The sequence below is a fragment of the Antennarius striatus genome, chromosome 12, assembly GCF_040054535.1.
Source record: "Antennarius striatus isolate MH-2024 chromosome 12, ASM4005453v1, whole genome shotgun sequence".
Classification (NCBI taxonomy): domain Eukaryota; kingdom Metazoa; phylum Chordata; class Actinopteri; order Lophiiformes; family Antennariidae; genus Antennarius; species Antennarius striatus.
The window spans coordinates 13,676,241-13,820,419 of NC_090787.1; the positions used below are offsets into that span (position 1 = coordinate 13,676,241).

The 144,179-nt window shown below is 38.8% G+C and overlaps 8 protein-coding genes and 1 long non-coding RNA gene across 24 annotated transcripts; 3 read left to right on the top strand and 6 right to left on the bottom strand.

Annotated features, from left to right (window-relative positions):
• Window positions 1-11,375: 11,375 nt before the first annotated feature.
• On the bottom strand, window positions 11,376-19,981 carry sp3a (sp3a transcription factor). 2 transcript variants are annotated; one of them, XM_068328379.1, is made up of 6 exons: window positions 19,778-19,981; window positions 19,285-19,379; window positions 16,778-18,020; window positions 15,071-15,257; window positions 14,770-14,966; window positions 11,376-13,862 (listed from the first exon to the last, which is right to left on the bottom strand). In XM_068328379.1, exons 1-6 carry the CDS (start codon window positions 19,782-19,784, stop codon window positions 13,570-13,572), a joined length of 2,022 nt encoding a protein of 673 aa, XP_068184480.1. In that variant the 5' UTR covers window positions 19,785-19,981; the 3' UTR covers window positions 11,376-13,569. The 2 variants fall into 2 exon arrangements, with proteins under 2 accessions (XP_068184480.1, XP_068184481.1); XM_068328380.1 differs by lacking the exons at window positions 19,285-19,379; window positions 19,778-19,981 and having other exon boundaries at window positions 16,778-17,783; window positions 17,896-18,003.
• On the top strand, window positions 19,211-50,315 carry LOC137604559 (uncharacterized). Its single transcript, XR_011037628.1, has 4 exons — window positions 19,211-19,237; window positions 19,315-19,402; window positions 39,075-39,124; window positions 49,997-50,315. It is a non-coding gene; the product is annotated as an uncharacterized lncRNA (long non-coding RNA).
• LOC137604557 (obg-like ATPase 1) lies at window positions 24,958-75,796 on the bottom strand. Of its 9 annotated transcripts, XR_011037625.1 has the most exons (12): window positions 75,663-75,796; window positions 72,483-72,574; window positions 65,019-65,162; window positions 63,809-63,936; window positions 52,488-52,663; window positions 49,058-49,138; window positions 48,626-48,723; window positions 36,442-36,582; window positions 35,800-35,896; window positions 28,030-28,400; window positions 27,438-27,560; window positions 25,420-25,437 (listed from the first exon to the last, which is right to left on the bottom strand). XR_011037625.1 is itself a non-coding variant. In XM_068328383.1 (11 exons), the coding sequence occupies exons 1-11, from the start codon at window positions 75,744-75,746 to the stop codon at window positions 25,336-25,338; spliced, it is 1,266 nt and encodes a 421-aa protein (XP_068184484.1). In that variant the 5' UTR covers window positions 75,747-75,796; the 3' UTR covers window positions 24,958-25,335. The 9 variants fall into 9 exon arrangements, 6 of the variants coding, with proteins under 6 accessions (XP_068184484.1, XP_068184486.1, XP_068184483.1 ...); XM_068328383.1 differs by lacking the exon at window positions 28,030-28,400 and having other exon boundaries at window positions 24,958-25,437; XM_068328385.1 differs by lacking the exons at window positions 28,030-28,400; window positions 75,663-75,796 and adding an exon at window positions 72,676-72,815 and having other exon boundaries at window positions 24,958-25,437.
• A 192-nt stretch (window positions 75,797-75,988) lies between these two features.
• On the top strand, window positions 75,989-78,290 carry sp9 (sp9 transcription factor). Its single transcript, XM_068328381.1, has 2 exons — window positions 75,989-76,103; window positions 76,633-78,290. Exons 1-2 carry the CDS (start codon window positions 76,083-76,085, stop codon window positions 77,929-77,931), a joined length of 1,320 nt encoding a protein of 439 aa, XP_068184482.1. The 5' UTR covers window positions 75,989-76,082; the 3' UTR covers window positions 77,932-78,290.
• A 1,092-nt stretch (window positions 78,291-79,382) lies between these two features.
• cir1 (corepressor interacting with RBPJ, CIR1) lies at window positions 79,383-86,678 on the bottom strand. Its single transcript, XM_068329160.1, has 10 exons — window positions 86,518-86,678; window positions 84,424-84,518; window positions 83,397-83,470; window positions 83,278-83,291; window positions 83,118-83,170; window positions 82,965-83,013; window positions 82,468-82,588; window positions 81,700-81,806; window positions 81,296-81,381; window positions 79,383-80,999 (listed from the first exon to the last, which is right to left on the bottom strand). Exons 1-10 carry the CDS (start codon window positions 86,587-86,589, stop codon window positions 80,312-80,314), a joined length of 1,359 nt encoding a protein of 452 aa, XP_068185261.1. The 5' UTR covers window positions 86,590-86,678; the 3' UTR covers window positions 79,383-80,311.
• Window positions 86,679-88,150: 1,472 nt separating this feature from the next.
• Window positions 88,151-92,921, top strand: scrn3 (secernin 3). 4 transcript variants are annotated; one of them, XM_068328486.1, is made up of 8 exons: window positions 88,151-88,357; window positions 88,431-88,602; window positions 88,716-88,897; window positions 89,026-89,225; window positions 89,941-90,153; window positions 90,234-90,396; window positions 90,475-90,655; window positions 90,750-92,910. In XM_068328486.1, exons 2-8 carry the CDS (start codon window positions 88,447-88,449, stop codon window positions 90,909-90,911), a joined length of 1,257 nt encoding a protein of 418 aa, XP_068184587.1. In that variant the 5' UTR covers window positions 88,151-88,357; window positions 88,431-88,446; the 3' UTR covers window positions 90,912-92,910. The 4 variants fall into 4 exon arrangements, with proteins under 4 accessions (XP_068184587.1, XP_068184588.1, XP_068184586.1 ...); XM_068328487.1 differs by having other exon boundaries at window positions 88,439-88,602; XM_068328485.1 differs by having other exon boundaries at window positions 88,151-88,602; window positions 90,753-92,921.
• gpr155a (G protein-coupled receptor 155a) lies at window positions 91,438-99,707 on the bottom strand. 3 transcript variants are annotated; one of them, XM_068328481.1, is made up of 15 exons: window positions 99,292-99,707; window positions 98,744-99,216; window positions 97,712-98,111; window positions 97,267-97,435; window positions 97,010-97,165; window positions 96,311-96,394; window positions 96,101-96,221; window positions 95,898-95,982; window positions 95,540-95,630; window positions 95,258-95,444; window positions 94,481-94,611; window positions 93,744-93,839; window positions 93,592-93,656; window positions 93,327-93,464; window positions 91,438-93,183 (listed from the first exon to the last, which is right to left on the bottom strand). In XM_068328481.1, the coding sequence occupies exons 2-15, from the start codon at window positions 99,171-99,173 to the stop codon at window positions 92,988-92,990; spliced, it is 2,349 nt and encodes a 782-aa protein (XP_068184582.1). In that variant the 5' UTR covers window positions 99,174-99,216; window positions 99,292-99,707; the 3' UTR covers window positions 91,438-92,987. The 3 variants fall into 3 exon arrangements, with proteins under 3 accessions (XP_068184582.1, XP_068184581.1, XP_068184580.1); XM_068328480.1 differs by having other exon boundaries at window positions 99,365-99,706; XM_068328479.1 differs by having other exon boundaries at window positions 98,744-99,706.
• A 1,526-nt stretch (window positions 99,708-101,233) lies between these two features.
• Window positions 101,234-109,688, bottom strand: LOC137604614 (acetylcholine receptor subunit alpha-like). The gene is made up of 9 exons (XM_068328483.1): window positions 109,482-109,688; window positions 108,151-108,293; window positions 108,017-108,061; window positions 107,241-107,350; window positions 106,647-106,842; window positions 105,394-105,631; window positions 103,031-103,254; window positions 102,645-102,881; window positions 101,234-102,556 (listed from the first exon to the last, which is right to left on the bottom strand). Exons 1-9 carry the CDS (start codon window positions 109,570-109,572, stop codon window positions 102,428-102,430), a joined length of 1,413 nt encoding a protein of 470 aa, XP_068184584.1. The 5' UTR covers window positions 109,573-109,688; the 3' UTR covers window positions 101,234-102,427.
• A 4,429-nt stretch (window positions 109,689-114,117) lies between these two features.
• chn1 (chimerin 1) lies at window positions 114,118-123,675 on the bottom strand. Of its 2 annotated transcripts, none has more exons than XM_068328488.1 (7): window positions 122,975-123,675; window positions 120,877-120,961; window positions 118,011-118,184; window positions 116,873-116,950; window positions 116,076-116,213; window positions 115,313-115,418; window positions 114,118-114,928 (listed from the first exon to the last, which is right to left on the bottom strand). In XM_068328488.1, exons 1-7 carry the CDS (start codon window positions 123,224-123,226, stop codon window positions 114,757-114,759), a joined length of 1,005 nt encoding a protein of 334 aa, XP_068184589.1. In that variant the 5' UTR covers window positions 123,227-123,675; the 3' UTR covers window positions 114,118-114,756. The 2 variants fall into 2 exon arrangements, with proteins under 2 accessions (XP_068184589.1, XP_068184590.1); XM_068328489.1 differs by lacking the exon at window positions 122,975-123,675 and adding an exon at window positions 122,608-122,764.
• Window positions 123,676-144,179: the final 20,504 nt, after the last annotated feature.

Sequence of the window (144,179 nt, forward strand, 5' to 3'; positions counted from 1 at the left end):
ATTACAGAGTTTTCATAGAGCTGCAGTCAATTTATTTTATTTATTCTAATGAAGAGCATTAGGAGTGCCATACTGTGCTGCACTGCACATTGATCGCCTCGTTAATCACACTTTGCAGACACTCGCAAATCAAGTTCTAACAGCAAGCAGTGAATCAAGTGCAATGAAGCATAAGCTCCTTCACAATTTATGATCTTTCAAATTGCATCTTTTCAACCATTAAATTGCAAGATACCATAAATTTTTATCCTCTCGTCTTCAGTCCTGGTATTGATTTTGTCGTGTGAAAAATAGAAGAGTAGTAAATTCAGGCAGTTAGACAAAATTTAAGGCTTGTCTTCGGAAAGGAAACTGAATGGCACAAGGAAGGTTGTTAATTTGCCATCGAGAACAAATATCGGGAGTGATAAAAATTTAAAAGTCCAACAGGGGCTTCAGAGACGTGACTCAGATGGGTTTTTAGTCATCTGCAACCTTGAGCTCTTTTACTTCACTGTCTCTGAAATGCCAGAGCACCTTCAGGGTCCTCTACCTACCATTTTTTAAGATTAGGTACCTGATGTTCTGCAGAATTAAAATTAAGTCCTCATCATACATGAAAATGACCGAATCCTCTTTTTTATGAAACAGCCCGACACAGATTCCTAAAGTAAGGGCAAAAAGCAAAACGGACACAAGTATCAACAAATTATACATTACATTACATTTACACATACATGTTTACAATGCTCATGGTTGATCTTTCTCATCCTGAGCAAAAGCATCCATGTCTGAATATAAAATAACATGGCTTACAAATGCTGAATTTCAGTACTCAGTGTGGGTACATTTAACCTGTAGAATTTTAACATTTTATCCTGGCATTATAAATATGCTGTTGTTAGAAAATGGCATAATTGTTCATACATTCCCGCTCCATCACACCAAGCTGGAAATAACACTTGTGGTTGAATTATTATTCTGTGACTAAGCAGGTTGAAGATCTATCCGTTACATTATGTGTGGAGGAAAAGAAACAGGAGTGCTGTGAAGGTTTCAATCGCTGTGAGCATGTGAAGAAGAAACATGTAAATGGATTTGAAAAGTGAAGGGTTGACAACTTTAGGGACAGACTTATGTGAACAATGTCAAGAAACAACGGAACAAGTCAAGTCAGACATATGTCTCATCACAAAGAGTTTCCAAAATCTAATTCAAGGACTTCAGTGATTCAACACCTAAATATCTTAATGTCAAATGAAGAAAAACAGATGAGTGATCCCTACATGTTATGCTACCACGACACATGGTTTATTGTATGAAAAGGGTGAATTTAACACTAGACTTGATCCTACTCCTGTAGATTAAAAGTCTTCACTTTGTACTCCAAGAAGGTTACCAGTAAAACTGCCGACAGACGGTGAAGATAATGCCCACAAAGCACACTTCTCATCCCCAGAGGTGTGATGCTGGTCAAGCAGCTCCAGTGTTTTTGCTACAGTCCCTCCCCAAGAGAAGGCAAATCAGCAGAGGAGACAGCTCAAAAGGGAAATAAACCATAATAAAATGCATAAAAGCTCACAAACATTGGATTGATCAGATAATTACAATCCATCTGGCTTGTTAAACTCAATCTGCTCAGTTTTTTTTTTTTTTTTTTTTGCAGTTGGTGGTTCAGCTTAACTGTTCTCAGACTTAAAGGAGAAGTGTGGTGACGATCTTTGTTTGTCCTCCTTTCTACATGTTTTGTTCTTAACAAGATGTTGCTTCATTGATTGTGGAGTTTCTGTCATCCAGTAAATCGAAATCCACTTTGTCAAATATTAACCTAAGGAATTTGACCTCAGATCAGACTTAAAGGTCTCCTTAAATAAGTTCAAGTTTTCTTGTAACTTGAAAATAAATTAATACTGACTAATCTCTCATTTAATTTCTTTGTTAGTGCTGCTGTAAATTTTATGTGTCTTCATTTTTTGGTTTTCCCTTTATTATCTATTATCTACAGTATTTTATTAACTTAAATCCTTGGTTTGGATGAATTTAAGTTGAAACTGAACTGCGGTTCATAAAGCAGTATTATCGGTGTGGTTATAGTCAGATTTACTTACTTCTACTACTACTACTACTACTACTACTACTACTATTACTACTACTACTACTACTACTAATAATAATAATACTAATAATACATATACAGTAGTAGTCATACAACAACAAAGTAAATCAACAATAACGTTAATAATAAAAATAATAAATCTAATTGTGTGATAATTAACAACTGAAAATAGTTCCTCTAGCAAAGGGAGCTGAACATGACTGTTCATCAAAACAATATTTTTATGAAATTTGTAAAGTTCGGGGCCCTTTTGAGCTTTTATACAGAGAAGTGCTTCAGATAATCTGTAGAATTTGTTAACAAATACAGGTCTTTACATAGCATTGATTCAGTTACAAATACACCCACCCCCCTCAATCTTTTTGTTGAGGGTGACTTAAATGTAAACAAGAGCATTCTTGAACATTGCAGCTAAAAACACGGGAGAAAAAACCCAACATTTGGATTTTAATTTGACGATCCATGTCTAAGGAACAATCTATACTCACAGCTGAATTCCAGACACAATATATCACATTGCATGCTCTTCTTGTGATGACACAAAGAGATAACTGGGCCAAAACACAGTCTGGCTCCATAGGCAAGCACATATCAACAAGCACACAATAGTGTACTCAAGAAGACATTTTTACTAGCCCAACAAAGGAACATGCTATGGGGTCTGACAACTTCTCGTGAACGACAAAATGCTGCTTGACAAGCTTTCAAGGGATGGTTGAGCTCCGGCAGATTACAGAGATCTTTATCTTTTCATGAATCGGAGTGCAGCATTTAAGTGCCAATGACTGAGAATACAATCTGAATTGTAAAGTGTGTCACAGCCATTACATGGAGATGTAGGGCCAGTAATGGTGAGAGTAATTGTGTGATGACAGTTTCACTGCACAGTGACATTCTCCAGGGCATTGTCATCATCCTTGACAGGTAATACAGGTCCGAAGGGAATTGGGTTTGTCATATAGTTGGAGTTTCTTCTTCATAAACATGTACACCCCCCCCCCCACACACACACACATGCACACACCAATAACACTCTTTACTTACAGTTTTGTCAAACCCTGGAACTCACAGTGGCTTTTCACTGTATCTGCAGGTCTGAGAGAGGTAATTAGACGTTAATGTGAAATAATGGAATCATGGCGGGTTGTTACATTGGGAGAAAGGCAGACCTTGGCATGATCTCGGAATGAAAAGCACAATTGCTTAAAAATCAAAACACGCTGTCAGCAGCTCACCTAAGCAGAGGAAAATGCCGTGACTTTGGAATACATTACAATGGTAATTGCTCTGACAAAATTACCTTGTCTAAGATGAGCTCAAACAGACATCTGAGACCTGCATGTCGATTGGCACAATTTCATGATCATTGGGAGGCTGAAATCAAGGCCTTTATGTGAGAGGAAATCAACAGGCAAATTGGCATAAATATCTCACCGGAGGCATTATGCTGAATGTTAGAGAGCGCTTCATTTTTACAATGCATTGTTACAAATCCATTTATAGCAATGGTGTACTTTAAAATACCCATTCTCCAGGTGAAAACAGTCAGTGAGTCTTGTGGTGTGACACTAACAGACTACAGAGGTGGTACAAGCTACATTTCACTCCTTAAGAAGTCTTGGAAAATTTGTAATGTTTTTCTGATTCAGTCTAAAAAGTTTTTCTTGTCGTGATTGCGTCAATTCCAAAACATCATTAAAAGTAAGAAAATAAAGGTAAGAAAACAACTCCTAAGACTGCTGTGACATGACGTAATAAGCCCAAACGTGACATCATAGACTGACTCCAACACTGATTTTTTTTGTTGTTGTGTATTTCTCTTTGGCCTTTTCCTCACAAATAGTAGGACAGCGAGAGTTAAAATGTCTCTTACGTCTGTGATCTGATGAGGATCACCTTCATCCATTTGAAAGGTGATTTCTGAGCAAAATTGTTTCTCCGAACACGTGCTGCTTGAGCCGAGAGCACATTTTTCCAGCATGTTAACAAACATGTAATTTCCATAAACACGTCCAGTAATTGACAGTTTGATTTGGGCTCTGCCAGCAAGCTGACAGACAGTTCTTGGCTGCTTTAATGCAGGCAACACAGACTTAAGGCCTCACCAGGCTATAATGAGCTGCTCATGGCTTTGTCTGAAACATACCACCAAATACACAAGAAATCGCACACTAATATTCTTTATCTTGTTAGATTAGTCCATGGTCTGTAATTCGGGATTATAATTGAATCAAAACCAACTGGATTCAAATACCAGCACTGACACATTTTTACGTCTAAAGCGAGCTAAACTGTTATGACAGGAGGCGGGTCAGGCCTCACATAAAGTGTCCGCATTCATCAGAGAGTAGGATTTGATCAACTTAATACATTTTCCAGGCTAAATGTAAATAATTCAATACTTGACAGTAAAACTTGAATTAATTATTAGATGAATAAAAATCCCTCTTCAATTTCAGCGAATGCGTCATACGACTTTACAGCAACCAAACACATCTCTGCACCATTACATGTTTCACTGCAGAAAATTGTGTTGACGAGTGAATTAGATGCATACTCTAACTATGGTGGGTTTTGTATCAAGTGTATGTGTGTGTGTTCTTTTTATCGTAGTTGAGTCTACATTAAACCCTCCTGGATTTATAGGCAAAGATTTTCTGCTTGAACATCAGCAGTACGCAATCAGCCTATTCTCCAAATAAAAAGCTGTGATTCCAGAGCAGCGGGAGATGGTGGTGAGCACATGAAGAAAAACAGCGTCTGATAAATCTGTATTGAACAGTGTGTTAAAGGATGTTAATACATATTAATGGTTATAGGAATATTTGCAAATGAATACACTGGCAAAGGGGATTAAACATAACTCTCCATAGAAGGGGAGGTTTCATCACTCCCATTCTGGCGTGGGACTCGTCCGTATCAGATTCATCCCCATGCACATTGCCAGCAAACACTAAGCCCTTATCTCTCCACTGGGCCTCTCCGGAGAGTTTACAATTTCTCGCTTCATTGGAGCCTGAGCTGAGCTTGTTACTGGCACAAAGGCTGAGAGGTGGCCTGGTTGAGAGCACAAAGCCACCCTCACCTCTGGACAGACACATTTCCCTCAGATAACAGACGACTTGTTGGACAGCAGCACTAGAGTGTCCCTACATATTAGTAAGACAGACACACATCTGAGGGACTCACAACAAAGTTAAAGTCAGACAAAAATTCGTGATACACCGACTAACAGACCGTTATTAATGAGCAGAGGGACATGAACTTAACAGATGGGGTCTGGCCCACGGGAGACGTGTTAACGTCCCGTCGTGAGTGTTATTCTCTGAGGACATCCCATTGCTGATCACATTAACCCTGAAGGGGATTAGCAATAATGAAATTCAGAAATGAAATTATAAATAAATGTGATTAAGATCTCAGAATTGAAACTTTTCATATTCGTTTTTCTGACCCCTGAAACTTCATGTTTCTTCAAATATTAAACAAAAAGCACATACACAGCTATAAACATTCATTCGCTTTGATTTTGACTCACTTGAACAATAAAAAATAATGTCTTTTTTTGTGTGGAAACTGTTAAAAACACTTCACAGTAAGGCCATTCATGAATAAGGATTTAATCATTGAACACGTCTCGATTAGATTATAGAGCAGCGCATTGTGATTTCAATTGTGGTTAATATAGCCTGGTTTGAGTGCCAATCAATGCAGTTATACGTAAAACAGGCTTTTGTGCTTAATCAGGAGTTGATTTTGAGGGAATTTTGACATTAAAATGTGATTTCAAGACAAGAATGTAGCTACCTTTATTATAATATGCTGCATGCCTCTGAGACTAAGCCTTATTTACATTCATTTCCAAAAGAACTGAATAGATGTGGACATGGTGAATTATTCGTGAAAAGGTAACCACCAGAATATTGACAACTCCTGGACACATTCCAGTTTGTGCCCAATTTACAATAAGTCATTTCTCCAGATGAAAAGTTGATTCCGTTCTTCACCCTTTAAGACAAGTTTTCCTGTTCAGGCTGCAGCAGAAAAGAGATGAAGACAACAGAGTGTGGAGGAGTTGAATTGGTTTGGAGTGCGGTTCTGTTTTGGTGTAGTAAGGACAATAATAACATGAGAAATGCAAGTTTATTCATTTGATTTTATAAAGGTAGAGAATGCAAACAAGATTCACTGTTGGATTGCCGCTTGGTTTACAGTAGGTCTCTCCGTCAGAGCGATTTCAGCAGACACGGTGCTGAGACAGCTCTCGTATTGTTTTCTGGGACACAGTGAAATCCTATTTTCAATTTTACTCGGTGCAGTAATTATCTGCATTGTTGGTGAGAATAAAGAAAATAAAGTGCATGAATATGTGCCGGTCAATTGGATTCTGTCAGTTCAAGCAGAATTGGGTACACAAGCGAGCAGCTTGCCAGCTTGTAATAACGATGGTGTTTGTGTGGAACAATTTCCCCTCTAAAACAGCTCATCAACAGCAGAGAGAGTCTGTCACCCTGGGTATGGAGTGACAAGTCTTCTGCATCTCTGTCTGTTATTAACATGTCTCTTACGACAAGCTCAATTATCTGACACTGCCCGTAATTTCCATTTCTTTTTCTGGCACAATGTAAAGTTCCTCTCCTTCATTTTCAAAGCTGGTCGTTTTGGATCTGGCAAATACTGATATAAGACGTGTGTGGGTGGGAGGAAGAGAGAAACTGAGGGAAAAACATCTGCAAGTCAGGGCAAAGTTGTTCTAGGCTCGCTACACCAAGGCCTTGATCTTTTCTGGCATTCAAAAAACCTGAATACAAAAAGTGTTTTTATTATAATGATGGTTGCTGTGTAGTATTTGTACTATTATATTTATTTGGAATCCTAAAAGAAGGATTCAGGTTCTAGATTTCATTTGACTTGAAGATCGACAATTTTGTGAAACTCAAATATGAAATTGCTAAAACTAAACAGACTTTCTGATAAGATTTTCTTTCAAAAACACCTCAACTGATCGAGTAAAAAACTCATGCTAATGTTTATGAGGACAGGATTTATCAGAAGAGATTTCAAGTGGCTTTGTGATCACAATGCTTTTGTTCATTCGTGTGTTTGACCTCCTGACCTGTGCGTAATGTTCAAAAAGACAGCAGAAAATTTAGAGGATCTTCATAACAAGACATCTTGATTAACTAAATCATGTAAGAAGTTTGCGTCACTTCTGATTCATTTTAATGAACATTTCAAAACTTTTTTTTTTTTGAATGACTCAGCTTCAAATGAATAGGCCTCATATTTTCATCTTTTATTATCGAGCTTTTGCTCATTTCCCTTTTGACAAACATGGTTCTCAGTTTGAAAGGTTTAAGTCACAATCATAGCTGGTGATTTGGAGCTATTTTGGAAACATTATGTTTTATTGCAATCCCCAAAGGCCTGTTAGAGGTTACCTGACTGCTTCAGATCTCACACTGCTATAGGGAACACATGATAAAAAGTGAAATATCGCTATAGGTGGGAGTGTCTGGGTTGCTGTGGGGGAACGTTGGAGGAAGTGGTAATGATGACAGCTCTAACTCAGTGCAAGTGCAGTAAAGCATGGCAGGTTGGTCAATTGCCCAGAACCTATTACTTCTCTCCTGAGACCAACCTTGTAATGTGCTAGGTAACTTCTGTAAGGGATTGACCTATTGTCAACAGAGAAATGTGTCATGTTTTACATAAAGACTCGCGTGTACTTCACAAGGTTACAAAGGTAGGCGCGGAGTGGGCTGTTTGTAGACATGTTTAAGAAAAACGATTCAAACCTTGGTTTGCGCAATTGCTGAACTGGTGGGATGGCTTTTTTGTGCAGAAAACAACAGGGCATGATAGCAGAGCAACGTCACCTCTGTCTGCATTTCATGGTCGGTCTTGTTCGACAGATTTAGCATTGGCCCGTGCAGCTGCGAGAGACGCTTTGCATTTGGCAGGCGTAGAGCACAACGACGGCAAATGTAAAATTCATGATGTCGCTTCTCTTTGTGAGTAAGCTCTAAACATTTGTGACAGTGGTCGAGTAGGGAATGGGATGACCTTGGGAGCTGGAGGCATTGCTGTTCCTGTGTCATCTTCAGACAGCCACTGTTTGACCACTATCTAGCAGATGCATTCTATCCGACACTTGTAACAATAGTGTAAATGGGACGAAAATTGAGCTCACCTTAAAGGCGGACTTCAGCCCTCTTGAAGGCTGAAAGCCCTGAATGAGTCCAGTGCCCAGTGGCAGCTCAGAGTCCTTGTTTTGCTCCCTGAGACGTGTGTAATCAGAGAGAAAGTCCAGCACAGATTACAGTTTTCAATCAGTCAGGGAGGAAAATGATATGTACATCATTGTCTCTGTCGCACATCCCAGGCACTGTCAGCCTGCATGCATATTACCTGTGTCAAAGCTGCCAGGGACATGACGAGAGAAACTGAGTGTCATTGCAGAGCCGCCACTCAGGGGGGTGTTGAGTCTTTTTGAGCACAGCAGCTGGATTCACACTACATGGGGACTCTATTTTGACCTTAGAGGTGTTGTTGACACCATTAAATGTACATTTTCAGATGTGTCTCTTTTTTTTACCTAAGATCACTTTTCGATGGGCTGAATAAGACCAAAGGGAAGCTCTTGCCACTAAAAGACAATAGTGAGCACACAAAACTGAGGAAGTTGAAGCTATTGTCACATTTGACCTTGAGGTGCACAATAAAGAGAGTTATTACATACCATGGGAAACCATATGACTGCTGGGATGAATTGCTAAAAATTATTCTCAATCTACTCATAGTTCATCAAATTTTAGCCAATTGTCTTGTCACTGAAAAGACACACACTGTGTGCGAGCACAAAGAAAAACACAATGTGGTAAATCATTGTCATTGTTGGATTTGGAAAAACGCACATACAGTAAATGTTGAGTAGCAGAAGAGAAACATTTTTACAATGGATGGATGGATTGAAGATAGCAAAGACTGATCAACTCTAAATCCACTCTCCTGAAATAGAACACAGACCATAATTTCCCTGAAACAAGACAAGTTTAATTTGAAGTGGTGAATGGGACCTCTGTATTTAAAAGGATGATGGAAGATGATTTGCAGCTACAGCAACACAGAAAGCATATTTTTCTATCTATCAAAAATTTCTAAATTTCAAGATCCACCTTGACTCCATAAATAATTACCTAAAGTGCATGAAAAACTAAAACCATGGCGGTTGAGTGTGGATAATAGCAACCCCGTCCCACATCAGGTACCTGTTCACCTTGAGAAGCCCACACCTAAATACAATGTCAATGCGAGCACTTTCTAGGCTGACGATTCTGTTTGGCTCTGCTGGTCCTGCTGGGGCTCCAGAGGGAGGTCACCAAATTGTCTTTGGAATAAAAAAAAAAAAGAGGCGATGACCTTCTGCTAAATTGGCCACATTCAGTAGACGGAGAATATCAGGTTATTGAGTTGATCCATGCTGTGTTTCCCTGCCTGGGGAAAATGATCTGCTCTATTGTCTGCCTTCTGCAGTTGATCAAGGGCAAGAGTGTGTCTGGAATGTAGAAACACAAGGCACTTTTCTGTCTTTTCAAATATCCTAATGATTTACAAGAAGAAGAAGAAAAAGCACCATTATCAACCTGCTGTAAAGAAAATATTAAGCTGGATGGTGAGTGTTTCTCAGTTAGGAAGTTATCCAAGAAACTTTAATAAAGGCTTTAAATTCTGTGAGATGCTTCTCAGAGGAGACATATTGTAAATACATGCAGCTGCAGAACCCCAATTGATTGCACTGTACTATCAAGTTGTTGATTCCCTGGGAAAGCCAAATAATATACACTTTGCAAAATTGCAGGCCTATCTCTCAACAACTCCAGGACAACAAATCAAATTGGGCAGGAATGGGGAAGTAGCAGTCCTTGCTAAAGCATTTTGTATATTTGGGACAAACATGAAATGACAAATTTCTTCCAAAGGTTCACATTATCATCCAGTGGTTGAGACCCATAATCCCAATAGCTTTTTCAATCCTATCAGACATATATTTGAAAATGTTATTGTATGATTACAGTGTCTCTCTCTGCCTCTGTGTAGTTATTGTAGTTATGTTTTCCATGTCGTTGAGCAGCATGTGGCGACTGTCATTCAAATTGAGCTACAAGAAGACACTGATTGAAAGAATGACTAGAAATAATCCAGATGTTCATTATTGAATAAGAATTTCAAAATGAATTGAATATCATTTTGCAAAATTATCTTCACATAATAATCAAACTATATCAGTAATAATGATGGACTATATTCACAAGATGTGTTTGCCTCAACAGCTCAGAGCCACAACAGTCTTCACTTGTCTGGCATATAACAACAACAACAACAACAACAACAACAATAATAATAATAATAATAATAAATATAATAATAATGATAATAAACTACTCTGGACTCATTAACTGACTTAAAAATAATTGAATGCTCAGACATACCCCCATGAATAGAAGAACACAAAAGTGTAAGAGTTTGTTGACAAAGTAGTCCTCCAATCCAGGTGGTCAGTTGAAATAACAAGTGTGGACAGTGTCACGCTCAGCCGCCAGGCAATCTCTCTTCCTTCAACCTGCTGGGCAGGATCGCCCCCACTGATGGTAGCTTTTATCTCCAGCAGCCAGAACAACTGTACCTCTTCCTGTTACAAACCGGTGGCACTTTGTCAAGCAGGACAAAGTTTTCCTGACTCCAGAGCCGGACAACTGGTCTCGTTTTCTCAATGTTTCACACTATTGGCGTGATCTGCATAATAAAAAGCTGGATGCACATCAGACATAAGAGGATAGTAACAGAAATGTCTGAAACCAGATTTAAAAAAACAAACTCACCCCATGTTCCCAGTGGAAAAACTAAGATTCTCACCTTAGAGCTTCCCAGAGGTCTGTGTTTCAGAGATTTTATTCCTGCATGAGAGCAAAGATTATTATAATATTCAGATTACCGAGCATGGGAAATTAATTGGACTAATTAACATACAAGTAAATGATGATACCGTTAACACATTTCATTAACTCAAACTGTCATTCCATGTTCCTGGCACACTTGGTACTGCATTACAATGAACTGCATTCATTAAATTATGCAAATCAAAGGAACGACAGATCGTCTGAGTCCCTCTTAACATTATGGACCACATTTTCTGACTCATTTTCAACAAATTGACAAAGACTCAAATGCATGTACTCTTTACTCTGATTCACCAGATAAAGTTTTTCATAGACTACCAATTTAATTATGATCACATTCACTAAAATCAGGTCAGCTTTAGTACACTTGAAATCCCTTATCATGCAGTCCCGCAAAAAATGGCACCAATATTTGACTAAAATGTCCCATTTGAGTAAGAATGAACAGGATATGAAGACATTAATGCGATCTTATTTGTAGTACGACAGTGACAATGAAGTGGTTTTCACAAAATGCAGAATAGGAAATGTTTTCTTTATAAAGTGGGAAAGAATTCAGGCCAAAAAGCCATAAGTAGATTTATCTCATTTGTCTGCATGTTTTAAATCACTTTGTCCTTCAGTGGCTGAATGAGGCACTGATATTTCTGTGCTATTAACTTGTGGTTAATTTAGGGTTCACACTTCCTGCTGGCCCAAGTGCCCTCATCCTAACAGTGGTACATGGGGAAGGTCAAGGGGTCAGACAAACCTCTTGTCCTGCTGCCTTGGATGTAGTGACATCTACTGGACTACTAACCCTGAATGTAGGACGAAGCTGGACAACTAACCTTCTGGCCGGATGAGTCTTTGAAAAGACACAGAAGTTCATGGAAAAATTCCTATCTGTCTTATATTAAGTCATTTGATTATGAAATGTCGCTTAGAGGTCAGGCATTGTAAAACTGTGATATAACAGAAACAATAATGCAAAAATGAAAGAAAATTTAAGTGTAACAAAGATTTATATTAGTGTTATGACACATTTATACAAAAAGAGAATAAACCTTCAATGTCTAGTACATAACATAAAGATGCTCTTTGGATGTTTCAACAGCATCTCACCAGCTGAGTCAAAGGATAATTAAAATCATATAAGTCACCCAAATTCACTGTTCAGTGTGCATGTGTATTAACTTTAACAATATTCATCAGTTGGAGTTCAAAGATAAAATAAAAACACATAACATGGAACAAGGAAGTGTAACACACTGTTAAAGGGAGAGTTATCAAAACAAAGACAAACATTGTACATGTACTGAAGATGAATGAATACAATGAGTTTTTTGGGGGAAAATACAAAGCTTTTTTTTTTTCTTTCGTTTTTTTTTAACAAAATGACTACCAACATGAACGTGAGTTAGAAAGAGTACCGCTTACAGTAATACACTGCATGACAGGACTGATGAAGGTGAAGTGCAGGGATACTCCTATAAACTGAACAAGGATATCCGTAGTTTAAAAAAAAAAAAAAAAAAAAAAAAAAGGTAAGATCAACGAGTACAGGTAACATGGTGACAGCTTCATTCATCCCAGCTTTTGGTCCATCAAACAGCATTTCTTCAAAACACCCCACCATGGACTGAGAAGCTGCCGGGGTGATTTTTCTCTATTTTTTATCACAGTCACAAGTCACCCTGAGTTTGTAGTCAAATTTGGCAATAACCTCCTAAAAATGGCTTTTTTTCTCTTCATATCACAAGGCTTATTTCTTTTTCTTACAAAAACACATTTGAATGATATATATGAAGCCATATGAAAGATTCTGGACTCATATTACAAATGTAATCTCTAAATAAAGCCAATATAAATAGCTGTTCAGTCAAAATATTTAATAAGCAAATGATGTTTATCATACAGTATATTTTCAAGAGGAATTATTGTACAAAATTTTGATTGTTTTGATTTTACCTGTAAAATGTAGTTGGCATGAACTAAGTGTCTAAACAGAAACATGGGAGAAGGCCTCCCTAATTTGCATACAGATGACTGCATTGACAACACATATAAACATACTTAAAAATCAAAAACATATAACATGAATAAGTTTGCATGGACATAAGCAATAACATTTCAGCTCGATAAAATAAGCTCTGTTTGTGAGATTTAAACTGCTATAAGGACATCAATAGAATATACCAAAACAAAAATATTACGTGCTTCTGTGAGACAAAAAAAAGTGGATTTAGAGAAATGTGGCATTCTACCTTTCCAACGGCACGTTATTATACAAAATAAGGCATTTCCTTGTGTGTTTACTGCAATGTCTTTTTCTAACTTAATCTTCTTTTAGTCTCCACTGCTAGTTATTCCTCACTAAAATCGAGTATGGACATGGACAGTCTATTTCCATGTTAAAATATATATAATTAGATACATATATGTATAATCTTAGTCTTTCTTCAAAACATGGATAAAATGTAGATAAAAGTATACAGTATGTGAGTTTGTAGACGTTCATAAGAGGAGTATAAATCACTCCATGACTTCACTGGCTGCTACTGTGGTGACGAGCTGGAGAGGGATCTCTGCGTTGGCCAGGATGTCCTGGGCGTTGCTGGAGCCCTGCTGGATGTTGGTGAGGATAAGTGTGGTCCCGCCTGCTGTGGTGATGATACTGTCTGAAGACCCTGTGGATTCCATCGAGGCCACCACAGCACTGCCAGAGTTCACGCCTTTTTTGTTCTGATGAGTTTTAATGTGTTTTGCCAGGTGGTCGCTCCGCATGAAGCGTTTGGAACACTCTGGACAGACAAACTTCTTCTCTCCTGCCACAGAAAGATGAAGTGTGGAATATAAAGAGCATGAAGTTGACTAGATTTGTGGGTTAAACATTCCAACTATTTGTTTGGTACATTTCATTGGAGAGGGGATGGGTTTTAAAAAGTGGCACACAAGTAAAAGTTTGACCATTCGGTGAATCAAACATCACAGACAAAACCCACAAATACTGTTAATGGATTATAAATTCATGGCATGCGACTGGTGACAGTTATCAATAATCAGAAAGGTAATTACTGAACAACTATTACAAAGTTACAAGTACTGTAATATCCACGCTTTAAGCTGAAAAACAAGTTTAGTCTGTCAACTCACTCAGCCTTTGGCCAGAGTTTATAAATTCAGCAACAGTAGAAGCAAATGGTCAGATATTTTTCACAGGTAGAGGTGAGCAAATGTCATCAGATATCGTCGTACTTGTTATTTTTAGCTGAAATGTTCTTACATTAGGAGTTCATGCATTCCTACTTTGATGCATATTCTGTTGAGCTGTATTTTCCCAGCATAACGGCAGATTCCATATAAGCAAAATTTAATTTATGAATTCTCAGCTTCCAAGCAAAAGCATGGGATAAAAATAAACAGCTCACTACAAGCGTCTTGTGCCATGTTTTTGTTACATAATCAGATGTCATCAGATACTGCAAATTAGAAGGCAGGACCTCTTAGAACCCCATTTTGAACCGAAAAAATACCAGCACATTTGTAAGGTCTGGACACGTTTATCACAACCAACTGCAATTCCTAACCTGACATTTTTTATGTAAATCTAGCGGGGGTTGTTAACCCTGTCATCTCTTACATGCTAATGCTTTGCAGGGCACAAATTAGCACTTTTTTTTTTTACTGATATTTCCATGATGTGCAAACACTTAAGGAGCAGAGAAAGGGCACCTGTGTGTGTTCTCCTGTGTCTCTGCAGCTCGTCACTGCGTGTGAACCTCTTCCCACAGAACATCCAGCTGCAGACAAAGGGTCGTTCCCCTGAATGCCAGCGCAGGTGCGCTCGCAGGTGCGATGTCTTTCCGTACACTTTCCCACAGCCTACGATGTGGCAGATGTGCTGCTTCTTTTTCCCCATGCTGGAACCTCTGAAATACAAAAGCATGAACAGTTGGGGTCCTGACACGTTTGTTTCACGTGTAAAGCAGTACAAATTGTGAGCATTCAGATACAACCAGTTAATCCTACTCACCTCCCGCCTGACTCCTTACAGTTGGGGCAGGTACACGCCACTCGGCGCAACCTCTTGCCCTCCTGACCCAACTGATCCTCCTCATCCACCAGCCTGACGCGAAGGTGGGACAAATCACTCGTGTTCAGGGTCGAGTCTGTGCTCAGCTGCCAGTCTCCAGAGTCTGGCTCCTCCTTTATCCGAATATCTGCAATGAATGTGAGCACTAAAATCACCACAAGCTCTGCTCCCAAACAGCCCAGACCAGATTCATTATTGTATGACTGACAACTCACCAAGAATTACAAGTTATTTCAGAACTGAATCTGGTTGCAAGGAATTTAATACTTGCGACGAGATAATTTTTTGAAAATTTCAGATTCCTCTTTCAGCTACCCCATGCAACAATTATACTCTTGTATAAATGATTCTTGTACATTATATTAAAACATATTTAAACTTAATTGCATCCATGACATAATCTTGAAGGTCCTAGCTTGTGTGTTATACAGTATACGTAATTAGCGTAGAAGGAAACCTTAAATGCAAGTAAAATGTACTTAGAGAATGAATGATAAATAAAAAGCCTTTTCTACACACGTCTTCTTAAATATGTGGGATTTTTTTTAGTTAATGTTAATGTCAGTTCTTGAAGATTGTATTTTTGTGTTGCTGGACTAGAAAATTATCGACCATTTTCAACAGAGAGAACTACTGACATACTTAGATAAAACCAGGACTGAGCAAGTTAAAAGAAATTCACTCATTGTTCATGTAATTGCTTGTACCCTGTCTTTTCCTGGTGTAAAGTGTCAAAACACCTACGATAAACTCTTTTCCATTCTTTGAGCAGGACTATTTCACTGTGGACTATTCACTTTGAACGCCACACACAAACTTGGCTTTGCCTTTTTAGAATCAGTATAATATAGGCAATAATTAACAACCAGACTTCAATTCAAGTTAAAGGTTGGAGGGTCTATGCTTGAAGCAGATGAGAGTAATTAGTAATTCTACTACAACTATTACCTATTTTTATTATAATAACTGCAACAATAACTACTGCTACGTAAAATATAATACTCTTCCTCTCTGTCCCTCATTAGGAGATGTGATTAACAGGAGTTATAGTTTGTCAGTCAAACACCATACATGCCTCACAGTTCTTCAAAGGCCTACCAAATGATGTTGATGTGTGTTTAAATACATTCCAACAATATGTGATGTGTGATAGAAGAGTTTCAGCTAAAATGAAAGGAAAGGTGTACAAAACTGTGGTGAGACCAGCGATGTTGTTTGTTTTGGAGACAGTGTCCCTGAGGAAAAGACAGGAGACAGAGCTGGAGGTAGCAGAGATGAAGATGCTGAGGTTTCTCTCTGGGAGTTACCAGGAAGAATAGGATCAGGAATGAGTACATCAGAGGGACAGCACATGTTAGAGGTTTTGGAGATAAAGTCAGAGAGTCCAGACTGAAATGGTTTGAACATGTCCAGAGGAGAGATAGTGAATATATTGGTAGAAGGATGCTGAGTTTTGAACTGCCAGGCAGGAGGCCTAGAGGAAGACCAAAGAGGAGGTTTATGGATGTAGTGAAAGAAGACATGAAGGTAGTTGGTGTGAGAGAAGAGGAAGCAGAAGACAGGGTTAGATGGAGGCGACTGATTCGCTGTGGCAACCCCAAAAGGGAAAAGCTGAAAGAAGAAGAAAAAGATAAATAATTACTGTACCTCCGATGCTGTCTGTGTCACCTTCATTCTGGGCCACTGAGTTGAGTGTTACTGTCTGTAGGTTGGGGATCTGTCCCGTGTTGATGCTGACTGGACTGTTGCCCAGCGAGAGGGTCTGCACTGGAGCCAGGGTTATCTGCTGGGGTGGTGTTGTGGGCAGCTGGAGGTTCTGCAGGTTTTGCACCCCTTGAACCTGAAAAGTCTGCCACTGTATCTGACCCGATGGTGTGACTGTCTGAGCTTGGATGATGAAGGTTCCAGGGTTGATCAGCTGCAGGTTTTGCAGACCAGGCCCACCAGCTGCCACTGTCTGGACCACCTGACCGTTGTTGGCTTGAATGGGCACCTGCTGCAGCTGAATGACTGGCTGACCGGACGACACTTGGATGCTCTGCTCTGAATTCTGCTGGATGAAGCCCTCCTGGAGACCAGAACTCGAATCGGCTTGCTCTGTTGCCACTGATGACAATGAATTCTCTTGTGTCAGAAGACTTGATTCGCCTGCTGGAATGTGTATCTGAGATGAAGATGTTGGCACATAGATCTCAGTATTTGCATTTGAGTCATTTACTGGTAGAGAAAGGTGATTATCTGTTTTCGTCATACTCTGCGAACCATCCACAGGCTGACTTGCCATAATTAGCTGGCCATCAGCGGTGACCCCTGTTGCTATAGTCTGAGCACCAGACAGGCCAAGTGAGTCCAAGTCTACACTGTTAATAGGAACAAAAGTAATGTTCCCAGGCAAACCCACAGGCACATTCGTAACAACCTGACCTTGGTTGTTGAAGGTAGAGCTGCCAATGGAAAGCCCCTGGATCTGCTGGACATTAGCAGTCTGTGATATGAGGTTCTGGTTGTTATTAAGAATGTTTGCAGTTGATGTCACACTGAGACTCTGGCTCCCATCAGCCAAGATCTGAATCGGCCCCGTGGCATCCTGAGTCAAGGTTGGTCCCTCCATGCTGGATGTGGAGAAGCTCAGCTGTCCATCTGCTGTCTGAATCTGAGGAATTACTTGGTACTGAATATTAGGCACTGAATTGGCAGAGGAGGCATCTGTTCCAGATGTCACAAAGATTGGCTGACTCTGTAAGTTCTGGAGAGGAAGTACATACTGTCCATTTGATGTTAATATTCCTTGACTTTGGATCTGTATCATTCCGCTGTCATCTTTTGCTGATGTGGGTGTTAACACCTCCCATTTATCAGTCCCAGTGAGCTGTGTGGTTGGATCTGTCGTCTTAAAAGGGAAATCATTGTCATTAAAAAAGTTATCAGACACCTGTTGTTATTAATTAGCAACAATCAGTATTAAATACCTGGGGACATGAAATAAGATACATTCTATGACTTGTTCAAAGAACAGCAGACAAGAAATATAGTTTTGTTTCAGATGTTTTGTCCAGTTCAGGATCACTGATAATCTAGAGCTGTTAACCGCTGTACTTCCATTACCCCTCAAGGAGTAGACTTAACATCATTGTTGCCTTTAGGACTGTAATTCTAGTTTAGTACACACTGAATTTCTTTTACCCGAAGCCATATCTGACAGGTATTTCATGGATTAGATCATGTCAGAGCCTGTCATCCTGTGTCTTTAAGAGACACAGGATGGCATAAGCAACTCCTAATACTCTTAAGCTATGCATTGGGGTTTTATTGATTTTTTTTGGTGATCAATACAACATTTCTAATTAAATATGTTCAGTTTATTGAGGAGTAACATTTTAATTGCACAGCTGCAATGCGACAACATTCTTAACAGCCAAAGTGAACCAGCGTGTGTGTTGAACAGAACACTCAAGTATAGTGTAAACATAACTTTTTCTTACATGTTGTTTTTTTTAGAATTATAAGACTTAAGCATCGCAATGCTTATTTACTATAACTTGTCATAGCTGCTTTTAAGCAGCTTTTGAGGTGCTGTTCTTTGATTACATCAGACTCTTTGCAGCATTCGTTGTGACTTTATTTTGATGGAAAAACTGTCCAATTATTATCAATGTGATGCACCCAATTGAAGCATTAAATTGTACTTATCAGGATTGGAGACTAAAAGCAGTACACTTTAGCCTGAGAAAAAAGAAGAAGACATCACTCTTTGGAAACTAATGATCAAGTTGTGAACTTTGACCTGCTATGTGATGGATTGTCATAACCCCATGACGAGAGTTTACGATGAAGAAAGATCATTGCTTTTTGTGATTACTGTATTTGCCAAACACCAAAGTCTGAAGTTTCTAAGTTAAAGGATACAGTATTCTTGTTCTATAGAGAGTTTCAGGCAGCACCTAAGATAACACCAAGGTAATGATTATGTCTTGCATGGAATTCACAGTTTGTGATTCAGATTTTACTTTAGTAGGCAGGGTTTGTAAATATCCAAAGATGTTTGAGTCTGGGTGCAATACCCGCCCCCATTTTTGAAGTCTATGAGGCAACATAAACGCCTCTCAGGTACTGAAAACGCAACAACATCCCCTGTCATAAAGAGTCAATCATACCTGCTTTTCTAAGTCCTCCTCTTGTTGCAGGAAGCTGCTTTGACTGTCCACATCCAAGGCAGCCATATCCTCTGGTTTCATCGGCTGTTCAGGGGCTGTGCAGCGGTAAAGAAAAAGAGTGAGAACACTCGACGCTAACCTTAGCCAAACAAGTCTTACATTACCATGAAGGAGTAACATCTGTAGGATTAATTTAATGTAAGCGAATGAGCTAAAAACAAAATAAAAACAACAGTTACCAATTGCATTCAAAACCATAAAGAAATGAACAATGTAGTGAAACACAGGTTACGGAGATTCGAGTAGTTTTGACTTCGAAACAAGCTAACTTAGACAGCTAAGCTAAGGAGAGCAGCGTTAGCAATCTGTGCTAACTTAGCCTGTCATGATTAGCATTATCACCTACAACTACCTCTGCTAGCATGCTAGCGAGCTAATTTAGCCAGAGGATGCTTGTTAGCATCCGTAAGGAGTAAGACAGAAAATCACATACCAGTCATTCTGTGAACGGAATCTTGATGGTCACAAGCCACTCGACATGATCGGCAGATTAATATGATTGCATACGCGTAGAGATAGATGATAACTGTCAGAATTTTTTTATATTTTGATTGACGGGCGGTAGGTAACACAAAGGGTGGGGCCTCCAGTGTTGACTGGGAGTATTTGCGTCACATACAGGAAATCCCGCCTTCCTTCAAAACGATCATTGGGTCCGTGTTCCGTCCACAGCTTTATTATTTGTCCTTCAGACTGTCAATCATCTTTTGTTGGATTCTTTTCCTGTTTATAATGCACTACTAGTTTTACAGTATTGGTTTTGACGTTTGTGATGAATGTAGTAACATAGTTCGCCTCTCCCTTCCATTGCTCTTAGTCATGAGGCGGATGATTATATAAACTGCTGGTGGTAACTTATATACGTTTTATGTAGTGCTTGGACTTATTCAACATCTATACCACAAAATATATAGCCACAACATAAAGGGATTTATACACACCCGTAGAAAGCATATAAAAGTATTTCTGTGTCGATCATTAAACTGTTGCAACCAGATTTAAATGGTCCTAAATAGCAATGACATTATCTAGCATGGTTTCTATTTGCAGGTGTGAATTTCAGGTGTTGTGGTTTAACCCAGCTATTCTAAATGATGAGAATATGGAATTTCACATTTAATGAACCAGTCTAACTTTGCGTTCCATGCAATTCTGCTTCTCTTTGATTCAACACCCAAATCATGACATCTACATAATACAAAATACTAGACTATAAAATGCAATAATTCATACAGAATATGAGGCCATAGGATATTTGTCCCATGCTTTGAGTCTGTGGCCTTCTGTGACTGATCTGAAATAGCACTGAATGTTGCTCAAGTCCTGGCAGCTCAGATCAGATGAGTGAGATTTATTCTTTTTTTGGTGCTAAATGGAATACATGGAATTCTAACTGTGATGAATCAGAATTATAACGTTTCCATTCATCATGACAGATTCGATCTGATATTTATTACATGTGAAGCAGACAATGATCAGCAGTTGAGTTTTAAGATGTTTTGTTGATTTTTGGGTGTGTGTTTTGTTTTTTTTAACAGAGTGTAGAGACTATTTCTTCCCCTCCATCTGATTGTGAAAGTGCAACACTGTGAAAGTGCATTGAAATGAGAGCCTGCATGCTATTGTACCTGTTTTGTGCCTACGATGCTATCAGGAGACCACTTCTAAGTATTATTTGTGGTGTGTCAGTTCCTCACAGTGCGTGACCGCAGTGAGGCTATTTCTCTCAACCTTCAATTCAAACTTGGCCCATTACAGCCAGACTACAAAAGCACTTTCTGTGCACTCAGGAGCTCACAGCAGTGAATGGTGGATATTTCCAATCACTCTGCTGTCAATCCAAGTGTCAGGTAAACACAGGCCAATAGAAACAGCTTTAGAAAAACCTTACAGCTATGTCTGTCTTACTCCAGGAGTCCTTGGGAATATATCAGCAATTTCCGCAAAGACCTCCAAGTTAAGGGAAAAGTTAAATATCCTTAAAGTAACTACAGTACTTGTACATGTAGGCCAAAGTAATGCATGACATGTCAACTGACATGAAACATATAATTGTAATGACATTTGTCTTCAGGTGAGAGAGCTAGCACTAGCTACCACCAAAAGATTACATGGACATACTTTATGTTCCCTTCGGTAAATGAGTGTGTGTGTGGAGCAGTTACCCTGTGGAAGTTTGAGATGCAGCATGTAACTGTAATCTCAGGCAACAATGACCTTCCCACTGCATATTTATAGAATTACTATGTCATTTTTAGTATCATAATGGGGAAATGTAATACAATTTGATTGCATTTTTAAACAAATCTAACAAAAGCTTATTTTCACCACCTTCTGGGAATTGAAAATGTTCTGATTCCGTGCAGAACTGACTGGGGAAGATCAGAGTCGCTGAGTGAGTCTGCAATGGCTTTGAGTGTTTCATATTAACATATTGACAGTTGTTTTCTTGAAAGGCCAGTTCAAGAGCGAGTGACCCCACTGAGAGAAACTGCCCAGCTGGAGGCACCTCGTAGGACACTGTAAATGGGGCCTGAGTGAGAATTGAAACTGGTGCAGCATGGAGACGTGTGGCTGGAATATCAAATATGTGTTAAAGACAAAGCTGAAGCACCTGAGACAGGAACAATGATGCTAGCCTGCTTGAATGAGCTATTGAAGGCATGGGAAGTTTTTTAATGGTATTTTTGTTGCTGTTAAAATTCAACATCTTAACGTCTTCGACATCCTGTACATTACATTAATGTGTATGGATCCATTTAACATTTCCATTTAGTATCAGAATCAACTGTATTGGTACATAAAAGGAAGCTGACTGATAAAAAATAACTAAAAACAAGATTGAACAAATATAATCAGACCAACATCAACCTTTCATGTAGAGGTGAGACATAAAACATCAAATGTATTTATGTACATGACCAACAACTACAGATTTTCTGCATAGGATAATTGTTTCTGAGATATCCTTAAACAGAGATTGTGATGTAGTTGGTGGTGTGCGTTAAGCAATTATGGGTTTAATATGTTAAATAAAAAGATTATAGATTATATGATATATAGATTATATGAGTCTGAGACCCAAAATACTTAAATGAGACTCATTTTAAGTACAACTATAAATGCACTTTAACTGTTCCTGCCATGAAGGTGACTTTTATGACGCATTTTGGCCTAATGTTCCTTACCTGACACTGTCATAGCACTGACGTCACAGTTAATGGTGGTATTTTATAGGACTACTCTATAAACATAAATATGTAATAATCTTGAACCTGCATGTATGTAAATAATAAAATATTTATAAATACTTTATAAACACTTCTCAGTTAGTTGTATGTAAGGACATCTGTTTTAATAGTTATATCTACATTAAATGTTATATAATTTGCATATTTTCTTGGACAATATGAACAAAAATAACATAAAAAACAACTAATGGCCTCACAATGTTTGTAAAAATGTAGAAATTATGGCAGAGCTGTTATATTAGACTACAAATAATTTACATGTATGAACTCAGAACTGAAACTACAAAAGATTAAAATCATAGTTCTCTACAGTATATGCATCATATGTAGTGCATGGTGAAATGAGTTGGTTGAAAATCCACATCAGACAATAAATCTGTCAACCTCATGATTTAAAAACTCCTTCCTAAACCTTTTTCATGGGGTTCTTTTCTCCTGACATTATAGATGAAGTTCTATTCCTGTCACCGAGTTTTTGTGTGAGAATGATTTAAGGCAAGCTTTCCACTTGATGCTGTTGTTGGTTTTAAGCCAGTGTGGTTTGCCTCAGGGCAGAGTGGCACCGCTTGATTGATGGTGCTGACAGAACGTTTGTTTCAACAGAGAATCAGTCACATTTCTGGACTTGTTTCCATTTCATAGACGTTATACCAGTTTGACGGCTTTTATAATTAGCCTATGTATCCTAATATTGTGTATGAATGACTGGTGGTTATGTATGCAGGAGTATGTTTGAATGTGTCCCATGATGTCTGGACAGAAAGGACATGTTCTGAGTGTAACTTATTAATTATTACTTCCGCTGTCATTTGGTTAAAAGAGACTTGTGTTGAATTGTTGCTGTTCAACATCTGCAAGATTGTAGGTGGCTTCATTTTAAAAAAAAGACTTGAAAGAAAGACTTTATGAAAAATAAAATGACAAAGTCAGTCTTCAACTCAAAGCTACTGCAGATCAGTGATTTTCCCTATGGGATTTATGTTGTCTTTCACTACCATCAGACTGGGAGGAGTGCAGAAACAGTTTCGTCTCAAGCAGTTATTGTGCTCTCTAGAGGTTTTGTACGGTTACGCTAGGAAAACAATAAGCCAAAAACAGCCTGTTATTCTACAGAAGACAAGTGTACAAACACTTTATGTACTGAGAACAATGATTTCCATGCAAAAGATGTCTTTAAGTGATTAAAATCAGTGGTTACTGCTTAAGTTACCAAGCAGAGCTTAATGCTATTTCATCCACATGTTGTCATCTGGCTTTCATTCTATCTAACTACATTAAACTATCCTATACTTTGCCTGCCGATCTTAAACCTTAAAGGCTATAATCCGTATTATTTCCATGACAAACACTGCATTGTAGTACTAGTATTGTCCCAGCTCTGTAAAACAGCCTTTTCAAGATTTGGACATGCAATACTATCTCTGCAAAATGACCATTTTTATTCAATCTTTTTGTTCCCATCAAAAGGCCATTTTGTTCTCTGCTGTCTTAATGGTTACAAGATATTCAGCGAGGCACTGTTGATCTACAGCTCTTTGTTTGGACTCCCACGGAGAATACAATCTTTTTTGGAGCACTACAGCTGCAGCTATACAATTCCATCAGCATAAATGCTTCACAAACACTTACACACCAAGTATAGGGTGAGAAAAACACTACTCCAGACAAAAGGAGTAGTTTTCTGGTTGTTCTTGTTGATTGTGTCAACCTCTTTTTTCATACTAGAAAGAATATCATAAAATTGTGAAATTGTGAATTTTTTGGAAATATGGTTTGAATGAAAGATAAATAAATAAATAATTAAATGAATGAATAAATAAATAAATAAATAAATAGATAGATAGATAAATAAATAAATAAATAAGTGTGTGTGTGTGTGTGTGTGTGTGTGTGTGTGTGTGTGTGTGTGTGTGTGCATATATATATGTCTATATAATTGTATATATAATTTTGTAGGTTTGTATTTAACCTTACAGTTTCTAGAAAACAAGTTGGCAAGACAATATAACAAAAATACAATTTCTTTTACTGTAATATCTTGTAAGATTGTAGGTCTATATTAACAACACTCACATATTCCTTAATAAGAGATTAAATCAAAACTTTAATTGAAAGTTTAACTCAATTACTTTAAAAATGAACCTTTAAATTGACCAGTTATTTTGATCAAAACACCTGCATCCTGCTTGTGTTCTCCTGAAGCCAGAATTACTTATTTAATTATAATTGCCCCCTCTCTGCTGCAGTCGGTGTCAGCTGTGTCTTTTAATTCTCTAATCAGTGGTCGGCAGGACCACTATCACCATCACCATGCAGCTTTGCGCTCAATACAGACATCCCAAAACACACACAGACTGGTTTTGTCAAATGTTTTATTGAGTGTAGACATCTGGGCTACTGTAAAACATGCATTATCTGCTGAAAGGGGAGAGGAGCAGGTGGCATTGTCCCCGCTGTCAGCTGTGTCAGTGCTGGCACCCGTGATGGAGATTAATGAAGTATCTGGAGAGTAATATGCTCCTTGAAATGCTGCTACAATTTGGAGTGGGGGCCGATCCTGATCTTAAATAGCAAATCTGTCAGAGTTAACTGAACCTGTGCTTTGGCACAGAAGGGGGATTTGACTCTCCAGTATGGGGAACAGAAAGGGAGAGTGTGGCAGTGGGTGTCGGACCAGGGAGAGGAGGAAGAGGAGGTAAAGAGGACAGTCAGTTATGTAAACACACAGATTTATGTTGTGCTACTTTTTCTTTGGTGCATTTGGTGCATTAAATTTGAAGAAGATGATGTCTCCATCTTCAACAATGTAGTTCCTTCCCTGTTGTCTGTATTTACCTGCTGCCTGCAACAAGGAAAAAAAACATCCATGAAATAATTAACAACATAATGTGTGTGAGTATATTACTTTCATTTATGTTCATGCTTTGGTATAATATTACGGACAGAATATAAGGGCATGGGATTGGTAGCAAGTCCATTTTATCATTTACAAAAACTCAACATAGTCACTTGTATGCATGCATGTGTGCACACATGCCACATGCACTCACACACACACACTTGTGTTTTGTTCAAGGGGTGTCTGAATTCACACTGAGCGAATTCTCTTTTCTTCTGCCCATTTCAGTTTTGTGCGCAAAAGCACAAAATGTTAATAAGTCTTTGATTACAGCACTATCAAACTTCTCAAGGAAACAAGATAACTTCTAACATTTCTTTTGTATACAGTAGTGTTTGTTCTCCTTTCCGGCAAACTCAAAATAATTGACTTGAAGTGCTAATGTGGACAGGTTTATGCATTCTGGTTCTGCACAGCGCACAATTAATTAGAAGAATCAATGTCCCTTTAAAGGCTCTGGAGACCATTTAATCCAAGCTCAATACCACCAGAAACACTGGATGGAGAGGGAGACAGAAAAAAAAATCAATGGCTATTTGTGATTCCTGAGTATGTATTAAACCAGACATGTCTAACTGGTTCATTTGCACTTGAAAGCAGCCATCTGGAGCAGCAAGCTTGGCTTAAGCAGATATGATTACTAATAATGTGATATCCCTGTACACTGGCCCTATTCAGACAGCCTATTCCCACAACTGGCATTAAATGGACCTTAATGCCACAGTCAGAAACGCTCCATGTTCTTATGAGGCCCAAAAAGGAATTAGTAAGAGAGAATGCAGTAAGGACCTGACACTCAGATCTCAACCTTGGATAAAAATGCTGAAAGCCCCAGGGACCTCCACATTTCACCTTCTGTTTGCAGCTTATGAAGGGTGTACACAATACACTGCTGCTGCATTAAATACTTATTAAAAACGCTTGAATAGTAAAAGGATTTAAATGTTTTCATAGTGCTTCCTTTCCACACTGGTCCCGGCAGGTCCCTGTGTGCCACCATAATTACATTAGCTGAGTCTGTAAGTGGGCACATAGAGTTGATGGTGGTGATAGTGGGATTGTAACAGCATGGCTTACAGCTGTGGCTCACAAATGTCACACACAGAAAGGTTAAAATTACTTCTGCTTTAATTAAATCAGCCCAGAATTAAATTTAGAAAATGTGTCCTTGCAGAAATTAAAATTTAAAAACAGAGCATTTATGATATGAAAGGCATCCTACAGCGTTGATAAGCTTATTATTAAGTCTGTACTTTAATTACTAAATTATAGTTTGCAGTATGAAAGTAAATGCCAAAAGTGAAAACACTTGTAGAGAGAAAAGCATCTTGAAGCATTTTGCAAAGTACTAGCTGCAGTTGGTGTGCAGTTATTGTCTTCACAAATTTACCATAAAATCCATTATTACATTTGACAGGGGTGTGCACATGAACAACCCCCAGTTAAAAGGTCAAAACAAATACTGGTCATCATAAAAATAAAATATGCAAGTCACATTTCTGCACTACCCATCCATGAAACAGTCCTTATTTGAGGAATTTCACACTTTATTTAACTTGCCTCCTTATATCACTGTCACATGCCCGAGGTGGAGCGGGGATTTGGTAACAGAGAGCTCTAAGCTAACAGCGCACTCTATAGATCTGATAAATGCCTGGTGAGGTGAAGAAGTGCTACCTCTGAGAGACTGTGCTGAGCCATGAGCAAGAGCTACCATCAGCCAGTTAAGACACATTGTGATAAAGATATGCACAGCTGGAGCAGAATGGCAGTGTTTAGAGCCAGAATCAGTTGCCTTGTCAGGAGTGGTGCTGGAGTGTGTGCAGTAATTTCTTCCCCTGAGTAAAGGTGAAGAGCAGTTTGCGGTAGGAGCTATGTGGCGACTGTCAGCTCCACTGATCACAGGAGACTTTACCCCATCCTCTGGCACCCTGACTGCTCACCTTGACAGCACTCTCGCTGCCTTCCTCTTTAAAATCCTGGAATTTCATTACTTCCGCCATAATGAAGCCCTTCTCAAAGTCTGTGTGGATCTTCCCGGCAGCCTGTGGAGCCTTAGTTCCTTTCTGTCATGGAGAACGAAAAGAGAGGACAAATGAATTGTTTAGTAGAAGATGGATTACAGTATGCGAGCGACATGGTGTTTGATAGGACGATAGTGCCACGAGCATCACATGGGGGTGTTTTCAGTCAGTGTTCTTGCTTCAGTTTTTTTTTTCAAGTTTCAAGTTTATTTATTTTTATATAGCCCAGATTCACAAGCAATGTCTCAAAGGGCTTTACAATCTGCACATGGACGATATCCCTCTGACCTTTGTGCACTGCAAGCAGTGCGACCCTCGCATCGGATAAGGAACAACTCCCCCCAGAAACCCTTTTAACAGGGGAAAAAATGGATGGGAGAAACCTCAGGAAGACTGCAGAGGAGGGACCCCTCTTCCAGGAGTGGACAGACGAAGCAATAGATACCGCATGTACAGATTAACAACACAATAATAATAACAGTAACAATAACAGTAACAATAAATGTATGACAAAGGCATGCCGATCCATCCAGTAGAGCGAGTCACCACCAGCCGATGAAGCACACAGAGGTCACCGATTGCTGAGGATCCACCACTCTGAGGACAGACCAAACAGTGCCTAAGTCATTCAGCTCAAAAAAGTTAAAGTCAAGGTTACTCTGGCAAAACCCCAAAACCACAGCAGAACCAAATGAGGCAGAACCAGCACTCCCCTAGTGGATGGAGAGACAGGACCACTGTACAGCTTGTGCTATCGCCAGCCATGGAAGCAGACAGAGGTAGCTGATTGCCAATGATCCACCACACAAAGGCCTGTGAGAGAGAACAGCAGAAGAAGGAAGAGAAACAGAGATAGCAGAGATAGCAGGGGCGAGAGTGGTGCTAGAGGGACCAGAATAGCAGAGAATTAATGGGAGGCAGGGGCCTAACTAAGAAATCCTATGACTCATCGGCAGGACTAGGCTAAACCTAAACATTGAGACCGCCATCCCTGATATTACTTATATGTTAGGTCGAACAGATATGTTTTGAGTCTAGATTTAAAGACATTTACAGATTCAGACTGTCTAATATTTATAGGGAGGTTATTCCACAAGAAAGGGGCACGATAGGAGAAGGCCCTCTGGCCAGCTGACTTCTTTTTAAATCTAGGAACACACAAGAGACCAGTATTCTGAGAGCGGAGAGCCCTAGTCGGCGTATAAGGTTTAACAAGATCAGACAGATAGGTTGGTGCAAGCCCATTAAGGCTTTTGTATGTTAGTAAGAGTACCTTAAAATCGGATCTAACATGAATCGGGAGCCAGTGTAATGCAGCCAAAACTGGGGTGATATGGTCAAATTTCCTAGTTTTAGTTAATATTCTTGCTGCTGTGTTCTGAACCATCTGAAGGCCCCTAGTTCTAGACCGAGGCAACCCTGATAACAGAACATTACAATAGTCAAGTCTAGAGGACACAAAGGCATGAATCAAAATTTCTGCATCAGCCATGGCTAAAGAGGACCTAATTTTGGAAATATTACGTAGATGAAAGAAGGCGATCTTTGTCACCTCTTTAATATGCTTGTCAAAGGCAAGAGTCGAATCTAACGTTACTCCTAGGTTCTTGACTGTTGAACTATGGGTTATAAGACAGCTATCTACAGATATTGTTAGGTTTTGAAATTGGTTACTATGTCGTGCAGGGCCAATGATTAACATTTCAGTTTTGTCTGGGTTTAGGAGCAGGAAATTACTGGACATCCAACTATTCACAGCAGAAAGACAGGCCTCTAGTTTACTCAATTCAGATCGATCATCTGCTTTTATAGGCATATAAAGTTGTGTGTCATCCGCATAACAGTGGAAACCTATTCCAAAGCTGCGTATAATTTGACCAAGAGGTGCAACATACAGGGAGAATAGTAGAGGACCAAGGACAGACCCCTGAGGTACGCCATATTTGACGTCGGAGAAGGCAGAAGTTTTATTATTGTAGGAGACACATTGTGTCCTATCAGATAGATAAGATTTTAACCAAGCCAGAGCTAACTCACAGACACCAAACTGTCTCTCCAGTCGGTCAAGGAGTATACAGTGATCTATAGTATCAAATGCTGCACTAAGATCCAAAAGAAGGAGAACAGAAGTGGTATCAGAGTCCAGATTTAATAGGAGATCATTCACAACTTTGGTAAGTGCTGTTTCAGTGGAATGGCGGGCCCGAAAAGCTGATTGGAATGGTTCGAAAAGACCGCTTAACGATAAATAATCTAAGAGCTGTTGAGATACTACCCTTTCTAGTATTTTAGATAAGAATGGAAGGTTAGAAACTGGTCTATAATTATTTAAAGACTCTTGGTCGAGATGTGGCTTTTTAAGCAGAGGTTTAACCACGGCCGCTTTAAAGCTAGTGGGAACAACACCAGTTGCAAGAGAAAGATTAACTACATTTAACATAGTAGGGCCCAGCAATGGCCATAATTCTTTAACTAATTTAGCAGGGAGAGGGTCTAAGAGGCATGTAGTAGGTTTGGAGAATGAGACCAACTTCGTTAATTCTACCAGAGAGACATTCTCAAAGTGTGTTAAAGAGAAAAGTTGGGTTTTAACACCCAGAGAAGGAACCACATCAAATTTTGATCCAGGTGAAGCTGAAGAAGTTATTTCATGTCTAATGTTATCAATTTTACGGCAGAAAAAATCTTGGAAATCATCAGCCGCCAATAACAAGCTGCTTGCCGTTGACTGTTTCTGGGTCAATCTGGCTACAGTATTAAACAGAAATCGAGGGTTGTGTTTATTTTTACTTATTAATCTGGAGAAATAGGCAGCTTTAGCGGTGGACAGAGCACATTTGTAATTTAAGACACATTCGTGCCAAGAGATGTAGCATGATTTAGATTTAGATTTACGCCACCTGCGCTCTAAACTCCTACAGGCTCGTCTGAGAGCGCGTGTCTCCTCGTTAAACCATGGTGTAGACCTGCGCACCCCTATGGTTTTAGTTTTTAGAGGTGCAACTGAGTCCAACAGACTAGAAAGAGCTGAGTTTAGATTACTAGTGTAATTTTCGATTGATCCTGTTGCTACAGTAAAAGGAGTCAATACCTCAGGTAGAAGCTCACTAAGTTTAGATACCGTTGACAAGCCGATATGGCGAGTAGTGACTAAATCAGGAGTAATGCTATTTTGACAAGTAAAGGCTGCTTTAAAAGTAATAAGAAAATGGTCAGATATCACTGACGTAAGAGGAGAGACAGTCACAGCAGTAACATTTATACCACGCGATAGAATCAGATCTAGGGTATTACCATTGGAATGAGTTGCTTCATGAACCCACTGAGTGAAACCTAACATGTCCAGGAGGGTTAGGAAAGCTTTACACAACGGATCACTAGGGTTATTTAAATGAATGTTAAAATCACCTGTCACCATAACCTCATCAGATTGAGTAATTAGATCCGAAATGAATTCACCAAATTCTTCTAAGAATAAAGAATAGGGACCAGGCGGTCTATAGACTACTACAAGATAAAGCCTGCTGTTTACAGCTGTAGGCGATGGTTTTAGAACAAGAGCCTCAAAAGATGTAAAATGAATATCTAGATTAGAAGTCAGGTTCAGAATAGATTTGTAGACTAAAGCAACACCTCCACCCTGTTTATCAGCCCTTGCGGCATGAGCATATGTAAAATCAGGTGGTGAAGCTTCATTTAACGGTAAGAAGACATTTGGTTTTAGCCATGTTTCACATAGAGCAATCATATCCAGGCCATGCTGAAGAATTAAATCGTTCACAAGCAAGGCCTTCGATGACATTGATCTAATATTTAAAAGGCCAAATTGAAATGTGGTAGTGTCACTAACATGATTATTAGACGGTTTAACAGCTGAGGATGTATTAATCTTAATCAGATGCCGCGTCTCAATAAATCTGGGAGGTAAAGACCTATAAACACGATGTGATACAATAACTGGGATGCTTTCAGGTATAGAGTCTTGGATAACCTGATCAGGTGCTTCACTGAAAAGCACCTTGTCAGTGGTGATAAGAGCAGAAGTAAGATTCACATGGGTAATGTCCCGGGCCATTTTATTAAAAATCTGAGGGAAGGAGACAGTCTCAACGTCACTAACTATTCCATCAGTCTGATGGTTTCCTAGTCTAGACTCCACAACCGCATCAACAACTACCCTAGCAGGCTCTCTAATCACCTGCAGCCCGAGCGCTGTATGGCTATTGTTAAAGACGCTGTAAGGCCCTGTCTATATTCCTGGATAATAGAGCTGCCCCTGCCCCAGTAGGATGCAGGCCGTCAGCTCTCAGCAGCTCGGGGCGGCCCCAGAAGGAAGGCCAGTTATCTACGAAGCCTAAACCCTGTTCCCTACAGTAGCGCGCCAGCCAGCGGTTCAAAGCTGTTAGTCTGCTATAAGTCTCATCATTCCCCCGCACAGGCAAGAGGCCAGAGACTATTACTCGATGCCGACACATCTTCCTAGCGCAGTCCAGAGCCCTAACCAAGCTATTCTTTGTCACCTCTGACTGCCGGAGCCTAATGTCATTGGTGCCAACATGAATAATAATGTTCCTAGGTGTGTTGGTGGAGTGTTTCTGACTGCCCTTCTCCCTAGCTGATGCCAGCACCCTGAGGTTAGCTTCAATGTCGGAAGCTCTGGCCCCTGGTATACAGCGTACTGTTGCTGGCGTCACTAGTCTAATATTGCGGGTAATGGAGTCACCTATCACTAACGTGCTACTCTGTCTAGGCTGACCGGGTTTAGCCCCGCGGGCGGAAGAGGGGGAGGCCGGGGCCGAGGAAACCGGGCGAGCCGGGACCGCAGACCGGCCAGCCGCCGGGGGAGACGAGCGCAGACCGGTCCGCTTACCAGACCGCCGGCCCCGGCGGCTCCCCACCCACCGATCCACGGTGACAAACTGCGGAGCCACTGCCGACGAGGATAAACTCTCACTGGGCCTAACGGGCGTGCTAACGTCCCGGCAGCTAACGCTAGCTGCAGTGTCCGTGCTAACTATGCTATCATTACCTGCTAAGAGCTGCTCTAGCTCACGGACACGTCTCTCTAGCAGAGACATCCTGACTAGAACTTCTGAGCAACTAGAACAAGCCATAATAGTAATTTGAACAGCAATAAAAAGAACAATGTTTAACAGAAAGACAGAGCGAGAGCAGAACAGCGTGTGAAAAACAGATACAGAGATACCGGAAATACGTCACCGCTCTGGCCCTTAGTCAACTCTGACTATCCTGATTTCTGGATAGCTTTCCACTCGGCTGTGTCCTGCTAGGGAAGCCTGGACACAGATAAGGACCCAACACCACTATCAATGCTTTCTGACTGCCATTCCGTGGTGGTATTGATTTCTGTCCAAGCAATCTTGCCTCATTGTGGGTCACTGCTTGGCTCTCTGGTCTTCACAGCAAGGAAAGCCAGGCCCTGGTAGTATTGACCGTAATGCTTTAAGCCCTATTCTTGAGACACATCACATTTAAGTAATTAATTAAATTTGAACTTTTAAGCAATATTTAATTTAGCATAACATCCAGAGTAATTTTGTTGTTTTTAAAAAAATAATTTTGACATGATCATATATCTTCAATAAGTACCCTCACAAATGCCTTAATGGTATTATGTCAAAGAACATAAAACTGCATTTTAATAAATGTATGAATTCTCTTTACCTCAAATCCTCCTTAAAACTCAGAGGCACAACTGGCGACTGATAAAATGTGCAATTTATATGCACTGAAATAATACTGGGCGGAAATGACAAATTGCCCAAATAAGTGACGTGGCTGCTGTGCATCATTATGACTCCTGCCTGTCGACCTGCTCGCGCTCTCTCTGCTCTGCAGCTCCGTGCTCAGGAACTGTTGAGCAGTTTTAATTATGTATATAATCAGATTGGGGTCAACATATTTCATGCCAAAAGAATGATGCGTATTTAATGACTCTAATATATTACCATCTCTTTGCAATCTCATTGACAGAGTGCTTGCGAGTTTAACCACCATTAATCAGCATCTCGGTTTGTCTATGTGGAGAAAAATAGATTAAGGGAGGGATTTTTTTTTTTCACACGTAGCCTTACAAGAGACCCACATTGTCCTACTTAAGAGCAATGCAGAGCAGGCTGATAGATAATGGTCACCTCGAGGCTGCCTAATAAAGCATGTTAAAGGGCTTAAGGTACACGACATTACTAAGTGTAGTTTTTACAATGCAAGATGTATTGGCTTAATATAGTAACTCACTGATGCTTACCTGACTAATACCCCTCACACCCAATCAAGGCTGGCTGTAACCAGTTATGTTGAGAACCACAACCATATATTTGTGAATGTCTTTGAAGTGTGAAAGAGTTTTTTTGTAAACAGCGAGGACATCGTCTGTCATGCTGAGATGAGTGTATGCCTAGCCAGGTGATGTCATCAAGCTAAAATGTGTCCTGTGTTAAAAGAAAAAATAAAGGGAAATGAGCTCACTTAGCCCTGTGGTCTGCATGTGTAGCAATCATGGAAATATTTATCCAACATTCTTGTTTACTTCTTGTGTGGATTTAATATTAATATTGAATGTCATTCAAATGATTTAAAACAGTCTGTTTCTCAGACGTTTTATTCTCTAACAGCACTGAAATTGTGGCAGCAAAATAGAAGATAATTGCTTCTCGTTTGCTGCATATAATAAAAATTAGCATTTTTGATCAAAATTGGAATCTTTAAAAATGTGTGTGTGGGGGGGAGGGAGGTTGAGGGTTGGGGAGGTGGGTATTTGCTTTGCTCTTCCACTTTCTTAACTTCCTTTTTCTCCAGCTAAGATGAATACCGTGACAGAATCACGACATTTACACTATGTGACTGATTTTGTGCATTTTATATAGGTGCTAAGAGAAAGTGCAGTTTCACAACAATCCATCTGGCCTACGTTGGCTTAGGTTAGTTTTTACAAATGTTATCTGGGACATATTGGTTGGAATACTGGTCTAGATTTCTGTTCATCCAGGTGATGGTGGTCCTGAAGCCAGCCTAAACAGAAATCCAGCTCCAGGTTGAACGATTAAGGATTGGGTCTAATGAATTTTTTTTAATAATGGTTATTGATTTAGTCAAAAAGGACACTCTTACAATTCTTTCATCTGCAGATGCTTTACAATCCTCGAGTGAGATACAGCTTCTTTAACCTTTTCTAGTTAGAGATACATGACACACAGCAAAATCACAGCTTCTCATGTACAACCTTAAAGTTCATAAGTACAGTAACGTAAATTTGACAGAATTATTAGGTAGTGTCATCATGAAACTGTAACATGGTTCATGTTGTTATGCCTTCAAGTACACAAAATCTATAAAAGCTTATTAGCAAATCTATTGAACGAGAAAATGTTCCTATTTTTGCTATTAAAATATAAAAATCTTGAACTGGTGACATTTTCTTTGATACCATTGTGTAAAATGGCTTTTCCTTTTGAAAATGATTATCCAGCTTATGTATTCAGAGTGTTTAAACATTCAGCCATGTCAATATTTGATTTAAAATTCTCTTGAAAAAGGGATTAAAGAACAGAAATGATTCAAAATGAGAAGAAGTGTTAAAAGTTTGTAAAAACTTACTCTTCTATATTGTTAAACCACCATTACTTGTATGTAACTCTTGACCAATCAAATACTTAATTATATCTGCAACGGTCCCTTTTATTTACTCAAGAAAAAACAGTAATTTCCACACAATAACAGCATGCAAAGTCAACATCTGTATTGATGTAAATCCTACGATCCCGTTGAACAAAGCTCCCACAGCCCAGGCTCAGTAAACTGAGACACGTGGAGGAGGTTCCCCCAGCAAGGCCCACAAACAGTTGAATGAAAAGCGACATCAATTTTGGCACAGACAACCTCCGTCACACAGATTAGGCAGGCACAATGCACAGGCTCCTTATCTCCAGCGGCAGGAGGAGGGCAGGCAGATCTGCACGGGATGGAAACATTCTCATGGACGTAATGGGCAAAATCAATTGTTGCCCTCCTCAATCAATGTAGCCCCCACTTTCACTGTTCAGCAGCTCACCAGTAATTGAAGTTATCCTTGGCCTGTAATGACTGGCTAAAGCACAACCATGACAAAGTTGAGTGTGTGTGATATCAGTAAGGGTGCCAGCAGGGTGGAACGTGGGGCAGTTGTGTGTGTGTGTATTCATTTGTGTGTATGTGTGTGAGGGTGTGTGTGCACGCATACGCACACACACACACACGTGTGGATGCAGCAGTTCTCTCTTACCCGAATAGTCCATGCACGGACTTCGTCTGGTCCAGCGGTGAAGAAGTACTCCAGCTGCAGGGCAGCGTAACCGGCCTTGATGATCCTGCTCAGGGCACTGGCAGAGAGAAATCTTAGTTGAATTGAGAGGTCTGAACTGATTAATTATTATTTATTACCACTGCTGCCCAGACAAAGTTCACTCCAGTGGCAAGACCCCATTCATTCCAATATAAACTCATTAAGTGAATAAGATGGCCCACTTTGTTTCACATAAGACATTCAACTCTCCAATGGCTTCTGTGATTAATTGCGAAGCTTGTAGACTCATTTAGAATTTTTAAGAATTCAAGCTAATACCCCGTTCAGCGGTGAGAGAGAAAAAGTCTGACATCACAATTTTTCTCTCTGTAGAGGTTTTCACATGAGAACAATAAACCCAAAATGCCCAAGTTATAATTATACCTACATATGACAGATGACAGTTAAAAAACTTAATTTAGAGGAAAACCCTTTGACTGAGTTGTTCCGTAAGAAGAGGGATCCTTTGCTTTATAATGGTAATTACTCTTCCATTTATTATTCTATCAGCACATGCAATTAAAGGAGTGCATGGCGGACACAGCTGATAATAAAGTGCAGGGAGACTGAATGCTAATTAACCTCTGTGTCTTGTGCTCTGTGCAGTACTTCCGTTTCTCCTCTTCAGTCTTGTCTTGTAACCGGCTTTCCAGGCCACCGCTGAAGGGGATGACCAAAGCTCCAGGGTCATGTCTGTCCACCCACTCCTTGATTTTCACCAGCCTGGCAAAATCAACAGCCACAACACCAGTTAAAGGACTTGACTGAGATGCGAGTATTTTTATTGGCCTTTGAATACATACTATCAAACACGTGACCGTTTGAGGAGAATGTCAATTCTGTCAGAGACATACATTCAATTTAATTTCATAAAAACTTTCACAAAAGATCTGACTTGACATGAGTTCATACAGCCTTTATTCTGAAATTACTGTTGCAGTACTGTAAATTATGTCTTGATGAGGAGCAATGGTATTTTAAAAAATTGTTTATTTTACCCATGGCAATACAGTATGAACCCGCAAAAATACTTCTTTATATGTTGCAATTGTGAACCACACAATGAAAATAATTCTTTACACATTATTTGTCATTGTACTGAATTGTAGGACATATTTTTAGCATAATATAATTTTAAAATGGACTTTGTTAATCAAATAATTACACTGCTGGGTACATATGACAATACTGTTTCACTGTTGTGATATAAATCCTAAATGTGCTATTTTACTGATGGACTGAAACGAAATTTTCTGTTTATGACTGAATGTTAGAAACATTATTTACTTTAAAAAAGTTTACCTGTGCAATGAAAATATTTCACCCTGTTATAACTTGAATCCAATTGTGAAAAAAATGGAAGAAAGGTTTTCACCTTGAAACAAAAGCCAAATGTGATTTAAGATTTAAAGGACTTAATTACAGGTTAATTTAAAGGTGTTGCTGCAGGATGAGGCATTTGGAGGTGAAGCAGGAAGAGGAGGGGAAAACTGATGGGAAATGGATGAGGGTGTCTCAGCAGAACTGGGATAAAATTACTATTAAACCTTGCAGTCACGTCGCACAATACCTGAGTAGATGTCCATGGTATGTCTATTCTCAATAACTGGGGTTTATAACATACAATGTTTGCTATTAATGGCTTGCTATGATCATATTAAGCCATCGTTTGAGCTGGCAGAAATTGTGAAGTGGCTTTCAGGAGAAGATCCCAGACCATCAATTATTTAAAACCTTATATTTTTAAAACTTTTAAAAATGCATTCAGAATCAAGGGGCTGTTATCCTGTGTTTCTCCCTGCCTTTGAGTTTTAAGATGTTTCCCAGTTTTAAACACTTGATTCTAATGAATGGATCAACTTAAGGCCTCTAAAACCTTTGATAATGAACTGACTATTTGAATCAGGACTGATGAAGAAGGAAAATGTTTAAAACAGGGCAGTGGGTCTCCAGCATAGGTAGAGGTATAGGATCCTGTGTTGGACCCCTTTGTTTCCCTTGCAATCATGAGGATTGCATGTAAAGCAATTAGTGACTTTGGGTAACATTTTAAGAATTTGTGCACTCAACAAAACAGCAAATGTCTTATGTTTATTGACTGTTCAAAATGTGACAAATTGATACTTGAAATGGTGCATTTCCACAATTTTTACACAATTTTTTTTGGGGGAAATTCTTAATACAGTAATCCCTCGTTACACGTGGATAATGCATTCCAGGAACCAAAAACGAAATTCCGCAATATAGTGACAAACTATTCATTTTATTATTTATGATAAATTTAAACATTTATGAACCCGCCCCATACTGATATTAAACCATCTTCTATCTGTGTTACATTTTTCCACACTCTTATCGACTGTTTAAAACACTTTTGTGTCTCACAAAAGTCTGAGACTCACAGAACGGAGCACACTTCCGGATGCCGTCAGCCAATAGAATGTGCGTACAGTATCACGTGACTACCTACCAAAAATCAGTGATGTAGTGTAGCTGCTCGTGTTGATGTGCGAATGCGCGAGGGATTACTGTATTACCATAATTCATCTACCTCAATCTTAATCTTAATTTGTTTACAGCATCGTACAACAAAACATTTTGCTGCACCACAAATTAAATTCCTGATAAGTCAAAATACAATTTGACTGGATGCAGAGGGGAATCTGAAGACGGTGTTAATTGAGAAAAAAATGCAGGAGTTGGTTTTTTGGATTTTCTCAATCAGACTTTAGGTGAGAGTTGTAATGCTTTATGACACTGAGATGTAGGGAACTGCTGTCAGGCTTGCTGTGCTAATAAAGAAACGTAAGTGTGGAACTAGACCTATGTGCAAATTCTGGATTAGTTTCATGCATGGGGAAGCAGATTTACTGGTAAAAGGAGGAGGCGGAGAAAAAAGAATGAATAAATGAAATATAATCCGTTAAGTAAATAGTAACCTAATCTGTTGAATAAATGCAGTGGAATAAATGATATGTCCATCAGGAATGTGGCAGAGGAGAAATGTATGGTGCACAAAATAATTTGTAAAGCACAAGTACGTACCTCAGGTTTGTATTTAAATGCTTTAAACTGAGTTTGGTTTGGTCTTATAACACACTTTTTGGGTAATTTTGACCACAACAGACAAACTCCAACAACACATTAAATCCAAGAAAGAGAAAAACTTATTTCCTCATAACGTCTTTGTTGTTCTCCTCTTTTTTGTCTTCCAGTCCAGCAGGGAACCTGACATTGCAGGACAAAGATATCCTCACACTTAATGGTAAATCTCTGTCAGAACAATATACGGGGGTTAGGGCAATTATGAGATTAGCCCCACATGCTCTCAGGCTGGGATTGGACAGGAACAGCATCACACAAATCCATTTTCACACGGTGGAGCTGACAGAGCTCCTAGGCTGGATTGATTGTAAGAGGTCCCTGTCATTATCTGTAATCCTAGTTTCCTGTTTAAAGCTCATAAGAATCAAAGACTGGGAGGGACCCGACCACCTCAATATCACATCTATACCAATAACAATGTCACCGCTTTATCACCTGCAGCAGCACATCTCTGCTCTTACCCAATGATTATCAATACACGATATATGACAGGGTAACATTTGCAGGAAGAGAACATTTTGCTTTGATTGGATGTTTTTCCCAACAAGCTAGAATAACACTTCAGGGTAAATTTGAAATGCATCACATGCCAGTTAGTCTCTCTATTTAGATACACATCTATTTAAAGCCGTAACCTAATATTTCCCTTTCTGTTCACGGCATGGATGCAGAACTGATGTCTGACTGCCGCTGCAATAAGATAGTTGGTGATGTTTCTCCAATAGACGACAGAAAAATAAACACATTTAGTCAAAGCCAAAAAAGCATGATAACATGGGAGACGGTTCGCACTCCAAGAGTACAAAAAAAATCCAATCTGAGATAATAACAGTTGTAGTTCCTCACTTTTAGCACCAGAGCTGTCTGTTTGGTGGCACATTTGCATTCCTCAGGTATTGCATACTCTCCGGGCGCCTGAATAAATGATTCACAAATCACTCTCTCCACACCAGTCGAGGGCTGTGATCCTTTGAATAGACCATTGTACCTGAGACTGTAATTGGTGAAGACTTGACAGAGCTGAGCCAAGCCAGCCAAGTAACAAAGAGGCTTTTGGTAGAAGGCTGAGGGATGATTTTAATAATGTGAAGCCGAGACGACGAACGTGAGTTGCAAATGAGTGCAGGGTCTCTGGGTCCTTGCACTGAGTGACACAAGACCAGACAAACACCTTGCCACAGAAACACGAAACACCCCCTTCCCTCAACTCCAGAAACAAAGCACTGTCAATTAAGAGCTTTGATGCACCGTCAACATGACTCCCAAAACCATTTCTGTCAGCCTCGCCACTGTCTACCCATGCCACTTTGCAATTTGTATTTATGTCTGTTCCAATTATTTGTGTGAAATTTTATGTCGACATCTAAATTGGGGGGAAATATGTATGTAAAGCCTGCCACTGACTTTTTTTCATACCGTTCTGTCTTTTCTTGAAAATTTGATAAGAAAAGTAATATCAACCGTAGAATAAACATCCCCTTTTCTTTCTATGATAATTTAATTTATTCCTTTAATGCAAGATTTTTATTTTTATTCTTTTCTAATTCATTTTTTTTAATCATCCACATCTTTTGAGAGAAAATTAAAAATAATATTTTTATGAATGGCTTTATGAATACCAGTAGTGCATTATATAGGTGTTCTTATAGGCCCTCTTAAAACTATTTCACAAGTCTTACTGGCCACACACACACACGCACGCACGCACGCACGCACGCACGCACACGCACACACACACACACACACACACACACACACACACAAAGACTGGGTGAAAGAAAGTGTCTGTGTGTGTGTGTGTGTTCATGTCAGTCTCCCATTATATTCCAGCACTGGGCGCACCATCTCTCACTTCTCGGCTAACAGAAAGATTCAGCACTTTCTGCCCGTGATATCCCTCTCTGAACAAATGATGCCTGAAATTTTTATTCTTTTTATAATGGAATTCCAATGGCCTTTGCTGCAAATCAAGTGGAAATTTTTGCATATCAAGTGGGAAAAATTAAATGTTAACCACGTTTTAATGTGATTAAGGGTGACAGGGACATTATTTCTGCTAATCATTCACGAGCTTCAAATCTCAAGTAAAGCCAAGGAACAAGTCATGTTTGTGCTTTTCCTGCTGCTTTCAATTTGAGAAGAAAAATAGGTCTGACATGTGCTTATTGTCAAACTTTATACATCCGGTTAGAAGATATGAATGTTTTATATATTTATTTATCATTTTCATTCTGATAAACAAAATGCAAATAAGTACATACTGGCAATCGTTTCTTATTAGAGCTGAGCTTCAGAGTAAATGGCTGTTGTATTGACAACACATCTAATTTAAAACACAATATATTGTCATATCACAAAAACAATTGGAGCTTCCCAAACAGGATGGCTCTGAAAGGAGATGTCCCACAGGCGACCACCCTCTGGGGCTGGTCTATTTGTCTTTTTGTATGGGAATCCTGAGGCGGCGGGGTAGGCGGGGGGATAATTCCTGTGTTTCTACATGCCTGGGGCTTCCCTGGGCTTTGTCACAGCTTTGATCCACTTAAATTGCCCAGAAGAGAAAAACAATGGGAGTTTATAAAGTACAGAAGCAGCAACCGGAGACAATGATATGGGCTGTGTCTGACGTACGGTTGTATATTCACACAGGTTAACCTTACTGGAGTGCTTTTCCAGTTAAGCTTCTGAAGGTGGGCCATCACCTCCACTTTAAATATACTATTCAGATACATATTGAATGGTGACAGACCTGAAGAGTAATCCATTGTCTGCGTCTAGCACAGCATCATTACTGACTGAGTCACAAGTGGGGGAACTTAGGAACAGTTTAAGCGCTTGCACAACACTAAACGCAGAGTCCGTTATAATTTCCTGGTCCCAGGTTAGAGTGATGAGCACCGTACGTGGATAGACGCTGCAGCTCACAGTGTACACCAGTCCCCCTCATCCTCCCTTCCTCTGTGAAAGGAGAAAGAAATGAGTGGTATGAGCTCATGGTGGCTTTTTGTGACAGGGAAGTCGGAGGCTCTGTGGGAAGCTTTTCATCCTCTCAGTGGTGAGCTCCCAAGCAACTAGAGTGCAGACGCATTCTGCTTCCTGTGGCCATGTCCGTATGGAAAGATATGACACATCAGTCTCTGAGAAAGAACAAGATCTTATACACACACACACACACACACACACACACACACACACACACACACACACACACACACACGCACCCTGTCTCCAATATTATCAAATTCTTTCACAATGCAATCGTTGGCCACATCATACCTTGAGGGTGTGTTCTGGCAACAAGCTGTCTGCGAGCAATGCTCTTTTCTGTGATAAATAAATCCATTAAATTTCAAGACAAATTTTGTGACTCAAAATGTTTGCACATGCTTAATAAAATCCCAACGATCTCATGTTCTGTCTTTACATTTAAAGAAAACATTATAATAAAAGCCATTCTCTTTTTTATTGTTATTTGTTGAGGGTGAGAAAAAAGAGAAGTAAGCATAAGAAATTAAAACGGCAAACCACGGGAGTACATTCTGCATCACCCAAAATAATTCTCTTACAGGGTATCCATGCTGTCATTCATGGCGTTGACTGGGCGAGAGAAAATAAGGGGGCTGGAGGATGAGGGGGGAGTCATCAAGATGTGACAATTGTGACAAGAGCAGGCAAAGTGTAGTGCCGACGAACACCACACGGATTTCTCCATCTCTTCTTTTTTTCCAAGATGACAGCTTAATGTCTACCACATGCAATATTTATTTTCATCGTGTGTCAGACTGTCTAGCTGTCCTAGGGAGTACAAAGAGTGCCACTTATTAGAATAAAAGCAGAGGGAAGGTAATCAAGGACATATGTAACATCAGCCAATCATGCCCCCTACCAATCCAGCATCTTTGTTTTATTCTTTCTCTTTCATTCATGAGAGTAAACAATAGTCCTGATAATAAGCGATCAGGGGCTGTATGCAGCAACACAGATTCATTTATTTGTCTCATTAGAGCTTCCCAGGATACAGGCTACTCACTGTGGCTTGTGTGTTTGGTTTAACCTTATCACAAACATAATACAAAAAGTGCAGGCCAATAAAAATGTATCATTAGAGAGACTTGGAACTGGAAGATTTTTTATTTTATTTATGTCTGTAAAGCCAAACTAGAAGCTTTACAGGGGGGGGGGGTCTCAGGATGCCTCCAGAAGAAAGCATGTTGTGCTGCTGTGAGCTGTCTCCATACATTATGAACACAGGAAATTCTGATGGCATTAGTGTTGTTTCGCTTGGACCTGATAAATGAGGGAGAAGTGACAGCGTGAAGTGAATTCTGTGGAGCAAAACTTTGTTCTCACAAGATCATTAAAGAATAAACAAGACAAGAAAAAGTCTGTGTTAGTCTTAAGTTTAGGGTTTGTCTCATTAGTTACAACAACAGCACTTTGTCTTCACCACCAGGACACAACAAAGACAGGGTGACATGTGACATGTCCTTTCATTACCTGGACTAGGAACAGTCAATAACTAGGCTAACTGGAACAACAGGACTTTATTAGCACCATCTGTTTCTGTTTTACTATACTGCCTCTTTTGTTGTTTTCTCTCATTCAGACAGGCTGCAGGCATCCATTAGGGCCGAATGTGGGCAGTCAGGTACAAATCTTACCATGGGAAAGTGTTTCTCAAGATCTAGTACTGCGCAAGGAAAGAGTGGACAACATTGCAAAATAAAAAGGAATAACTGATCATATATCTTTCTCGTGGCTTTAAAAAGACGGAGCCTAAAACTTGGAGCCAGTGGTTTTGCACTCAATTAAGTTTCAGTTGTGTTTATGGGAATTATGGTTTGGAGTAGCTAAAGTGGGCTGCAGTGACTGCTTTCATTGAGTGGCTTTCAGTCACACCCCCTCCCTCCTTTCTGTTTTTCAATTGTCTCAGGATTTTGATGGATACTCAGAAATGGTTTGCCTTTTTCTCAAAACTTGACACACAGAAAGAAACTGCAAGTTCTGACTTGGCTTTTTAAAAACAAAAGAACAGAAATGCACATAAGAAAATACAAATCCACATGTTATAATGTTATATGATTTGTTTGGATTAGACTTGTGGAAAATAGGTAGAACCTCAAAAGGTTGATGTCTAGAAGTGAATTCTTTTACTCGTTCCAGGACCTTTGCTTACTCCTCCTACTGGCCAACTAGAGAACAACATGAAAGCTAGAAGCATGGGTCTCAACAGGGAGGATAAGGTGTCTGATATATTACTTATATATTTCTTAATGTCAAAAAAATCCCAAGAAATTTTACATACATTTAGTGAATTACATAATGTCATAGAGTGACATGCTGTGAACTGCCATCTGATAGAAGAAATACTACAATCTGGTGCAGAAATCCATTATGTACAGAAATCTACTGTAAACTTACCTGAAAACAGCAGAGCATTATGGGAAAATAAAGGAAAAATATGAGTGGCACTGATGAGACAAATACAAACTTTAAGAATCTCTAAATGACCTAATTTCCATGTCGTTCTGCGATGATAGAGGTTTTGGTCTGTCCACGTTAGAACAAACTGACTTCCTCCAGGAATGAGGATATCTTCTTTCTCATTTCTAATTCTCCTTCAAAATGTATCAAACAATGTAAAAAACAGAATTCTATTTTCCTTGTTCAAGCGTATCAGTAATTTTAAATTTATTATCATTTTCATCAGTATTTTCTATTGTTGGTATTACTGTTATTATCAGAGGTATTTTTGTCATTTAATGGATGTGGCTGTGGCTTCGGAGGTGGAGCGACCAGTTATAACTGGGTCGATGTTCTGGTCCTTGCCGTTAAATGTCATTTTGCAATTGTGTTTTTAGCTGCAGATTTATACATATTTTGAGACTCTTTTCAGCAGTTGCTCTGTTCATGACTCAAAATGAACTACAGTGCCTGTATTTTTTTCATTAAAAATAAGCGAGCCACCCAGAGCAACATGATGGCTCACTGATGTGTTTTAAATAGTTCCTGGAATACAACTGAGGTCTGTTTGATAGAGAAATGAGATTTTGGTTACATGCATTATTTGTTGTAGCATTGTTAGTCTGTAAATGAAATTGGTTGACAATAAAAAAATGGAAAACGTCCAACATAATTCTGTAACTTGGAATGAGTAAGGTTGAGAGTGGTTGTGTCAGTGGCTTATGTAATTATAGCCTAACATGAGATTAAACTTGACAAGGACTTGTTGAACACGAGTTTCCTGAAGTGCACTGACACATTAGAGCTGTCTATTCAACATCATAGCTATTAGAAATGGCTGAGGAGATTACAAGCGTGGCATATGATTTTCTGAATTACACCATGCCAGAAAAATATGAAGGAATTAATTATGAAAGATAAATTCGAACTGTTGTGAGAGCAAAAGGAAGGTTAACTGGACGAGCAGCTAGTATGTAACTATTTAAGCTGCAGTTTGCATAACATAAACCTCAAAAACACAGAGAGGCTACTAATGTAGAGCAGGAGACAAACGATGTTCAAGGAGATGAATTTTTAAATAATGAATGAGTGTAAAAGTAAATACAAAAGGAATGTCTTTATAGATCAAGGAAAGATGTACAGATGCCTATACCAATACACATACACACACACAATTACACAAAGACAGGCAGACAAAGACACACACACACATGCACGCACGCACGCACACACGCACGCACGCACGCACGCACGCACGCACACACACACACACACACACACACACACACAAGCAGTTACACACAGTTGATAAAAGCACCAAGCAATTGTACCCTGCAGTTCTTACGCTCAACAGGAAAATCCACACAGCAGAGGCACTCACAGACAGGTCACGCTCGCTAGTTTCCTTAAAGGTCAACTCATCTACTTAAGAGGCAACAATTTACTTTAATGCATACTGTCCAAAAAAGAAAAACATGAAAAACCTGAAAAAGAAATGACAAGAAGAAAAAAAAAACATCTTGTGTTCTAAACTGTCTTTAGCTTCGCAAGGAAAATGAGGAAAAGCTAATTAAATATTTCATACAAATCAATGAAAACAAATTGAAATTGATAAAGATGGCAGCAAGTCTGTAAAATAAACGGCCTTACTAATAGCTGTAAACACACTAACACTGGGCAGGCTGCTGCAGTACCCCCATCATCATCAGTGCTATAACAATCCCCTGGAACATTCTAACTACGTTTAATGGAGAAAAAGTCTTCCACACTGCTCACTGGTGCCGATGGACGAGGAGAAAGCCTCTTGATAAACTCTTGTAGATGCCATTCCCTATCACGCAATGCCTCTCAGTCATAAACACATGACAAATGCGGTCTTAATCATTTTTTACGAGCAGGGATGTGCAGGGGGCAGTGCATGGTTAGAAGAGAGAGGGGAGCGGAGAGCAGCAGGCGGCCCCCTCTGCACAGAGGAGAGGGCTGTGTGGTAAAGTCTCCTCTGGAACATCACTCGGCTGGCGATCCTTTGATCTCCACACCGCAATTACGCCAGAATCCAAATGAGCATGGAGTCGCCTCTGAAACAGACTTCAAACATGCTCATGTATGCATTCTCATACACGTACACACACACTGTATAGGATTGGAGCCATGTGCTCCTCTCAAGAGTAAATGATGTACCGTCTCCAGCAGTGAACCTGAGGATGAAAGGAGGCCTAGCTCCTTGTCTGATCCGTCCATTAATGATGGCTCGCTCAGGCTAATACTGTGTATTCTTGTCTAAACAAGGGCAGCTTGGTAGGTGATTCACATACTCCATACAGAAATGAGGCTGGTTAACAATGGATCCTCAAAAAAGTCAGATGTAACTACTTGCGGCAATGACCATTTGTTTTCTTCACCTGTTTGCAACAAGGAAATAAATTTGACTTAAATACATTTAGCTCATAAAAGAATGCTTTGAGGAGAATGCTGCTATATTCACTAACATTATAATAAAGTCTCATTTGCAGCATGTGCTGCACAAAAATGGCAAAAAATATGAAACCAAGCTTGATAAAAAGCAGGAAATTGAAACTGACAACTGGTCTGAATGGCCTATATTTGCTTCATTCTAGGATCGACCTTCTTTTCCTCCACACATTAAAGCTGAGATTGCAATTTGTCTGGCTGTTTGCTTTGAATAGTCCTTAACCATATCATCATCCCAACTGTGCTTGTGGAAAAACACGGGGGCATGGCGACAGCCAAATGGTAGTCTGGCGTCTCCGCTGCAGACTAGCTGCCATTAGGGCTGAGAGCAGCATTTATTGTACAATTAGGGCCAGCTAGATCTACCTGTAATCATCTCCATACAGGTGTGAGCTCCTCTCTGGACAAGGAAGTGACTCATCACTTGTCAAACATCCGCACTTTGATGTCGACATTGTTCATCACGGAGCCACTCGAGACACTTAAACACCACCGTTTTCCTGTTTAAAATGTTAAAGATTTATAGCATTTCACGCAGTTTAAAAAAAAAAAAATCACACACACACACACACACACGCAACATGAAAAAAAAAAATCTCTTCCTACCGATGACGGATGTCCCACATGCCATGAATCATTTGATTTATGAGCACTCGTCCTCCTCCTCCTGTCTGACAGTCATACTTTCGTGTCAGGAACATTTAACAAACAGACACAGGCAAACAACTTCCCTTGTAATATAATGCTGCCAAGTAAATCACTGAAACAAATTTTGTAAGAGCTGACACCATAAGCCTGGAGGGCAATTGCAAATGTGCAATAAGAATCCCCAAGTTGGTTTTATTGAGAAAGAGGGCTGTTCTGTGGAAAAGCAGCCCTCAAGATAAAATGAATGTCTGACCCCAGCCTGCTAGATCTGCTCTCACTGGTGCAGGATGTCATTATCATTACAAAAGGTGTTTTTGACACAACAGACATTACAAACATATGTGCATTTTGCTGTTTATCTTTAACTCACTGACTTAAAGAAGTCTCATGGCTCACTGTGATCTATGGGAATCTTATAGCTGTAAAGTGATGCTTAGAAAGCAACAACACTTGGGGACAAAACAAAATATCTGGAGCAAAACGAGCACAATATATGTAAAGAGTCTTTTCTTGACAATTTACATGCCCCTCCAGATGATTTCAATTACTTGATTTACTCTGAATGTACAAATGTTTGTTTTTTTAGGCATTTAAAGCCTTCACTCGCTTTGATATCACATGGAAATGACACATTTCGATGGAAAATTAAAACCACATGCTAGTATGTGTTTAATGAAGTGCAGAGACTGGAGGCTGGTTGGGGTTTGCAGAGCTGAATGTTGTGTTGGAGCTTACTTAGTGCCACCTCCAGGCAGATCCTCTCATGAAGACATGACCTTTTCTATCAGCAGGAGACTACAGTCAGTACTGTAGATTAGCATGGCACACACACACACACACACACACACACACACACACACACACACACACACACACACACACACCCACACACACTTCACACACCCCTGCCCATACAGATTCAAACACACACACACACACAAACTTTATGTGTCTCAAATGCAGATTCAATCAACGTGAGCAGAAATCAATGTAATCCGTACATAAGTAGAAGCAAAGCTCTTTGGTGATGATTAATGAGTGCAATGAGACGGCTCTCGCTTTCCCTCCAAGCACTTACCATTTGTTCTTTTTCCTGATGTAGTCTTTCTCAGAGAGGTTAACGAGGTAAATCATCGGTTTGGATGTCAAAAACAAGTATTTGTTCAACACTTCGATCTGCAACAAAGACAAACAAGATGAATGTTGAGAATTTCCAAAGTAGTGAGAACAACAGGGGCGGATGTAAGTGAAGGCAGTTCAGGTTCTGATCTGGGGCAGTGGCTCTGTGGGGCGCGAGCGTAAAACATCTAAATCAAAATCAGCACGGCCAGATGTCGTTAATTTGTACAAAAGTAATGTCAAAATACAAGCAACCAAAGGCTAAGCATAATATTAAGTGTTCCTGGAGAACTTAAAAACAACAGAGGTAGAAACGGCAGTTATACTTTAAGGCCAGATGAAAAGACTGGGGGGGTAAATCACATTAATATATTTGACATCAAAGGCTTACCTCCTTGTCGTTCCAATCGTGATAGTAGCGGACGTGTTTCTTTTCATCCATTACCCAGCTCTTGATTTTGCACATAGTGTCCTGTTTAGGGTTAAAAAAGGAACGAACAAGAAACCATTAAAGGAGATGAAAAAGAATATAAACCCAGCAGGGTATGGGGTAATTATTTCCTAAATGCATGGCATCCTGATGCCAAAATGAACAATGGCTGTGCTCACATTCAAGCAGGAGTAGCCTGGCTTTGACAGGGATGGTATGAGACCCCCCTTCCCCGTTTCAAATCATGATTAAATGCCTTCTGGGGAGTCGCGATCGGAGGTGCGGATAAAAGTGTCAATATTCCATCAGGAGAAAGTCATATAGGGTGAAAAAAAAATTGAAGAATGTAGAACAGTATATTAATTGGAAGTTAGTTTGTTAGGCATGAATTATTAGTTCTTTCACAATAAGCACTTTTGTGATACATCACTAATTATATAATGTTTTTATTCTGGAGAAAATATTGAGCGCTTCCAACCACATATGCCTTATTCATTACTTGAGGTACTTGTGGGTTGAGACCACAGGCAAGCCTGGATCTTGACAGGATCTGGAACCGGAAAAGGGTGGGAAAATGGGAGGGAGGTAGTTATAAAATTTGTAATAAAGAAATTGAGCCTATTATTGTTGATCCAGCCCCACAGAAATTAGCGGAACACATTCTTTTTGTTCCTGTCAACTTGACCTCCCCCTTCATATAAAAACTCCTCCACCCCCTGCAACACTCCCCCTACCTCCTTTTCCCTCCCCAAAACCCATGCAGCACTTCACAATCATACTCCCTTTTGAAAGAACTGAGGAAAAAATCCTGCCAGAGCCTCAATTACACAATGGCAGAAAAAGCTCCACACACTGACCCCCAGCCAGCTGCATTCACTCTCTGCACATCTCTCTCCACAGGAATTCTAAAGGCCTTTTAGTCAGGCAGCCAGAGTGCAGCCAGCGGGAGAGAGCGAAGGAAGAGCTGCATACACTCCGCCTGCGTCGTCCCTAGTCTTCACAGAGAGATTAATCATCTGTGAAATGGAAACAGCAAACGGCCGGTGACACAGGCTGAACCCGCTCCAGGTTTCCCTCATCAGCTCGCAGCCAACGTGCAGCGCTCCTCTAACAGGCAGGTGTTAATAAAAGGCATATAGGTCCCACAAGGGTCAAACACATATGCCTGCCACCATGAAGCGCTGTTGGTGGGCTGGCTTCTTCTTATTGTTTTTTAAGTATAGGGATTTTGAGGATTCATGCAGACAAAAGCAATGAAACATTCTTCTTGTAAACACAGCACCCACAAAATAGATTTAAACTTTTACAACAATGCATACCTATGAGCTCAGTGGCGCATGGGCATCAATGCATCTTAAACTTACATTGAAATATTAAGTCACCTCTATCATTATAGCAGTGATTTTTAACAATAATACATCATGTCATTATAAATAAGTCAATTTCTATGTTTATTTTTTAAAAATTCAATTTTCATAAACAGTTATATTCAGCTGGGACCCCATCGTACAGAAATAAAAAATATAAAAAATGTACACCAAAACAACCTTCACAGATTGTTTCACTGACAGATTCCTCTGCCTGTTGCTACCTTTTATAGTTCACAGAGTTTATCCACTACATATTTTGCCTTGTGCCAATGTATTGTTTCAGTAGGGCATACATTAAAAGGCACCCTCATGTGAGAAATGTAGCAAAACATGGTATTTCCATGCATTTGATTTTTTAAAGAATTTACAGGAAATTAAGTAGGCATATTTTCATTTTTAAAACATATAATCTTGTGGTTGTTATAATTACCTTTGTGTTCCAAGTCATTTTAACATTTTTCTAAAATAGAAAATTAATGCTTTGATTTACTTTTTTGTCCTGTTTAATTTATAATTTTAAAAGCTGGGATAAAATCTGTGAGAAAATGATAAATAATATTTTTAGGGATGGTCCTTTAACCATACAACCGAGTGCAGCATATTCTTGAGTCAAATTAATATTGCTATAACCGTCCTTCCATTTTAGTTTATGGTAAAATAATGTTCAATTAAAATAATTCTTTAAATGTACCACAAGGAATGTTTAGGCCTTATAGACCTTATAGATGAATGAAAATTAGGTTTTGTACCAAAGGTTTTTGAAATTACTCAGTAAAGAGGAATATATATGGGGGTAATCACAATCCTGATAGTCACACAGAATTTTCCTTATTCCACTGCTTCCTGTTGAGTGAAAATAACTGTATTGCTTCTTTTTTTGCGTGTACATTTGACATATTCTTGATATCCATGTTCTGCACAACCGTGTTCGTGTGTCTGTGAGCAGCTGAGTTTGTCAATTGCCATGCTCGACCCGTGAGACAATCACACAATCCCTTCCATCTAAAAGCTTGCCTTTGAGGCAGTCTTTTATAAGCACAGTTTTTACCGTCTAAAGAGGTGTTCTATAGATTTCACTTGCTGATGTGTGCCCAACCTTTGACAAGTAATGTATCATTTTTATTCATTGCCTAAAATTGTTAGCAATTATGTGCATAAGCGGCCACCTGCCTAGCCTGAATGGCTCCTGTCTGTGGGGCTACAGGGGTGTGGGGAAGTGCTGTTGTAAAGGGGGGGGGGCTACGGCGAGGGTTGGGGGGTTATGCTGAGGGGAACCAACCAAACACTGCAGCAGGTGAAAAAGCCCCTCTCGTTAATGTAATGAGTGGTCAGAGCCTCGGTGTGTTGGGGCCTGAAATTGGGCATGCTGCTCCAAGTAAAAGGCCAAATCCCGTTGCCCATCCTTGCCTCCTGCAATGATGGAGAAGCAGCATGCAACATTTACAAGCAAATCATTACTAATGTTTGTGACCCTCATTACCTTAACAATATGTCGATTTGAATAGATGCGCATCCACATCCAGACATCCGCATTTTTATCTGACATCCTGGATGTGGTTTCTATTTTGATCTTATGCTGCATCTCACTTGCAGGTAACCTGAGGATCACCTGTCAAATAGTGATCTAAACATTTGCAGAAGCAATACGGAGGTAAAGGCTTGTGTCACCCATTGTATGACATTATACATTTCCTGAGCTGCTATAGCTGCACCATGATTTCAATAATACTTAAGATGAAAAGAGCTTTGTGGTGACACTTTCATTAGTCCAATACTGTGACCCAGGGTCAGCAGCTGAATAAGTAACTCTCTATTAATGATTTCTACAGCAGAAAACCCCTGACCCCTGATCACTTTCAATCTCGGTAAGGGAAAAAAAATAGGGAAGGGGGAGGGGTGACACCTATTGCAGGGAGATTAAAAAAAACTTTTCTTCTCCATGGTGTACATGTGTGTTGGAGGGTTATTATTTGTTCCTTGCTGTGAGGGGGAGCAAAGGACCTGCTGAGACACTGACTTACGTATTCTGGTTTGAGTTTCTTGTCACCGCCTCTAATGGCTGTCTTTTCCAGTTTGTCAATAATAGGACCGATCATCTCCTCATCCTTCAGCCTCAGCTCCTCATGGATGATCTCCATATCCCTCACCGGGTCCACCGTTCCCTCAACATGGATGATATCCTCATCTTCGAAGGCACCTGCAGAGTAAAATTCATAAACAGAAAGACAGCTCATCAGTATAGATTTCTATTTCCAGCAACAAAATCACTCTTTCACTTGAATACATGTAATGTAACACGTAACAGTCGACAACAACTTGAAGCCGAACGTAAAGCATTTACATTTTGCCCATGAAATCAACAGCATCACTTTGAAGAATAATGTGAAAAAACAACCATTCACAAGAAGAAGCAAATAATAATAATAATAATAATAATAATAATAATAATAATAATAATAATAATAATAATAATAATAATAATAATAATAATAATAATAATAATAATAATAATAATAAATAACGGATGGAGTTATATCTATTTCTATACATCCACAATGTGGAAAATACAGCTTACCGTAAATTCAACAAAAAAATATTTAAATGTACAAAACAGATATTTATATTGCTCTGCAAGATATGCCCCCTGTCTCTGATTTTATAACTGTTAGCTTTTGTGATTAAAAAATATGTTTAATTGAATATTGTTTAAAAGGAACACGTCAAAATTCTTGGATGACAGCCGGGAGTTCTCCGTAAATCATTTGCGTCTTAGCCGTGGCCATGCTGGTGATTAAGTGATGAGGTTCTGAAGCAGACCATTTAGTCAGCAGCTGCTTTAAGGACTCCTCCTGACTCACCGGCAAAGCTTAGGGATCAGGCGGGGGCTGGGATGGGGGTGGGGGTGGGTGGGTGGGGGGCACAAGGGTGTACATCTGTCACATGGGAGTGACAGCCATTAATGGCAGGCACTAGTGGGAACTCTATTGCACTGCAACTTAGTCTTGAATTTAGAATCCACACACGGTTTGTCATTGCGAATATAAATAGGAAATGAGATACCCAAGTCATGGAGAAATTATTCATATCCCTCCTCAAAGAAGCAGTTATGCAACATAAAAATAATTCATCACAATAATTTTTGATGAACTATTACTTTAATACATAAAAAAAGTTACTTGAGATGAAGTTTTAAAGAGCCAGGGAAGTATTTCATTGGAAAAGTATCACAAAAGAAGTACGCTGCGGTATTAAACTATTATTACATGGTAATTATACTACTGAACACATAATACTAAGAGAGCAAGTAAAGCAAGTATGATTTTACTGTTGTTTATATACTGTTAAGTAATAACTCATACATTTTATAACTTCATTGAATGTTTTGCTAGTAAACAGAAAAAACATGTAAATGCAAAAGAGTAAAACTCTAAATATTTCCTTCTCAAAAAGTGAGCAAGCATGAGCTGTAAATACACAAATACAAAAGCTTGAAGTTATATTATAGCACACATTTTGAGTAAAGGTACTGGTATGCAGGCAATTTGTCAGGAAGTATAGTTAGAATCTGCCTGCACATGTTTTCATAAATCAGTCAGTACAGTCACTCATGAAATCTGACAATGCAGCATAATGGGAATACCGTTTCGTTTAACAGGAACTTAAATGTCAGTTGAATGAAAACTTGGCTGTCATGGAAATATGTTATCACTGTGTTTATGTCTCCACACCTGAACAGTAGAGGTCCGATGACAGTTGAGGCCCCATGAAATGGTAACATCGCAAAAGACATTCACATGACTCATCACAGAGTCAACATGTGCGTTTTTCAACACGATCCAATCATGACACATTTAAAAAAATACTGATGATTCAAAGTAATACATGGCTGTTCTGTATGACGGGAAACGGCGTAACTGTGATTTACTCAAACCTTTTCTTTGGCTGTGGAGCTCAGAGCAGATTGCTGGAATGACTCATAAATTTGTAGAGTTAGAAGATTGAAGTTTCTCATTGTGATTCCACTATTCACACATCTTGAGTTTATAGATAGATAGATAGATACTTTATTAATCCCGGAGGAAATTGTATTATGAAGATAAACCAAACATAGTATCTCCAGATGATCGCTGAAGTTTTTAGAAGTATTATTTATGGGATGTTAGCTGGTCTGGGCCACTACTATGGACAACACCGAAACAGGTCAACTACTGTCTGATAGCTTGTTGTGAAATTTTGAACGCATATTCATGGTGGATGACTAGACGAGAAAAATACTTGTCTCATGTTTTTTGAGGCAGGTATATGATAGAGGGATGATTCACATGACATGATGAAGTTCTGGAGCTAAAATCTTGCAGAAAGATGTAATTCTGCAGGTCAGACAGTGTGTAGGGATTCTATTTGCAATGACCTTTTCTCAAATTCATCATGAGGTTGCCATTTGTGGGCATCCTCAACATCAGCACCTGGACATCAGGAGTGTTCTTTAAGAGAAACAGATATGTCCAGACCTACACTCTTATGGAACTTCATATCTGGTTTCTTCTAGCAGGTTAAGTAGGGATAAGCATCCGGTTTTCCATGGTGGGAAACTCCAGCCTCTAGCACCGCTCGTCAGTCATGTCTAAACATCAAAGCTCAACAACAAAATGACAGACACCCAGAAATCTTCCACCGGTAGTGTTATTATTCATGCAAGCCAACAGACGCTGTAGACTTTTGTGCAAGCTGTCATCCCCGTGCGTTGTCCTCATGGGGAAATGAACTTATCCAATTACTCTTTGCCTAATCAGGCTGTTTTGGTTCCTCTCCTCTTGCAGAGGTACTCCACAGTATAAACAGTTCACTTACGCCACACAGAAAGGGGCTAATCAGTGGAATTATTGTTTTGCTGCACCAATTTACCAGCTCCCTGTTCAGCACTGATTGGAATGAAAATTTGCTATTGTCTCTGCATGAACTCAGAAAAATATAATGCAATGTAATCATTTTGTTGGCTGCGAGACTATACATATATTACAAACAATTATGATGTATAGTTTGAATGTATTGTTTTTTAAATGGAAAATGCAAATTAATCTGTTGATCAATTTAGCAGATATTTATATGTAGCTAAGAGATTTAATAATCCACTCATCATTGGTTAAAATTATTCTTATAAGCATGAGGAATGATTATATCTAAGTCCATTTGGTAGAAAATGATTAAAACACCCAATAGTTTCGTAACACTTTTCTTTTTTTTCCCTAAATAGGTCATTGGTGTCTAACAATGGTTATACATTCTTCATAAAAAGCTGATAAATCAAAATTTCAAAGGGGCTTTCAAAGGGCAGCGGCTGATCACTGACTATTTAGTCATCAGCTGACACTCTCTTGACTACCACATATTCCAAAGTAATTTGCTTTAATCAATTACGCCTAATTTAACATTCAAATCTACTTTGCCGTTGTCCCATTCAAGGCTTAGAGACAGAGAACAAATGCACACGGGTAAAAAAGAGGAGAGAAATCTGAAGGGGAAATCTACACAATTAGTCCTTTAACAACTGGGTGTGGGTTAGGCTCCATGAAGACAGCTCTCTTCAGGCTGCGGCGCCACACAAAGCCACATGCAAGTCAGTGAGAGCACAAACAAAAAAATGAGGATGGAAAGTCTCATTTTGAGGAATTGGGTCTGTCTCAAAATTTCATTTTCACGTTTACATTTCAAATGGTGTGTTTTCAGGATTCAGGATCAGGTGCTATTTTATTAGCAGAACAAAAGAATGAGTGGTTTAATGGCCCAATTATGGGTCAGGTTGAATTTAATAAAATTGTGGGATTGTAACTGCAGGTCATTGTAGACTGAGAACATATAAATCCATAAAGTGTCAGTGAATGTGGAAAAACGCTGTCTATTGACATATTTTATTAGCATTACCATAGAAAGTAGCCTTCAGAATAATCAAATAAAGTTTTAGTTTGTGTTAAGCTGAGTTTCAGCTGGTTTAGATCATTACTGCTCTGTCAGGTACAGATGCAAAGCAGTCATCTGAGTCAAGTCAAGATCAATAGTGATTGAGCTGCTTCTTCTGATGTTGTTACCTGGAAGGATATGTGGTCAACATAATTCAGTTAAATTACAGTATTCATTGACTTGTGACTTCCTGTGCATGTTTTCACATGCAAGATGGGTAAGAGCACATCTAAAGAACTTGCATTCCTCAAGCTGCTTTTAAAATGTTCATGCAAACCCAGTGCCGCAATTCTCCTGGTATTCAGAGCAGTAAAAGCTATTTTATGGGTCTGTCAGGAAAAGCACATTATGGATGTCTTCCCAGCATAAAAACACTGGCGGTGCACACAAGGATTTTTTTATGTTCATTCAGGAAATATCATCTCTGTATTCATTTTGGGATACCTGAAATTGACAGCAATTTGTAGTGTGCTGCCTCTGTAACAGAGTTTGTGGCACACTCTGCCTTGTTTCTTATGCCAATTATGTCAAATACAGAAGCATGTTGACACCCGGAAATGGTAGCCCTGAGCCCTTTAGGGGTACACTCATGTTTTCTACATGATCCCATCTTTCAAATAGATCACAGTGAAATTACAGAGCTCAATAGTATGAATATGACAACTTCACAAGGTGTCTCCAATTCTTGTGTAATCTACTTTCAACTGCAGTGTCTCCCCATAAAAGGTGAAATGTTCCACTATGTAGAATAAAAAACAACATATAGCAAAAACCTTTGTGCAGTTGAAAAATGTACTAGGGAGGTTTCAACTTCCATGACTTCTAAAAGGAAACAACAGTATTAATGCTCTTATTAACAGCTTAACCACTCTTTTTCTATTTATTTGTTATACCAAGGAGCACCAAAGTGTCATGACTGGAAGAAACCAACATGTATGCACACCACTGTTGTCCCACATCATTCAGAGAACAAACCTTTTTAGATCCTTAACTACCATAATGCTGCTGATTGCACAGGCACCAGCAATTTTCTAACCAACCGCCACCTGAACAATGATGTGTTCAGCCTTCAGGCCCTCCAGCCTTTCAAAGGTGAATCATTTCACAGTTTGGAACGAGATCTCCATAGCAACTCCTCTTTGTAGGGTTTAGAATCACCATCCAATAATTCTATGATCATCGGGCCTTGCCATTCCCAGTGGTTCTTTTCACAGTGGACAGGGAAGGGGGGCACAAGGAGGAAGCAGGAAAATTCTACAGTCTATTTCACGCAATTCATCTTGCAGTCCCATTAGAATTCAAAATATTGCGACCTTCAATCACCGAGCATGTTATCTGGAGCTGCGGTGATCTCCAGTCAAGATGGGTAGCCGTTTTGCTCTAATCATCTACGATGAGTGGAGGCTGACAAAAACTCTTCATTTTCTCTGAACAAAAATGCTCATTTAAATGCTGTGACGGCTTCTCCACGCTGCAGGCCAGAAATTCAGAGAAGAGTATAGGTTTCACCACTAAATGATATGGTTTAAGAATTGCATTACTGGTTAAAACAACAGCTAACTTGGTGGGGACGGCGGTACCTCAGACCACTAAGAAAACCACATTTGGCAGAGTAGCGCCATATAGTGTTATTGATTAGGTTTAGTATTCTTAAATTCTCTGATTTATTTGTGGAGCCTATGAGGTCGCACAATGATGTGTAAATTATACCTTTCCAAACATTAACATGTTTTCACTTCTAATGCTATCAGAAATATAGAATATCTTAGTCCCCTGTAGAAGAGTTACTCGTTTGAAATTGTTAGAAAGCAGATTCTCCGGGAATAAAATCACATTTATAAAATAAAATCACATTACATTATATTTGTTGCTAATTAACATATTGACTGAAAACTGACACCAAAACTGAAAGGATGGGAACTACCTGATACTTTCAGAGAGTCACACTGTTGATGTTACTGGGTGAGGTCCTCTGGATTCTTGTCAAGCTTGTGAATTTGTGAGGTAATGAGTGATAAGACAAAATAGCTGGAAGCAGCATCACTGGCGTCAGTCGGGAGGCTGGTTGGCCATAAATCAACTATGTCTGAATAGTCAGCCCAGTTTGTTCCTGACACCTGTAGCGTAACAATCACTTACATTTGTGCACTAGTTTGTCACTCTTCAAATACTGAACATTTCTAGAGGACTTTAAATATATACTACAGAAGAAACAATGTGGTCTTTCTGTTATTTTACATTTTCCGACATTGCGTCTAACATGAAAACCTAAAAAAACACCCAGCAATAAAAGCAACCACCTCTTAGGCAACTATATGTTTGTTTGTCTTTAAATGGATAAAAAAAAGCTCACCTGTAATACACTGTATGTAAATACATTTGTAATTCATTTGTTCAAATATAATATGGTCAATAATTAATAGTATTATGATTTCATAATATTATGATAGGTAGCGCTGTTCGTCACAATAAGAAGGTTCTCGGTTTGAATGTCTTCCAATGGAGTTTATGTGTTCTCCTGCGTCTGTGTGGGTTCTCTTCAGTTTCCCTGGCTTCCTCCCACCTCCAAAAACATGCAGCTTAGGTGAATCGGTCACACCAAACTCCGTAGGTGTGATTGTGAGCATATTTGTCTTTGATGTGGCCCTGTGAGGGGCTGGTGTCTCGTCCAAGTCATACCCCATCTCTCATCCTTAGCCAGCTGGGATAGGCTTTTGGAGTGATAGTTTTAAAAAAAAACATAGTTGGGAGGTCACAGCAACAATAAACTTTGAATACCAACTTTTAATCATGTTTAAGTCTAAGAGGACAGTTGAGAAAAAGTGCAATAAATTTCCTCAGGGTGTTCCAGAAATACTGCATTCACAAGAACGGAGCAGAAAAACAGAACCTGGAAACATTACGTCTATGACCTCAGTATCTCAATTTCTGTCTCCATTGCTTTCACAATTGGCTTCATGACTGAGTTAGATATTTTTTTTTGTTAATAAATATTTAACATTCACTCACTGCTTCTATAATATTGTTCATACCAGTGTTATGGGGTGGCACGGTGGCGCACGGCGGACCCGGGTTCGAGTCCCGGTCTGTGCGGAGTTCGCATGCTCTCCCTGTGTCTGCGTGGGTTCTCTCCAGGTTCTCCGGCTTCCTCCCACCTCCAAAAGCATACGCTTCAGGTTGATTGCCCGTTCCAAATTACCCGTAGGAATGAGTGTGTGTGTGCATGGTTGTTTCTCTTTGTGTGTGGCTCCGTGGTGCACTGGCGTCATGCCCGGAGTGTCCCCCGCCCTATGCTGCCGGGATAGGCTCTGACTCCCCGTGACCCGCTGCGGTGGATATAGTGGTGGTAATCTGAAGATGACTGACTGACCAGTGTAATGAAGTTCATGAAAGTTTCAAAGACTACAAGCATGTCATAAGAATTGTCCTCTGAATTAAAGAAGCAACTCATTATTATTATTATTATTATTATTATTATTATTATTATTATTATTATTATTATTATTATTATTATTATTATTATTATTATCATCATTATCATTATCATTATCATTATCATTATTATTATTATTATCATTTGTATCATTGTTATTATTATACTTTATTATTATTACCCATGCATCCATCAATGTTCTTGTAGACAACATGATTGCAACTATCGCAGCTAGTCACTTACCAACCTATTTCAGCCGGCTACAGGCGAAGAACACCCCAGGAAAGACGCCAGCTCATCAGGAGGCACATTATTACTGTCATTATTATTCATTCATTCATTTATTCATTCATCCTCTAACCATTTTTGTCAACTGTGGTGGGTTGTAGGGAGCTGGAGCCTGTCCAAGCTGACTAAGGCCGTGAGGCGGGGGAAACTCCGGGCGCAACGCAAGTGCACCGCAGAGCCACACAGAGACGCAGACAAACATGCACACACTCATACTCATGGTGAATTTGGGAGCGGCCAATTAAAATGAAGTGCATGTTTTTGGAGGTGGGAGGAAGCCAGAGAACCCGCAGAGAACCCATGCAGACTCGGGGAGAACATGCAAATTCCGCACAGAGCGGGACGCAAAACCGGAACCGCCTTGCTGTGCGGCGACAAAGCTACCCACTGTGCCACTGTGCTGCCGTTTATTATTATTATTATTATTATTATTATTATTATTATTATTATTAGTAGTAGTAGTAGTAGTAGTAGTAGTAGTAGTAGTAGTAGTAGTAGTAGTAGTATTAGTATTATTAGTATTATTAGTATTATTAGTATTAATAGTATTATTAGTATTATTAGTATTATTATTATTTTATATTCTCACACTGATGTTGCTTATGACTGCAATCACTGAAATGCTACAAGAGCCAAAGCGGCACTAGGTCTTGGGCTGATGTCCAGTGGGTGGCTGGTTCAAGACCCGTGTGGACCATAAAAATACAGGTGTGACCTGGAAGCGCAGAGTGCTGCCTAGGTGCACTTGAGCAAGGCACCGTCCCCTTACAAGTTGCTCATTTTGCGTACCTACAAGTGCCTTTCCAGTCTATACACTTATATGTGCATGCAAAATAAAAGCATTTTCATTTCCCAGAACCAATTGTAAAATCTTTATTTAGTCTAGTTTATTAGTTTTGTTGAAAGACAAATCGTCAACCAAAACACAAGATGAGAAAGGATGAGCAAACAGTCGCATGTGAGAAGATGGAAAATCAAACTGGACTTTTGTCATAGTCCACAATGTGACAGCTACACTGTTCTGGCAAAAATCCATCAGGTTGATTTTCTCATGCACTAGAGGAGGAGAGTCATAACTCGAACATAAATTGCTGAAGGCCTGAATCTCACAGCAAGAGAGATCTACGCCAAAAATAACAAGCAGCTACTACCCAGTTGGCTGCACACACCCAAAGCTCTAAATACTAAAAGTGCTTCACCCAAGGCAGGATTCTGGTGTCATGCAACCATAAATAAGTCCTCATTAGAAGCGAGGTGGGGATGGACACTGCGTGAGCATTCAAACATCTAATTAATGGAAACTAAACATCTGGGAATAAAGCCAGGTGAGCTGGCAGAGATGAGAGCAGGGAACACAAGAGCAGGTGAAGTATAACATGTTTGTGTTCTGTCCCGGACAGTGAGGCTCCAGCTGTTTTCCAGTCACTGCAGGCGCACTGGGAACACTTACCCTGCAAACCATTTTGCTACGAAACCAACGAATACCAGTCATTTAACCGAATCGGCTTTCAGCATGTCATTATGTGTCTTACAATTTTTGAAAGGCATTGTTGAAAGCAAATCCACTGTGTGTAATGAAGGCTTTCCAAGGTCATAAGGGCCTGAAAACGGTTCATGAACTGAATGTGAGCCTTCAAAGGGAGAATCTGGTTACAACCTGGAATAATCAGAATCTATTCAGGTTATTTATGTAAGTATTTAAGAACTAATCTGCGCTGGTCACCTGTTCCACCTTTAGATTTACAACTTTCAAACTGAGAACCGAAACCCAACACAGAGAATGAAACACCAATAACAATATGATCAATTCAACAGAAGTGAAGAAATCTATAAGTGATCTTTAGACTTTATTGTAATTTTCAACTATTTTTTTTGTCATTAATACTGAATTCTCTGTACTACCTTCCTGCTCAATGGTCAGACAAAAAAAATGCATTGCAGACAAAAAAATGCCTCATCCCCATAACCATATAATCAGACTATAAAGTGCATAAATAGCAGCTTTAACTTTGCAGTTTGCCTGACACAACATGGATATAATTACAAAACAAAACCAGCTTTGTTCGGTGGCGCTGTTCTGAAACACATAATTGTTTCCAAGGACTTTAAAGGAGTAGAACGCACCTCTTAACGTGCAATTGACTTCTTCTTGTGATTAGAAACAAGACAGTTGGGTGACATATATTTAGGGGGAAATATAAAATAAGATCTTGCTGTTTTTATAATTATTCACATATATAAATTTTAAGTTATAATGGTAAATATAATATTCATGTCAAATTTATTTAATAAGAAGGTGAAAGGTGTGCATATCACAAAAAAATTAACAACTGAACTGTTGAAATTATGATATGAAATTTTTAAATGTGTTAAACTGCGAACCATGTTGAATTTACAAAAAAAACTGTTTTTTACGTTTGCTTAAATTGGATTTCTTGTTAAAAAATATAGAATACCATCATCCCTATCCTCTTATTACCCAGAAAATCCTTCAAATTGGAGCCGAAATCCAATTTTATCTTAGTGTATGTGTCCAGTCTGTAAAACATTATTTACATCTTCCAGTGGGTGGTTTTTCACTTTCAATCAAAAACTACAAAGAGTCAAAGGCTTTTTTAAAACTACTGGAACAGAAGTTAGACATTTACCTGTGACACACAAAGATAATTCAGGAAACAATACGGGAAAATGGCCTTAATCTTAAACTTTTCTGTCCGACCGTTCCATGCCCGCCACTGCTGGCTCTCTAATCAGAGCTCCTTTCACACAGTGTGAAAGTCAGCAGCAGCATATAATCAGTAAACAAAACTGGCTATTTCTAAAGGGTCCTTTTGCATTCATTTCACTTGCTGTAATTACCTCTGGCAAGGAGGTCATGTTTTCACTTGTGACTACTTTTTGGTTGTTGGTTTGTTTGTCAGCAGGATTAAGAAAATCTTCAGAACAGAAACTGTGAAACTTGAAGAAAGACTGGGTGTTGAGCTCGAATACACCTCATTAAAATTTGATGTGGGGTAAAATATTACAAGACATGGTTTTATTTATGTATATATGTATTTCACTTTAATGTTTGTAATTACTCCAGCAACATGAAGGGATGCGTTTTGAGGTATGAGCTCTACTGAATGGCATTGCAGTTACCAGTCAACACTGTTATAAACAGAATACATATCTCTTTATCACAGGACTAATTATCAGAAAATGATAGCTTAAAACAGTCCACATGGTCGGGGAACAATTGGGATCACATTTATAACATCATGTTGTGATATTTCCAAACCTCAGACTGCTTCAGGTTGTCTAAACCAAGATCACACTTTTCTTCTCACCTGTATGATTCTCAGTTATGGAGTTTCCCAGTAACAATGTGAAGTTTTGATCTAATTTCATCATTCTCACTGTTGTGCTAACCTCGGCATGCACCATTCAAATGCTCTACCAGCAAAGTCAATGATCCTATCCTACTGGAGCTAGGACAGAATGCTGCCATTGCACCCACTTCAGATGGAATGAAAGACATGCATTACAAAACCACACACACACACACACACACACACACACACACACACACACACACACACACACACACACACACACACATTTAATGTATTCAGTTTAATGATGTGAAATCTTGATGAAAGAACCTTTCAAGCTGTGACTCACGTGTCAGGTGGAAGATGCCATCGCAGGCACTAATGTGGGACAGGAAGGCATTTCCCAGGCCTTGGCCAGAATGAGCACCTTTAACCAGACCGGCAATGTCAACGACATTAAGGAACGCTGGGATTTTGCTGCAACAGAGACAATACAAGACAGAAAGGCCACTCATTGAAGTAGACACTATCAGGAGTCAGATCAGTCCTTTATACTGTTTGCCTCAATATGTGACATTGTAGTGAATTGCATTAAATTGAATTGTGTTTTTTGAACAGATTGCAATACTATGTACATTTAAAGAGGCAAAATATTCTGATACGACACGATCTTCAATTAAAGCTTCTGAAATCTTAATTTACAGTAAGTATCTCAAAATAATAACACTAACACTACATTACAGTAAATAGTGTATTTTTAGGATCCAGTCATGCTTAATTGAAACCTTATGCATTTGCATGTACATTGTTAGGACAGCGTATGTGGAAATTAATCAAAATATTGCCCATTTTTGATTAAAAATGTGTCACTTTCCATAACAATGGAGGATGTGTTTTGTGAAATACAGGTCTTTTCACAAATTAATATAAATCTATCACAGAAATACTGGAAGTCGGATCACCTCATTTTGTTTTTGGTTGTCTCATTTTGCATCAAGAATTAAATATAATAAAAGTATACTTATAACCAGCCCTTAAGGGGGACAAGTAAGTATGAAGGGCTGCAAAATTATGTGGGTTTTGCATATATGTTTATGTTTTTATGTTTACTACAGTATCTATATACAGCAATGAAAGTTACAGTTGAGAAAATATACAGGAAACATAAAACAGTGCTTATAGCCAGCATGCTACTCTAAAAAGCAGGATATCAGATCTTGTGCTAATCGTCCTGTACTATTCAATATAGAAATTCTTGTCATTAAAAAAATACATGTTATATGAATACTAGTAATTTTTCTTTGCAGCACAGCAAATCTGGATTCATCCTGCTTGAACATCTGCTAGAAATATGTGTGATAACCAGAAGATGGAGGTTGAGATGGTTCGGCTTTTTCCCTAACAGGAAACCTTGGGGTAGAGCAGCAATCACAACATCAGACAACTGGCAGCTACATGTCAACAACTTTATTTCTTGTTTTCTCATACCAACAGCATGAAGACAGTCTGAGACTACAGATCTGAAGTGTGAATAATAGGTGGATGATGTGAACCCATACCTGGCAGGTTTGTGGAATTGGCAGAGGAAATCATAGCGTTCATCTGGAATGGGCACTCTGCTTTCATTTGGGTCAATGGTGCAGAAGGGGAAATTTTCAGCTGCAGCCTGACTCTTTGTCAGCACATTGAAAAAGGTTGACTTCCTGAAAATAAACACATCTGTAAGGCACATGCAGCTGAAACTGTCATAGTATGATTCTGAAACACTTCTGCAAATTATGCAAAGCTGGCTTTTTTTTCTGTAAAGCCAAGGTAAAAGGGTATTCTAACAGATTGAATATTTTAGCACTTGTATCAAAAATATTGTTCCCAATTACCAGGTCAGACAATCCCATAATAGATCAATTGTACATAGAATCAAGGGGAAAATTACATTTTTGGATAGATCTCAGCTGTTACACAGGATCAGCCAAATGCCGCCCCATGTTGTGATCAGTGAGAGATTTATTTTCTAAGGCACAAGCAGCTCAAGTGTTCTTCAAAATCTACTTACAATGGTAAGAGCAATAATGGCATATAATCCAGGACTTTCCATCTTTATCCTCTCACATGGTGCTTCACATTGAAATTATTGTTTGCTAAGTTCTATAGGCATGAAATTGCTCAAGATTGCTAAAGAGCAGACATTAATTCTTTACATAAAACAAGATTGTTTCTCTAAATCACTCGAAGGCCATTCTTGGGTCACCTTGTGGGAGAAATATAGTGACAACACAGGACAACACTAAAACTATCATCTAGTGGAAATTGCTGTAACTACTCTCAATAATGAAACAACAAATAACTTGCAAATTAAAGTTTGACATTCTGGCCAGTAATGAGAAATGAGGTGCACTGAGTTGAGTTGAGTTTTGCTCTGTTCTTACGTTACATGAAAACTATAAACTACAACTGCAGTTAAAGACAGCACGGTAGGTGAAATCTCGAAAGAACATACTAAATCGATCTTAACTTGTCAATCCACAAATTGATTTTCTTAAATAAGAATTTGGGCTATTTTTGTCTACCAAAAAGTAACAAACATGCCTTGATTTCATTTCCAGTTTAACTTTATCCAAACTTCAAACCTACAAATTAATGTCTGAATGTTCTGTTTGTCACCACTGCGGCACACAGGGGCCCTCATTTCTCTATTCTTTGAAAAAAGTTAAAATTTTAAAAACGCTTGAGTTAAAATGAAAACATGTTGAAGATGTTTTTGTGTGGTATCTGGTTTAAGTCTGACGTCCTGAGCACTCTGTAGAAGATTTTCTTCCAGCATATCCATGTGCTTAGCATTCATCTTTCCTCCAAATGCAACCAGTCATCATGTTCCTGCAACTGAAAAACACTCCCACAGCAGGATGCTACCATCACCATGCTTTACTGTTGGGACCATATTGGACAGGTGCTGTCCAGTGCTTGGTTTTTTCCACACATGCCGCTTACAATTTGGAACAAAAAGTTCTATCTTGGTCTCATCAGACCAGAGAATCTTATTTCTCACAATCTTGGAGTCTTTCGAGTGTTTTTTAAACAAATTCCATGCGGGCTTCGAGGAGATGCTTTTGGGCCACTCTGCCAGAAGCCCTGGAGGAGGGCTGCAGTGATGGTTGACTTTCTAGAACTTTCAGTCATCTCCTGACTTTGTCTCTGGAGCTCAGCCACAGTTCTTCACATCTCTCACTAAGGCTCTGCTCAGTTTGGCCAGGCGGCCAGTTCTTGGACGGATTCTGGTCGTCCCAGACGTCTTCCATTTAAGGATTATGAAGGCCACTGTGCTTTTAGGAACCTTAAGTGTAGCAGAATATTTTTTTCGAAGCTTGGCCAGATCTATGCCACAGTTCTGTCTCTGAGCTCTTCAGGCAGTTCCTTTGACTTCATGATTCTCATTTGCACTGCAACACTGTGAGCTGTAAGGTCTGTGACTCCCTAATCAAGTCCAATCACTATAGTCAAACACAAATGGAGTCCAATGAAAGTATAGAGCCATCTTAAGGATGATCAGAAGAAATAGACAATGCCTCAGTTAAATATATGAGTGTCACAGCAAACGGTCTGAATAGTTATGTGTGATTTTTCAGTTGTTGTTTTTTTAAATAAATCTGCAAAAATGTCAACAATTCTTTGTTTTTCTGTCAATGTGGGATGCTTTGTGTACATTAATGATGGAAAAAATTAACTTAACTGATTTTAGCAAATGGTTGCAATATAATAGAGTGAAAAATTTAAGGGGGTCTGTACCTATTGTATGTCTGTGTGATTTGTGTCTATTGGAAGAAGATGCAATGTGTCCTCACAAAAAAGTAAACACATATTAATGACTTTTAACATTAGTATCTCTCCGGGATTAATAAAGTATCTATCTATCTATCTATCTATCTATCTATCTATCTATCTATCTATCTATCTATCTATCTATCTATCTATCTATCTATCTATCTATCTATCTATCTATCTATCTATCTATCTATCTATCTATCTATCTTTGATTCACATTAACCAGGTTAGATTATTTATAGTAGAAAATTAAAGAATAAAAATGTCAAACTATGAGCTAACATAAGAAAAGCTTGGTAAATTTGAGATGAATTATTATAGTAAACAGAGCATGTGGAGTACTTTAAGTGCAGAAATAGCTGTGAGGTTGACTGGCTGAAACTTAATTTTCCTATATGTGTAATTAATGGTCAGTTATGCCGAAATAGCAGCTGGCATCTGATTATGTTGAATTCTTGAAGGAACGATAGGAGGGGTGACAGGTTTTACACGTTGTACACAAATATGGCATGACGGTAAACAGCCTCAATGGCATACTGTATACTACTTTTTCATTATGAGGTAAGAATAAACGACATTGGTAATGGTAAAGTAAGATCTTGTTGTCATAACAAATATTGAGCCATGCCAGATATGACGAGAAAAGGAAATTCTTCGTTAGTGATATCTAGTATTTATTTTAAAAGTTAGAGAAGTCCATTCAATCCCTCAGCCTGTATAGTTGACCTGAAGTTATGTCTGTGGCTTCAGTCATACCAGATCAGCATCTGAATAATGTCTTGTCATTTCGGTCCTGTCCATCCTTTTAAATTCTGCATTTTACAAATATAACAAAACTTTGTAGGCTATTTAGAAAATAGGGATTGTTGAAAATTAGTCAAAAAATTATTGAAAATTATTTATTTACTTCTGCTCGCCTGTCAGCTGAGCACAAGTGTAACGCATTGAGCTCAGTGTGATTCACAGGGCCCTACAGCAAAGTCATGGGTCTACCCTGTGGTTAGATTCTGTCACTGTTGTTTCTCAAGGTCTCAAGGCTAAGATGCTCACAGGCATGCAGATAGTCTAGCAGAGACCTAACACAGGCTGTAGCCATGTGGTACGGATTCACATCAAGTGGTCCACGTTATACCAAGTAACTGTTTGACTCGTGTTTTAAAACAGGATCGTATTTTAGAGCGATACCAAAGTTATTCAGTTGATGATGTTGTGTTCATAGAACGTCTTCAATGACAGAAACAAAACCAAGGGCTTGTGGTCAATGACTGGTGTAATGACTGGTGTAATGAGATCTTCCTTTAATTAAACATGTCAAAACTAGAGATATGATAATCCGCTTTCCTTCTAACATTGAGTTGGTAGGTAACTAAAAACCATCCGGATACTGTTACATCTGCCATGGAGGGGAACATTTTGGTTGTTTTTTTGGTTGGTTGTTTTTTTGGTTGGTTGGTTGGTCAGTCGGTCGGTTAGTTGGTTGGTTGAAGGGAACATCCAATAGGGTGAATGTATTCACTCATTGTGTCACATGTTTGTGTATCTACCAAGACGAGAATGTGGTTCCCATGATCAGACAGAATGTTTAACATTTACAGTAACTAGATTGCACAAATACTACTAGATTTCCATTAAACTTGGTAGGTGGTCCATATGACGAGACAAAACCAATCAGATTTTCAAGCAGATATGGATGAAGACGTTTCATTTTTCTTCTTTAAATCGAGGACTTTGTGGAAGGTGCTTGTCTATTTTGCATAAGCAGATTAATGGATGTTGTTGCAACTTAGCAGATGGCTTGGCATATAGCAAGAAAAAATCTTGACGTTTATCTGAATAAACAAATCCACAAAATTATTTTCAGCTCCATTATGTGAGGATATTTTTCAGCATGACAACTACTCTTACTTTACTATGCTTTATTGTGGAAAAGTAGAGTAATTCTTATTGAAACAATGCAACCATCAAAATTTAGAGTAAATCCAGATGAAGAGCTGGTTTCATAATTCTTTGATTGATTGTAAACCCTGAGAGGAATCATTTTACGTAATGGCACACGTGTTTTACATGGTTTTTTTTATGTTGGGTTCCATTTAATTAAAAGAGACTGTTAGGTTGTGGCACAGGTATGCGCTGTGGTCTCACGCTAGTTGCTGTTAAAACACTGCGTTTTGAATCTCACGCTGCTTTCTCAAATAAAGTATAATAATGTCTTTTGCTCAAGGCAATTGTGTTACTTTAATGTGTCCTCTGACACAACGACTCTCTTCTTTAGATGCTCTATCGGTAATACCAGCACAAATACCTGCAATGCCAGGAGGGAGTAAATTAGGAAACATCTACTTATTAACCATTAGTTAATGAGTAACTACTGATAAAATGTGCTAGACTGGCTAATTATTCTTTAATTCGTAATTAATAGACACATGTAAGAAATACATCAGGATAATTGATTAATGATTAATAAGTACTTCCTTAACAATTACTAAAGGAGAACGATAAAGTAAATAAAACAGGCTGGGGAAAGCTTACATGAATGAAACAACAGGTAATGATTGGCTGATGAATATCGAAATCAATCATTCTGAACATTTTCTTCATAGGTGCTCTGATAAACACAGATTATTGTTAAAAAGTAACAATATTCATGTCTAATGTATTAAACTGTTTGTACACTCGAAGAAGTTCAGAAGTTATCACTGACTACCGAATTATCATATCATCCATTATTTACCTTCATGTATGCATTTATGCAGCCGTCTAAATCCGAGGCCATGGTTCTTGACCGGAAAAGGGTGGTGTGCCCTCTTCAGGTCAGTGGTGACTCTCTGCCCCAAGTGGAGGAGTTTAAGCATCTTGGGGTCTTGTTCACGAGTGAGGGAAGGATGGAACATGAGATTAACAGATGAATCGGTGAAGCTTGTGCAGTGATGTGGTCGCTGTATGGGTCTGTCGTGGTGTAGAAGGAGCTGAGTTGCAAGACGAAGTTCTCGATTTACCGGTCAATCTACGTTCCTACTCTCACCTATGGTCATTACCGAAAGGACAAGATCCCGGATACAAGCGGCTGAAAGGAGTTTCCTCCGTAGAGTGGCTGGGCGCACCCTTGGAGATAGGGTGAGGAGCTCAGTCACCAGGGAGGAGCTCGGAGTAGAGCCGCTGCTCCTCCGCCTCGAGCGGAGCCAGCTGAGGTGGCTCGGGCATCTGTTTCAGATGCCTCCTGGACGCCTCCCTGGGGAAGTGTTCCAGGCATCTCCTGGAGGAGGAGACTTGGAGGAAGACCTAGGACACGCTGGAGGGACTATGTCTGGGAACACCTCGGGATCCCCCCGGAGGAGCTGGAGTAGGTGTCTGTGGAGAGGGAAGTATGGGCATCCCTCCTGAGACTGTTGCACGGCCCCGAATGAGCGGTTGAAGATGGATGGATGGATGGATGGATGGATGGATGGATGGATGGTATTTATGCAATGATTTCTGAATTATTAAGATTAAGATTGATGTAATATTTAATTAATGATAGATAAATTTGAGATTGTATTTGAGGTTCAATCTGATGAATGTTGTTGTTTTGTTTAATGCACATCCAAACTAAGCTTTGGGAAAGGTGTATCTTTTTTTCTTTAAACTTACACTCAGTTGGCACGTAGACGTTGAAATTTGTCAGACTGGACTGCAGGCAGGACTGTTAAGTCTCATACTATTGTTCTAATGGTCCATGTTGTTTAATGTCATACAGGATTTATCTTTGTGTTTTCTTCCTGTAATTGCAGGAACAACTATGAACAAAGTATATAATTGACAATTCCTTCACATATGATAAAACCTCTCTGCACCTTTAATCACAGATGGTCCCTTTGTTGATATGAAAGATACTCATGCCATGTAAAAACTGTGAAATGTGAATTGAACTGCAATGTGATCCAGAAATATACAGAAGAACATGGTAAGAGGGTTTCATTGTTACTATTGTTTAGACCTGTTTGTCAGTAGCTCATATGCTATAATCAGTAATAAGTATATAAAGTTAATTCATTCAGCCAAAGTGTCTGAGAGGCACAGTGTTGTGTTTAACATGTGAGTGAATTTATTATAGTTACCTAAAGAATGTTGCTTTGTACTGTAATAAATGTTATTGTTAAGCACTGAATGTCCACTGAATCTCCTGTGTTTGTGTGTTCATCTTAAATGTGGGATGGATTTTCTCCAATGTTTGAAATACATGCAAGACAGCTAATGGCTCTAAACTGGCCAAAAGATGAGTCTGATCTGTAACCTGTTTTTGATAGGAGAGCTGCTGGGCTGCACCTTAACCTTTGAACAGTACATGCAATGATGCCCCTCACTCATTTAAGAGTCTCCTCTGTGTTCAAAGTACTGATGGGTTAATACAGTATTTGCTCGTTGTCATACAGAGTCACTCAAATCCAGATGGTCACGTGACATTCACATTCAATATAAGGTTATTTCTGTATTGTGACAATGTGTAGTTTGATTAAAAAACAAACAAAAACTACTATATGTGAAACTAGTCACAGCTGATTGCCATGTAGCTCCATTATATTTGAGAGAAGGCAGACAAAAACCATCCAGGTGGGATAAACGGAACTAAAGGCGGGAGGAAAGATGTTCAATTTTGGAGAGCAGTTCCTTTTAAAATTTGTCTTTTGATGTTCTACAACTCTTTGAAGCCATGTGTTCATCCTCAATTATGACACATATCTACGCCATTAAAAAAAGTAACGCTGGAAGCATTTTGTTGAAGTTTGGGCCACTTAAACTTTATTTAGACAATAGACAACATGAGGAAGTGGGTATGAAGGGCGCTTGTTGGATCTGATCCTTGGTTATAAGGATCACACATGGATCCAGATATGAGGAATACTCAGGTGACTACTCAGATATTTCTGTGCACACTCCTCTAGTCAGAGGGTGTCTTTTGTGGCTGTATGGCTACAATATTTTATATCATTGTATATTTTTACTGGAAAAAAAAAACACAACAAGGAGAAACTTCAACATCGTCCAAAAAATTGGGTTTGATTTCTGCCCTTTGATCATACATTCTGCTTTTGGTACACTTCTTAAATCTTTCTCTTCGTGCAGTTTTACGTACGCTATCATGGAAGCTACGATATGAACAGAGCACATGCTGGAGTCATGCCTGCAGGGTGAACGGTGAGAAAGCAAGGCTAAAATAATTTACTTACCCAACGTTGGGGAGGCCAACAATCCCAATTTTCAATGAGGTGCCAAACCTTCCGATTAGCGGGGGCAGCTTCGTCGCCTCGTCTCCCTTTCCCTGATAAAGACAATGTGCAAATGTCTGCAGTCAGAGCACTTCATTACATAATTTTCAATGCATGCCAATTAGTGGATGGAGCTATTCCTCGTGAAGGGCACCTTCTTTGGAGCCATTTATCGCAGTCAAGTTTTTGTTGAATTCCGCCACAGCTCACAAACTCAAAGGGAAAAAAAAAATCACATTCATTGATAATGAAGGGAGCGAAGCACTCAAATGAAACCAGTTGACTGCACTTTGACTGGCTTGCTCCCTGTACTCAAAATAGACCTTGCAGCCCCTGGAAGTGAAAGTTGACACTGCAAGCTGGCAAGCTGACCTGTGCTTCCAAATTTAGCCATTGATTCTGTTGATGTAGGTTGATAAACTCTGAGAGATCAATCTCATATAAAATTGTTAGAGGTGAGTGTTAAAAGCACGTCCTCCCCAGAGGATTGTCTGTGTTGCTACCGTCTACCTGCTGCTTCTTAACATTTCAATTGTCTTTCATGACAGGTGTCTACATGAAGACATCCACGACATATGAAAGTGAATTTTTAAATTTCCTCTTGTTTTATATTTCATATCAATATCCTGCACTAATTTCCTTGTCGTCAACCGGTTTATTTCACAGGGTAATTGAACGTACATCAACTCAATTTACTTGCTATGGTCTCAATTTACCTGCCAACAAAATGGGCAATGATCTGGCAACCTTTAAGTGCACATGACAAAGGGGCACAAAGAGAAACGAGATGTCACATCAATATTGTCAAACTGCCCTGAATTAAATGCAGAAGCATAAATTATTATTTTTTTAATCATATACAAACAATTTCACCAGGGAGCAGAATAACTGATGGAGCTTAAAATGTGTGTAAGAAAAGGATATCCTAAGTAGAAAGACAATAAAAAAATCTTTATGCTTATGCCTACCTTTTGTGATACTCAGCTTGCCCTGATGTCTGCGAGTGCAGCTTCAGCTTCTAATGAGGTATCACATCCTTACACTCATACGTTCTTCATTCCTCCTTTGAGAGAAACAGGTGTAGCCACACCAGCACACTGAATTACAACAATTAGTTAAATGTCCCCAAATAAACTTCCCTCAGCAGATATACAAATTAAACCACACAGGGGCACAACCAAAACCCATCTCCCAATCCAGCAGTGTGCCTGGTTTAACATGCAGAAAATGAGGCTCTAATAATCTAGATTTGAGGCAAGTGAGGCCGGCTTTGTAGAAAGAATTTAAATGAATAGGTCTGAATTAATCATTTATCTTTTGTTGATGGATGCACCCCCACTTAGGCCCACCACAATAGACGCAGAGCAGTTTGTTCGACCAAATAAATCATTCCCATTGTTTAAGGTACATTGATCAATCTAATGGCTTGTAATAGGCTCCTAATTGCCACAGAGAAGTGCACCCAAATGGGGTCCAGAATTACAGATTCAACTCAAAATTCTCACTTGAATGACAAGGTGAGATCATGTTCTCTCCTTTTGTTCAAAGTAAACATAAGCCCTTGTGTCATGTGTTGCTGCAATGTATATGTGCTGTGGTATATATGTCATGAAATGTATATAAAAATAATAACATCTATTATTATATAGACATTTTTTGTAGGCTAGACATATAAATATCATTATTACAGCCCATTCTTCACATTTATATATAAACATTTGAAGAAGCAGCCATATAATTGTAATATAGATTATTATTAATGATAAGTTAATATTATTCCCTTTATATATTTATGAACTTAAATACAGGACAAATCTATTCTTAATTTTATTTACTTATTAAAATGAACTGAAAATGATTGTTTCTACATCTTATGTTCATTTTTATTAAAGCTTGAATTAATTTGACTTCTGTGGTGACAACTACCTTTGTTTATGGAGAATAAAAATGTAATATTGCCAACAGCTCTCTGCCAAATTGTCATGATTACAAAAAATGATTCCATTTTCTTGGCAGCGCTTAGTGTTAGATGAGACTGATTTTTATTCACCCTTATAAACGTTGGATTCTAGAGCAAAAAGAGAATTTGAACAAATTGCGGCTGCGTTGACTGGCAGTATTCATTCTCCATAATGGAGCATTATTTCCCATTTTGAATAATGTAATGCACATCCGTCGGTCAAGCCTTTCTCTGGAAAATTGCTTTAACTTTTAAAGGGACGATGATTCACGTTAGGGCAATTTAACATGATGCCATTTTCCCTGACCGTTTCAACAAGCTGTGGACTGTGTTGGCGTCTTGTGATTTTAAAGGGGAAAAAAATTAAGAAAAACCTGGGAAATGGCTGAAATGCAATGTCCTCTAAATTGACCAGGATTTAATCAAATGAGCGATTAGGTTGGCATGGCATTTTATGTCATCCAGGAGACGCGTCGCTCCACGGGTTACTGGAAATGAGTTCCGGCCTTAATGCACACATCTCGCAGATGCTGAAACTTTTTTTTTTTTTTCCGGTTATGAAATCCACGTCTTTTATAGCACAATATAAGTGAGCTGATGAATCAAGCTGTCTTTCTTTAATTAACCCCTCAGCTGCACTTCTGTAACTAGTAAGCGATGGAGGGGGGGTACGCACGGGAACAAACACAAAATGCACATATTTTAGATGGCAGAAAACAAACAGCAGGTTTGGTTGATTTATTACAAGTTTGTGATTCCTCACGTAATCAGTGATAATTTGATTTGATTTTTTATTTTTTTTATTGGGACAGCTCGTTTATGATCTAGTTGGAGAAGTGGCGTCTCTGCTGTCAAGCTTGTTCCGAACTTCTTGGCTAACTTAATCCATCTAAGAGTTTTCAAGTGTGAACACAGCATTTTTAAATTTAGGAAAAGCCACAGCGGTTGTTTCCCTTTTGTGGTTGAGCTGTTGTAACGTGAACAGCAACCAGATTTCAGAAAGCATCAACAACAGCAGCAGCGTCTCTCACGTTCTTCGGGATACTGTGTGTTTAAACGGTAAATATTTCTCAATGGCGCGTTGCGCATGTTCTGCATGCTGGAAATCCGAAGGGCCACCTGGAACTACACAGCACCCCCCCCCAAAAAAAAACCCGCTTCAAAATAACGGAAAAGCTTACCTCTCGAAGAACTGTGAACTCAAATCTGCAATCAAAGTAGACATTGAACCACCGCGTGAGAATAGATAAAATAACTGTATGCATTTAAAATACACCAAATCGCGTCTTCTGTCACAGTCTGACCAGAAGCTTCACGACAGATGATTGACGGCGGCTTGTTTTTTTTTTCTGTGTTTCAGTCTGCGCTCGGGGCTCTCATTGGTTGATTCGATCCCCGGTCACGGATGTGGCCGTCAGATTGGCTGCGCGTCCACGCCAGCTGTACTTCAAAGAACACGCTCTCTACAACTACTTAGTGTTGGGAGCTGCGAGCCAAGTGAGAAACCGTGTGACCCAAGTCAAACACGGTGACTCCAACTGAAAGCGGCACAGCATTAAAAAAAAATTGCGAACACTCTCTTCATAGCACAGACCCTGGATATGGCTACGTCTATACTTGGGGTGAGTCTGAATTCGTATTTATGCGCAATTTGTGCGTAAAGTTGATATGTAACGCTTTCTTTAGTGTGAAAACGAGTTCCGTGCCTTCACACGCATTTAAAGTTTGGAGTCATGTTTATTGCTGTGGCATTCACTTTTGGTTTTCGTATTTAGCAAGTCGGGCCTATAGATTTTTGTATTTTTACATTTTAAATACCGATAGAAAATCTACTCCATGCCAGAGCTGCTCCAATTTTGTTTTAAAAGAATGTTTTAGGAGCTGTGCTGACAGCTTACATGTACACAGATTTTATTATTATGATGGTCTGCAAACATATATCACAATAAAACCCACATGCTTGTTAATCTTGTTCTTGACGCACGGCTCTCCCACTTATCCACAGACATTAAATTACTATAGTTGTTATACATACATTGTAAAAAGTCCTGTTTTTGAGACGCAGTCGTATGCTGTCTGGTTCTGCGTAAATTGCTAAAAAAAAAAAAAAAAAATTATGCCCGTTTTAAGTTCGACTTGTGTGTTTTTCAGGAAGAGCCACGGTTTGGAACTACACCTCTAGCTATGCTGGCTGCAACATGCAACAAAATTGGTAATACCAGTCCTCTTACAACTTTACCTGACTCCAGCGCTTTCTCCAAAGGTGGATTTCATCCGTGGAAACGATCCTCCTCCAGCTGTAACTTGGGGTCCAGTCTGCCGGGGTTCACAGTAGCAACAAGCCGCACATCCACAGGATTAACTCCGACCAGCGGCTCAAGCAACAGCGCGTTTTGTTTAGCCTCCACATCTCCAACCTCGTCTGCATTTTCCACAGAATATAGTGGTCTGTTTTCCAACTCTGCGAGCGTCACGTCTCAAGAATCCGGACAGTCAGCTTTTATCTCAAAGGTCCACACATCAGCAGAAACTCTTTACCCCCGAGTTGGCATGGCGCACCCGTACGAATCGTGGTACAAGTCCGGTTTCCACTCGACTATCTCTGGCGATGTTGCCAACGGTGCGTCCTCGTGGTGGGATGTCCACACAAATCCCGGTTCGTGGCTCGACGTCCAGAATCCTGCAAGCACTCTCCAGACCTCACTCCACTCCGGGACACCTCAAGCCATCCACTCCCAGCTAAGTGGCTACAACCCGGACTTCTCCTCGCTGACCCACTCGGCGTTCAGCTCCACTGGAATCAGCCCCTCTGCTTCTCACCTCCTGTCCACCAGTCAGCATCTGTTAACGCAGGAGGGCTTCAAAACAGTCATCCCCACTTACACAGACGCTTCTGCAGCCAACGCCATGATTTCTGGGGGCAGTTCTGGAATAAGTAGCTCCTCAAGGTCGTCCAGGCGGTACTCCGGCAGAGCAACATGTGACTGCCCGAACTGTCAGGAGGCTGAGCGGCTGGGACCCGCCGGGGCCAGCCTCCGGAGAAAGGGACTCCACAGCTGCCACATTCCCGGCTGCGGTAAAGTATATGGAAAGACATCTCACCTCAAAGCGCATTTGAGATGGCACACCGGAGAGCGGCCTTTTGTCTGCAACTGGCTTTTCTGTGGCAAAAGGTTCACTCGGTCCGATGAGCTGCAGAGACACCTGCGCACCCACACCGGAGAGAAAAGGTTTGCTTGCCCCGTGTGTAACAAGCGCTTTATGCGGAGTGATCATTTGAGCAAGCACATCAAAACGCACACGGCCGGTGGAGGAGGCAAAAAGGGGAGCGACAGTGACACCGACACCAGTAACCTGGAGACCCCGCGGTCCGAGTCCCCAGAACTTATTTTGGAAGGGGTAAATCCCCGAATCGCTGTTAAGGATCCATCTCCTCACGACGAGCCCTAATAAGGTTTCAACCCCCCCCCCCTTTCAAAAAAAAAAAAAAAAAAAATCAAACCACATCCAAAAACTGCACAGCACTGAAAAACGGGTTGACAAACAATAAAGAAAAAAAAAAGTAATTCAAGAAGCGAATTCAGAGTCTTTAAAAAATATGTTCCCCCCACAGGCGTGGCGAGTGTTTCATTCATAAAACCATTTAAAGAAAAACACTGATTTACTGTAGGCCTGCGGGAGTTTTTACGAGCAGCTTGAAAATAAGAAAGGATGTTTGCTGAGGGTGAACGAGACCTGTTGAACTTTGGGACAATGTGAGTCACATCTTGTATATTGACGACTAAACTATGTTATTTTCATGTAAATGTTAGCCGATTGATTGTTTTATTCGTGTTGGTATCCTGGATATCAGGGAGTTTACTTTCGACGCACTTTGTGGATATGTATGTACACAGCTTTTTCAACTTTGGTTAAGCTTTTTATTTCTTTGCTAAAAAATATCTATATATAAATGTTTACCTGTATAAAGTCACACGTATAAGACTTTCATTTTATCGTAATTAAAACATCTTAAAAACGTCTGTAATTGTGTGATGTAGATTTTATATTTATTGTTTCTTTTCCATTTGGAGAGATAGGTTTAGAAATGTATTTCAAAAAGTGCTGTTAGGTTTAAAATCTTAAAATCACCTAAAATACCTCGACTTTTAATATTTTAAATATGGAATAAATTAATGTTTAATGCTCCGGAAAAACATTTCATGCTCAAATGAAAAGCTTGTTAAATTGTATTAATTATGACTCGGAGCGCATCGCTTTCCCCATGTGTCTTGTATTTGCGAATAGAGATTCGTGTCTTATCAAATATCTAATTAATCTGCAAGACATCTTTTGTTCGGTTCTTCTTTATCGGAGGGTTTCCGAGGGGGTTTGATGACAAAGGTCCCTGGATATTTATTCTAATTGTCCAAATTAACTGCTTTCATTTGCATCCCAATCGACGAAGCGGGAATAAGGATAGCCTTTTTTTCTTCTCTTTTTTTTTTGCGCCAGAAACCACATAGATGTTATGGGAACAGTTCTTGTAACTTAACAAAAAGAAGGGGCAAAGAGTCACATGCAAATGCAGAATCTGGAACGCTCTCTGCACAGAGCAGTGAAATGGTGTCTGCATGTTATTTGAATATCAGTGGGCCTGCGTTGAAAGGACTCAAGGATGCTCTCTCTGACTTCTTTGTGCTTGCCCAGTGCAGCGTCCGACTCTCAAAGAAATAGCCGGGAAATAATTATAGCGTGGATCCAGAGAATACATCAGGGAAAAGTATTTCATCCAGACACCCTCTTCTTTCTGAAGAGGGTGTTAAATTGACCAGAAGGTAAAAAGAGAAATTATTTTCATTTCCTTTAATAGAAACAGCGACTTCAAGGAAACGCAAAATAAAGAAATCATACAAATTAGGTGTTCAATTTGAATTTTATTCAATAACGCTTAGAAACAGCAGGGAAAAAAAGAAAAACATTTTATGAGTTTACACGCCACAGTCGGAAACTGTTAAAAATGTGATCGAGATTTTAAATAAGGACATTTGGATAAAAACGTTTCAATAGTGATGAACACGTTTAATGAATTCCATAATTTTAGGGATAAAAATGTGAACTTGACAAAACTTAAATATTTCATTAATTATTGTTTTGCCATATAAATGTTGTTAGCAACAATAAAAAATTGGCCTATGAGGCCAATGTTTGCAGTTTCATTTATGGGCTCCTGTTAGACACAGGAAATAAATTTATGTTTGAGTTTGACGGGCGCAAAAACGTATTTTTCAGATTGAAGAATAAGCATGCACGTAATTGATGCAAATTTTCTACAAAATTATTACAACTTTAAATTAAAAAAATGTGAAAAATAATGACAAAAAATATCAAATAAAATCATATTTCCATCAGATATTCCATTCCATCCATTGCAAACACAGAAAGTAAACAAAGTTTCAAAAATTTAATTATGTCTTGTTGAAGTGTTACAGATTTGTAATATTATGAGACTCTTGAAAACATGACGAAAATAAAAAAAATATTCTCTCATGGCAACTGATGATTAAAATGCATCACATATTTCTCCATCATCGGATCACAGCAGCAAACTGTTTTAATGGTGATCAATCAATCTGGAACCCTTCACAGTGAAACGCTGCAGTTTGACGGTATTTTCTGTCGACTGCTTCCCTCTACTGGAGGAAGAAGAGACCTGTGACCAAAATCAGCTATTTTAAATAGATGCATGTTTGCCATTAATACACAAACAAAAAAGCAACAGCAAGAAAAATAGACATTCAAAACATTTTCACGTTTTGTTCCATACTGTAAGAGGGGATAATAAAAACCGTCAGCGCTTCCTTTTTCCTCCATCTGGGCTTCTCTCTCGTCTTTCCCTACTCCTACTTCTTCCTCTGCCTTCTCGTTCCTTCCGTCTTTCCCTGCTCCTGCTCCTCCCATCTGCTGTTCTGCCCTTCCTTCCATCTGTGCCGCTTCTGTTCCTCTCATCATTTCCACTGTGACGCCTCTCTCTACCTCCGTCCTCCCTGTCTTTCTCACAGCTCCTTCTTCCGTCCGTGCCAGCCCTGGAGCTGCTCGGCCTTTGCCTGTCCCTGCTGCTGTGTCTCCTTCTTTCTTCCTCTCCTTCCTGCTTGAACCTGTTCTGCGGGCTGCGATGTCGACTCCTGCTTCTGCTTCGTCCCCTCGCTGCCCTTGTTTGTCTGTAATCTCCAGACTCCTCTTCAGGCTGTCTCTGTTTAGTGTGAGGGCTCGGTGATCTGCTCCTATGAGAGGAAGCCTTTTGACTCCTGACTTGCCGTTCACTCTTAGAACTGTTATCCCTACGGGAATCCTTCTTGCTCTTCTTTCTTTTTTGGCTCTTGAACTTTCCGTGGCTGTCTGAATCTGACCCACTATCACTGCTGCTGCTGGTGGAAGAGTCACTTGAACTACTTTCATGCTTCTTCTTGTGTTTTCTTTTGCTCTTCTTCTTTTGTTTTTTACTCTTTTTCTTCTTTTTTTCTAGGCGATCGAGTTTCCTGTAAAATAGAAACACAGACATTAAAAATCAATGTTTGCAATGTAACATGGCATTAGCATAAAAAAAGTCCCTGTGACATAATTAAGCAGAGAGCATGTTTGGAAAAATTGTGTAATAAACAATTATACAACCTGATAAAATAAATACCTACTGAAAAAAATTATTATGACGCCATTAAAATATTGGATCATTTATTGAGATCGACACTCAAATTTATAAATAACTAAGTTTCCTCGACCTCAACAATGAATAAATAAATAAAGCTTTACGTTTATAAATAGTGCTGCAATTTACCTGAGGAGCTTCTGCTTTTGCTTTGTTGTTAATGACTTCAGAAACTCCACTTCAGGATCGTCCTCTTCATCACTGGCAACAAAGTCCTGTAAAACACAGCACCTTAAAATCTGCATTCAAACATACATACAGGCAAATAATACTTATATATTACTATATATTATCTATATATTACTCTAAATAATACTCTAAATGGCAGTTTTGAGACAAACTATATATAATAACAGCAAAACACATTTAAATGATTTTAAAAATTAATCATTTGACATGAGCATCTCAATAACTCTACTGTATTCATATATGCAAGACTTATAAAGATACAGTTAATCTTTTATTTCTGTGCGCTTTTATGCAGCTTTTTTGCACTATGTATAGCGATATGGGAGTACAAGACGGACAATTACCTGTGATGGATCACGAACCGTAGCATTCCTACCAAGGACACATTTTTTCAAGGCAAACCCGCTGTTTCGCATCTCCGCCATTAACTCCGAGGGGTGCATTGACGGACCTGTTAGCACAAATGACAGCCTCAGAGTCCCATTGATGTCAAACCATTGCCAACCACTATCTCCACAGTGGGAATTTCAGGGGCGGCTTTGTTAACAGAACGGGACATCAAATCAACTCACTCCACTTCTGGCTGAGCAAATCATACAATATCATTCTCGGCCAAAGTAGCAGTTCGGGAAATCAGAATACACAATAATTATATTTTTCCGTCTCAGGAGGAGGACCATTATAGCACTCCACCATCACCAGCATACGCTGACGGGACTCTCCCTGAGTAAACATTATTACTTTATAACTCAACTTGCTGAATGCAGAACTCAGAATAAGTTCAGCTCTAGCTGACACTGAGAGAAAAGATAAAAGTAGGTGGATCTGCAATGACTGTGACCGACAAACGCTAACTCAAAAACATCCCACAACCCATATATTCTCCCTCCTCGTTTTTGTGTGTGTATATATATTCCCAATTTCTCATTATAACACAAATATTTTAATATGAAGAAGTCAATTAAATAATTTAACAATATTTAATTTAAAAAAAACAAACCATGCATGCAAATTCATTGTTGTTTAATTACAACATTATATTGATATTTAACCACAATGACAGTTTTTTAATGATTTTATACTGATGACTGTTTTTAATGTGTGGACTCTACCTGCTGTCTCCTCTGAGGCTACGGAGCTGGCATTGATACCCGACAACCCAAAGAGAGGACATTCTCTGTCTGTGTTCACATGGCCCCATTTGTGACATTTGATGCATCTCACGTTGCGTACCTGGAAAGTTGAATATTAGACATTATTTATTTTAATTACGGTATGCATAATGAAGTACACATCCGCAGACTCTTTGTATCTTAAAATAATGGAATCACCACAAAAAAAAGTATGTTCTCTGGTTGTATCTTTTAACACCTTGTTTCATTCATTTAAAAGCACACTTCCTTTACTCTCTCTCTCATACACACACACACACACACACACACACACACACACACACACACACACACACACACACACACGCACACAAAAAAACATTTCTTAGTACTTTAATAAACATACTATCTTGGAGTAGATATAATCACCCACGTCGGGAGTGACTGGTGCCACATATCATATCGTATATCATAAAAATAAAAGAGTGACCACATGCCTGGATCCCGAATGGTTGATCTCTAATATTCATGTCATCTTTTGCATACCTACAGAAGAAAATCAAGATTAAAATACACGAAAAATTATAGGAAACCACTTTACAAAATACATGAAAGATAATTGTTTTTAAAAAGTCATATACTGTAATTACTTCTCTCGGGGAGCACCCTTCTGCCACTCAAATTTGTACTCTTCTTCGCCTTCCTGGAAAGCAGAAACATTTGGCTTGTTTTAAATGAATGAAAACTTCAGGAAAGCCAACATGCAAATACAATCTAAAAAAAAAAAGGATTGTCAGTGGAACTGCTTACCTCCTTCTTTTCCTCTGTAGTGCAGGAAACAATAAAGGAGAGATAAAAAAGAAAAGAAAAACTGTTAGAACATTAAATGCCTTTCGCTAAAACATTCACGCAGATGAAAAACAATTTACCTTTAGAAGCTCCAGGTGGAGCCTCATACATAAAGTTGAGACCATTTTTAACTCGGTCATCTCCCATCAGCAACCTGAATGTGGAAAAAAAAAAATTGTGTCAACATACTGGAAAAACAAACAAATAAAAAAAAAACAACAACTATCAAGTGAGGTTAGGACTGGGCATTGGCAACCTCTTACAAGTTTGAACCAATTTTAAAAATGATTGAATTACAATCATTTCGAAAATTTTACTTTTAATCAGCTCCAAATAAATTTCTCTCATGCTCAAGTTTCAGTGTCAGAGGTGGTGACATTCAGCTTCTTTAGTTTCCACTAGACAGGTTAGATGGAATCGCCATAGACCTCACCAAGTGGAGAGAAAAGAAGAAGAAGAAAAGTACACTTTATTAATCCCACCCACAAGGGGATATTACATTGTCACTCAGGTAGTATATACAATCTGTGTTAGTTTTTTTAACAGTATACAGGCCTCCTGAACACAGCACACAAGGGGGCCTGTAAGCATGCAGTTAATACACACAACAAACTGCACACATTGGAAGGCAGAGTGACGGGCAGCGGCTTCTGAACGCGCCCCAGGGGGGGGACGGCGCCTTGCTCAAGGGCGCCTTGGCAGTGGCTGGGAGGTGAGCTGACACCTCCAACCGTCAATCTAAAATGACTGATCATCTTCACCTACAAGATATTCAAATCCCTTGAAGCCTCACAGTCAGGGATACCTCAACAAAATTGGTAAATGAAATTATAATTAATTGCAAATACTGTACCGAAAATAATTTTTCTGTAGCTCAATGTGTATAGATTGTTAACATTAGAAAACAAGTTTGCTATCAAGGCAGGGCACAGATAAATGGATGGGTTATTCTGAGTAAATGATACATTCTGAATACACGATACATCCTTGATCCAGAATCGAGAATTGTTATATACCAAACAGAAAAGCACAATCTGAATTGTCAGAAACCAAATGAGGCGCAACCCCCGTTTAAGAAGGAAGTCATAACTTGCATTATCTTCTGACCTGTTGTTGTAAGTGTCCTGCTCTTTCAAATAGGCCTGCATAAGTTCTTCTTGCTTGGTCTTCTCAAAAGTCAGTTTCTGTTCTGCTATCCATACCTGTGAGAGAAACAGAAAACTGTGGTTACAGAACATATCCCCTCGTTTTAGTTTTACATTACTACGTGGTATTTTTCTGTCTACTTGTTAGACAGTCGTACACAAGAATCTCGTTCAATTTCTGTGCAGGACACTTCGAGTGGTTCCTGACCTCCACCTTTCAAAGTGTACAGAGTAAACATCATTATTTGAATAACGGAATGGACAATAAAGCATTAAAAGTTACATCATTCAACAAATTATTATTTATCAAGCAACAAAAGCTAAACACTTAAGTTTGTTAAATATTTATATATGACACTTTTCTCTAATAAAAATAACTTAATTGGACTCCTGTGCTAGTCACAGTTTGTCCATAATGAGCAGCTTGTTCAAGCATAGGGATGTCCATAAGTGCACATGGCAGCAGGACTCAGGTTTAGATCGGACTTCGATGATTGATTTTGTTGTTGTAACGGGAACAGAGAGCTGCTGACCTCGACTGAGGATATTGTCAGGCGGTGGAAAGAATACTTTGTGGATCTCCTCAATCCTGCTACCATGTCTTAGAGAGGCTGTGGTCTCACAGGTGGACTCGTCTATCACCCCTGCTAAAGGCACCGAGGTCGTTGGCAAACTCCTTGGATTCTCATTGTTGACAATCTCTCTGTAACATCGCATGGCAGATGGGGACAGTAACTCTGGATTGGCAGACCGGGGCCGTGGTCCCTCTTTTCAAAAAGGGGGGTCGGAGGGTGCGTTCCAACTATAGGGGGATCACACTCCTCCGCCTTCCAGAAAAGTTATCTCAGGATGGAGAGGAGAATTAGACCTGCATTCAAACCGTGGATTCAAGAGGAACAATACGGTTTTCATCCCAATCACGGAACACTGGACCAGCTCCTACACTCTCCATTGAGTGCTCGAGGGTTCACGGAAGTTTGCCCAACCAGTCCACTCATGATTTGTGGATCTGGAGAAGGCATTCGATAGTGTCCCTCGTGGTATCTTGTGAGGAGTGCTTCAGGAGTATGGATTTCAGGGCCCTTTGCTGAGGTCTTTCCGGTCCCTGTATGACCAAAGTTAGAGCTTGGTTCGCACTGCCGGCAGTAAGTCAGACCTGTTTCAGGTGCATTTTGGACTTCGGCAGGGCTGCCCCCTATCACCAGTTCTGTTCATAATCTTTATGGACAGAATTTCTAAGTGCAGCCAGGATCTGAAGGAAGTCCGGTTTGGGGACCAAAGGATTTCAGCTCTGCATTTTGCAGACAATGTTGTCCTGTTGGCCTCATCAAACCTGGACCTTCAGTTTGCACTGGGGTAATTTGCAGCTGAGTGCGACGCTAAGAGTCTTTGCCCCAACTGGTCTTGTTCACAAGTGAGGAAAGAACGGAACGTGATTGACAGATGGATCGATGCAGATTCTGTAGTGATGCGGTTGCTGCATAGGTCTGTTATGGCAAAAAAGAGCTGAGTCATAAGACAATGCTCTCGATTTACTGGTCAATCTACGTTCCTACTCTCACCTATGGTCATGAGCTTAAGGCCAGGGCAGCCTCGGACAAGCAGTTGAAGATGAATGAATAGATGGAATTGTCTTAACTACGCATTATGAAGAGCATTGTTGTATAGCAAAGAGACGGGGTGACTGTGGCCGAATTCCGTCGGTATCACACATGATCATTATTAAAACATTCACGCAAAAAGTAGAATAGTCAAAAGTTAGTTCATAGAAAAACAAAGACAAGAACAGCAAAGAAGAAAATCCTTGTCAACAATGTACGATACCAACCGCAGTCGGGCTAAAACAAACAAACGATTAAAGTCAAGTCTTCTTTTCTGCTCTCTTAATTTTATTTAAACACACACACACACACACACACACACACACACACACATTTAAGATGTCAACTTTTGTTACTGCTACGCGACGTTAACGAACTGGGCTACAAACAAAATAGCTCTCTAGCTAACAAGCTAACCATTACGATCAAAGAGTAAATACAGCTAGCACTCTCACCTTTTTGATATTCGATTTGGAAGCAGGATGAAAATCCTTCTTGCACATGAAATTCGCAAATGATTTACCCATGGTTGCAAATCTACGGCTCCAACTGGATTAAGTCTAGTAATGTTACGGTCTGTGTCGAGGCTTCGAAGTGTTTATGTACAAATCCAGGCGACGGATGTTCGAAGCGCCGTTTGATGACGTAGGCGATGACGTTGGGACCTTTCTGACTCAGGGTGACGATTACATTATATTACCACATTACGATTACATCTTGGGGATATCTATCTTCCACAAAAATAATAAATTAGTGCTGTCAGGCGATTAAAAAAATTATAATTACAGGAGTTGGAATTAATTAATCTAATTAATCGCATTTTAATTTTATACCTGCTAATATGAATTGAATATGAATATGAATTCTAGGACGTTACAAACTTGTAGTGTATGACTAATCAATAGAATACACCAAGAATAGAAGATTTGAAATTTTATTGGTTAAGTGTGCTATATAAATGAAATTCAAAAGAAAAAAGGTCTGAAGAAAGTCTGAAGACAGCAGGAGGAGGCTCTTCTTTGCTGCTGGCTCATCCTCTGTAGGTTGAGGGGCAGCAGGTCCTGCTTCTGATCCTCGCATAATTTCCTCAATCCGGGTCCACATCTTAAAAGAGGGAATATTAATTTTTTGCATAGGACTTTCTAACCAAAGCATTCACAAAACACTGGTCTTCTCAGTCACACACATACCTCATCCCTCTCTTTTCTATGTATGCTCTTCAAGTCCTTGAATCGCGGATCGAGGGCTGTAGCCACCTTCAGCCATCTGTTGTTGATGTTGGCCATGTAAGAGTCTATTTCCTTTTTAAAGGTAGTCTTCAACTTTATCATGTAGGCCAAATTCAGGTAAAGTCAGATTTCATTATTGATGAGGTTTCGGGTGAAACAGATATTCTAATCACCTCTATTATCAATATTGTTGATAGAATGAATATTCTTTCAAATTCTTTCATTCTTTGTGTGTGTGTGTGTGTGTGTGTGTGTGTGTGTGTGTGTGTGTGTGTGTGTGTGTGTGTGTGTGTGTGTGTGTGTGTGTGTGTGTGTGTGTGTCTGTGTGTGCATGCTGTATTTACACTGAATAAAAGTAGAGTACAAGAATAGTGGATTGGCATAATGTCCTGCACATTCTATTGTTTTCCCTAATTTCTACAACAGAGTTTGGTGTTACTTTTCTTTCCTGGTCTTTGCCTATTTTTGCACAAGTTGGTGTAAAGCCCTTACCATCATGTCACAAGAATGTATAAAAACAAAAAGCTACATTTATTCATTTAGTTTTATATAGTTTAGCATTACCTCCATGCATTTGAACTATTTCAAGTCGTGAAATTGATAGTACAGTATATATGTCAATCTGTCAGCAACAATCATATTTTTTTTTAAAAGTAATAAGAGGAATAAAAACTGTTATAACATGTTGTGGGGCTTTGGTTCATCAAAACAAATGTAAAGAAAAAAAAATTATATGGATTTTAGTTTTGTTTCCACTGATCTTTAACTGCAATCAATAAAAGACAGGGTCAGCGTGGTCACGTGACCGTACACTTCCGGGTCGACGTGCCCTGTGTGGACTGTGACGTAGGAAATTCGAAACTGACGGAAGTCGAAACTTACGCTGCAGTATAAGACTGGAACTCATGAGTGACAAGTCATTTAGCTCGTTGGTGGCTTGTGTCCGGGTCGCGACGTCACGTTGTGGTTCTGGCGTTAGCTTGACGGATATTTCAATATGCTAACAGCATATTAATGGTAGCATTTTGTGAGCTTCGCACCTAGATTTAGAGCATTGAACACTTGGGTAAGGTATTATGTTCTGTGCAGCTGATGGTTTATCATGTCACTCATCCAGATAATTGTTTTTTTATTTCTAGTTCTGCAGATCCCAAGATGCGTCCGTCCTCCTGTGACACCTTTGTGGCTCTCCCTCCTGCCACTGAGAAGCAAAGGATCATTTTTGGTAAAAACTCCAGCAGGCCCTGTGATGAAGTCCAGGAGGTGGTGTATTTTCCTGCCAGAGACTACACCGGACAGGAGAAACTTGAGGTGGGTGACACAGACTCTGTTACTGCCCCCCAACCTTCACACTGCTCTCTGAATGTGCCAATAAATAAGCATTTACTGAGTTCATGCCTCCGTTTTGTTCTCTTTTTGTAAAGTGTACATACATAGAGATTGATCAGGTTCCCCACACTTATGCAGTCGTCCTGAGCAGACCGGCCTGGCTATGGGGTGCAGAAATGGGGGCAAATGAGCATCAAGTGTGCATTGGAAATGAAGCAGTGTGGGGAAGAGAATGTGCTGATTCTGAAGAAGCTCTTCTCGGCATGGATCTCGTCAGGTGATGCTTCTGTTACTGTCCAAGCCAGCATCACGTTGAGGGGCGAAAGGGGATTTGTTTTCATTGTTCCAAACAGTTTCAATCCAGATGAAGGAAAACTTGAATCTGTGACCCTAAAATCTGTCCAGGCTTGGACTTGAGAGAGCCAACACAGCTGAGAAAGCGGTGGATGTTATCACTGAGCTACTGGAGAAATATGGCCAGGGAGGATCTTGCATGGAAGATGAGTGTGGCTTCACCTACCACAACACCTTCCTCATCTCTGACAGGAAGGAGGCTTGGCTGTTGGAAACATCGGCCAAGCACTGGGCAGCAGAAAGAGTGGAAGGTAATCAGAAGGAGAATGTTAAGGATATGTGCCCATCTTAAATACAAGGCATTGGAGTATTAGAGAAAATCCACACGGCAACAGTAGAACTGCTCCAAACAGGACAGCGACTCTATATGAACTCTATTGACAGTAAAAACAAAGGAAATCAAACCTGCTCATCATGAGCACAAAGCCAGCATCTGACACACATTCATGTCTGTAGAAATAAGGAAAAAGGGAATGTGATATTTGGAAATATAAATTTTAGCCTATCTGATCTATTTGCAGTGATTCATGTTATTGTCGTCACGGACATTAATTTATTGTGCGGATATCAGAGAAACTTCCAAGAGGTTGGAAATGTTTTGTAGTTATGTTCTACTATTTCCCACCAGAGGGCGTTCACAGCACATCTAGCATACTCCATTTAACGTACAATAAATTCCGGTTGGAATGATTTTAATACGTAATGCAAGGGAGCTTAAAACTTTTAAACATCAAATTAATTTCCTTCAAAATACTGTATTTGTTCCGTTGTGGTTGTCATGCCATAATATTTTCTCTATACTGAGTGAGTCAAGGTAACAGCACTCAGAAATTGATTCATTATCCTCACAAGAAGCTGAAACAGCAGATAAATAGATACAAGATCACATGGACTCTGATTATCCTAAGAACACCTTTCTGAGACAAAGTATTTATCTAAGCTATCCTTCTTTCTACTCTTTTCTAGATGCATATCGCAACATCTCCAACCAATATGGAATAACGACTAAAATAGACAAGGAACACCCAAAAATGAGGGAATATGCACAGAGCAAGGGCTGGTGGGATGGAAAGAGTCAGTTCAACTTTGCCACGGTCTACTCCTTCACGACCACAGCCAGAATAGAGGAAGCCGAAAGTCGGTATTCTGAGGGGAAGAAGATGCTGGAAAAGAGAGAAGGTTTGTAAAGTTCACTTCGCTGTACCTAGTTCCAGGGTTGTTACTGCTGTTTATGCATGTGTTGGTGTTATCTACTAAAGGCCACATCACTGCTGAGACGATGATGGACATCCTGAGGGATAAGGACAGCGGCATCAACATGGAGGGCATATTCATGACCACAGGGAGTATGGTGTCAGTGATACCCAAGGATCCCACCTTGCCAGGGGTTCACTATTTTACAGCAACTCCAGATCCTGAAAGGTGCAGTGATTGCCGCCACACAATCTGATTAACCGTCCTTGGATTCTTTCTGATGGCAGTTACTGATATGTACGACAGGTCTATATTCAAACCTTTCATCTTTGTGAAAAACCTGAAGCTACTGGATGAAACCACATCTCCCACTTTTGGTTCGGACGACCCTGTTAAAAAGCATCCTCGCTTCCAGAGCAAGCCTGATCGCAGACACGAGCTGTTTCGCAAACATGATCCTGTGTCCATCATCATTGAGTGCCGCAAGGTTTTGTTTTCATTCAAACCCATTATTAAGACACATTTGTGATTTGGTTTAGTTTGGACTCTGTGCTGAAGATGTTTTTGTACTTGTTCTGCAGCAGAAAGGAAAGATAATCCTGCAAAGGATGAGGACACTAGAAAAGGAGAAGATGGCCCAGATGGAGGAGTTTCTTTTACATGGTGTTGAGGAGCCTGATCTTTTGGTGAATCTGTTCTCAAGCACTGCTAAAGAGGAGATAGTCATATATACTAAGCCGTGAGGTGTCTTATTCTAATAAAGCAGCAGAGAGGAAGTCTAGATTGTGTTACGTAGATGTCTGTGTGGAATAGCTGAACTGAATACAGAACAAATTCACAATATGTGAGGGATCACTGATAGCATTTATTAAAATAAATCCATTTCATGTATAAGAAGCATTTAACACAATCACATCAGATCTAATGACACATTTGCCTTCACTTTATTAACATGTTTGATAAAAATGTCAATTAGTTTTATCCTTTGAAATTGTTTGGGGGGATTATGAAGATGATGCTAGAGGCATGTGGTTCCAGAGGTTCTGTCAATGTGATGCTGCTATATGATTAGTAATGAATGCTTCCAACTCTTATTGTGATACTTTTTTGCTTTGCTTTGAGTTTTTGCATATTGTCTGTGCCACATTTCAGTGTTTTATTATTAAGATCAGAGATCTCTAAAGTCACTAAGACTTCTTGGTAAAATAAAAGTGAAATAAATAGTGTAATAACAATGAACATTTGCAATAAAAAAACCCCACAATATAATGATATTCAAGTGTTCATTTTTCACTTTTTATATCCCTGAAAGAAACATAATTGACTTCATAAAGCATTATGAAGCATTTCCAGTATAAATGTTTATCAAGATCACATTCAAGTAAAGATATGTTAACACACTGAAGAATCCCTCCACACATTTCATATCACACCATTCTTATAATAGTTGTTTTTTTTCCGGAGTGTACTGGTAGCTGGCTAGTTCACCTCCTGAGTACTGCGAACAAGGCAGCAAACCCCAAAAACTAAAGTAAAAACAAAGTAGTAAACAAAAGAAAAGTGAAATAAGTCAAAACACGATTCCCAATCCCATTAAGAAGGCAAGAAAACCCAAAAACTAACCGCACAAGTCAGACGGAAGTGGAAGGCAAGGGTTTGCAAAGCTGTCACCAAAGCAAAGGATGACTACTTTGAGGAATCTAAAATATAAAATAACTTTTATTTTCAAATGGTTTTTTTAGCTGTATTATTCCATATATCTTTCTTCACAGTTTTGGTGTCTTCAGTTTGTCTCTACAATGTAGAAAGAAATAAAAATGAAGAGAAACCATTGAATGAGAAGGTGTGCCCAAATGTTTGACTCGTAGTAATAATAATGACTTTTTGCTGTCCCTATAAAAGAATTTTTAAAAAGCCCTGGTAAATACTAACGTGTAAGAATGCCATTGTTAATTAAGTTAAGTCTCAACTGCTGGTCACCACAGCTGAAACACCAGTTAACTGGTTAAACGAAATAACAAGTTTTCAAACAAAACCAGAAAATATTAAAGCACATCTCTTAATTTCTTTGGCATAAGAGTGTTAATACATTTTAAAGTGTCACAGTAACAGAAATTCTACATTCCGTACAGGAGTGTTTTTTTTGTTGTGTGTGTCTACACTTATTTTTTAATGAGGTCAGTTCTTTGTGCGTTATCACACAATGACAAAAACAAAAAAATATGCACAGATTAAATGCATAGAAAGTTATGCAAAGGAGTTTTGTTTCAAAAGTAGAACATTTGTTATTCTACAAAATTAATGTCTAGTGATTTTGGCTGTTATTAGTTTAGTTAAGCCCGGTTAATTATATCAGTAATTTCCTCACAAGCTTAGTTATTCAAGAGTGCAACACAAAAAACTGGCATGTACCATTGAACTATGATCCCAACCTTGAGCTGTAGTCCATGAAGTTTACAATAACCAGCTCCTCCGGAACGCCCACATTTCAGTTTAATCTCACAATAAATGGTTGTTGCTGCTGTATGGCACTAAGTTTACTGAAAATGTCTGATCAGCTGACAACTCATGTTGTTGTCTTAGTTGTTGTGATGTTGCTCACAAGTAACACAAGAACAAAGAGAACTTTTAAAAAATTTAAATTATTTTAACTTATAAACTGTACATTCCCTGTAGCCCAATGGTACCCCAACTGGATATCAGAAGATACGATATTCATTAAAAGTTTCAAGCCAGTGACACTTCTGAACACGCCATGGTCAGAAGGATGAGGGCTGAGCAAACACTCAGCGATGATTGTGAACCACGGCCCTTGTGTGTCATCTCATGAAGCGGTAATACAGGGGCTTGTCTTGGAAGTCGTGCTGTTGGTTGATGTGCTGGAGCACCCCGCCCTGCTGTAACCGCGCCCCATAGAGGACCGCCTCACCAGAGTCGTGAGCCAGGCCTACCTGCTGGAGCCACTGCACGAGATCACAACCAAGGAAACAGTCCACCACAGTCTTCTTCCCACACCTGTAGGTCAAAACAGAAGCAAACAACCCCATGAATTTAACTACTGATCTCTGAACAGCCATCAGGATTGGTTTCTCGACACACCCATGAGCATATTTCATTCACACAGTGTTTCATTAACATATGACTAAATATAAGCTCACCTTCTCTTTTTGACAATGTCATGACAACACTGGTGTTTGTGGTATTTGATGAACTGGGTGCAGGTTATCCTGATATCCTCAGGTAAATCAGGCGGCAGCTGCTCTTCTTTCTTTCTTCTATACCACAGACTATATAATCTAAACACCACAAATTAACAGAGTGTGCATTTAGTGTATATATGTTACACTTACTGTACACAGTTGTATGTGTAAAAAAAAAACCTGTAAAATGAGTGTTTCTTAATCTAATGATTGTTTGTTTTACCTTTTCTTAAATGGCAGTAAAATCAAATGTTCATCCAGACCAAAGAGAGCAAAGGAGATGAAACCCTGGTAATAGAACATATGTCATTATAACACTGTTGCTGCGTGACAATGATGCTCAAAATCTTAGTATTCTGGTACCAAAAAACAAACCTGTCCAAAGTTCATCACAGCACAGAAGAACTGCAGCTCCAAGTAAAGTCTACCAGGATCATGGTTAAAGAGCAGCCACGAGCAGCTGGACAGGTTCTTTGAGAACGGGAGTTATAATGGTTTTTAATATATGAGATATATATAGAACTGACAGAATGTCATTAACTTCAGTGAGACAACTGATAACAATGATTCTACTGCTCCTAAAAATAATGTAATTAAAAACAATCAAATTTCAGGCACTTTAACCTTTTAGAAATTACTCTTGACACACCTAAAAATGTACTTGATTATAAAATTATTACGTAGTAAATAATGAATTTAGTTCAGCCTTGATTTGAAGTTGTTTCTGGAAAAAAAAAAGGGGTCATTATATGGCGATTATGAAATTTCTAGTTGTGTAAATTCATCTTCAATGAGATCTTTACCAAATATTCTTCTGCAATCAAAGCAGAATCCAGCCTGTGTGTGACCCCTTTATACTACCAATGTTTACTCCTACAACTCTGGACAACAAGCCTGAAATTTGACATGTTCAGAACTACAAAAAATAATTCAAAAAAATAATAATATACTCTTCATTCATAATATAGGTCTTATCCTGTGAGGTCTTCCAGCATTACTCAAAGGAGCTGTAAACTGTATCTGAGTTGAATTGTGCTGTACTAACTACAGCAATACAGTAATTGAGGTTGACTTCTTGTAGCACTAAAATTGACAGGTGATGGTTTCCTCACAGCAAGTAAGCCGATTGTCAGGAGCAGACATAAGATCACATGACGGGCCACTTGTCTGTCGGCATCCTGCTGGACCTCCTCTTCTGTGGCCACCAGACAATCTTCAGACTCACACCTGTTCTCACACTGACCTGTAGGAGGCAGCACAACACACGTAAATAACAATCTTACTACTTCAAGAAAAGCAAATCCTCAGACATGATTATAAGATGTTTTTCTGAAGTTTATTTGAGTGCATTTTAAATTTTAACAGAATGAAGATGCACGTCTGTGGATGGTAAGTACTTTACCCATTAATGTGGTTGGTGTGTTGTTCATATTTGTGCTGACGATCATGTCTGGCATGGGCTGGACTGGCTCACAGTCACAGACACATGCTGATAACCGAGTGATAAGAATGAGACTCATTCTTTAACAAATTACTACAATATTCCCAGAATATTATAATGTGTGTGCAATAGAGGAAATACAGTATAACAATAATGAAGCCAAAACCAATATTGGCACACATCGCCAACATTTTCAGAAACAAATATTGAGCTGATTCTCTAATTGTGAAAGTATTTTTCTGCCCTGCAATTATTATCTATGGATAGGAGGGTTTGTTGCCTATGTGGTATTTTTCTGTCTGCCTTAAAGATAAGGATTTGTTTTGACTTGGTCATTTGACTTGATTGACAACAAGTGTCATCTGAATAAAAACCAAACACAGATCTTTATCATATCTCAAATTGTTCAACAAAAGTCCTAAGGAAAAATTGTGAATCTAAAAAGTACCGCTATGGAGATTTCCTGATGGCTCAATCAGAGTTTGTCTTTCTGGGTCAACTTCAGTCACAGGAGCTTCTGCACAGTTTGTCTCTTGAATTTGGTCATTCTGGGCCCAGCTACCTCTGCTGAGATATATAAGAGACCCCCCTACCAGCAGGAAACTGAAGGAAACTACAACTGTGGTGAAGATTATCTGTCAAAACACAAATATGCACACTTTGAGGCAATTTTTTGTGAGTTGAAATCTGTTCTGAAATGGAATATAATGACTCGCACTTGTCTTATTACCTGTAGTTTGCCATAAAAGAATGATGAGTCAATAGTATCAGGCATCTTTTCCCCAGAAATGAGCAACACAGCTGTTACTGAGGCAGAAACCCTGTTTTTAAAAATGATAAAAACACGTTAACCATCTGATCTGATGCTCACTTTTACAGATTTGACTTTCAAGAACTTAACGGCTTTGTAAAATTACCCTCAGCACTTGTGATCTTAGAGGTTGTGTGATGATTCACTATATTAATTAAAGCATAACTGTTCAACACATGACTTCTATTCAAGGAGGATTCCGTGACAATGCTTCACCATCGTCCGACAAGACCAACCAGCTCAGTTTCATTTCTTCATGCCTATCATAGATACTCACCCCCACCCTGCAATAATGAATACACCAGGAAAAATGCCTAGATTGTCAAACCTCTTCGTCAGCATGAGAGACAGTGCTATCAAGCCTGTAAAAAAAAAACCCCACAGAAGTTAGACTTCAGTTTTCAGAGCTCACCAGGACAAACAAAGGGAGTTTGATATAAAATGTAGGTGAGTTGGTTGTTGTGTGCAAAAAGAGAATACCTGTCCACACATAAGTGCTGCAGAGTGAGGTGTATAATAATGTCAAAGTCAGGATCTGCCCGATGAAGTTGTCTTCTTTTACCACAATGACCCACAGGATCATCCCAATACAAGCCAGAAACTAGAGACCAATGAAAACACAAGTATTTGATCCACAGGTAGGTTAGAGTTGTCCATTTAATGAGATGTTGACATGATGCCAGTACTCACTTGTGCAAAGAACAGGTTGACTGTAAACATGTGAGGTAGCCTCCTGAATTTCTTACTTAAAAATATGACGACAATAGTCCACACCTGTCAGAGAAAAGACACAGATTTAGAATAAATCTTCTGCAAAGATGTAAATTTGAAACAATACTAAGCTTTGTTTCAAAATTATTGAATGGAAAATGATTGGGAGGGTGTGTTAAGAAAAGAGAAAGAGTGATGAAAAAATTATAAATATATATGATACATATATATCACATATATTATGTCATATATATACACACACACATGTATGAAGTGAATATGTTTCATAACTGCAAAGATTCTGAAGTATATCCAACAACAAGCTCAAGGTTCCTCATAAAGAGCCTGAAAGTGAGATTAAGGAAGGAAGTCTGTGAGTCACTAAAACATCTGTGCGATACGTCCTATAAATGCCTCTGGTTCAACATCTAACTCAACAGAATTCTGTATTAGATGAACAGAAGGGCAGTAACAATAAAAAAGTACGTGACTGTTTCAGTTATGAAGGGAAAACATGCAGCGGCAAATACTATAAAAAAGCTATTTTGACTTAACTTTATTTTGAGGTTCCACATAACTGAAATAAAAAACATCAACCAGCGCATAAAAAGTTAACTATGAACCAACAACAACCATTCAGAGCACACATATCTCCTGTAAAGGTTAGTCGTGACTCACCAGTGCAAGTGAGCTCACTATGCTTATGTTAAAACTGACACTCAGCAGCGAATTCATCACAAGTTGAGGATCCATGTGAGGCATTGTGAGTAACCACGCTGAAACATACATTATCGGAGCAGACAGAAAAGTGCTGATCACCATTCCAGCAGTGACCTATTAGGAATCGGGGTTAAAAAAAAAACCACATATAAAGAAATTTAAATGAAAAGCCAAAATATTGCAGAGGCAGAGAAGAGTATGTAAATTTAACTCACGACTTGTAGCTCTGTGTTGTAATAGACAGCATAGAGCCCCACACTTGGAGCTGTTGGAAACACTCCATAAAGAAAAGCGTAGTTTGCGAGGCTTGAGTGATTCATAGCGCTGGTATTGGTATCATCCAAAAGATCCACCATGTCTTTACAAATGAGGGGCATGAGAAACCTGGAAGTTAAATCAAAAGACCAAGATGTGAAGGATAGGTTAACAACTTCTACAATACTGACATATACAGTACTGCGTTCTACCAAGCTTTGCACTCATCAAACCTCTTAACATGTCATTCCTCAAGTAAAAGGCTTGCGGTCTCAGAAAGGCCTGAGTCAACCAAACCGTCAGCAGAAAAGAACGTGTCTGGAACCCTCAGCAAAGCCCTGACCTGCTGACTCTCATCATGTCTACATTATGTCTCAGTGTAAAAAAGAAGGAATGTCCACTCACAGTTTAGCTGTTAGGAGTAACGTCAAAGTCACAAATGTGGATCTGGTTATTTTGCCCAACTGGCCCACCATGGTCAGACCGAGGTAGAACAGAGCTGCTCCGCCAAAAGAGTTGGCTAAACCATTCACAAATTCAGCCATGAAGGGAGGGATTGTCTGGTGCAGGACAAAATGTGCAATGATGCCAATGGCCACCATAAAGACAATTGGGTTCTTCAGGACCTGTAAAATCACGAGTCCCATGATCCAGAGTTTACTTTGTTGCCGGTTTTCCTGGTTCTTCCACTTCTGAATCTCACAAAAGGCAAAGCCGATGGGATTCAGAATTATCAGAGACACTGGTGCCACCAGGTAGATGTACTGGAGGTACTGTGGATAAGTCGTCTGGTACAGGGCCTCAACTTTGGATTAAAAGAAACATGTAAGACTAATATTAGCAAAACTGACATTCATATGAAGTCAAAAGGTTGAAAAAACACAAACATTTAATGTGTAATGAAACATTTCATACCAAAATGCAGAATAGAAACAAATCTGTCCACTCAGAAGGTCTTATAGTAACCACAGTTTGAAGTTTCAGAAATCATTTACACACAAAGGGTAAGCCGCCATAAAAACACCAGTTTACACCAAGTTTCAGAAAACAGATTTGATATAAATCCCATCATAAATCTTTATTCTTTTTATTTAAAATTTCAGTTGGCTACCATCTTCTCTTTTTCCCCCTACATTTCTGAAGGAAGGAAGGGCAGCAGGCAGTGCAGGAAGTGCAGCAGGATCAATCTTTGATTAGGTTTATTAATGCAGTAATTGTCATTGTAGTTTCACTCTGCAAAATTAAAGCAAAGCTGAATATTCACTTTGGAAAAGTTGTCACCACCAAATTTGGGGAAAATGTGGAAATGCATTCAAAGCTGCTAAGACGCTTGAACAAAATGATAATTAGACTTTGACAAAGGGTTTATTATGGGATTATAGCTGCAGCATTAATGAGAAGTCCTGTAGATGGAAGGATAAAACACATTATACTTACCAATGGGATATCCCAAAGCAAAGTCATTGCTTTGAGTTGCAAATATGGAGAAGATCCCAGCTTTGCTGTAACGACTGTCAGGGCTGACCACCATCAGGGTGAGGACGCACACAATAACGAACACACACACTTTGGCAACGAGGATGCTCCACAGAAACGGCCAGATCACATTCCCAAAGTCCAGCAGGACCATGTTCTTGAAAAGCACCGCAGGGAGCGCAAAGTTTGCCACAAAACTCCCCAATCCTTTAGCCTGCGTGGACGTGATGATGTTGGTCCTCCCTGCGATGTATCCACACAATATGATCCCAAAACACTCCAGCAGAGCCGGGAGGAGCTTGTCAATGGACATGGTGTCTGACTGGGCAGGTGAGTACAGGTGTGCTAGCATGCTGCTGCTGCTTCTGGTCAGATCCTCCATAACTGTCATCTCTCAAAACTCTTATCGATGTTACTGCGCTCGCTGCTCGACACTGATAACAAACGAGGGAGACAGAGTTCAACCCAACTTAACCTTCTAAAGGGTCAGAGCAAAGGTGGCTACTTACTTTATAAGCCTGAACGGATTCGCAACAGTTTCTAATTCGTTTATATTCACTCTAGAAGCGTCGCTACTCTCACCTCTGACAGTGCAGGCTCCTTTTCGGACACCATGAGCCTGACTCTCCGTGAGACTAGCCGCTCGCGTTAGCCTGGAGCTAACGGACGTAGTAAAGTAAAAGCTGACGCGTGGAAGAAGGGAATGCGTGAAAAGCAAAAACTTAAGTGGAGTGAGTCAACTGTTACAAAATCCGTGATGTAACACTGTCTCCCGGGTCCCGTCGTACAATACCAGCTCACCTCCACAACCTCATTATTCAGGACCGATTTGTCCACAAAGATTCGACCAATCACATTCTGAGGACGGTGAGAGGGGCGGAGCTTGTTCGAGCTGCCGACACGCCTCCGTTCTTGTCTTCCTCCAGCCTGCTTTTATCACAGGCATGCTGTATAATTAATTAATAACTTCTTTTCCTTTCGGCTTTTCCCCTCAGGGGTCGTCACAGTGAATCAGTTGTTTCCATCTAACCCTGTCTTCTGCATCCTCTTCTCTCACACCAACTACCTTCATGTCTTCCCTCATTACATCCATAAACCTCCTCTTTGGTCTTCCTCTAGGCCTCCTGCCTGGCAGTTCAAAACTCAGCATCCTTCTACCAATATATTCACTATCTCTCCTCTGGACATGTCCAAACCATCTCAGTCTGGCCTCTCTGACTTTATCTCCAAAACCTCTAACATGTGCTGTCCCTCTGATGTACTCATTCCTGATCCTATTCTTCCTGGTAACTCCCAAAGAGAACCTCAGCATCTTCATCTCTGCTACCTCCAGCTCTGTCTCCTGTCTTTTCTTCAGTGACACTGTCTCTAGACCAAACAACATCGCTGGTCTCACCACAGTTTTGTACACCTTTCCTTTCATTTTAGCTGAAACTCTTCTATCACACATCACACCTGACACTTTTCTTCACCCGTTCCATCCTGCTTGTACACGCTTCTTCACCTCTTTTCCACACTCTCCATTACTCTGGGCTCTGGACCCTAAGTACTTGAAATCCTCCACTTTCTTGATCTCTTCTCCCTGTAACCTCACTCTTCCACTTGGGTCCCTCTCATTCACTCAGATTTACTCTGTCTTACTGCGGCTAACCTTCATTCCTCTCCTTTCCAGGACAAACCTCCACCTCTCTAGCTTCTCCTCCACCTGTTCCCTGCTCTCACTACAGATCCCAATGTTAGATCACAAGTCACAATGTGCTGTATAATTAATAAAGTATAGATGGTAAATCAATTTTACAATTGATTTTCCAGATTTTAGGGTAAATACACTCGTGGGAATCATGTTACTCTGCATGTGTTGTGGGGCAGCTGGAAACACGCGGGAACATTAGGAATCCTCGTCACAGAATCAACAAGCATTTGAATGGCAAATAGAATTTACTGAGCGTTTAACAACAATGGCTGATTGTTTGGCCTTGAATGTTTCTTGTTACTTAACTAAAAGACTTAAAGAGTAAGACAAACAACAAGACAAGATCACTACAGTACAGTGCCTTGCGAAAGTATTGGCCCCCCAAAAACTTGTTGATATTTTGCCACATTTCAGGCTTCAAACTTAAAGATAACAAACTGAAAATATTTTTCAAGAATCAATATCATGTGAGACACAATCGTGAAGTGGAACCAAATTCAACATTTTATATTGTGTTTACAAATAAAAAACTGAAAAGTAGGATGTGCAAATGTGGGACCAAATGACAGATGCACTCTGTTAGGTCAACACTGGATCATTCAGAAGTCATCGGGAAACTTCTGGAGTCGGTTTGCTGAGCTGAGAGAACTTATAATACTTTTGCACGTCCTACTTTTCAGTTATTTATTTGTAAACACAATATAAAACGTTGATTAAATTTGGTTCCACTTCACGATTGTTTCTCACATGTTGTTGTTTTTTTGAAAAATATTTGCAGTTTGTTATCTTTAAGTTTGAAGCCTGAAATGTGGCAAAATGTCAAAAAAGTTCTTGGTGGGGGCCAATACTTTCGCAAGGCACTGTATATGTATACCCCACCAGCCCTGCCAAATCAAATTTATTTTCATGAATACACATTATTGCAGTCAGGTTGAAACAAATACTGAATTCACATTCATAAAAACTTAATTATTGGCGAAGAAAGAATATATTGTCACACACACTCACAAGCTGTGTAAAAGATGCTTAACAGACATTTGGATATAAATTAGGACCACTGGAAACCCCAGTTAAATTTATATTTGAAAGTTAATGGGACAGACTCTACTCCTCATGACAGACTGAATCTCCTGCTTTAATTTTGGCTCATTATTTTCTCCTTCTAACAACTAACTCTTCAAATTTTCATATCATGTTTTGTTTATGTCTCTGTAAGAACCTGGGCTGTGTAAGGAGGATTGTTCATGTACCAAACAATTTTCATTGCTAAAGTAAAGCTATAAAAACATTTGATCTGAAAATAAAAGTGATAAAGTAAAATACTTGCCTATGACATGTCACTGTGTCGAAGCACAGTTATATAAACCTTTTCACTTGCCTCCAGCGGGGAAGAATTTAAGTGGGTGACGGAAGTAAAAAGCAGTGTGAATGGTCCAGAATGCTGTTTCTATTGTCACATAGGTCTCATCTGTCCTTATAAACCTGTAACAAGTGTAAATGTTTCTTTACAAAAATGGAATCTAAAAGCCAAAACTCCAGATCAAAGTAGTTTTTGCATGATCAAATTGTACATATTGACATTTCTGTTAACTAACAAGTCTGCCTGAAGAAACTGACTCAATATCATGTATTTGATTGTTCCCTATAAAAATGATAAGGAAAATGTGGCAGTACAGCAAAATAATTTCTCATGACTTACCATTGAATTCTGTGTACATATTCTGTAATTATGTACAGCAGTGTACTATCATAACATAAAGTCAAAGATTATTAGCACAAACACCAACAAGGTCGTTATATACACACCACAAAAGCAAGCGGAGATACAGTACAGTTTACAGATGCTGAAAGCACAATGACAGACAGTGTAGTAGCTTAATTTCATTGTTCCACATTTTACACGAACTGGTCTCCTGACAAATCATACGAGAAAGTCATAGAGTCAATAGCTGTTAGAGCATGCTCAGCTCAATGAGACGCCCTGCAAACACACCCAGTGTACCAATGAGACACACAGCCATGAACACACAGAGCAGGATGTGATCCAGCACCATGGCCACAAACTTCCACTCCTCAGCAGCCTGGGAAGAGAGGAGAAGCATCATGCCACATATACATAAAAATACTAATGAACCATGTCAGAGATGGATTTTGCACGAGATTGATTACATTGTTGGATTCCTCATCCGATTTCATGGTTTCTGCGATGTATGTGACTCCTTCAATGGCGCTGCGAACATCAGGGTTCTTGGTGATGGGTGAGCGGTAGGGAACGGCAGAGATCTCATTGCCAGAGATGTCTGAGATGTCAAAGTCAGCATTGTAGATACTTTTAACCTGCTTTTCTTTTCCTGGACGTTTCATTGTTGAGAAGAACATGATGTTGGGGATAGTTTCGATAAAAACCTATAGAATAAAGGACAAAAAATGTAAATTGTGTCAAGGGATAAATAACATTGGTACAGGTGGTTTAAAAAAAAGTACCACCAGGTGGCAGCATAATGCAGACAGAATACAATGGAAACGACGTAGGCCTACTGGTTAAACCAACTCACTTTACGGACCCACTGTGGCATGGTGTGAGTGCTGGGGGAACGGTGGTGGGTGTTGATGACAATGACGGTGATGATGATGGAAGCAATGACGAAGACCATGGTGAAGAGCATGTACTTCCCAATGAGTGGCACAGCGCTGGAGGTGGAGGGGATGAGCTCCACGATGACCAGCAGGAACACGGTGAGAGACAGCAAGACAGAGATGCTGAGTGTCATCTTCTCACCTGGAAGACACAACATATAACCTCCAGTGCTCCGGCTGTGACTCTGATGTAAAAGTCCAGTTAGAAGCACATCATCTCCATCCTCAGTGTCATGATCAAGTGTTAAAACAGCCACTACAGGATCTGTGAGAGAATTAGATTCATAATGGCTCTTTCAAAGGTCAAAAATACCATAAAAGTAGCAAATTCAGAATGACTATTTCTATTCTAGGTTTTTGATTTTTATTTTGAGTTATCAGAAGGCAAAAAGTGTAAGAACCCTTAGAAGAGCTTAAAATAGTATCTGCATATAGTTATACACACACACACAGACACACAGACACACAGACACACACACACACACACACACACACACACACACACACACACACACACACACACACACACACACACACACACACACACACACACACACACATATACTGTATGTATAGTTATTGTTATTGTTATATTGAGTTATATTGTTCTAAATACATCTTTTTATTTATACTGTTATTTAAATTGTTGTTTTAAAAATTTTTTTACTTAATTGAATGAAATAACCAACAAACCTATGATCAATAACATGCAGTCTTCTTACGCTGCCACAAGAGAGAGCTACTGTATTTCTGTGTGTCACAAACATCCCTTCTCCAGCCAATTGATCAGAATCCACACAATTACTTCACACAAGAGCAAAACACTTAAAGAGTGAGGGGTATTTTTGGTCTGGTCTTCTTTTTTTTTTTTAAACAAACAGCATCACAAATAAAAAGATTCTGACACTGTTTCACAAGTAAAACTAGGGAAGTGTTTTTGTTGCTCAATGAGAGCAGGTCTCCCAAAGAGAGCATCTCTTTGGCATCAGCCTTTCCTCCACACTATCCTGTCAGCAGTCCTATCAAACACAGGAATCAAGTGATGTATTATACATTAAAGGGAAGGCCTGCTTTCAGACATGACAGCACAGAGGGACCCTGGGTAATGAGGCAGACCTACACTCCAGAAACAGCGCTGGATTTTCACACAAGAGTTGAAGTTCCTGTAACAGTCAAAGTATGAACACCTCAAACTGAGAGACAGAATTAGGAAATAAGGACATGTCCAACATGGTAGTAGTAATTGTATCATCTGTGCTTTCATATCATACAACTAAAACCATGGCAGTCAGAGACTGCAACATCCTGCAACACCCCTGAATTAAATTTTTTACCCCGACCTATTTTCACACTGGCCTTCTCCATCTTATCTGGTTCTTGAGTGTACAAAAGTTGAAATTTGACCTCGACCTAGTTTTTTCAAGGGCAAGGTCATCATCTCATTTTCATCCCCCTTGCCGCCCGAGTAATGTGCTTTTTGTGTCATCTTTCTATCTGCAACAGTTGTGAAGATATTTGGTGGACTAATGAATGGATGGACGGACAAACGTACAAACACACGAACACTGACAATTACAATATATCACCGATTTGAAGCGGGATGTAATAAAAAGGAGCGCTAAAGGAAAAACAAGGTCAAGGTTAAATTTTCACTTTTATACCTTTTTAGGTACACATCTCTGAAACCTGATGAGATATAATCACAAAACAAAAAGCAACATTTTCGGGAAGCCAGAGGCACAAAAATGTGATGATGACCTTAACCTTTGGAAAATTAGGTCAATGTCAACTGGACACCTTTGTATCTTTTAGTGTGCAAAATTCTGGAGAAAGTAGGTGAAAGTAGATCAGGGTAAAATTTTGAATTCAAGGGTGTCGCGGGATGTTGCAGTCTCTGACTGCCTTGTTGTTTTTGTTTTTGCTGTTATCCTACTCTTATTACAAATTAAGCTAAGGTTGTTGGTTTCAGTCAAAACTTGTACAAACTCAGAAATGTTTTACTTCTACAAACCATAATGGACATATTGTGTATGATCAGGACTTACATTGTATAATCAATAATGAAAAAGAGGTATGTTGACAGAAACCCAGAATATATAATTTATTGTGAGTGGATTTGTGCATGTATAATGTATGTGACATCAGGTTCTCTATCATCTCTCATGTTGCCCTTGAAAATGATTTAAAAAACAGTGATTGTATAGTCATACATTAATAATTAACAAATATTTATTGTTATATAATTGTTAAAATAATTATTATGGACTCAAATGAAACTTACCAGAGTCTGTTGGAAGATAGAAGACGAGGCCTGTGAGGAAGGAGAAGAGCATGCAGGGGATGATGACGTTGACGATGAAGTATAGCGGCAGCCGCAGCATGAGGAAGTGGTAGGTGATGTCCAGGTAAGGGGTGTTTGGACAGCATGAATAGTAAACCCAGTGCTTCCAGCTCCGGAAGTCCTTCATCACCCATTCTCCACTCTCCATGAAGTTACTCAGATCAGGTCTGTCGCTGTCCTGATGTGGAGGAACATTAAAACACATTTAAGTAAAAGAATATACTTGTAATAAATATATGATTATGCACTTTTCATTCAAATTCTTCACATTTCTGTGTTACATTATTATAGTCATCTGCCAGGTTCTACAGTTATTTAACTGTATGTCTTCATGCAGTTTTATTATTAAAAAGTCAGTCACTTAGTAAAGTTCTTTGAATTGCAATGAATTGTGTGAAAATCTTCTTCCTTCATGTTTGTTTTGTCTGGTAGCAGAAAATCAAGCTTATCTCAAAATCATCATTAGTGGAGTTCAGAAACGATGAATTGGGGATAAACTATGTTTAAAATGCGTATCTTCTTTTGATTAAGGTAGTAATAATAATTCTTACTTAATTATGAAAGATATATCTTTCCAAATTCTAAATAAACAAAAAAGGTTCTGGAACAACAAGAAACCCTGCACCATTACCAAAAGTAATAATTTTCAAAAATATAGACTCGTGACATAACTTTAAAAAATTACCCTTATAAGATTTATTTAAATATTTTAACAAATTTACAGTCAACGCCCCACAATCGTTCATCTCATAATAATAATAATAATAATAATAATAATAATAATAATAATAATAATAATAATAATAATAATAATAATAATAATAATAATAATAATACTAACATCAAGTAGAGTATGTGCTGTCATATTTTTTGTCAAGCATTTACTTTCTTTGTGTGAAAAAAATGCCAATTGTATAAATATTATTATATCCACAATAGAGGAAAATTATTGGTTGAATGAAACCTGGTGGGAATTTGGGTCATTGGCAGGAAAAGACTCCACACATTTTAGTGCGGGTCTGTTGATGGAAGCTTCTACTTTCTACCTTCTACTGAGAGCCATTGTAGCTTATAGATCAGATAGTTTATGAACGTGTTTCACATTGATCACTGTAAGAGAGATCTGCAGTTATTTTAATATCAGGCAGTACTGTATTGTTCCTCAAGGCACGACATGGTTTGAATGGAATTACAGGATTGACGACCACCAAGTTTCCATCGTAGGTCCAGGTACCCAGCTTCATACTGCAGTTCTGGAGGTCAAAGGGGAAATGGAGCACAATAATTTCACAGTAGCTCTTGAAAATGGCAGGCGGGTTCCATGTGATCATTCCTGTGTGCTCCAACAGCACTTTAGTCTCGTGAACGATGGCAAAATCACCGTCAGCACTGTGGATAGAGACAAACACGGGGTCATTACGGGAAACAATAAGCTAAATATTAACGCAGAACGACAGCAACGCCTGAGGACGGGTCAATGCTGCTGCCGCACACCCTGGCCAACCGGCGCTCGGCTTGGTTAAGGTTGTTGTGGCAGCAGAGCAGGTTGTCAGGGAAAAACAGCACTGTGACACAAGCAGCATATGGTTGGGGGAGGGGGGGCTTTTGCATGATGAAATCTGAGCTTCTACATGGTTCATGCTGGAGCAAAGTTTGATTCAAAAGATCACTGATGGCTATGTCCTGGAAGTCTGAATGTTTCAGGTTGTATAAAGCTTTCTGTTATGAAGAAATGGCTCGATAGAAAAATATATATATGACAGATAAAATTCAGCTCTGAAACATACTTGTTGTAAAGAACCAGATCAGGCCTCCAAATGTCAGTGGAGGGAACTCTGATCTTTTTGATGCCGCCGTAATCCTCTGGGTTCCACTGCAGGTTCACATCTTTCCATTGCTGAAAATACAGACATGCAGAACAATGGAGAGTATTTCAATAACGACATGCATTATTAATGCACATGTGCCAAAGCACAGCTCTATATGAAGGGCTCCTGAATGCTACATGACTTCCTTCCTATCAATCCAGTACTTTCAGTGTATTTTCACAACTCACATCTATTTTAGTGCTTATACATGTTTTCCTGTAAGATATTTTTATGAAAGAGGTCTTCAAGTTTTTTAAAATATATATTTCGTTTAACTCTTCAAATATAGAGAATCATGCATGGATTGAATAACATGAAAAATTGTTTTGGTACTACACAAATAACATGACATTTTTTTGCAGTAACAGAATCTCTCTGGCTTGGTCCTCTTTAAAGAAGATGATATAAGAAAATTAGTGGATTTTTGTTGTTCACTTATTGTAAAACAACTACCTGAGTATGTGTGTTAATTGTAGAATGAAATCTTTATATATGTAAAAATCCTATAAATCTAATTGCTCCTAGTCTATTTTGGGTATTTGGTAAATCACATTTAATAATGTAACTGAATACGCTTCTGTTGAGACACCTTTCTTGTTTTAATTAGTACATCATAAAGGCTGTACAATTTGATGGTTTTTCTAAGGTGATAATTTTACAGTTTCACGACCATAAAATAAGTGCGTGCATCAAACCTGTTTCAGTCGCACGTTGCTGCTGACAATCTGGTTGACCTCATCCTATGAATGTACATAAATGTGTTCAGACAGCTGACAAGTGTGAATCTTATTAGAGATGGGGCAATAATGTGTGTGACATGAGACTTCACCACACTGATGAGCTGGATGAGCTGAAGGCCCACAGTAATAACCACCGGGTCCTTGAAGTGAGAGACGGGACGAACGACCTTATTGTATCCAGTGAAGAGAGTTTTGACCAGACGGGTTTCATCCAAGGAGGCCCACACACCACCTAATTTTAAAAAGTTGTAGTGGATAAAAAACATAATAAAGTACTATTTCATCTATCTATCTATCTATCTATCTATCTATCTATCTATCTATCTATCTATCTATCTATCTATCTATCTATCTATCTATCTATCTATCTATCTATCTATCTATCTATCTATCTATCTATCTATCTATCTATCTATCTATCTATCTATCTATCTATCTATCTATCTTTCTATCTATCTATCTATCTATCTATCTATCTATCTATCTATCTATCTATCTATCTATCTATCTATCTATCTATCTATCTATCTATCTATCTATCTATCTGAAGGATATGAAAATATTTCAGTGTTTAGATTTAGAACGTAAGACGTACATTTCTCTGCTGCTTCTGAGTTTGTTAAAAACAAATTCAAAAGTGTGCCAAAGCAAAATATTGGAGAACATTTGACACTTGAGGCAGCTTTATTTAATCTGAATTGAAAAATGGATGGACATTTTACATTTACAACAAAATATATTTCTCTAAATTACATTTTCATTTTTTAATTCATTTTTATTTTGAACTTCTTGGCTATTATAACAGATAATCCTGTAAGCCTGCAGTGTGAACATGAGTATGTGTGTGCATGCCACTGTGTTGGCTTTGGGGTCTAAATTTGACATGGATGCAGTCAAACATGTGATGACGCTCCTGAAAGGTCATTAATAGAGATGTTCTCTTTCCGTTACATATCAGTCACAAGGCAGAGCGAGACCCACTTAAAATTTTTTTTAGATGACCTTCAAACATGGGTCATTTTATGTTGAGGGCAGCAACATGTTGATGTTTTTTGACTAGCTGAATACATTTCAAAGAATAATTTTCAGTTAACTATAAGGAAACGTCCTGAACATAAATATGCAGGTGAGTTCACGTAGTGACAGACAGAACAAAGGTTGAAAACCAAAATGAAATTAGTCCAAAATGCTTCATCAATCAATTTCAAAAGTCTTGCTCCTTAATTTTACTGCTTCAACAGAATGAGTATTCACTGGCATGAGAACACTGTTGTTAATCACGGCCAATTAAAAGACTTTTTTGTCATTTCTTTCTCAAACAACTTTTTCTAATTTCATTATGAACATTTAATACTAAAAAATATTCAAGAAATATTTTACTAACCAAAAATGTCTGCTTTAGACAAACATAAGCTCTTACCTTGTGGACTCATTAGAATGAAAATAAAAAGAACACTATTAATTTTTCCCAAGAAACCTAGGCATCCAAATACGAGATCCAACTTCAACATGTTGTCTGTTGACGACTTGAGAATCTAAAAGGTGCTACTCTCCTAAAACATTCACTCAGCTTAGCCTACAACCTTAAAACTGTCTGCTCCCAGTCTTGTTATTGTGTGAGAGCGGATGTGACTGACTGGCTGCCAGCACTTGTCATTTGAGAGGGACACATTCTTTGTCATCTGTTATAAGATCAACATGCCAGAGTAATCCACCACTGAAATATCCCATCTTCAACATGGCCACACACAACCTCAAGGTGCAAAGACACAATATTGTACATGTTTTTTCTGGCATCCCAGATTAACGATTAAAACTGCTATGAAAGAATGTTTCCAGGTTGCATACGTCATACTATGCACAGATATGGATTATTCAGTTTGAGTGACATGTGACATACTGTATATTATATTTTTTTTAATGTAATATACAGTCGATGAGAACTTCAATCATAGAACTTTTTCCAGAGTGTGTGTGTGTGTGTGTGAGAGAGAGAGAGAGAGAGAGAGAGGGAGAGAGAGAGAGAGAGAGAGAGAGAGAGAGAGAGAGAGAGAGAGAGAGAGAGAGAGAGAGAGAGAGAGAGAGAGAGAGAGAGAGAGAGAGAGAGAGAGAGAGAGCAGAAATAGCTACTCAACAAACTCAATCTGGACTATGTGTGGTCTGGAAATTATGAGCGTAGATAAAGTTTTCCAAAGAGTTGTATGATTTGTTGTTATGTCAAAAGGAGGGATATTTTAAAATAATGATACATAATTTATAGTTAATAACTGAGTCAAAAATAATGGCAAATTAATTATAGTGCTTAAGAATATTTTTTCATTGAAATATAGTAACACATTTATAAGCAGCATTCCAACAAATAATGTTTCATAACACTTGTAATTATAAACATATATAAGACCATATTTAAGTTTTTATAAGTGCACAGTATTTGTAAACAATTATATCTGCTCCTAGGAAGGTATAGACCTTTTATACGAGTACAAATTTTTTTTGTGTACATCATGCTTATTAATATAATTACCTTTATTTGTAGGCACCCACAGGAGGAAATATTGATAAATAATGATATACAGTAACGTATTAATGATCACATTTGCTTACAACTACTTAATCAATGCTCAAACATTTTCTGTATAGACATTATTTATATAGTAAATACTAAAAGGCTGCCATTAAATCTTTTATGTTTAGCAGCAGACTGAGTGGAATCCACTCAGTGTGGATGATGAAGCTTCATTCATTCTCACAGTTCAGGCAGTTTTCCTGGAAGCCAAGCGCTACTCCCTCTCACTCCTCTGTGCGCGCCCACCCCGTCAGGCCTGTGATGGGTCACCCAACTCAATTTCCTTACATCCCCAGTTCGTTCAATCAGCCAGTCACTCAACCACATGGCTCATTCATCTCACTTAAGGACAAATGACCATTTTGGCAATGTCTGAATTAAGAGAAATTTGTCCCAAAACACCCCCTCTCTCAGTCCAATCACTCAAGCCACCTGATTTTGCACCATGTGGGTGCTGCTTTGCCTTTCTCCAAGTCTGTCACGCAATATGGAACAAACCAGCAATGTCTCTACTCATTTGGCCTATAGTCTGTAGACTAAATGCTCGCTGGGTATGTGGTCTCTTGGAAGTCCAGTGTCTATATTTATTCCACGTGATTAAGTGATTAAATATTCACTAAATCTGGATAAAAGCTGAATATGAAGTCTGGGGGGTGTAAAAACCAGACAAAATGGTTTATGCCTCAGTGAAAATGAAGAGGATTAAAATTCTCTTCATTCTGCTTCTTTGTTACTATGTGTGTCTAGCTGTTAGATTCATGTAAAATACTGAACATCAGAAACGTATGTACTAGCATCAGTTGACAGTTTTTATAGCGTGTTTTTATCATGTATTGTTTGTGGGCATTTTTGCTGGATTGTTAAGATGCATGTACACAGAATCACTGGCAACAGAGAATTATGCTGTTCATAAAATACATAAAAAATATTCTTTGAAATTAAATAAACCGTATATTTTTTTGATTAAAATTCTCGATTAATCTGCCAATATATGTTTTCTATGTTAAATATAAAATCATAGTGATTATATTGGAAAGCAAACAAAATGGATATTTCCATTTCAAATACTTCATATGGATGAATTTAGTATTTCCTCATATTTCAGAATTAAAAAATATATTCAGGTCAATCCTTACAGAGGGGAAAGTGTTATCATTGAGTCAACAGACAGGTCAGTTATCTCATGGTTCACAGCCTTTCAAATGTGCTCTCATTACTGTGAATGAGGCTCATTCAGCACACAACGCATCTGCAGACATCACTTCTGCCTGGTGTTGGAACAGCATCTGAGGGGGAGATGGAAAGCTTGATAGCTTTATTGGTGTGGTTTACCATCTTTCACAGTTGATGCCTAATGTAGATGAAGGTATGATATATTTAAAATGGATGATAATGGTGGGGGATTCTAAACGGTTGGATGAAAATCCAATTTCGTCTTACAATCACCAGACACAAGCCTGGATTCTGCTTACATTAACTCAATGTGATGTGGTCACAAAAGCTGAGTGATTAAATGTCAGGCAGTGATTATTCTCAGACGCTTTATGTGGAAATTTAAAGCACAAAAACAGAATTATAGGGAAAAGCTGAACAGGAAGTGTCCAAAGCACAGCGGTTACAATGACCATCAAACAAAACTCACGTCAGCATAAATTCAACATAAAATGTGAAGCAGAGGCATCACCCAGATGACACCTGTGAAAATGTGGGCCTAAACCATATGAAAAAGTAACGTAGTAATGAGCCAATGACAGCTGTGCATATCTGTGTTTGAGCAATTGCATGGAAAGAAAAAATCTGTGGGTAATTAAACATGAAATGGGTAAATTTAGAGTAATATTATTTTCCCTTGAGTCAGAGGCTTCAGAGTGGCATTGTCTTTGGTGTTGTTTACTTGGATATAATCTAGCCATGAACTAGTATGACTGATGGGTTGTTAGTGGGCTTCATAACAAGATTTTCAGGCCCAACTTGTCATTTTAAATATTCAGAACAGAACTGTTATTCCTACTCTCAGCAATTCATTGTTCATGTCAAAAAACTGTAAGTATCATAACTATAAATATTGTATATTTTCTTCAGTATTTACAACCACAAGCATGTTACTCTTAAATTAAGACACAATAATATTGACAATATGGCACAAATATATTGTTATAGCTTTAATAATGTTGAGAATCTCTAAAAAGCCTGACACAATATCACACATTACAGATCTATGGGGAAAAGATTCAGTCGTGTATTAATACACTTTAGTCCTCAGGTGAGTGTTACTGCCAGCAGGATGCTGTGAATGCTGACAAGCCCAAACTGATCTACACCATTCATCCTGATGATGGAACATGTCACCCACAGCTCTCTGGGGTTCTCTTTACGACTTTGAGACAACATCGGGGGATGATGGCGGAAACAATAAAGTATATCAAGTACCAAAAGCCTTACAATTCCTTGTAAATAGATTGTGAGGAAATGTAGAGAGACAAATGTTCATGAATATTCTTTACTGCCATTATATATTTGTTGCAACATTTACAAGTTAAAGTCAAGACTTTCATATCAGCTGTGGATAAATTTAAGATTAAGAGGATGATTGATATTAGGGGCCAATACTGCCACCCTAGTCTGCAATTTATATCAGGTCTCCAGAGCTTTCAAACCTCTTTCAACTCAATGATCTTTTTTTTTTTTCTTAGAGTGTTGGTCTTCTGTAAATGCTCCTGATGTGTCTGTGTGCAGCCTGAAATTGTTTATTGGAAAATGGCAGAAGTGCTCACTGAGTCATAATGTGGAAACACTGTGGATCTACAGATATGTCCTATTAATCTGAATTACTGTCAATAAATTTATTTTCTAATCCAGTCTTTCCTCATCTACATCAACAAACAGTTACGACACATACGTACAGCACAGAAACAAACTATACACAATACGTGTATCAATACACTTTCTTAACATGAACCATGTGTTATTTTAGTTTCTGTGTATATCACATAAAAGATTCAAATATTTGGACTAAAAACCTTCAGTTTTCTAAATTGTTGTTTCACTCTAAGTGTCTGCAATAATTTTCCCATTTATTATCCCATTTCCCAGTTATTCTTCTGTTTGGGGTGAGCTGTTCAGCTGTTGTTAACATAATTTTTCCACCTCTGCCAAGTCCCCAAAAAAGTGTCAATGCAGGTCTAAATTACAATGTAATGTTAATTTTATCTACTGTAAGAACTGAGTTTTGCTTTGTTTGTTAAATTGGTTAGCAGCTGCCTGCCTGCAGGATAACTTCACATAGTATAAAGCATCATAGGTATTAAAATTAAGTTGGAAACAGGAGTCAAAGAAGAATCTGCCAAGTGGAAAATGAATTACTGATTCTTCTGGAACTACTGTGTTGTTTATGCTGAATGAATCCACTTGTGGGGACAGATGATCTCGTGTGGGTGAATCTCTGTCTCTGAGGATTGCCGATTGCAGACGACTCATTGAGCAGTTGATTTCACAAAAGGTTTAATAAATTAAAATAATCATGCACAAGGTGTGTACAAAAACATTACAATAAAATAATGTAATTCACAAATAATGCTATTTATAGCACAAAAATGTTAAGGTCAGGTAAATGCACCAGTGTGTACACAATAATAGGAAAGTCTCATTCACCTACTTCAGGTTGCATAAAACAGTTAAGGAGACAAATAGAAAAAAGCTATAAGCTATCATAAAAATTGCCCCAGGAAAATCAGTAGGCTAGCTTATGTTTACTTCCAGCCAACAATGTTTCACAGAAAATACTGCACAGCAGGCAGCTGGGAATGTTGACTATAACTACACAGAACAGACTAAAGTAAAATCACAGCCCTACACAATCTGAACACATGCTGGGTTACAATCACAAAGCAACAAAGACCTTGCACCATGCATGCTGGTCTGTCAGCTTCTGACATCTCCCCGACAAAAATGGGGAGACAGTAAAGTTCACATCCAATGCCCCAACTGGGAGAACAGAAGTTACTGGAGGTCATTACTAGTCCACATAGAGAGAATGTGAGAACCGTATGTATTAATCAGTGTAAAGGAGCCATTCAAGCCTTTACATAAAAGAAGGAGCAGATTGTTGTTTAACAGTTCAGTTCGGTGTTCAGAACAGCACGTCTTCATTTTTAATGAGCACCTCCACCACCTGTCTTTGGTAGCGGATGTCATTGAGCGCTGTTATGGCGTCCATGTTTGGTGCGTGCATGAGGGTGGGTCCAAAAATGATGGCAAGGTTCTCTGCGTTCATCAAGTTGAATTTCTCATTCTGTGTCACCCTGCAAATGTCAGAAACATGGAGTGGGTCAGTAAATAAACCTCTTTACTGCTTCCTGTATGAAAAGGAAAGTCAATTGTTTCGAATGTGTTTTTTGGATCTTCCACTTGATGGCAACAAAAATACATGCTAAAAAAAGACTAACACTATTGACACAGTTCATGAATACATTGATCATTTACATTTCGGAACAATATGAAACAATGTTGTCTATTCAGAACCAAAGCATAGTGATGTTCATATGGCACCAACTCATGCGGTCAGATTGGATTCAGGAACTGCCAAAAACCACACTAAAAATTAAAAAATGGTCCCTTCTGTTAATTTTTACCTTTTATCTTTGAACAAGGACTGTTTCCATTGGCTGTCTTAATGAATTTCTCACCTTTTCAAGTGTGCCATGAGGTAACTCAGAGTTTCTTTGTGTGATGGCGGCAGCAGAGCCAGAGCCTCACGGAAGGCTTCCAGCTTCTTTTCTGGGTCTGTGATCTCTGTAGAAACAGAATAATGCTGCTGTTAGAGTGGGCAGGATGGACTCTCTGACCTCAGAGAACACAAGTCGGAATCAATGTTATTTCCTGTGGGGTAATGAAAGCCATTAGTGTGTCAGAGGAAGTCTGAGGCTTCTTGAGGTGGCTAATGCAAATGAATACTGAATGCAATCTCCCCTCTTTTCTTTTTTCATTATTAAAGGCAGGATGAAGACTTGAAAACTCATGAAAGACTTTTGGGTCAGCACTGACCTTTGGAGTCTGTAGTTGATCCTGAGATTTCAGCTTAACCAAACTACAAGTTTTATAGAATTATTTCATTTGTTTTCATCTGTGACTGAGGAAAATTAGTGACTAATATTTCCTTTTTTTTCAACTTTCTGTTTGAAAAAGGTTGTGTGGGCATCACGAAAGTTTAAAGAAGATGCAACATTAGCCTCAAAGCAGCCTCAAGGATGTACAGTATACACTATAAACATTAATATGTGTTGGACTGAATGAAATGCAGGTGTTTCTGTTATTAGCGTCTCTAGGTGATTAGTGTTTTTCACATCAGCAGAAGTGACCACATGTAGCAAAAGAAATCTGAAACATAGATGTTAACTGCAGCCACGTTAAACAGGTGTTTTTTAACTAATTGCTCTGGTTGTGACTTACTTGCAGCCTCGATGAGTCTTGGATAGGCCTCGTATGAGATGACAGGAACAGGCAAATCCCTCAGGTAGAGTTTCAGTGCACTCGTGATGATATTGATGTCTTCATAGACCTTCCCTGAGATATCTGTATTTTCACCATCTGTAATAACGGAATAAATGAGACAAGAAGAACTGTGAAAACGGATGATGTCATCACAATCTTAACTGTGGAACTGAGGCATTTTGGTTACTCAAGGTAAAATAAAATTTGATCTCTGCATTTTGCAAAGTAGCTGCTATCGTTTGCTTTGCCTGTTTTATTCTGACTCTCTCAGTTGTGTATTCTTTCCAGAGAGGCCGTGGCCTACTTGTGCAGGCAGACTGAATATCACAGTGCTGTGAGCTGGAATGACATTCTGTCATGGATGATCTCCCACATGTGGATCTTTAGACCACTGCTGCAAGGTTTTTCTTGCAGTTAAAATTCACACTGCACTTGGCATTCATATGAGGTCTGCTGAAAAGCAGAAGAGCTACTTTACTGTTATGTGTGAGGTAGTGACAGTACATCCATGGTTAGTAGTCGCTCTAGTCCCATCCTTTATGTCCGCACTGTGAAACCCTGCATGGCAGGAGCATGGTAGTAAGAGTTCAGCAATTCTAGATGGACAGCAATCTTTAGGAAATGTGTCACCTCCTCTTTAATCTGAAATGTTATGTGTGTCTTGTATGAAACGTGAAAGCTTTCAAATGATCACGTTGTGAGCTGGTAGAAATCTATAATACTCTGAGCACATGCTAAACCTAAGGAACACCTACCTTTGTCGAATGCCATTTTGACTTCTTCCACCGAGTCACTGAATCCAGATACTCTGTAGAGCCCTTCAGACTTCAGTCCTTGAGGAGCAAATGTGAAATAAGTGTTCTGTCATTGTTGAGAGTAATGAAAAAAAATTCACCTGCATTTCTTGCTTTGGTAATTTGGGAAATGCCATTAAACACTATTAAATATGCATATAAATTAAGGAAGAAATGTACACACTGTCACACAACGGAACAACATGTGCAGATGCAAATAGTGTTTTGCACCAGTGGGCAAAATAATAAAGGCATTAATCAAAATTAGCTTTAGACATATATTAGAGGGCATAGAATGAGGGAGCAATGAGCCTCCTACATAGTTGAGTGATTTAACTGAAATGCAATCAAATAAGGCGGCAGGAAGCAGAGTAATGCATTTCTCATTACACTTTCACAATTGCCAGCACACTCATAACTCCTAGCTGTCACTCCCCACCCAAAAACATGTCGATTAGTGATGTAATCTGACTTAAAAAACTAAGAATAATACATTGTTTATAGTTTACCATAAAATAAGGGCATCATAAATACATAGAAAATGAGCCATAAATGTCATTTCAAATAAAATTTTAAAAAATTGTTTGCACCAGTCGTTAAAATCAAAGTTATTGCATATACCGTAATATACAACATAATTTAATTTGATTAGTTGCCATAAAATAATTACTAAAGGTCTTTTGGACATTAAAGACTAAGGACATTTATTTTTGCATTTATGAATTTTAATTTATAATGAACACTAGACACTCATAGTTATAAAATACTTATATAGTTAAATATATATATATATATATATATATATATATATATATATATATATATATATATATATATATATATATATATACACACAAATACTAGTTGTGAGCTATGGTCCCCGTCACACAGAAGGGAAAGATTGGAATGATTCAATTCTGTATTTTAATAATATTGCTTCCTCCTTTTGTTGCATTTCAGCCAATAAACCTCAATAAATCAACAAAATCACTTCTGTATTATTCAATAGTTTGACTAAATTCTATTTGTGGGAGAGGTATTGTCTTATATTGACATTTGTGGTTACAAACCCATGAACAACCCCCCACCCCCAACTGACCTCTTGACTCAATCTCTCGTATGCACATGTCCACCACCATGGGCCGCGCCGTATTATAAGCATTCACAAGGGTCGTGAGGTCACAGCTGTAGACTTTACGGATGTGTCTCAAGTTCGGTCTGCAGTCATTCGGCACCAGAGAAGAACATTGTTTGTGGACATTCACACCACAGTCTGCAGAAAGAGAGACATAAAGCATCTTTAGTTTGTATAAACGCGTTAAGTATCAAACAGAATATAAATAAACCTGGATTTATTTATTTATTTTCAAAATAGCCAAAGATAATAATTCTGAGGACGGATAGTTGTGTAATTTCACATTTCATTTCCGTTCATTAGTGTCCTGTCTTACAGAAGAGTTTGATATGTGTCTCTAATTGGTTTAATACCACATGAGAACTCTAACAAACATGAATTTGAAGTCACCTTCAGCCCTGGACAGATCCAAAGTCACCTCTAGGGGACCATTTATTCATTAAAAGAGTGATTAACCACAAGACAGAATCTGCTAAACAATTTGGTGGATCTTTCTTTTTGTATGAAATGTAAAATGCATTTGGTAATTATCAAAACTGTGATATGATCATGTTTTTTCTCTCACACATATCTCAGTAGGTGTTGTGTCAGGGTAAGTATGCCGCATTTTAAATTGTTTTTGGTGCCAGCGGACGGGGCCTGGGGTCCTGCTGTTTCAGGGCAGGATTGTCCTTGTCGACAACAGAGTGGCTTGTGGAGAGCAGATGCATGACGAGCTGCAGTGCTGCTTTGGAGTGGTCGCAGAGAGGGAATTAGATGAAGACTGAAAACACAGTGGCCTGGAGGAGGGATGGTCTGTGCTGCTGTGCGCTCTATTCTTTTCCAAATCTACTCACACACAATGGCAGTGGAAGCAGCAATTGAGGCGCTGCAGGCAACATAAGACCTAGTTTCATGGACTAAAATGGGGCAGCTCTTCCAGAGCTTAGATTTTTTTTGAGCCGTCTCCAAGTTTGGCAGTGGGGGTTTTTTTTTTAATGCAAATGCTGAGTGCTTTGAAATTTACCAAAATATTAAAACAAGGAAAGCAAAAAATATTTATGGAATCCAAGAATCTACGTATGGTTCTGGTAGATCCCTGACAATATTTAGATTAATATGGGTCCCGGGAGAAATTCACACAGCCAGCATTTATATGCATTGATGCAGAAATGTAATTACTTTAAGAGATGATTCTCTTAAGCATATGAGACAGGCAGTATAATAGCGGAGAGTCTGTCACCACACACATGTCTACAGAGCTCCTGTTGTTCATGTTAACATGTTGATGGCTCTTGGTTCCAGGTGGAGCGGGTGAGGGTGAAGAAGAGCCCCGGGGGACACCAGGAACCAGGAGACAGGAGGTGCTGCTTTGCTGCACCATCAGCTCAGTCTCTGTTGCTATGGGGAGGCTGCAGATATGCTTTGGCTAAAGGGCTCCAAGAAGAGGTTTATAGTGCCTGGCTGAGCATTTCTAACTGGTACATTATCACTGAGTCCACCAGCAGAGCTCCCAGCTGAACCAAAACACTCCTCTTATATTTGTCAATGTGGGGATTTTTCGTAGGATTTTGGCTAAATAGGAGTTGAGCCCCCTTGACCCAGCTCTTTGGTTGACGCAACTGAATTTTAATGCATTTGGAAACAGAGCTCCTTCCCAGAGCACCGAGTTCTGCTCCTCATTAAAGAGACATGCCAGCTTTGTTTTCCTTCATGAGCATGATGGGATGAGGCTGGGGGGCATACATTGATGGGGAAATGTGGCACAACAAGCACAAGCAGAGGCTGGCTTCTTGGCACTCAGCCAATAAGAGTTCATATGAAAAGAAAAGGGAAAGGGAGAACATTTTTTCGTATGCAAATTTGAGCATCATGTGAGACTTTGCTGCCCTAGATTCTGGTAGCTGGGTTTGAAGGAATGGCGATGTAAGAGGCTATAGACTCCAAACACTACCTTTCCTTTAGATTGTTGTCAAAATCAAGGCATTAATGATTAACACCCAAGCTCTCACAGATTTGTGTGAAATACAACATCATCAATAAATCATTACAGACGCATATCAGGCTATATTGTAGCCCTATTCTGGGATGTGAAACAGATTTTAACAACTGCTGCAGTGAATTCTCATCAGGGGCTCTGACAAGAAAGATGGCAAATATAACACAAGACCAGGTGTAAATGTGTGTTTCAGCAAAGAAATACCCATAATGGGATAAAAATATTCGAAGTTGTAGGTATTATAAGAAATATGTCCACACTGTGGAACACAAAATGACAAAACACATTCATAAAAATACCAAGAACTGAGCTGAAGATGATTTCTGTCAGATGTCTGTGGCCTACTGTCATGAGTTTATTCAGATATAATGCAGCTAATATTGATCCATTATAACCATGTGTGGAAACAAGTCTAGCGTTTGTTACAGTATTAGTGTTGAACAAAATGTTCGGAACAACCAAGCCCCAATAAATGTAAATTTGTTGTCATGAATTCCATATGAAGTAAAGACTTTTTAAACAAAATATTCTATCGACAATGATTCTGCTCATTCTTCTGCTTGTTTGAACTGATTTTCCCATTCACAAATACACAGAAGTAAAGTATGTCAAAAAAAGGTTTTAACAGTATAAAGAATCTGTTGCATCATCACTGCTAAGCCCTTATTTCACTCTTTTATGCAAACCCTAATCCTAAACTACAGCTGGGACCTCAGATTAAATGTAATAATCCAGCTCCAGATGCAGAGTAACCTATATACTGTATGTCAATGCTCACTTTGTACACCATGAACTTAATGTAACTTGTTTATGTAAGAGATGTTGATGATGCAGCCTGTGAACAAGATGTACCTGCACATTTGACCCCCTGAGCCATTAGTCCCCACATGAAGCTGGCACAGTGTTCACACCAGTGAGGCCCTCGAAAGGTATGAACCTGCAATAGAGAGGAAGACAGTAAAAATAATTAAATAATTTCATTAATTGATCCTTAGAAAAAAATACTGAGTTGCAACCAGTTACTCCACAGATCCCAAATCCCATCCTTTTTTTGGGTGGGCAAGGATATATACATGCAGCCGAGGAGCAGGAGGATTATGAGTGGGTGACAATTGTTGTTTAAATAGATAAATAAATAAATAAATAAATAAATGGATGGATGGATGGATGGATGGATGGATGGATGGATGGATGGATGGATGGATGGATGGATGGATAGATAGATAGATAGATAGATAGATAGATAGATGGATAGATGGATAGATGGATAGATAGATAGATAGATAGATAGATAGATAGATAGATAGATAGATAGATAGATAGATAGATAGATAGATAGATAGATAGATAGATAGATAGATAGATAGATAGATAGATAGATAGACAGAAGGACGGACGGATCGACGGGCAGGCGTACGGACGTATGGACGGACAGACGAACAGCCAGATAGACACAGACAGACAGACAGAGAACAGACAGATGGACAGACAGGTGGATAGGTAAGCAGACTACATCCAATAGTATGAGAAAAGTCATAGTCAGAAATAATATCAGTAGATAGATAGATAGATAGATAGATAGATAGATAGATAGATAGATAGATAGATAGATAGATAGATAGATAGATAGATAGATAGATAGATAGATAGATAGATAGATAGATAGATAGATAGATAGATAAATAAATAAATAAATGCTTTAATAATCTCTGTAGGGAAATTAAATTTTTTTTCTCCACTTTTTTGTTCAGTCAGACCTTCAAACAGTGGGTGTGATGTTTTTCCATCATGCCACAACAGGATATGACACTTTGACAGAGTCTAAAATGTCATCGAGGTTTTGTATGGAAACAGTAGAGCTGATGTGAAGAAAGGGAGCCCCCCCCCCCCCCCCACACACACACACACACACTCACACACACACACACTGTCCTCCAGGTAACAGCCCAGCCAATCAGGGAGGCCTCTGGGAGCCAGAAGAGGCTACAACTCTCCTTCTTGTCCTTGCATGAAGTCAGCTGGCACACTAGCAGCTAGTTTCTGTAATATTTGTGTAAAAATATCAACTCATGGTTTTCTAAGAGGTTCCTCACCAGATGGCTATCCTTAATGCTGATCATCTGGAGTGATGTCTGATTATACTTCTTTTATGGTTACAGATTTTTCCCCCCACAATTGAATATTCAAATAAATCCGTACTGTTGTGATTTCATTTGGTCATAAAACATTTTCTTTTCTTTTTTTCTGTACCTCTGTGTTACATTTGTGTCTAAATGCAGGTGATGAATTCACTTTAAATCAATTAAAAGACTGTTTTGGAAAAATTTCAAAATGCAGTTGAAGCAATTAATTCAGGGAGTTTAAATATAAAACCCATATCCAAATATCCATAATGTGATATACATATGTCTGTATTTTTTAATTAATACGTTTTTTAATTAATACATTAATGCAAAGGAGCAGTTTACTTCTACAAATTTAAAATTCAACATTCAGCAAAAGACTTAAACAAAGCAGCAGACACAGATTGGTTTACATCAGCAATTTAAAAGCCTTGAAGGGAATAGTTCACCTGCAACTCACCATCCTAGTAACCAGCCGAACAAAAAGAGCAAGCATAAGGGCTTCACTCCTCCACTTTTCCTCTCTGTATCACTCTAATCTCTCCATCTGGCGCTCAGAAAAATAGCAGTGCTCCACAGGCCGCCCAACAGATTTTCTTTTGATAAAGGCTCACTGGACTGACCAAAACAGATCTGTTTATCATCCCTTCTCTTCCACTCTGTAACAAAACCCCCCCTCTCTCCTCCTCCTCCTCCTCCTCCTCCTCCTCCCGTCTCCCATAAGGGAAGCATGAGAAGCAGCCCTCTGGCCACACATGATGAAATTCATGCAACGTTTGGGAGGTGAAACAGCTGTCAAGAGTTCTTAGAGTTGATTTGAGTCTCACCTTGAAGTTGTGGACTTTCTCTGATCTGGTTGTGCTCTCGCTGTCCCTCAGCGTGGCTCTGCGGACCAGTGATGTGAGCTGTGAATAAGCAAATAGTTTAAGAGGTTGCCAGAAAGTGGCTGGAGGCTTCTGTGGCCCCATCCTCATTCCCAAAGCTGCTGCCAGAATTTCTTCCTGATTGGTCTCCCGTTTGGCCTTTTGCACCAGCGACTTATCTTCCTTGTTGACCTCGTAGGATTCTCTGGATGGCATTCTAGTGCTGTGGTAGACCCAGTGGAAAAACTCCCAAAATTGAAGTGAAAAACTCCTGATTCTCAGAGAAAGATAAAGTCAAAGGACATGTCTTGCATGGTCACAATAAAACAAAGACTTTGCAGAGAAAAGTTGTAAAATGAAACTACAAAGTTAACAAGAAATACCACTCAAAATGGTCAAAAAGGAACAAAAAGATGTAGTCCGTAAGTCCTGTCACAGCACAGGCAGCAGACAAAGTAGAGCCTCTGTGTTAGGAGTGCCAGGTTTCATACAAAAGAGGTGCAGCACTCATGTGGTTCTCCGGGAACATGTATGCAGATGAGCTGCGTGGTTGCTCTAATCCTCTCTTCCCTCTGCAGAGTTGATATTGTCCTTGGAACACAGACAGCACACTGCTGTGTAAGGATGCTGTTGGGGCGGGCAGAGTGAGGGGGAGGAGAACCAGGGAGGGCCCTGTAGTAGATTAAATGGGTCCCACCAGCCAATCACAGCATGAGTGTACTGGCTTTATAGTAGCCAGCACCCCGCCCCCACTCAAGCATCTCCATCAGACAACCAAGTAGGGAAGCCTGGGAAGGATGCAGCGCGAGTGGGACGGTAATGAGCAATGAATGAGTCATGAATCACGAGTGGGCTGCTGTCGTGAGTTGTGTGACAACATTGGGACGTTAGAGAGGAGCTTTTTTCAAAATCACGTTGCCACGGAAATTGGTCATAATGAGATCGCAGAAAGAAAAAATACAAAGGCACAAAATCTGTATGCTTTATATGAGATGACTTCTGTCAATACAAATTTACAAAGTGATGATATTCAAATTAAAATAAAATTAGATAGAGTATCTCAATTTCAACAATCAGCCCCTGGACTAAAAATTTACATAACATAGCAAAAATCATTAAAGAAATACCATATTTAAAACAACTCCAAATGAAATTATACAGTCAGTAGATTATAAAGTCTCAAAAATCCATTCATTCAGAGCTTTGAAATGTGGACTCCTAAATGTTAATGCTGCAGTTATACAAAATGAAAACAAGGGAACTTTCCTGTCTTATTACACATTAGACAAGGGATAAAAATGCAGAAAGCAATGTAAATTTCAAATTGTTTAAATGTGCTTTTATATTTGTCATTATCTTCTTTACATTGTGATGAAATGTACATTAAATAAACAACAAGCCTGGAGGTTGAGAACCATTTTCTTCCTTTGCAGTCTTTCTCTGAACATTAATTTCCTTGAGGTTTCCACTGATACGAATGTGTAGTTGTCTGTATGCAAATGAGACAGTAAATATAGTATCATGATAACAATGTGCGAGACAAAGAATCCTCATCCTCCCCCTGTAATTCACACTGCAAGTCAAATGTGATTATGCCTACATGCCTCAGAATCTAAATCAGATGCTCTCACCTTTAACAGAGGACTGCAAGGAAGGAAATGACTGTACAGACTCTCCTTCACAAATCAATGAGCCCGTGCTGCCCTCACCTGAGCAGAGACAGAGCAAAACGAGCATCAGTGATGTAGGGGGCCTTTGAAGATCAGTGTACTTATGCACAATGGCATCCCAAACTGTGGTATGGATTGCCACATGAAAGGGCTGAGACGAGGGGCTTCCAGTGCAGCTCTTCCCTCTCATGCTCAGGGAAAAGCCCCTGCTCAGGAGGGTATCTGAGAGTGGTATAGATAAAAGACAGTAAGAGCCTTTTATATGCATCGGTTCACCCTCTCAAACCCTGAGCACTTTAGAAGGTTTTGCAGTGTAATTGCGTTACCTGCTGTTAAGTGCAGAATGAGAGGCTGACTCTCCCAGGATGTGGTTTACTTTGAACACAGCTCTAATTGACACTGATTGATTTGTTTGTTTCCCAAACATGTCCGAAGACAGGACTCCTGAGGATGACTGTATGCAGTGCGCTTTATGTCTCTGTGATGTCCATCTATGTCCAGGTCAGACCTCTAAACTTATGTTTGGTTCATGTCACAAGATGAGCTGACACAAATGCATGAGATGCACATCAAGAGAAGACATGTTCAAAACAGCTCAAATCAGCATACAAAGAAACTGAATTTACATTAAATAAAGAAACAAACTCATGACTGGATTAAAAGATAAATTCAACTGTAGGGGATGAGGAGAGGACTGCAAGGAGAATGAGGTCAACCAAGAGTTGAGAGGTTGCAGGGGCTGTCAGCAGGACAGGACTAAAAAAGTTGATAGTAAAATGATCCAGATGGAATTTGGAATTAAAAATTTATTCAATCTTGAAACATCTGATTCTACTTGAATCCAAAACAACAGCATAAAACTTTCTAATCCCTCCTTTGAACTATATTCCTCCGCCCCTCCCGTTGAAAGTTGGCTGATGATTGGTGCTGGGTCGCAAGGCTGTTGCATAAGGAAATGTTCCTGTAATTCTCTGCTGACCCAGCTCTGGAGAAAAGACCCATTAGGGCACAGCGGTATTTGCTCTCATGATCTGTGTGAAACTCATGACTAAAAGGTCAACCTCATTCTTTCACTCTATGATAAAAAAAGGAAAACGATACATCCACCAAACCTATACTACATTATTCATGTCCAAGCAAATGCAAAAAGAAAGAAAGAGCAAAGATACTTTTTTAGTCATGCAAAACTCAAAAAGACTCCAAATAAATATTTGTCTGCTAAACCATATCTTGAGTAAAGGCTTCAAATCACAGTTATATAATGTTATGCAAGTGTAGCCGGAAACCACAGAATGGTGATGGCAGTGAGAACAAGGATGTTTTAATAGAATCCAAACATGCAGTGTACTGAAGGCAGAACTAAAGAGGCTGAAAGCTTTCTTTAGAGCTGTTTGTCATTTAACTTGAGGAACCTCTTCAATAAATGTAGAACAGGAACAATCAGGTAATTTCAAATCAAGTAAATAATTCTTCAAGAATTCATACTTTTATTATGCATCATTTCATTCTACTTCAAGACAGAATAAAAGGAACTGTGGATTCTCCACCTCATAAAACCACATTTACATTTGCCTTTTTCTGCTGTGTTTGTTAAAAAAACCTGGAACAAAAGGAACACCATGTTGTACTGAGACAAATAGATTACCTGGATGTGGCTGGAACAGGCTTTGACATTGATGTATAGTAGGCGGCTAACGTAATTTTCTATCCACACGGTGAGGTCAGAACAGCATAAGACACAGTCTTTACAGCATACGTATATGTTGCCATGGTGAAATGTGTGCAGCACATGCGTTTATTAAAAAAAGAATAAATAAATAAAGGAATCTCTGCTTACTGAACCAGCCCTGATATGTGCGTGTATTGTATAACAGTAACAGCATAGTCTTCAAATGTCCCAAACGGAGTCATGTGCTTGGAAGCAAATCAGTGATTACATCATTGGTGTCACATCGCATAATCACAAATGAGCAACACAACCTCCTAGAAATTATGCAATTTATGTGTTCATGTATTTATGCATTCATCTTACAATTTGCTTCAGCCGCTTTTTGCGGGTCACGGGGGTTGCTTGCAGCCTGTCCCAGGTGACTTACGTGCAAGAGATGGGGACACACCAAAAAAAATAATCTAAAAAACAACCACTCACGCATCTATGGGCAATCTGGAATGATCAGTTCACCTGATTTGCATGCTTTTGGAGGTGGGAGGAAGCTGGAGAACCTGGAGAGAACTTATGCAGACAGGGGGAGAACATGCAAACTCTACATGGAAAGGACACAAACCTGGAATCATGATATTCTTTTATTATTTCAGTACTTTTACAATGAATTAACAGACAAATTACAAACCTAACAAATATAAAATTACAGGCTGTCAACAACAAAAACTTCCATTTACCCTTGCTTGAAAAATGACTCAGTTTTAACAAAGCCACTCGGAATCATTTGCTTTGTAAGTGAAATCTGCATGCTGTTGAAAAGCAAATTAATGGGACAAATGATTAAAAGCATTCACTGCCCTTTTATTGCTGTCTGATTTCTCTGCAAACAACAGTCTAAATACCAGCACTCAGACCATGATGAATGAGTCATTATGTATTCACTATTTTGACAACACCGTAAAGATAACAGGACAGGATAATGTCTGAAATATTTAATTAGACTTCTATATTTTTTAGTGATTTAACAGAATAGCAGATGAATGCTTCTGTATTTCGGATATAATGGGAAGTTTTTTTTATTTCCAACGTTGGAAAATTTTCCATATATGCTTAAAGGTGTGGTTCACAACTATGAGGAATTTTCTCTGGTCTTGTGCTTGTACGCTATGATGTCATATACATAGATAGTAAAACGAATGACTTTGACAGTCTATTATGTAAGGCTGGAAAATTCTGTATGTTTCCAATACCATTTACATTCTAAAATGACAACATATCAATGTTCTCATTTTGATCACTGTTAATTCCTTAATCATGGATATTTTAGGGAATCTGAAAAAGCTAGCTTTCTTTGTTTCCCATCATGTGAGCTATAAAACATCTTATATAACCATGTGTCCTTTATAATGACAATAATTACCAACATCAATAGAATATCTCCAGTTAAATAAAAAAACATGTTTTACATTCTTTGATTTTTTTTGTTCTAATGTAAATGTACTAATGCTTTATGAAATTCTGATGAGCTAAGATACGCCTGCGTGGTTTATCACTCTTATACAACTGTTCCTTACGCCTCCTGATGCCAGAGAAAGTCAGCCTAGCATTCTCTGCAGCATCCTGAAGGAGTGCATGGTTTCATGATCAGCTCTTATGTAATCAGTTTGTCTGCAATAGGTTCCTGATGAATAAGTGTGCTTTAATTTGCAGCTATATAACTTTAGATGGAGGTAAAACAGAACATGAAATATACTCTTAAATACTGTTATCTTGTGGAATCAAATAAATTGGAAATAGAATCTGACTAATTATGCCCTCTTGGGCAATACCACAGGAGACTGGGCTGAGGAAGAGGATTAGTTGTTGACTGACTTCAGGATATGTATATTTGTGAACCATAGACCCTCTCATTTAATCTGCAAGTGAAGATCAATTGATTGACTGTTTTGAAGGTTGCAGAAAGATCATGTTTCAAGAGGAGAAACTGAAGTGAACAGAACAGAAACTGATGAAAACATAAGAACACTTTCCAATCCTTGATCTGGTTACAGTTTCATGCAAAACCGTCCAACAGAGTTTTGAGGTAAATGGGTTCCTTTGGGATTCTTGTATTGTTAAAGAAGGTGAAAATAAAATCATGCCTTTTTCCAGATTTACTGAAAATATCAGCAGTTCATTTTATGAGAGAATACCCAACCTCCTTGGTATAAACAATGGCCTACAATGGGACCCTTATTTCGTGCAGCTACACTAATATTAATCTAAAATATGTATTCTCCAGTAGAAAAATTTACTGTCCCTACTGTACTGGATGATTTCTCTGTAACTGGACAGGTGGGCCACAGTCACATTTTGGCAGCATGGCTTAATGTTCTCATCAGTAATCTGCTCAGCATCTGCTCTGGCTGGAAAGAACACAAACCTGTGGAACGCTGACCATATTGTAATTTATTATATTTCAAATCCCTTTGAAGAACAGCATCTGTTTAGAGCACCAGGTTCCCATGAGAACAACGTTTCTGAGCTGGTGGACTTCTTCTGTACACTGCTGGTTGTCTCACCAGCTGAAAATAGCTGCCTGGTCCCATGAGGAGGTGAAGTTAATAGATATTTCAGAGATGGTGAAGTGTGAATGATTTGATTAGTGTGTTTCACAGTATGCTACACTGAAACCATATTGCATTTTAAGCAACACAGTGAGTTTTTTACAGCAACTTGAATAAAACACAAAAAAGAATAACATTTGATGGAGAAGACAACTTTAACATAATGTGATTCTCTACTGTTCTTGTGAATCCTCCAAACTTTAATTCCAGTTCTGTAGGTCAACATAATGTTACTTTGGAAATCAAGGGATATTATAATGAGTCAATAAAAGAAGAGCAACATCCATCGTACCCCTATTTATAGACCAGTGTCGAAAAGGGAGAAGGTGAAGACGCACGTTGTTGAGGTTTGGAGCGATGATGCTGCGTCAAAATTACAAAGGTGCTTTGAATGTACAGTGTAAATTAAATTAATTACAATTTTAATTAAATTAAAATTAAATTAAAAATTAAATTAAATTAAATTAAAATTAAGGATTGGTCTGTGGATTCTGAATTCTCGCTATATGCAGATACGTCAATTCTGTTTTGAATATACTAACAACACAAGCAAGAACCACATCGCCACATTGTGAAGCCCATGATATACAAATGAATCTCAGAAAATGTGAAACTTATCCCCCGTACCTAGCAGCTTTGACGATCCATAATGAAGGTGTTAGAAAGGCTGATTAAAGGGTTGCTCCTGAGAAGGGTTTAGTAGGCTCTGAACGCAGTTTGCATATTGCCCAGGTAGGACAGGTCGCCTCATAACTGAGCCCCATGTGTAAATGCCTACGAGGTCCTGGAACGCATGATTTCTATTTTTGAGCTTTTCATCTGTGTTCAGTATTATCCAGTCACATGTTATGACTGAGATATACCTGTCTGATGATAATTTCGATATCTATCTTGTGGGCTGGATTGTAATTTTTCATAAAAGTCTCAGATGTGAGAATGAATGGCTTTCTGTCTGAGTACATTCCTGTCCTGCTTCTCCTCCTGTTACGTCGGCTGTATATCCTCGTCTACATGACCATAAAATTCAGTAGACGGACAAGAACATTGTGAAAATACTTAGGTACTTAATTACTGGTAACAGCAACTGGTTCTTGTGTTGTTGTTTTATCTTTGCTCTTGACTGTTACCAGTCTGGGATTTTTTAAAAAACTGACTGACCCAAACAAAAATTGATTTATGTTACTGATAAATCAATAAATTTGTGACTGCTGTAACGATAATAATGAAGTGAGTAATTACAGCTACACTAGATCCAGGTCTCATGTCTTTTCCTTTAATCAGAAACGGAGTTGTATGTGTGATTCTTATCGCTTCTCAGTTTCAGGTTTTTACACTTTTTAATTATGTACTGGAGTCGTGAAAAAGCATTTAATTAAGTCTATTTTAAACCAGTATGTGCTTTTTCATGTTCAGAGAATTACTGACTTGTAAAAGAAACAAAACTGAATTCTTAATTTAAAAACCCCCCAAAACTGAACCAGAAATAAATACAGTATGTAAAAAAAAGTTTTTTAAAAAATTCTTACTTTTAGATTTGTAAGTGCCTCCCTCCCTTGTGCATATGACCACATTGGCAGACTACAATGGTTTTATTATTGCTCTTGCTGGCCAGCTGAAGTCCCAGCAGTTGCTGCTCACTGCTGCTAATGATTCTATGAACTTTGCTGCTGAACGAGTCTTTTTTTCTGCTATTGAAAAGCATACTGTGCTGTGAGCACAATGCGTCTCTGTCATTTCATCAGCATCTAACATTTTTCCAAGGAATGAAAAGAAAACCACGGCTATTGTTAGTAGCAACTGTCAGCCTAGTGGGAATGATCAGGGGCGGGGGCAGAGGGACACTGGTCCCAACTGGCGTCTGATTTTTCTTCCTTTCCTTTTGACACCTCAAGTACGTCACAGCAGGAGAGTCCAGGTTTCAGAGTCACCTGATGGCTGGGACTCTTCTATGTGGAGTTTGTTTGTTCTCCCTGAATTTATGTGGGTTTCCTCCAAGTTCTCCAGCTTCCTCCCACCACCAAAAACGTGCAATATAGTTGAATGTTAACGGGTGTCAATGTGATTAAGATTGGTTGTCTTCCTATGTGGCCCTGCAACAAACTGTGAAATTGTTTATGGCGTACCCCATGTCAGCTGGGATAGATTCCATCCCCACCACAACCCCAGACAGTACAAGCAGGACAGAAAACAAATTAATGAACGTAAAACCAGTTGAATTGTTGCATTTTCATATGTCGACGCCTTCTTAAAGTAATTGCCATTTTTCCAGATTTGACCCGAACCTCAAATAACTGAACCATTTGTTGATGATTTAGATGATTTAAGCAAAGCAAAAAATCTTTTTTGTAAAATTAATATTTTAAGAGGGTGAGGAAGTGTGACATGTTACCTACTAGGTCTCTCTTGTTTAAAAAAAAAAACAACTTCATTTTTTCTAGCTAATTAAAGGTAAAATAATGAATCAGTTCAATTTCAGACATTAATGATGTCATATTCACAGTTTTAACTTTATATAAGCTTGTTTTCATAACCAGTGGAATCAATAAGGAAACATTTAGAAATATTATCTGTAATCTGTAATTACCTGCAATATCTTTGAAAAACCATATTTGTTAATATGTACCAAAGTCAGTTTTATTCCAGTGATGGAATAAAACTGATGGCAGCTGGCAATAGCAAAATAACGGGCGTTGATTGTTGCATGAACAACAAATCAGCAGTCATGAATTAATAAAAGTCTGTTGTTCAAACCAAGGTTTTTGGCTGGAGGCCGTTTTCAGATTAGAACACCATGAATATCAAATAATTCAGAATACCCAGAAGAGAAAGACTGGTGGACATCTGGTAAACTATAACCTGATGGACTTCTGCCAAGGCGAACACAGTTGTTCTTTGTTTGTAGTTTGAACCACCAACACACTTATTCAACCTCAGTCATGGGTCCCCTTAATGTGAGGATAAACTCCGTGCAGAAGGAGGGCAAAGTCTACTGGTAATTAAACTGCAGAGAACACCCTGAACCACATTCAGTGCTCTCAATTTATTTCAAAGTGATGTCACTTTTTAATCTCCTGCTCAGTTATATAAGAACAACCTCACTCATCGATGACACGCAGCCTCGCTCGCCTCAGGCAGCTTGTTCCTCTAGAGGCCTTTCTTTATGTAAGTCAGATCATTTAACATCCTTTGTTTCTATCTGCAGAATAAACACTTTGCCTTTAAACTCATGATGGACTTGTGTTTACATTCAATATAAATAAAACAAAGAACCTACTTGTCTAGAGCTTTAGCCTCAACTATCTGTGACATAAAAACTCCTCTGCAATTCCTCTTTCGAGTTAGTAAACCCATCATCAGCATTACATAAATACCAAAAATAGTGTGGCTTCTCCACAGTTTTTACGTTACACAAGCAGTCTAGTTAAGAAGAAAAAACAAACTAAGCTTTCTGCTGCACATAAAACTACAAAAAGACATTTCTGTTCTGTTCACATTTGCATCCTGTTCCTCAACTCTTGTCATATTATTGTAGCCCAATAATGTTGAAACCGTTTTAAATTTTGATTACCGGTGCCTCCTCTTTCTGATTTAATCAGGCAATCCTCTCTTCAGAGAGAACAGAATGGATCAACACTGATTATTTACCCATCAGCCATTACTCAACTATGAAACCTAATTGATTATTAATGTGTTGAATGAATTATAGTGGATGCATTGTATAACAAAAAAAATGTTCTGCAGGCAAAATAAAAATCTGGTATTTTCATTTTCTCTGAAATGCTTCCCTGCTGTGTTTTACATTCAGGCTCTGCTATACCATGTAATAGAGCTCTGTAATGAGAGCTGTGGCATGAAATTTACAGCTCGGTGAACCAAGCCCGACTTGTGAGGTGGATCAAGTGACTGTGAATAAAGTCGCCCTAATTCCATCATTATTGTTTCTCTGACCAGAAACAGAGAAGATTTGTAATTTTAGACTCAAGCCACTGTAGGGATGCTTTAGGTTTGTTTTCACAGAAATATAAATGTAATAAAAATGTGAAAATATCACAACATGGTATCATACAATATCATACATGGTTTACAGCTGCATGTTGATACAAGACCAATCCAGAGTGTATCGGGACAGGGGATGTTGTCATGTTATCAACAGATTTGTTGTAGATGGTAAACAAAATAATTCTCAATATTGGATTCTCTTCGGTTTCTCCAGCTTCCTCCCACCTCCAAAAAACATGTGCTTCAGGTTAATTGGCCGGTGCCAAATTGGCCGTAGGTGTGAGTGTGTGCGTGCGTGTTTGTCTGCATCTGTGTGTGGCTCCGCGGTGCACTGGTGTCCTGCCTGGAGTGTCCCCTGCCTCACACCCCCAGTTGGCTGGAATAGGCTCCAGCATCCCCGTGACCCACAATTGCAGATGAGTTGGGTTAGGAAGATGAATGAATGAATGAATGAATGAATGAATGAATGAATGAATGAATGAATGAATGAATGAATGAATGAATGAATGAATGAATGAATGAATGAATGAATGAATGAATTTATGTTAGAATATCTTACAAAAATAAGTTTGCCCCACCTCATGCCCTATGCCAGCTGGGTTAGGCTCCAGCTTCCAGTGACCAAGTGGATGTAGTGGGTAAGAAAATGAATAAATGAATGAATGACTCCTAATAATATGACTTTCAAATGAGTGAAAATCAAAATGGAAGAATTCTTATAAATATCTCAAAACTGCAGGAAACACATTGATTGAATTACACAGAGTAACTGGAAGTTCATGTGGGGATAGCACTCACCCAGATGGGTCCATACCCACGTTGAGGGCCAAATTTAACCTCATGGTAACAGTAACATAGAGGGCAGGCGTCCACTGATGAAAATATACTTAAATTTTTTTTTTGGAAGGTGGAGTTTTCATTATTTTAATCATTTACTTTGCACATACTCGTAGATACCAGCTACTTAAATATGTATGATATTTTCACTGAGATCCTGAAATATTTATTCCTGTGACATTAGAGACAAAACTCCATCTTGCAATGAAAGTGTGAAACTAAAACCCTAGCTCTTTATCTAAAATATAATTATATCTTTCATTCTGACTCAAGACCAATCCTGTTTTCTGAAGTTTGTGAGCAATCCTGCTAACAAATACATAGAATATATAGAGAAATGAAAACAAAAGATAACAAGATGTGTCAATTTTGTTTAATGCCTTTCTTTCCCATTGTATCACTGTGGGAGCTCCTATATCAGCATAATACTATTTAAAACCTCAAAAATCTGAAAAAGATTTTCTGCATTACCAGACATCATTTAAGAATGTTAATGTGGTCACTTTGTCAGCTTTTTTTCTTTTTTTTCTTTTTTTAGTTTTTTGTTATATCAATGCACATATCACATACACGGATGACATAACGCCTGTGGAATACGTGTCCAGGTACAGAAAAAGTGATGCCAACATCAATGTAAAGTAAGTTTGTGAGATCTTTTAGGAAGAGATTATATCTGACTTTAGAACGCGTTAATACATTATGAAAGTCTGTCTTAAAGCACAAACAGCAATTAGACATCACTTTATTTAATGGAAGAATGCTACAACAGTGATTAGCTCGTCTGTTTTCATGATTAATTCATTTGCTGGAGTGAAAGTGAGCAGATGTGACTCTGCTAATCAGTGGCAACAATCATCATAACAAGGCAACTGTCTGTTGTCACGGAAACACATCACAAACAAGTATAAATAAAAAATACTAATTACTGATCAAGTTTTTGGAACAAGTAAATGTATACAAATGGACAGATTTGATGTCAGAACAAATATAGTGTTATGGAATCTATTTTCCCTGATGTTGAAGGTGTTTTTGTTGTGTTCACACATTCTATTGTTCTTTGTGTTAAAAATGTGTGTGTGTGAGTGTGTGTGTGTGTGTGTGTGTGTGTGTGTGTGTGTGTGTGTGTGTGTGTGTGTGTGTGTGTGTGTGCGCGTGCGTGCGTGTGTTTGTGTGTCATATTTTCCTTGTCATATTGTTGAAACAATAGATGAAGTTGCTCCCGTCAGCATGACAGTTTGTGACAGTGGATCAATAAAAACAATCTTCACATTCTCCAGAACAGCATCAAGCGAATCTATATGAGATTAATTTCAGACCATTAATATTTTGAAAACAATGACTGAAAGATTTTAAATTGTTTTATCGACATTACATAAAATACACATTTCATATCACCACAAAGCTTTTATGTTAAAAGCTGACATTTTGACATGTCGTTAAAATCTTAATTAATTGTGTATTGATCATAGATTCATTACATCCAGACAAGACAAGTTAAGGCAGACAGTTTGGCCATTGTTTATGTTATTATTTACATTGACCTATATTTAACCTCTAAGTGTCTGTTTCCATTGACCTCTAGAAATAAGTGCATCTGAAATCATTCTCTCTTTAGATCAATAATTTTATTTGCTATCACCTTAATTTAGTGTTCCACTTCAGAGTGTGAAATATATGCACTACATAAAACATTGGTTAGAATTCAGTGTCTCATATATTAGAGATATATGAAATAAATAAATAGGCCTCATATACCTGTATATATGTATATATGTGTGTGTGTGTGTGTGTGTGTGTGTTTGTATAAATGTATATATATATATGTGTGTATATATACAGCATACACACACACACACACACACACACACACACACACACACACACACACACACACACACACACACACACACACATACACACATTGAAAAACACATTGCCATAGAACCATAGAAGCACACTATTGCTATAGATACGTTACCATAGAAACACCTCATCGCCATAGAAACCCACCGTCACCATGGAAACACACCTTCACTGTAGGCACAGGTCACCATATGAACAAAACTGCTGATGATACTATAGGCTGGATTGATGATCCACACGTGATACCAAATATGTGGTTGTTTCCAAGGTCAAAGAAATAGGTGGTTAATGAAGCATCATTGTGGTGACGTCACCATAGTGTGTTATAGTACAATGCATTTGTTTTGCTTTTCACAGTGGTTGCATCTCACATTGATCTGCTGATAAATATACTTTTATTGGACTTAGCATGGAAACTATTTCGTGATCGTTCAGGATTTGTTGAGAAGATGCTGAAGGAGATATCCAAGCCGTTTTTGCAGTGTTAAGCGTTAAAAAGGGTTTTATGATGAGTACTGCGCTGGCAGATTTTATCATACAGTATGAAGTTAGTATAAGTAAGGGATCATTTAAACTTTTGTGAGCAAAAATCATGACTAAACATGATAACCCATCTCTCAGCAGTTTCTGACTTCTTGATCATGTTTGTTGAACACATATACAGTATAATACAGTTTGATTTTCAAAAATCCTAAGGAATTTCTTAAAGCACCAGCATGGTGCAGTTTTAAAGTAAACTTTACAAAACAGGAGCAATACTGTATTTCTAGTGCTCTGTTTTTAGATGTAGAGTTGTTACCTTGACCAGGTTTATTTACAGCTGAAGTACGTAAGAGGCTTTATGTGAAAAGACTGGTTTATTTAATTACTCTTGGACATGACTGAGTTCCTTGCCACTGACAAAATAAGCTTTATCAGTCTGTCAATTCATAATATAGTTTCTTTGATCAGATTTAGCTTTTAAAATTTAAGAAGAATAAAATAACATGCATCAAATAGCGGATGCTCACTGTCACAAATTTCAACAAATTTTGTCAAAAATCAGGAACGTTCCTCTCACGGCTGTGGATTTCCAGCTGTACCAACAGCTGCTACATCAGAGCTGAGGAGTTGTTTTTGTTTCTGTCAGCCCATCACACACAGACACACACGCACACACACACACACACTCACACACACAAACACACAATTTCTGTTTGACTTTTCTCATACAATTTATGGCCAGGAGAGTCATAAGACAGACTTTAATAGCATCGATAAAAGCGGTGACCTCTGTTGTCATCTGACAGACCACAGCGATTCAGCTCTCCATCATGTGTGATGAGAAGTGCCCTCATTAGTTGGGTGCTGCTCTTAAACATTTGATAGTTATATTATGGGATCCCAGCCTCGTCTCTAATCACATTAACTTCATCATGCTCAGTCCTGACTTAACCGTCGGAGCCTCACTGGTACTGAACTAATTCTGCCAAATTGTGTGCATCTCAAACATTTTCCTTGTAAGGATTTTTAAAAACCAAATCAGGATGAAGCTATTTTTAAACCCATTTAGTAGATTTATGGAAATCCCATTAAAGGTTGGCTGACTCAAGTAAGTGAAGATAGAGCTGTTGTGTGAAAAATGGACTTAACTCATATTTTATTGCTTATGATGAAAATAAAAATGCAGTGGTGTAATAATAGAGTGTGGCACAGATAATGTAGAGCTACATGCCTGCTCATTGAGTTATTATGGTTATTGATTTATTGACATCATAAAATGGAATTCAGATAAAAAATAAAACAGAGGGTCTTAACTGATCTTGATTGACAGAAATGTAGAAAATGCTGCTTTGCATAAAGTCTGACTGTAACTCATCTGTTATTTCCTCCTTCTGTATGTCCTACAAGGTCATTTTAGTGGAACAATGCTCTCTGGGCAGAACAATGAGTCGAAGCTCATATATTCAGGCACAACAGAGCCAATCATCTTTTAGAAGTCAACAGATATATCAAAATATCTGCAATGAATTAGTATTTCAACATACAAAGAAGAGAGAAAAATGTTCTTTAACCTTGAGTTTGATGCATTAGGGATTTATAACAACAAGGAGATGGTGAATACAATGCAAACTGCAATTGAATATATTTGCATTAATTGAAGCACTTTCAGTTCAGGAGTCAGTTTAAATCTCAAATATAAAATTGTATGTAAAAATGTATGACTCGACACTGTGTGAAAATGTGTCCAGGTTGGTACAGAGATTAGCAGATAAACAGACGATAACAGAGTTCTACGGTATTTTACATATTATAGTACATTGTATACAGTTTTCAAAATAAAATTAGTAGATAACCAGAATTATACTAATTATCTCCCAACTACTTATTTTTCTCACCTACTCTACTGTCCTCCATTCCGTAGAGCTGTTTTCTTTCTTTTTGTGCTGGGCTGTGAAAATGTGGGCCCTGGGACAAACATCCCCACCATTTTATAAAGTTATTGCAGTTATATGTTGTTAAAGTGAGCCTCTCGTGATGCATAATACAGTTAAGTGGTATATTAACATTTTATTCGACAACCTACTATTCATCCAATTTACAAAAAAATCTGTTCTTTAACATTAACGTCCTAAAATAAATGTCCTATAATGTGAATGGAGGAAAATCCCCTGCTGCCTGAACTGAATCCTGACAACAAAGAGAAGCTCAAATGTGAGAAATAAAAAATCTAAAATGGTAACCACGGACTTCCAGAATGTTCTCAAGGCCAGTTCAATAAAACTGTATAATATGCCCCACCGAGATGATCGACGGCGTAATGAAGGAGCTAATGAGGGGGATCAAGATCGCTGCAGAGCCAATAAATCAACACAAGTGTGCCTACAATGATACGGGAGCAATAAGTAACACTGGTCAGTGTGTGGGGAGCTGGTGGTGGTGGGGGGGTGGGGGGGGCAGACAAAGGTGTCCACACTGCATGTGAAAGCCGGGAGCACACTGATGGTGTTTTATGAAGGTGCAGAGCTTTGTTTCACATACAGAATAAGAAGTGAGGATTTATTCTTGAACAAAATTGTAAAATAATTCAATTAAACTTCTCATTTAAATATGGATCTAAATATGGTAATTACTGCAATTTATGAAAATGAATGTTGACACCTCGAGATGACATCAATCTTTTGATCCCCTCCGAGGTGCCGGACAATCAATAAAGCTTCAGACTGCTCAGCAGTAAAAAGATTCCCTTGTGTAAACATGTCCTAGGGAAAGGTCAGCCAGCACTCAGGAGGAACCTTCAACAGCACATTTTGATTCATCTTAAAATGCTGATAATTCCTCTGCTGTTCTCATCATGGAGTTCAATTTTAACGATTTACGAAATGGAAACAAAATCTGAGACAGTTTTGCCTTGAAATTCTGTCATTAACAGAGAAATTGAGTTATGAGAAAAACTGACTGCCTCTTTGATTCATCTGGAGCAAATGAAAAAGAAATTTGTTGCTGTTTGTTGCTGGACATGTAAATCCTGAAAATAGATCACAGTTTCTAAAACATAGGGTCATAGTTTAGTACATTTATGGCTCTGGCTACATTCTGGCATCATTGGCAGGATACAGTGACTGTCTAGGTGAAGCAAAGATTTGGTTCAGGTCTTTTGCATAATTTAAGTGTCTTTTTGGTTGTTTCTGGTTTTATTTATTGATTTTTTTGGCTTAAACAAAACAGCAGTGTGCACATCGAAGGATTATCTGAGTTGCAGTGTCTCCTTCCCTTGTTGGGTCCTTGTTGGATTCTTGTTGGGTCTTTGTTGGGTCCCTGTTGGGTTCTTGTTGGGTCTTTGTTTGGTCCTCCTTGATGAAACTGAAGGGTCCCCACAGACTGAGTTTTGTAACGTCTTCTCATCACCACCATGACCAGCGAGCTTCAAGAGCCAAAAGGCTGCAGGCGGAACAGGAGCAGCTACTTCTGTAAAGAGCAACAACCAGTGCACCCCAGTAGGACATGGGGCGGGTGGGGTCACATCCAAAGTTTCCACACAAGCAAATCAAAGCATCCCCTTAAGAGAGCACACTGAGTCTAAGGATTTGCTGAACCAAAAAAACTTAAATTTTTCATTCACATAAAATTAACACACATCAATCACATATGTTGTGACTATTGCAATTTTTGGTTTGCATTGTTTTTAGTAATATGGTTATAGTCCTTCTAATTGTCATACTTGTTTTATGTTGATTTATTTCTCTATTATGCTACATTTCAGACAGAGATGAATTTTATAATTACACTATTATACTATTAATAATAATTAATTAATAAATAATTGTTCAACTTTACAGAAGGATTGTACGTGATGAGCATCTTGAGGGAGCTGCTGAGATGGTCATCACTTACAAATAGTGCAGCCAAAACGCACTCTCGGAGGATCACTGTTTCTTCAATGAGGTGTTTTACTTTATTTTCTGTGTTCCATGATGCGAAATACTAGAAGGAAATGCGTGAGGAAACTCATAATGGATTGAAACATCTTACCCCCAATATGGTGCAGGTTTTCTGTTACAGTAACCCCGGATCATTAACAAGTCCTCTTCACGCTACGCTTCACTCTAGGTGGTGTAGGGAGTTCAGGGATTCAAAAATCATGTAAATTTAAAAATAAAACCCCAAAACTTTTTGGAACCTTCTGAATTTCGAAGGTTAGCAGAAGGTTTTAACAGCACTGGATTTTGGAAATGTATACTCTTATGAGGGACGCTACTATATTCAGATGGTTGAATAATGTGATTTTAGTCTTCATTAAGCTGCATTTTGGGTTAAATGTGGTAAGGATTGAGCACTGAGCTATTCAAACATGTTGTGTGGGATTTGGTTTTTTTGTAAGCAGCTGATGTTTTGCCAGTGAACCTAATGTGGAATACTGTAGTTCTGCGTCCAACTGGGAAAACAGCCTTGAATAATAGAGCAAGACATGCACACCGCGAGCTGCACACTGCCATGAATAGACCTTCGTGTATGCTAATGTCAGCAGACTAATGGAGGAGACATCCTGGTGTCTGCAGACACACCAGAGAGGCTTGCGCCCAGGGGAGGAATTGGTTGAGTCAAACTCACTCGATGCAAATGCACAAACACAGAGGGGATTTGCCTCCACGTGTGGAGGGCTATGATAGCTGAGCTGATACACCCCATAATAGTATTAAATAGATGCGTATCTGTAGGGGCAGAGCCAGATGCGCGCATGTCTACCCCAATCAAGAGCAAACATATTTAATACGATAGTAGATGGTGGTTGCCTAGTAAAACAAGAAGTTGCCTTCAGTATTTGCTGAAACACAGTATAATTAATCAAGATTTCAATTCATTACTTAGATTATATGTCAGAGTAATGTTTAATTTATTTCATTTGAATAACAATAGAGACTATCTTTGCTTGGTGCTGCAGGCAGCTTGCATTGTGCCCCGTGTTTAGATTAGGACACAACTGATTTATTTACATAATATGAATTAAATGTAAATCAGGCTGTTTGATCTTTGTCACCATGGATTTGAGGGGTTAAAAAATGTGCTCAAAAACAGCTCTCCTCAGCAGGGGTGGTGGACGAGCCTGCATTGTTGAGAAAGTGAGTATCAGGCCTAGGGGATATTCTTTTCAGCAGACATAAGCATTTTTAAAATTTACCCCTGATGCTCGCTGGAGATAAAACCGTAGCCAGTTGGTATTTATGATACAATCCACGTAAATGTGTCTGTTTGCCCTTAATCCTTGCTTAATTAAGTTCCAGTCTGCCTAAACAGTCTGCTAAGGGCCAGAGCGTAATACCTATCAAATTATGGTAACAGCTGGAGCAGTCGGCCTGTCAGCAGATCAGCTCCACATTATCATACTGCTCATTTATCAGGAGGCTAAAACACAGGGAATCCTAACTAATGTGTTTGCAATCATGATTTCTATTGACATTCATTCCCATTATGCTCTGAGTATGTAACAACTCCACATGGACACGCGTGACTCATAGATCTGATAGACATAGAAAACATTACTGTGTGTTGGAAAAAGAAAAAGAAATTAATTGATGAGGCTTTTTATTTCACAATATGTGGTTTGCGTTCACCATAGGATGCTGCGATTTGTCTGAACGTTTCTCCTTCCTCTGCAGAAGCCAGCAAACAGCGATACCTCTGAACACCATGCATTCATGAAGGATAACCTCATTAAATTAAAACTGGAATCATTATGGAGTGAATAATGACTTACACAGAACTGTTTGCCGGGGGGAATTTAATTAATAAAACAATCAAAATTAATAGTCTGCAAGTCGAGGTGAAAAAGAGAGATATTACTGTGATATTCCTTTTTTCCACCCTTTGATTTTACTTCAAAGATGCAGAGACACTCTGCAGCATCATTCAGCTCCAGCTCGGTAAACATGCAGCATACAGCCAAAAGTGTTGCTGGTGAAATGTGACCTACATAGTAACATTTACATTCTCCCCAGTCTGATCACCAGCAAATCAGGACTGCCCTAGTTAAATGTGTTGAGGGAGTGTGATTTTGTTGGAATGCAAAATATGTTTTTTTGTAAAAGAAAAAGAAAAACCTGAATGACAGAAAAAAAAATTCTAAATAGCATGTAAGAGCGAGATGATTACATTTTACAGAAAATGCACAGACTCAAAAATACAAAACTTTCAATTTAAGCTGCTTATTTGTTTATTTATTTATTACAAATAATGAAACAGATGCTTTTGCTTTGTGAGCCCATGCAAAGCTTGTCTGGGGGATGTTGCAGTGATAGGCAGATGTATTGAGTCAGCCAGCTCCAGGTTTGACGCGTTGGTTCGGATGTACCGCCACCTGGTGGACACTCAGTCCTGGTGCAGGCAGAGAGGAGACCTCTGTTTGGGTGGTGCTTTGTTTGTTTGTCAGTCAATAGGATTACACAAAGCAACTGGCTTGCAAGTAATGGTGCCAGAATAGAGCCCATTAAATTTTGATCTAGGTCTGGCTAAAGTGGTGAATCCAGGATCTCTGAGCCTTTGAAAGTTTTTTTCTCAATATTTTTTGGATTTCTCAGGGATCGTGATGAAAAAAGCTCAAGTATATTTGCGTGACTGATGCCTATGAATGTGTGCAAGTGTCTATATAATTAGTCTATCTAATTATTACAAAAATATTGGTAATCCTTTTTTATAAATTAATTCTTTTGCTCTCTATTTGAATGATTTACCTGCAGAAATGAAGGATTTAAGAAGTTCAGACAAGTCCATATACTGTGATTCATGGTTTAATAATAATAATAATAATAATAATAATAATAATAATAATAATAATAATAATAATAATAATAATAATAATAATAATAATGATACTTTATTGTTGTCCCACAGTGGGGAAATTTGTGCAATCGTAGCAGCGGGGGTGTGTGTGTGTGTGTCATACGTAAATACTTAAATAATATACACATGCAACATATAAAATATACATATTAATATATGGTAAACATATTAACATATATCATAATACCAGAAATTCACATTTTCTATTTACACTGCAAAACTATACACGACAAACTACAAAACTGCAGATTACATTGGTCATCCACTGGTCACCTCTACATAGATAGATAGGTAGATAGATAGGTAGATAGGTTTATGCTATTTACTATGAACTGCAAGGTCATGTGCTATGTCCTCTTTTCCTCTACTTCTTTTATTTCTCTTTCCTCTTCAGTTATATCCTTTCATCTTCTCTTATTTCCTTTGACTCTCGTCTTCTATCCATTGTCTAAGCGTCATAACATTGCCTGTGGTACAGCCAACCTAACTTTTGTATTACATTCCAGTTTTTCATTGAAAAAATAAAGAGAATGAGGCAGACAGTAGATATTTGACATTTGACACACATCAGTATAGAACTAGCTGTAGCTGGAGGTATGGCAACGCCACATAGACAAGCTGTAAAATACAATGGACAAATCCAAGTGAAACATTTAAGTGAACATAAACATAAGAAAACTGAAAAAGAATCTTTGAGGGGTGGGAGTATGAAAGTATTTTAAAAAATTTTGATATTTTCATGAAGAAAATACAAATTTTAGTCCAAATTCGTCATACTTTTTATAGTAAAAAACAATCCATACATAAATCACAGTATTGTTTCTTATTATTGTAATATTCCTAATATTATTATTCTTTCTGGAAGGAAGTAGTTGAAATTTACTTCAAATTAAATAATGTAATGCTGATATACCTTTGAACAAATTTTGAATGCAAGACCTTGGATTTCCATTGGGTGATTTTTACATAATGCTTCTCTAACTTAGGAAAAAAAACAAAAACAAAACACTTCTTGCACTGTGAAGACAGACACTTAACATTCCCATAGAAATAGTGATGGTAACACAACATCATCCACAAGGTGGCAGAATGTTCCACAAGATACATTTTAACGCAGCAGCAGCAAAAAAGAGTTGTGTCCAAATACATATTCAGGGTTTTTGAGTAAAACATTTTGTGTGATTTTCAGCCAGTCTGATAACTGCTGGTAAAGA

Bases quoted from the DNA above. Each gene is read 5' to 3' on its own strand.
- gpr155a (XM_068328481.1), bottom strand. From the start codon at position 99,173: ATGACAGTTATGGAGGATCTGACCAGAAGCAGCAGCAGCATGCTAGCA. The intron at 97,166-97,266 runs GTGAGTTAAATT...GATTCCTAATAG, and splicing joins ACAACACAGAGCTACAAGTC to GTCACTGCTGGAATGGTGAT. The intron at 95,631-95,897 runs GTGAGTATCTAT...TTTTAAAAACAG, and splicing joins TTCATTATTGCAGGGTGGGG to GGTTTCTGCCTCAGTAACAG.
- sp3a (XM_068328379.1), bottom strand. The intron at 14,967-15,070 runs GTGAGTAGGATT...TTTGTATTTCAG, and splicing joins TGTAAGGAGTCAGGCGGGAG to AGGTTCCAGCATGGGGAAAA. The intron at 13,863-14,769 runs GTGCCCTTTCTC...TTTCTGTGGCAG, and splicing joins ACACAGGAGAACACACACAG to GAGAGAAGAAGTTTGTCTGT.
- cir1 (XM_068329160.1), bottom strand. From the start codon at position 86,589: ATGGGTAAATCATTTGCGAATTTCATGTGCAAGAAGGATTTTCATCCT. The intron at 84,519-86,517 runs GTGAGAGTGCTA...TTTCTCTCACAG, and splicing joins CCAAATCGAATATCAAAAAG to GTATGGATAGCAGAACAGAA. The intron at 81,000-81,295 runs GTAAATTGCAGC...TCTATTTTACAG, and splicing joins CAAAAGCAGAAGCTCCTCAG to GAAACTCGATCGCCTAGAAA.
- LOC137604614 (XM_068328483.1), bottom strand. From the start codon at position 109,572: ATGTTGAAGTTGGATCTCGTATTTGGATGCCTAGGTTTCTTGGGAAAA. The intron at 106,843-107,240 runs GTATGTTTCAGA...CTCTATCCACAG, and splicing joins GATCTGGTTCTTTACAACAA to TGCTGACGGTGATTTTGCCA. The intron at 105,632-106,646 runs GTAATTCCATTC...CCTCCACATCAG, and splicing joins ACTTGGTGGTCGTCAATCCT to GACAGCGACAGACCTGATCT.
- scrn3 (XM_068328484.1), top strand. From the start codon at position 88,384: ATGGTTTATCATGTCACTCATCCAGATAATTGTTTTTTTATTTCTAGT. The intron at 88,603-88,715 runs GTGGGTGACACA...CTTTTTGTAAAG, and splicing joins CCGGACAGGAGAAACTTGAG to TGTACATACATAGAGATTGA. The intron at 88,898-89,025 runs GTGATGCTTCTG...AAATCTGTCCAG, and splicing joins CTCGGCATGGATCTCGTCAG to GCTTGGACTTGAGAGAGCCA.
- chn1 (XM_068328488.1), bottom strand. From the start codon at position 123,226: ATGCCATCCAGAGAATCCTACGAGGTCAACAAGGAAGATAAGTCGCTG. The intron at 115,419-116,075 runs GTAAGTCACAAC...CTGTTTCTACAG, and splicing joins AAGACTCATCGAGGCTGCAA to AGATCACAGACCCAGAAAAG. The intron at 114,929-115,312 runs GTGAGAAATTCA...TGACATTTGCAG, and splicing joins CTCATGGCACACTTGAAAAG to GGTGACACAGAATGAGAAAT.
- LOC137604557 (XM_068328382.1), bottom strand. From the start codon at position 75,746: ATGCATACAGTTATTTTATCTATTCTCACGCGGTGGTTCAATGTCTAC. The intron at 72,575-75,662 runs GTAAGCTTTTCC...TGTCTTTATCAG, and splicing joins AGTTCACAGTTCTTCGAGAG to GGAAAGGGAGACGAGGCGAC. The intron at 36,583-48,625 runs GTAAGTGCTTGG...TGATTTTGCCAG, and splicing joins ATCAGGAAAAAGAACAAATG to GCTGGTGAAAATCAAGGAGT.
- sp9 (XM_068328381.1), top strand. From the start codon at position 76,083: ATGGCTACGTCTATACTTGGG. The intron at 76,104-76,632 runs GTGAGTCTGAAT...TGTGTTTTTCAG, and splicing joins TGGCTACGTCTATACTTGGG to GAAGAGCCACGGTTTGGAAC.